Genomic DNA, 133,428 nt, shown 5'->3' with positions numbered 1-133,428 from the left:
AAACCAAACGCTCTGCTGAACTACTGCGCGATTCTAATCTTCGATGCGCGTTTATGAGGTTTTAAAGGCTTCCTTTTACCGGGCTGTTTCCATCCCTTGTGAGCATCACTCTCAACCACCGAATCGGAGACGAAAACCCAGCATCACCTGCTTAATTTGCCTCCCTGTCCGCGAATGAGAGGCGGAAGGAACTTCCGTCTGGAGGGCAGGTGGCTTGGGCAGAAGGGCGTAGCTGATGTGGTGTCTCGGGGCTCCCCTTCACGGCTCGCGCACGGCCGGTCCCGTTCCCCGCCTCCTTTACACCTGTCTGCACGCCCCCTAGTGACAGGACCAATTCTTCCAGCGAACGAGGGACTTTCGCCAGAGAGAGTTTTCGCAATAATTGGACTGTTCCTCTCAAATACAACAGAAGAGAGAGAGAGAGAGAGAGAGAGAGAGAGAGAGAGAGGAGGGAGAGGGAGAGGGAGAGGGAGAGGGAGAGGGAGAGGGAGAGGGAGAGGGAGAGGAGAGGGAGAGGGAGAGGGAGAGAGGGAGAGAGAGGGAGGGAGGGAGGGAGGGAGGGAGGGAGGGAGGGGGAGAGAGAGAGAGAGAGAGAGAGAGAGAGAGAGAGAGAGAGAGAGAGAGAGAGAGAGAGAGAGAGAGAGAGAGAGAGAGAGAGAGAGAAATGGGCTAGGAAAAGGGGGACAAACAGCTCTTTTCCACCAGGATTGCGACGTCTCCATGTTGTTCAAAAATAGTTTGTCACTGTTTTTTTCTAGAACATTTTTGGAGAGGAGGGGTTGGTTGATTTCCCAATCTACAGCACAGATTTCTTGGTGTTTTCTCATTCAAGTATTACATCTGATGTAAATTTAATAATCTTTTGTGTTTCTTTCTTTCTTTGCCCGAGAAGCAGACAGGTGTTGCAATGGATGTGTCCGCTTTGCTAATGTAAGGCTGGGAACTTGTTTTGCCTAACTTACACATTTATTTGTTGCCATGTATTCATTCTATTAGCTCCCCCCACCAAAATAATTTACTATTAAAATGGGATAACGATCTGTATTTTATTACTGTATTTTAATAGCCTTGAGCTCTGTTTGCCAAGAAAAGGAGGGGAGGCCATTCTAAGAAATGAACAAATTCTTATAAGTACAAATGGTTGGGGAAGTTTCTGCCGAAATGTGCATTATTTTTTCTTGCAAGACCACCAACACACCTAGGACCTAAACTGTTGCTTCAAGGACAAAAACAGAAACATTGACTCTCCCACTCCTGTGATGGAGGTTTAGAAAAACAAAGGCTATCCTGAGCATCCTCTAAACCAGAATGTTTTTGCCCCCCCACCCTTACATTTGAGAATGCACATGCATTAAACTTCATGTGAATGCGCGGGGTTTATGAATACGTGGGACTTTTTCTCCTGTGTGCTTTAAACCACTCGAGGATTCTGTATACCAAGCTAATACACCTCCCAAGCCGAAAATATTCTGCTGTGCTCTCGGTGCAGATTGAAAGGGGGAGGGGGGGTTGAATATACAGTTATTCAATTGAACAACTAGGTTTAAATCAAGCTTTTCTTGTCTGTAAATGCGAATAACTACAGAAAGGTATGCGACGTGTTTACGATTTGACTTGGTAGACATTCGAACTTAAGCCGGATCAGACCTTGTTAGTACTTGGATAGGAGACTACGGGGAAATCCCAGGACTGCAGCCTGAGAAATAAGGGGGGAGGGGGGGAAGGGAAGACAAACTACTGTACTTCTCCCAAGAACATTCCATGGAGGTGCCTACAAGCCACTGGAAACAGATCTCACTTTGTGATGGGAAATTCTTCAAACAAGGTCAACCTCTGCAAGTTTAGCAGAAAGCAAGGCTCACTGAATTCAGTGGAATTTAGTCCCAAGCAACTGCCTTTTGGATTTCAGCCAAATGCTATTTCAATTTAAAACGAAACCCGCATTGGATACCATTGGTAGGTTCTACCCCCCCCCCCCACACACAACTTCCCCCTCCCCTTTTTACAATTCACATACCGCAAGTTAACGCGTGCAAGTTTATGGAAAACAGGTTATATCAAACAAATAAAAAGACTGGTAATTTTCTGGCATCCCGCAGAGAGGGCTATTGGTTCAAGCTCCTCGGATCCATCCGGACCAGGTCCGGGAAATGCCCATAAGCGTTCACATCTTATAATTGACTAATACGGATAAAAAGTGTGTGATCAAATATCACATACCTCTGAGTTTTGAAGATCACTCTGACAGAGGAATTGGGCAATTAGATAGAAAAGAGACGATCTAGAGCGACTACGGTGGAAACTACTTTAGAGGAAGAAACTGGAGTCGGGAGCGGAGGTGGGCTCTTCCCAATCAGAAAAAGAAAGACACGTGATGCTGCCTGTCCCTATGGGTGCTCATTCCTAGAGATAAGGCTAATTACAGCTTCAGCTGCAGGCACAAACCATGGGTTATTTAACTGTGCCTTAACTAATAACTATCGGTATATCCAAGGTCCTTGTGAAGCAAACCAACGACAGTTGTTAGTAAAACGTGGTTCAACAAGACATGGTTTGCATATGCAGCTGAAACTTTAACCACACACCATTCCACCCTCCAGTAGCATCCTGGTTAGCTTGTTGGCCGAACTCAGTCAGAGAGATGTCAGGACAGGAAGGGGAATAGGGGCGAAGTCTGCAAAAGATGCGCAGAAAGAGATGCAGCCAAACAAACTTGGAAAACTCGTTTCTAAAACACGTGTGCGTTGTTTGAGAAACTCGAAGGGGCCCCGTTTGAGAGGCGAGATAAGTTTGTCAACTTGCCCCGCTTGAGTACACGAACAAGAAAACGAAGCGTAGCTCAAGCAATAAGCGCGTTCAGATTCACATCTACATGTTTCTGCATGGCGCGGGGAGTGGACAGATGAAAGCAGAGTCCCGGGTGGCGTCGCCTGCCTTGTTCTGATTCATCTCGCCCTCTCCGGTGCTGCGCCCCCACCCCATAACTACAGCCCAACCTTTAATCTGGCAGGTTTTGCTACCTTCGCTCGCCTTCGCTTCGTCAGGACGTACTCAGGCAGCTTTTCCCGGCCGGAGCTCCCTTTGGCCTCTCTGCTGACCAAAGTCACTCAAGAGATCCGCGCCAACAGCACCCCCACGCACTCATCCCGGTGCCATCCAGCTTCTCCATCCCAAACTTTCTCATCCCAAACTAAGCCAAGAATCGCGTCCCCTTCTCCCCGCTCCAAAAACGTTTGGAATAGCCACTGTCAATATTTGCGAGGATGTTGTTCAGACTTCTTTCGGACTAGTCCGCAGGGGGGGAAAAACACGCCGTGGACGCGCGTCAGCCTGGCAGGCCGCTCTGCGGGTCTGCGCGGGTCTGGAGCCTCCAAGGCAAGGCGGCAAGCGCTACTGGACCAAAAGAGGACAGGAACCTGCCTGGCGTACCTGGGCCCAGAAAACAACTCTCGTGCGTCCCACAGTCCCCTCCGGTCCCCAACCCTCGCCCAGGTACCTGCAGCCCAGCCCTCAGGACTTTTCCCAAGATCGAATCTGACACCGCAAAGACATCGCCGCATTTAAGCATCACACAGGACTTCCACTGATGGGGACGCCTCAAGGATGCGACTTTTAACAAAAAGATAAAAGGAAGAAAAGCCTCCGGGCACCATGAAATTACCCCATCAAGACGGCCTCAGCTGAACCGGCGGTACTTTCCCTAAAGTTAAAGGGTAGCATCTTGGGTTGCAACCCTCTCGGGGCTCCCCAAGAACCTTCCTTTCCTCCTCTGAAGCCGCCACCACTCGAAGGCCTCGGTCTGGCTCACGTTCGCCGGACTCTTCCCGACAAAGGCGTTCCCATGCGCTCTCCAGGTTAACCAGAGAGGTCCCCTTCCGGCAGAATCAGAAGAAGTAAGAAACAAGCCCATCCCTTGGGAGGGAGAAAGGGGCCATAATAATCCGATTGCAATTTGTAACCAGGGACCCAAAGCCACTGCCGAAATGTAAATAGTTTCGAATAATTAATTAAGTCGAAACACGCCTATTTCAAAATTTACAGCACATGAATTTCAAATATCCAGAGAACATTTAGCTTGCGAGGGTCGCTTCTAGACCGCGTCTAGACCTCTCAAGTTCCTTGTTTAAGGCACAATACAGAGCGGCACTTAAAAGACACGGACCATTGGCAAAGTAGTGAGAGAATAGCACGCAGGAAAAGGCGGCCGCCGTTTCCCGCAGCGAGACCCCGTTTCCGCAAAAGGTCGCCGCGAATACCATCAACCCGCTGCTCGCAAACCGCTTCTTCGCCCAGGCCCCGTCAACTTTCGCAGAAATGCGGATGCGCAACTCTGGAGAACAGAGGATGCTGCGTTTCGGGTGACTCTCCTGGGGATCTGCGCGTCCCAAACTCGCCTAATTAGAGATGCGGCAGTTCCGCTCCCTAATGGGAGAAGGCGCAGTTCACTCGGGCCACTAAGTGGCAATGGGTTTACGAGATCAAGCCCCGGGCCTGCCCCCGCCCCCGCCCCCAATTCAGTAAACGGAAAAGGCAAAAATAAAGCGCTCGCTTCCCTTAGGATCTTTTGCGTAGTCCTCATAGTCTGCCGTTGCTATTACTATGAATCTTATTAAGTTGATGCGTGCGTGTGTAGAGGGTGGCGGGGCGGGGGATGGGTGGGTAGAATCCTTCTGGCAGCTAAGGCGTCCGGACTGTATTCTCATTAATATTGTTTTTGGGCAGAGGAATCGCTCGTTCCTTGAAGGACGCGGTTCGTTTCAAAGGGGGAGCAGCGAGAGAAGTCGCGCGCGCGCTAAGGCGAGCAGGGCTGCTGAGCGGCGGCTAAGCCGAGCGCTGGCGAAGACCGCGGGCGTGATGATGGACACGGCCGGCGGGGCGCATTAATGTCTCCCTTTGGGACGGCAAAACCTCAGCGACCTTTCACCTGTAGCCCCCAGTGCCCTTCCAGGATTCCCCGCTCTCTTTCCCCCGTCTGAGCCGCTGCGGACAGAGCCACTATCTCTTGCAAAAGGAAGAGTGAAAGAAAACCGGGACGGCGAGAGCTTTGCAGAAGCGCAACTTTGCTGTCCGAAGGTGAGGTTGAGGTATGTCTGCGAGGGAAGGGCCCCTTCCCTCCCGTTGCCTTGGTTCAGGTCAAGCTCGGCCAGCGCGCGCGCGTCCTCTCCCATTCCCGGGGATGCCTCCAGCGGTCAGTACCTGGCGGCTGTTGGGAGCTGCGGTTGCTGCGGGGGCCGGGATTCGGTCTGACTGCGTGCTTGTTCGTTGGTTTGCTTGCCTCCGCTCTCCCCTTCTCCCATCCCAGCTCCCGCCACACGCTTTCGGCACGCACACCGCTCGCGAGAGTTCTCGCCCCGCGGCGGCGGAGGAGACTGCTCGTCTTTATTGTCCAGACCCGAGCGCCCTAGCCCGGGAACGTGAATAGCCGCGTCTTCTCATGTTTCCCCTTTGGCTTGCTCAGTCTGCGAACATCGTACCATTGTCGTATCCAGCTTCCGGGGCCGCGGCGGTCTGCGAAGCCCGCGGCGGTGTCTATCAAAAGGACAGGGAGGGTCCGAGGCGAGGTGGAGACCGCGGCGGGATCGCGGACCGGAGGAGGAATCCGCGGTGGTTGGATGTCCTGAGGCGACTCCTGTCTTGTCCGAAGCGGACAAAGGCCGAAAAGAAAATTAAACATGATCCTACTGGTACATAGAATTATTTGCCAGGAGGTTCAAAACTCTGAAGGAGAGACGTGAGGTACTTCACTGTACCGCTGTAGCCTTTCCGACCTAAGTACCTTCCAGATCGCCTTGGGCACCAGGGTCCATAATCTTCAGTCATTCTAAAAGATGAAGAGCAGCGTAAATATGGGAATCCTAAAAGCTTCAGTCTAGGAGAGACCCAGTCTGGAAAGGCTGGCAGGAGGTAATTGCCCAACTACTGTTTGCTTAACAGTGCATGGCCACTCCGAAGTAACCTTATTCAGTTTAACACTACCTGTGCCCAGAGGGTGCAAGATCCTGGCTTCTTTCACTTCAAAAGAGATAAATCAGAACAAGTTAAATACACAGATTTATGGCGGAAGCTGGCAAATCCTGCGAGGTTGTAACTTGTTTCTACATACTTTACACTGATTTGTGAGCCCATTGGAAAGATAAAGGAAGTCTTGGAGAAAATAGCATATTCTGCTCATTTTAGAGATGGAATAAATGGAGGTTGAAACAACCCAAAGTGATCTAGGGACTCAAGTCATTTAGCAACACCAAAGGGTCACTTGTCACCAATCTTCATCTGTTAAGGAGGTGGGCAGTAGAGATCTGTCTTTCCACACAATTATTTGTTCATTCAAGAGTCTATTTGACAAGGGCACCATCACTGTATGCCTAAATCTAGTATGTCCTCCAAAATATAAAGATATTTTGAGTATGACTCTGTTTGGTAGGCCTGCACGCACTTGCTTATAACTGGATTTATAGATATAACGTGTTGTAACATGAATATAAGTTCTTCCAACTAAAGTTTCAATCAACATTCCCCAACTTGGTGCGCTTCAAATGTGTTGGACATCCATGTCTGCAAAGCCTGGAATACAGGCTTAAAACATTTTGAACTTTCCCCAGAAATGATGACAAAACATCAAGTTCCAAAAGGTGGGATAAGAGGCAGAGGGAATAAAAGTATTAGACTTCAGGGACCTGGGTGGGGGGAATGGTTTAATTGAAAAACCTTTACTTGACTTCCTTCAAGAGTTGTTCTTAAGTTGTTTCTATCGAGTCCACTGGTGGGTAGGAAAGTTGGTTCGAAGTAAAGGATTGTCCTTGACCGATCAGCATATGGCATATGGACTACCATTGACTGAATTCAGCAGCTCCACTAAATTAGATACTGTATTATTTAATGTATATCCTACTTGGCCTCCAGAAGCAAAGAGTGGCTTTTACAGAGATCTCGATTTTTTCCTTCATGGCAATGCTGTGGAGTAGCTTGGATGAAAGGGTGGGACTACTCTTGAATCATTCTAATCAGCTTTAATAAAGAAAAGAGAGAAAGAATTGGGCATCAGTTAAAAAAAAAGGCTGTGATCCTAAATGCACACGTTTACAAGTAGCCCCAGTGAAATGAAAAAATAGGAGTGGAAAGTTCAATGTTAGTTTTCCAAAGTGAGAAAACCCTGATGAAGTCCTTGCATGAGATTTGATGTTCTTCTCAAGGAGCAATCCAAACTGGCCCAAGGTCAGCCAACTGGCTTTGTGCCTAAAATGGGACTAGAACTCAAGGTCTTCTGGTCTCCTAATTCAAAGATTATATGGATTGTTGAAAACATTTCACACCACCCTCCCCTGCAATATAAATCAAAAATAAACAAATCAGCTTGACCGTGAGATGGGGGACAAATAAAGAAACAAATAAATACATAAGTAAACAAATCACTTTATCCTGGGATACAGTATTTTATTCTGCAAAACTGGTGAATGTATGAGTATTTCCTATATTAAATAATAAATATATTTACTTTATGTCGAACAAATGGTACTTAAAACCTTTCAAACTACAATATTTTCAAATGGTACATAATGTACAATAGCCCCCTCTTCCTATGCAGTGCTTTCTCTGCCAGTTTCCCAGTTATTAGACTATTATTACTTTTAATTCCAATTAGGAGTTTGGGGGAAATTGGCAGTAGTTTTGTATTTTCAGCAGCCTCGTCCATAATTATTCAGTTTGCTGAAGAGGCTTAAATTAGCCAATGTGTGTGGAGTAAATAGGAAAGTGCACAACAATGTCCGATAGCAGTTTATGAGAAATGAATTATATATCTTGAGCTCACAATTATAAATAAATGAGAGTGTAAATATTATGTATTAAAGTTTTAATATGCTAGTATCTACACTGTTCTAAAGAGAATTTGGTACCAATTATGTCTTTATGTATTCAATCAATCTTTATAGCCAATCATCTGAGCCAAGTGATTCTGGACAGCTGACAATTCTGAAACTATATAACAGTTAAAACAATTTAAAACAATAAAAACATTCCAAACAATAAATACATACAGGCGCCAAAATAATTAACCAACTAATGTTAAAGTCACGAGATGGAGCCCTGAACACAATTTAGGTACACAGCCAAATTCTTAAAGTTGGGGCAGGAGTTGGGTCATTTTAATTTTTAAGGGGAGAATATTCTACAAAGGAGGAGATATAGCAAAAAAGGCCTGTCTTTTAGTATCTGCCAATTGATGCTCTTTGGATGAGGGGATTTGCAGCATACCCAATCTGCTGGATCAAATTGGATGGGTAGAAACTCTTGGAAAAAATGATCCCTTGGCTAACTTGGTTCAAAGCCAGGTTGGACATCCAGCACCTTGAACTGCGCCCAGAAACATATTGGTGACCAGTGCAGCTCATGTAGCAATGGAGTTGCATGTGCCATGTATCTGGCATCATTTCCTACCACGGATAGAATAACTTAAGAATTATTGGTGAACCCACTCTTTATAAAACTTAAAATGGACACCTAACATCAAAAACGTCATCAAAAAAGCACAGCAAAGAATGTTCTTTCTGCGCCAACTCAGGAAGCTCAGACTTCCCAAGGAGCTGCTGATTCAGTTCTACAGAGGAATTATTAAGTCTGTCATCTGCACCTCTATAATTGTCTGGTTTGGTTCTGCAACTAAACAAGACAGACACAGACTTCAGAGGGTAATTAGAATTGCAGAAAAAAAACAATTGCTACGAACCTATGTTCCATTGAGGACCTGTATACTGCACAAATAAAAAAGAGGGCTGTGAAAATATTTACAGGCCTCCTCGCATCCTGGACATAAATTGTTTCAACTTCTACCTTCAAAACGATGCTGTAGGGCACTGCACATCTGAACAACTAGACACAAGGACAGTGTTTTCCTGAATGCTATCACTCTGCTAAACAACTAATTCCCACAACACTGTCAAACTATTTATTAGGATTGTATTACTATTATTATTATTCTCACCCTTCCTATTACCTATCTCCTCCCACTTATGACTATAACCTTGTTGTTTGTATCTCTACAATTTATAGTTTTTTGTTTCCTAGTATGATTTGATTGCTTATTAGTAACCTGTTGTGACTCAGCAGAAGTCTCCTGTGACTCTTTTCGGGATGCAAGATTAACAATGCAGCTGGAGCGTCTTCTGGTGATAAAAGGACAGATGGTGCCACGCCCTGGTTGCAGGAGTCAACGTTCGTTCAGCATTCATCGGTCATGGTTTGTTTGTGAGAGACACTTGGAGAAGTGATTTGCTTTCTGTAACCCTGATTCAAGGAGACACTTGGAGAAGTGCATTGCTTTGTAAGAGATTTGTTTTGTATTCTGTTATCTGGTCAGAGACTTGATTTATGTTTATTTTTGGGCTTGCAGCCAGTCTGAGCCGAGAACTGATAAAAGTTCTTTCCTTTTAAGTTTGTCTGCCTGTCGTCTGTTAACGAGCGGAGAAGGGGGGACAGAATAGTAACCTATGACTATCACTAAGTGCTAGTGATTTTGATGAATATATATACATACTTACATACTTACATACCTACATACCTACCTACCTACCTACCTACACACACACACACACACACATATATATATAGTGTCACAACCCCTGGTATGCCCCAATTATGGGAGGAAGCTAACTGCTTCCATTATCTGTCAATCGGCTCGTCACAAGAGTCCATCACGACAGAAACCCAATATTTTTACTGTTGCCTTTGTTATATTTGTGTTATATTTGTGCTGATAAATAAATAAAGGGAGACTAGTATAGATCTATTTCAAGCTATTTAGCTCTCATCAGCTAGCCATACCCTTACTATACTAGTCTATACTAGTCTCCCTTTATTTATTTATCAGCATAAATATAACACACACACACACACACACACACACACACACACACGTACATGGAGAGCATATGCACCAAAGATAAATTCCTTGTGTGTCCAATTGCACTTGGCTAATAAAGAATTCTGTCTATAAATGTTTTAAAGTCAATTCATCTAACTTTTAAATGTTACTATTATATTTTCAAATGATTCTGTAGGTTTTTAAAAGCAAAAATATATACAGTTCATAAAAGGTCACTTTCAAAATATAGGATATTAACAGAAAAAATATATGAGAGTATATTGTTTAAACTGCTATTCCATACTCTTCTTTAATACTTCCTTGAAGCACAATATTTATTGTGGAAGTGGAATATTTATTTCATTCACCCTATCTTATTTAAACATTTTCTTGTTTTGGTTTTCACTTTTTTCCATGAGCATGCTCATTTTTTGAGCTCACTACACATGATCCATGTCTCAAGTGCTAATGTTAAATGTTGGGACAAGTTGTGTAGATTTCCCTTCTAATTTGGCTGTATCCATACTGTGTGCTAATCATATATTTCTGTGCAGTAAGCTGGCAGAGCTTACTGATGTTGAGTCCTGTCGTTGGGCAGTAAACGCTGACTCTGATTTACCAAAAGATGCCTAGATGCTACCATTCCAAAATTTGCATGAGATCCTGGAACATTAAATCATTATATGAGATTTAAACTCTGAACTTGTGTTTTGAAAGGTCCTGATGACCTGGTTCTTCACCCAGGCATATGGTAAATAAGAATGAAGGCCATTTTTCTTTGTCTCTGTTCCCATCTTTGGTTAATTCTGCTATCTTTGTTCCTTTTTCTTTTGCAGTTTTGTTTTAAACTGCCCAGAATATTATTACTAAGGTTGGTCGCACAATCAGCCAGATGTTTAGACTGGATTTGGCATTTTTATCCACCAATTGAGTTCTCCCCAAGGACCTGGGATAGGCAGTTAATAATGTTAAAGGGTGCAGAATGTAAGTTGTTCCAAGTAAAGCTGAATTGACCAATGGTAATTCTGTCAGTGCTGATCGTTTTCAAGTGGTGCTGCAGATGTTTTGAGATTGCAACCATGGTGCCTTATTAAGATTGATTAAGATTTCTTTCTTTGTCTTTCTTATCGATAACTATTAAGTCTGGAGTGGCAAATGTTTGTCTATCTGAGCTCTAAAGTCCCACAGTATTCAGCTTCTTCCTTTTTTATTACTTTGTCTACTTAATGGTACCACTAGTTCTTGCTTGCAGGCAAATAGTTTTTTTGCAGATATTCCAATGCATCATTGTTGCTACTTTATCATGCTGTTATTTGCAATTAATCTGTGTGATTTCTTTTTTTAACAACTAAACAGGTGATCCAATGTATCTTCAGGTTCTTTGCAGAGATGGCACTTGCTGCCTGTTGCTTCTCAAGATTTGGTCTTGTTCCCAAGATTGGATCTTGTGCAGCTAGAATTAGCCCCCCCCCCCCTCTCTCTTAACTTTCCTACTTTTAGCCATTGCCTAGTCTTGTTATCTACTTTGCCTTTGTGTACTTACCATGGAATACTTTGCCTTGCCATGTATATTTTCTATTTTTGTTTGGCCTTTCTTACAGGCTACCCTGGCCTCTTTGGTATTCAATAAGCCTCCATGGTGTATTTGCTATCGGTTCGCAGATGTGAGCGTGTGCAGAGTGTCCAAAACGGGATATGATGATTTCCGGGTGAGTGGGCGGCAGTGGTGGGTTTCAAAAATTGTTCGAACCTACTCTGTGGGTGTGGCCTCCTTTGTAGGAGTGGCTTGCTGCCCATGTGATTGGATGGGAGTGGCTTGCCGCCCATGTGACCGGATATGAAGTTGCCGACGACACTTGTCAGAACCACCTTAAATTACCTCACACACAGCACTGGCACAGCACTGGCATGCATAAGAATATGAACTTGTAAACTTGTTTTTTAAAAGGCATCTTTGGTTTGCGTTAAAACAACTTCAACACACGCAATGTTCTGATTGCACAACAAACACAGTAGACATCCTTACCTTTCACAGAGGCACTGAGTTTTATAAATATGAGCATGATAGTGCAGAATAATCATATCCAAGGACCAGTGGTGGGCTTCAAAAAATTTTGGAACCTCTTCTGTAGGTGTGGCCTGCTTTCTGGGTTCACTGGTGGCACCTCTTCTAACCAGTTCGGTAGATTTGACGAACCGGTTCTACCGAATAGGTGCGAACTGGTAGGAACCCACCTCTGGTGGGTGGAGCCTACCGCTGCCACCACTACCCGTTCGCCCAAACTGGATAGAACTGCCTGAATTGCACCACTACTTCAGGGCATTTTCACTGTCCTTCAGCTATTCTAATGTCCATTTTGCTTTTTCAGTTATCTAGCATGCGAGCAACATCCCGTGCCCATCTATGCTCTTTTACTTGCCATATACCATCGAATGTATTAGCATCACTCTATTATACAATTGTATCACAGCGGCCAGTTGTTTCGCCAGATTTGGCATTGGTTACTAGTCGGGCCCCACCCAGGGGCCTAGGACGTCATAATGTATTTTCGTAATGTGCGTGCAGATCCAAGCAGTGCAGCTTTTTGCATTTGACTGATGGTGATTTTGTCAATTTTTAACTGTTTTAAATGTAATTCCAGTGCTTTTGGTATAGCACCCAGTGTGCCAATTACCACTGGAATTATCACTGCTGGTTTGTGCCATAGTCGTTGAATTTCGATTTTTAAGTCCTGGAATCTTGTGATTTTTTCATGTTCCTTCTCGGCGACCCTGCTATCACCTGGTATTGCGATGTCTATGATTGTGACCTTGTTTTTCTCAACCAGTGTGATGTCTGGTGTATTATGCGCCAGTATTTTGTCGGTTTGTATACGGAAATCCCACAAGATCTTGACCATCTGATTTTCGGTGACTTTTTCAGGCTGATGTTCCCACCAGTTTGTTGCTGTTTTAATATTATAATTTTTGCACAAATTCCAATGGATCATTTGTGCTACTGAATTGTGCCGCAATTTATAATCAGTCTGCGCGATTTTTTTACAGCAGCTGAGTATGTGATCAACAGTTTCATCAGCTTCTTTGCAAAGTCTGCATTTGGCATCATCAGAGGATTTTTCGATTTGGGCCTTAATGGCATTTGTGCGGATAGCTTGTTCTTGCGCAGCCAGGATTAGTGACTCTGTTTCTTTCTTTAATGTACCTGTTGTTAACCATAACCAAGTTTGTTCACTGTCCACTTTATCTTTTATTTTTTCCAGAAATTGGCCATGCAGTGCTTTGTTCTGCCAACTCTCCATTCTTGATTTTATCACATCTTTTCTGTATTCTTGTTTCGTCTGTTGGGCCTTCGGTAGATTTTTGTTCTTTACTTCAATTAATAGATGTTCTTGACTTTCTTTTAAATAATCAGCCAGTGCATGTTTTTCTTCAACTGTTTGCTTCACTTGTAATAATCCTCTGCCACCTGATTTTTGGGGCAGATACAGTCTATCAGTATCACCACGTGGATGTAAACTGTAGTGCATTGTCATTAGTTTCCTGGTTTTTCGGTCCAAAAGGTCCAAATCAGCTTGTGTCCAGTTAACTATACCAGCTGTGTATCTTATAACTGGTATTGCCCAGGTATTTATGGCCTTGATTGTATTTCCACCATTCAATTTAGATTTCAAAATTTTTCTAACTCTGTTGGTGTACTCTCGCCTGACAATAGTTTTTACTTCTCCATGCTTGATATTATCCAACTCCAGAATGCCTAAGTATTTGTAGGCTTCAATTTCGTTGCATTTAATTAGTTGGCCATTGGGCATTTCAATTCCCTCACATGCAGTGATTTTGCCTCTTTTTATGGATACAGTGGCACATTTTTCCATGCCAAACTGCATTGAAATATCGGTGCTGAATACTCGGACTGTGTTTGTCAATGATTGGATTTCTATTTCTGACTTGCCATAGAGTTTCAAATCATCCATATATAGTAAATGCGAATTTTTTTCAGCTTTTTTGGCTGTTTGGTAGCCCAATTTTATTTTTTTTAAGATTACTGATAGTGGGATCATTGCGATGATGAAGAGAAGAAGTGAAAGTGAATCATCCTGGAAAATTCCTCGCTTGATATTAACCAGTCCGTAGATCTCATTCCCTACTGTCAACTCAGTTCTCCATTGTTTCATCGCCTTTTCAGTAAAGGATGTAATATTTTTGCTAATGCCAGTTGTTTCTAAGCATTTTATGATCCAAATGCCTTTTTGTAATCAATCCAGACCATATTCAAGTTCGTTTTTCTGTTCTTACAATTTTCTGATATCATTTTATCAATTAGGAGCTGATCTTTTGTGCCCCTGCTCCTTCTTTTGTTGCCTTTTTGCTCTACTGGCAAGATGTTGTTTGTTTCCAAATAATCCATCATGTTATCTGCAATAATGCCTGTGAGTAATTTGAAGGTTGTTGGCAAGCATGTTATTGGTCTGTAGTTTTCAGGTGTTGTTCCTTTAGTTGCATCTTTCTGAATCAAGTATGTTTTTCCAGTTGTCAACCATTCATCAATTTGCCCCTTTTATAAAATTTCATTCAGTTGCCTGGCCAATATTGCATGTAAACTGGTCAGATATTTGAGCCAGAAACCATGTAATTGGTCCTTTCCAGGTGATGTCCAATTCTTTACCTTTTTAACTCGATTTTTGACCATCTCAGTTGTTATTTCTAATACTTGCATTTGTTTGTTGCCAATGTTTTTCTCAAAGTCATGTATCCACTTTGCTTCCTTGTTGTAGTCCTTTGCATTTTCCCACAATTCTTTCCAGAATTCAACTGTGGCCTGTTTTTCTAGTTTTTCACTTTTGGTGTCACCATTCACATTAAGACTTTGATAAAAATGCCGTTGGCCTGATCGAAATTGCTGATTTTGTTTATATTGGATGATTCGTGCCTCATATCTTTCAATTTTTCTAGCTGTTGCTGTTATCTGCTGTTTTACAATCTCTACAGCTTCATTGATGTTTCTTGTATCCAATCTATATCTTCTGATTAGCCGATCTATGATTTTGTTGTTTTTAAGCCGTTGCTCATGCATGTTCTTTAAGTTACTAGCATCTGCCCTTAATTTTTTGATTTTTTGTTCTAAACGGATTTTCCACTTTGGCTTTGATGCTTTTTCTGTTGTGTAACTAGGTACTTTAATTTTAATGCCTAGTTCATTAGTGACTATTACAGCTGCGCTGTACATTAACTGGTTTGTTTCCAAGATGGATCCTGGTTCAATTGTTGAAAACACTGCATTAACCATTTTCATGATAGGGCCGAAATTTTCTTAGGCACAGTTTTTAGTGATGGTAAACGTTGCCTTTCCTCATTAAGCAGAAAATGCTCCATGATCTTATCCTTCAATTCTTTTTGTTTTTGAGTTAGTTCATCAGTTGGTTCAGTGATAACTGGTTCTAGTGATGGTGATGTTATTTCCTCCCCGAGAGCTTCTTCTGGGAGTTCTACTATAATGTCTTTAGTTGTGTCTTGAATATCAGTTATTTCTGCTTGTGATATTGTTTTTTGGGTTTGCAATTTGCCTGAATTTCCTCATGTTCAACTTCACTAAACACTTTATTCTGTATAATAAATCGCCTTTGATCTGCTAGTCGTTGTTCACTAACATTTGAATCTGGATATTGTTGTTTCCATAATTCATACATTCGCTTTAAATAGCCTCTTTTTTCTGGCTTTGAGTTGTAGTAACAGGCCATTATGGCACAGTTTTCATCTACACTATATTTTTGTCATTTTGTTGGCTGGTCCACTTGTAGCCCACTTGTCGACGGATGTCCAGGGACCCCAACATCCGCCGTGGCCCTTGTTAACCCGCGCGACGACCGATGCGGTATGGAATTCTTATTTGTTTATTAATATTATCATCATCATCATCATCATTATTATCATTATTATTTAATCAAGCTTGCAGCCTGCTCACAGATACTGGTAGTGAATTGTACCTCTGTGACTATTTGTCATTGTCACCCAATTCCATTGGAACCTGACAAAGTTGACAATACTTTTCTTTGCTGGTAGAACAATAACACTTGATTGTACTTCCAGGCAGATGGACTTCCCAACGAGTGAGAAGTCTTATTTATTTGATCAGCCTTTTACTTCCAAGATGCTTTTCACATTGATTAACCTTCTCCAACTTCGCCATCTCTCTTACCTGAGAGTAAACTTCTATAAAGCCCAGGCAGATGATTGAAAGCTGGAAATTCTAAGGATTGTAGGCTTAACATAGCTGAAGGAGAACAGGTTGGGATAGATGGGCAGATGGTGGCCACAGATGAACATTCAAATACTGAATCAATCTTATTACTGGATTGAAAATAAATTTGAGAAGAGATAAAGATGGATGAGGGGGTCAATATTTGAAAATCAAATTGAAAAAGAAAATGCAAACAAAAGTTGTGCAGAAAAAGGTATGCCCATAATAACAGTGGAGGAGCAAGGGAAATTGGCATCAGTGCAATTTTAAGATCCCACAAATAATCCCATATAACATTTTGCTGTGGACAATACATTCTCTATTCATTTCCCTATTGCATTCCTTAAATCACCATTTGAAACAAATTTGTTAATGAAAACAAGATTAATTCCTGTTTCTATTTTCAGAACTTGTTTCACATGGGATCCAGAATAGAGATATGTTTTTAATTAATAGTACTTACCAAAATGGCATTGAAAACCAGTTTCTAACTGTGGCCCATTTACTGTATATATCTTCCTCTCCCCCCAATGTGGAGGGGGGCATGAGTAGGATAGTTCACTGGGGGGGAAATTACTCAGAACTATGAAAGGTTTGTGGAAAAGTGATCCATATTCAAGGGCTTAAATTAATGAAGCCACACATAAAGGCAGAATTTTTTTAGACAAGGTTTACTATGAGTTCTATTTTATCACAAAAGGCCAGAAAACCAAGTAACAGCCCTATAACAAGTCTGCCATCAGTTATACTAGAAAGCTAATATAAGAACATATACTCCCCAAGTGTGGCTCTGTGCCTCCAAATTAGTTGTGGTACCCCTTTGGCTCACTAGCCAAAATAAATACATCAATAAATGACAATAAAGGATTTCAGTTCTGCATTCATGCTATTCAGAGGATTTATACTTCCCCTTGACCACAGTATATGCAACACCTTTAAATTCAGAATGTTAGTGTCATTAATATAATGTTTTCCCAAATTCCAACTTAATAGTTTTTGATTGGATCATATTTTTAGTTTTGAAATGTTTTAAGACTTTTGTTTTAGGATTACAATTATTTTGTTAGAATACTACATATTAATATTTAGGTTGTTACCTGAGATGACATTCTCTTAAGTGTTCTGTTCTTTTATTCACCTTTGTTTGTTAATCTGTCTCTGCTTTGTGCTGACCAACCAAAAAGCCCGAGACTTCCTGAAACAACAGTGGTTCTGCAGAACCTACTAAAGTAAAATGTGATTGGCTGCTTTATGGCTCAACACTTTGCAGCCAGTATGGCTATTTTAATGTATTGTGATAATCCAATTGGGTTAGTGCAGTAAATTATACTGAAGCAAACCAGGATTTCGTGCAAGACAACCACCCAGCTGAAAGTAGTCAACTTCATTTTAACTTAGCATGGTGCATGAACAGAGCCTATTCAATCCATTTATAATTGTATGAACTATAAATACACAAAAATAGGTCAATTGAATAGATCATAGTTAAGTAGAAGCATATAGCAGGAAGGTAGTATCCACTGATGGCATCAGTTATCAATAGGTACATAGTGATAAATAACATCTACCTGCCATTAAAAAATGACAATTAAAAAGACCAAAAACAGCTACTTATGGGCAACCAATACCCAAATGATCAGCAATTAATACCAACATTAGATTACAATAAAGAAGCAAGAAGCTATCAACTCAGAGAAACAAACCCAGTCAAGGAACCACCTAATCAATTCCAACAAACACTGACAGGGCAAGGCACTAGTATATAAAAAGAGAACAAACCCTACCCCCTTACTACACTGATGATGTTACTTAATTAGGTAGCAAAATGTCTGCAAGAAAACAATCTTAGCACCAAGGACATTCAACATCAAGCTACAGATATTTTCATCTATAGGGCAATAGCTTCCATCACCAAATAAGTCATTGTGTGAAGGAAGTCAGAGGTCTGAAGTATCTAAAACTCAGTCCTTTGTTTAGGATTGCCCAAACTGAAGCTTCAATAATAGGTGTGGAACTCAAAGCTTGAAAGGCTCTCTACAAACTTTGGAAAAGTTTTAATACATTTTTTAAAAAAAAATGGATATTGCAATGAGAAAAATCAAGACTGTTGCGTCTTAAAATATAATTCAGAATACTGTTGAAGAAGGTTGGTGTGTGTGTGTATGTGTGTTTGCTGTCCCTTTTTTATTCTAAATAAAATAGTAGCATTCTTCTTTTCCACAAATTGAGTAGCAAGTATGGAAGTCCCTCAGGAATTGCAGCACCTTTGACAAAAATACATGATGGGTAATAAATGATTGTGGGTGAGAGGCTGGTTAATAACCAGTGGGAGAGGAACCCCTGTAACTCTCAAAATATACCTCTCAGCCCAACCCAACATAAGCTAAGTTGTTTACTACTTTAACCAGGACACCTAGTGGGGAAGCACTATAAAATGAAAATCAGGACATGGCATATGAGTAACAGTGCTAATTTGCTAATAATTAGAAAAGATAAAGGCAAATGACTATTCTTAATAAAAGAGTAAAGAGGTGAGAACTGAACTTTGTATATCATTTCATCCATTGGAGCAGACATGACTGTGCTATTAAATGTAGCTATTTTATTCCCAGTTGAACTCCATTTACTGGCTAAGGGATTTTAAAACTTATTTTAATAGCAAGCAGCACCACCAATATTTCTTTACTGGAATTGAATTACAAGTTTTTATTCAGTGCATTGTGGCAAGGATTAACTTGTATAAATCTTACTACTTATTGCAAGCTCTTTGCACTGAAGACATGTCACAACAGCTGTTACCGGACAGTCTCTAAATATGTCAAAGACCCACTGTGTGCTTATTTCAAACCATAATGTAGTTGGCAAACTACATTATGGATGGCTTTTTCACATCATAGTAAGCCAAACATACCACATTATGGCTTAGTGTGACTTGTGAACTTACCACCCTGATTTGTGATTTACTGTATTCAGCAAACTAGTCGATTGTGGTTTATTCAAGAAATAAATCATAGTTAAGCAAACTCTGGCTTAGCAGGATGTGTGACTCTGGTCTATTGTTCGGGATGCTAGTATAGTATAATTCTCTTTCTGAACAAGGAACAGGACAATGGAAAAGAACCATAAAAAGTCCAGGAGAGTATTAGTTTTATTCACCAAATGTTCATACATTTTCAAACAGATGATATATAAAAATATATTTATTTGGTTCCATCTTAAGGAAGCCTTATTGCAATATTCCCCGGGATGATGTTTTTCAGATGTATTTTCTGGAAATTCTCCCGAAGTTTAGGATTATGTATAAATCAGTCAGTTACCATAAAGCTGACTGAGAGTTCTTAAGCAATGAAACATTCTGCTTTCTGAGGTTTTGAGTGCTCCATCACTGCAAGTTTTCAAGAAAACTGGTTGGCTGTTTATCCAGAATAGTATAAGGTTCCCTGCACTGGGCAAGCAGTAGGACTAGAAGACCTCCAAGTCTCCTTCTAACTCTTATGATTCTAGGTCCCTGATAAATGTCTCACCAGAAATCTCATTCCAACACCTCCATCTCCTCAACAGGATGGCAACTCCGGTTTATTGTTATGGTTTTAAGTAAGGGTTTCTAAGTGTTTTATGAAAGCAAAATATTATGATGAGTGCCTGTAGGGTGGTGAGGTATTCTGAAAGAAGGAACAGAGTTATGCAAAGTCCCAAATTATAAATCATTCCTTCTTCCATCATCAGGCTGTTCTCTTCTGGCTGCTAGGTGCTGAACCTGGGAAGGGAAAAAGGGTGACAGGTCCCACCAAGTGGGCCTTTATAAAATGTCTAAAACCTAGTAATCTTTTATGCAATTCCAGCATTGTTGCATGAAAGCTTGTGAAGCAACGCTCTCTTGGTGAAAAAGAGTCGTCTATTAAAGACTCAGCCAAGAACTCCTATGCTATAGAACCTGAACTGGCTGATGTCATTGATTTATTACAAGAACTTCCTGGTTCAGCCTGGTATTCCATCTCTTTGACATCTGCATCACTGTGTTCTGCTCACCATCCATCCCTCATTTCCTGTGGTTTGTTTGACTTTCCTCTTTCCTTTGCTTTCCTTCTGACTTCTGTCCATGTATAAAGCAACAAAGATATCAAAATCATTTCATGAATTTAATATTAGGAATTCCACACTTTCACAAGTATGCCTTCAGTAAAGCATGGTATGTGTATTGAAAATCCTTATACTGTTTGAGACGTTGTTAGGGTGCATTAAAACCTGAAGAACCATCATTTAGATCCAAATGGTGCGGAATCTTTTTATACCAACAAGAGAAAACTCAATTTTTTTTTTACTATGCTATTTCATTTATTTACTGGATGGGTTCTAGCACACTAAAGATAGTTCTCTCAGAGGTGATTTTCCAAAAGGACTGGGTTTTTTGCCCTTGAGAAAGAAAATGTTTCACTTCTTATCCAAGAAGCTTCATCAGGGGTTTCTAAAGACTGTTCCTTTCTGTGAATCTATTCAAACCAGTGTTTATGGCTTAGAATACAATAAATGTGGACTTATTCAACTAACCATCCATCAGCAAACCATGGATTAGTACACACATCAGGAGAAACTTTATCATCAATTACAAAACATCCATTTCTGAAACTGATGAGGCTGAGCATTCCTCATTTTAGCCCATTGGGAGGTTCCCTAGTTAGTTTCTAGAAAACAGACATATTTTCAAACTGCTAATTGGGCAATGCTATTTTTGTTTTATGTGGAACTTAGAAACATTTTTCCAAATAAATATGTTGGAATTTGGTATTATATTTTGCAGGTTGCCATTATCTCACTATTACAATTATCACTGTCACCAGCTTTTATTATTATAGCCAGATTTTTAGACTGCACCTGGCATTTTTTATTCAATTGTTGAGTCCTTCCCAAGGACTAGGGATAGGCAGATGTTATTGATGATGGTAAACGTATAGTCACTGAATATAAGCTGTTCCAAGTAAAGCTGCCTTTTGTAATTGACAGGTGAGATTTTGTCAATACTGATAGTATTCAAGTGGTGTTCCCGATGTTTTGTGATTGCACCCAGGTGGTACTATCTTTTGGGGGGGGCGGGTGGCCACAATCATTCTATTTCTATTTGCAGGTTTTTTTTTAATTTTGCAATTTTCTCCAGTTTTTCTCCTCTATTCTGCTGTCTCTAGGAACTGCCATATCCTTTAACCAGATTTTTTTTTGGGGGGGGGGGGGTTACTTACCAAGAATTTTAAGTCTGGACTGTTATGAGGCAGGTGCTTTGTCTATCTGAATTCTAAAATTCTAGATCACTTTAGCATCTTCATTTTCTATTACTTTGTCTATTTTGGTACCGCCAGTTCTTGCTTACGGGACAAATGGTATTTCTTGCAGATGTTCCAAGGCACTATTGTTGCTACTTGTCTTGCCATTGTTTATAGTTAGTCTGGATAATCTTCTTGCAGCACTATGATTATTTAATTAAACAATTCAAACATGAAACCAAGTGTTAAGTGCCAAAATGCTTTTCTATGGGCATCCCATCATCTGCATCCTATTGTCAACTTCTTCACACAGATTGTATGCTTTGTCAACCCAGTTTGGCTTAAATACTTATTTAATGACTGGGGTATGAACATAAATTGCCAAAGTTTAGCCAAACAATTTTTCAAATAAAATTGAACAATCTGCTAAAGTTATGCAGTTGGCATGCATAATACTTATTCTAAGCACTGTTATTTGGTAACTATAATTTGACACCATCCCTTAGGAAGAGACAGCACCACCTCTTGTTACTGTTGGAGAAATACAGACAGTCCAACAGGGTCAAAAGTTTCCTTAAAGAACAGACAGTCATCCACCCTGACTTTTACACTTCCTTAGAAGTTAATAAGGCAGCCATTGTTTTAGCGAGCTTCAAAATTAAATAGAACAATGATTTGTAATATGATAGTCTAAGACCATTAATTAAAACCAGAACTACATACCTGATATTCATAACAGGGCAGGGGTGACGAACATATTCACATGGCCCTATGAAAGGATTGGCTGTGGTGGTAGCTCAAAAACAGGTTGAGGAGGATACATTCCTTCACAACAGAAAATAATCCAGGGAGTAGGGTTACAAATATTGCAGATGGAAAGAAGGATCCAAAATGTTTTGGATGACATTCTAAACATAAAGAGGTCAGTCTCAAGATGGGCTCAGGGTTTGGTCATTGCATCTATGCAGTTTCCTTGGTTCTGAATTGGAAATGTTTGTCACTACCTTCTTTAGCAAACTTTTCTTTTATTTCCCAGACAAATTCTCAGTGAGCATCTTGTACTACATATGCTGCCAAACATTTTAAGAGGAAGCGTGTGCACTTCAAGTATATAGTAGTTGTGTGTGCAATTTTTATACTTCATTCTAGTAAAGAGGGGGTCCTGAGAATATTCCCCTGTGGCCTGAAACAAGGATTATGAAAAGCTATGAATGTGATTCTCCCATCCTTTTTACTCTTCTCTGAACTGCACTCATTTCTCTGTTGACACAGCAGCCACAAGCAAAGTGCTGAATTTAAATTCAAAATTGAGATATCAAATTTCTTGCCTTTATCCCTGATGGTGCACCCCCCAGGATTTGAGTGTGTTTGTCTGAAGGTTGAATTAAAACATAACCATAAATGGTACCAAGTTATCAAAACTGTTCCTAAAATTCTTCACAGCAAGTGGGCTGACCCATTCATCAGATTTTCTTCAAACTACTTAAGTGTTTGAGGCTCCGTTCCTATGCAAATACCAGGAAATAATATACACAAACATCATTTTCCTTCCCTCTCATGTTTGTTTTCCCAAACAGGATGAGAGGAACACAAAAGAGAATTGTTCATTGAGGAATTAAAACAGAAACAGTGCCACATAAGAATTTAGGGAGCTCATAAGGAAGGAACACTTGGGCTGATTGCACCAGACAATGAACACATTCTCTGTTGGATACTATTTTTTCTATTAGAAGCAGAAGGTGCAGTGGCAGCCTGAGGGTCCATTTAATATATGAGCAACATTTTTTTCAGAGGAATTATTTTCACTGCAGCTAAAAAGTGCTTCGGAGTTAGCTGTTAACATCTCATTTCTTGAATTAAAATGAGAATTGTTAATCAGGCATGAACAAGTAGCAGGCTAGGGGCTGTATCTTAGGCCCATCTTTTATCCCAATACTGTGATATTTGCTTTACTCACATGGTATTCTCTACGATATGCCCCCTGGGTGCTATTATTCCCTTTTACTCGCCATTTTCAATGATAGCTGTTTCCTGAGGGGACTGACTTATTTGTGTGCTAATTTAGTGACATAAAACTTGATAGCTCACCATGGAGATTGGGTTTAAAGTGAGAGAACTTTTTTGGCAAACCTTTTTTATATCTTTATCTCAAATAGAGGTGTTGGGGGGATGTAGAGAATTTGTAGGCAGCTATGAAACATAATCCAAACTTGATTTTTATACCCGTAAATGTATTTATCAGACTTCATAAAAAACTGAAGATTGACATAGTGGCATGTGGATGAAGGAGAAACTAAAATTATAAATATATTCAATTCCACTAAGCATATAAATGCATTGGCCTCTATTAGAGGCTTAATTACCTCCACAAAGAAATCTGCATTCTTGTATAGCAGCTCAGCAGCCTGACCTCTTTCAACTTCCTTCCACAATTGCTTTCTGTAGACTGCTTATGTCTGTCACACACTCAAGTTAAAAACAGAAATGATGAAATGGACGTTATATTTTTTTGTTTCAGCTGTTGCTACTTTTCTCATAACAATCATCACAAAACACAAGGCACTAGTTTGCCTTGTAAACACAGTATATAATTTATTGTGTGTGGCCAATGTGCAGTAATGCGTCTTCCTCTGTAATGCTTGCCATGTAAAGATGTCAGGATCCAAATCACAGTATCTAATAGGGTTGTGCAGTGCTTTGGATTTGATGAGAAAAGGATGCTTTGGAAAGCAACTTGTGCCAAAAGGAGCACATATCTACAACTCTTTCTACAACTCTTTAAAGCAGTTGTGTTTTGTCTGGGATTGTATGCCTTTTTTCCACAGCTGCCATTGGAGAAGAGCTGCAGAGAACAGCTGTTCATACCTTTTGTGCTCACAAAATACTTCTATGGAATTAAACCAAATCTCTGTGTGGCCCTAATATTAAAACTGAAGCCTTTAAAAAGTAAGAGGATAAACTGTATTAAAAGAGGAAAGGTTAAAGGCAGGTTAGAAAAGAGGAGAAAATAACCACAACTTTTTTAACTGGTTGTTCTTCAAACATTTTGTCTGTTCTTTGTTTTATATTTGCTACTGTTTTTAATGTTTATTATACTGTAAGCTGTCCAGAGTAGTTTGAAATGAGATGGGCAGCAAATAAATTTAATAAATAAACATGCTGACTTCAATGTCCAACATTTTCAGCTATCATGGCAAGAAAAAAGTTGAATCACACAATTTGGGTATTGCCAAGACAGTGGCTCTTTCCTAATGCATAGATCAAGCCATGCCATTTGATGCAAACTAGCACCCCACCTCAGGTTTTTTACATGCCAAAGAGTTTTATTTTTAACTGTTGCTTACAAGACAACTTTCCCATGTAGCCACTGAATTGCTTTGATTTTGTTTTTAAAAAACCCTCAAAATAGTCTTGTAGATTTGCTCCCTGCTGCCCCAGTTATGCTTCCTCTGAGTGCCTTCACAGGGCCTGGCCAATATCAACCCAGCATCAAGCAATCTGATACTCTAGGGGTGGGTGGGGAGTATAAGCCCTTTGGAGGAGAAGCAAACTTGTGGCTCTAAACACAACTGAGTATAGACTTGGTTTAAAAAAAATGCTCATAACCAGCAGTAACTGGCCAAGAACTAGTCAGACGCACCGAGCAAAAAAACAGAATAAAAAAAAAAACAATACTAATGCAAAGCATGATTGCCCACTGCCTACAATAGGTATGTTTTCTGCAAATTTTCTGAAGTTGGAGACTATATATTAAAAGACGACTCAAACCATCTTGTTAAGGCTTACCTATTAAGAGTAGCCAATTGCTTTGTGGCAGTGTACTCACATCAGAATCTTGATAATAGCACACACACAAAAAAACCAAAAAAAAAACCACCTAACAACAAAAAAAAACTGCTGAGTAGCAGTGAACATTATAACTGAGCCAAAGTAGTAAAATATGATTCTGAATATTTATATATATAACGGAACAGTAACGGCAACAGAAATGGTTCCCAATTGCCTGCTACATTTAGGCCAAAAATTTCTCCTGGCTTAGTTCCAGAAGAGGGAATGTTTTTGTTTTGGTGGAGTGAGACTAACCTAGGATTTGGCCCCTTAAAGGTAAATGGGAGGTCATCAAAACTCTAGAGTTTGCTGGGCTGGCTGAGCTATTCAATCTCTTACTCCATCTACTGTTCTTGCGTCCCAGGGAGCATGCTGGAAAGCTGAGGAGCTGACAGACAAGGAAACCAGGATTTGGAGTGAGGGAACAGTCTGTTTTCAAATCTGTAAAATCAGTATCAAAGTACTAAGGTGGAGTGGTCCCAGTATGCCTCAGTTATGGGCAATGTGTGACTGCCACTTTGTTGTTTAAAAGTTTTTTTTAAAAAGTCCGAAAAGTGCACTGAATTAATGCCAATGGAGCCCTTTTGGAATCCAGAAAAGATTAAACTGAAGGCTGGATGCAACACTTAGGGAAGGGGATAGCAGGGGGCATTCAATGAAGGCAGCATTCTGAAATGGATGCTATATGGGATTAGGCAAAAGCATAGGGAAAACCTAGGGCTCTGTGGACAGATAACGAGCCAGAAGTAGAAAAGGCCTTTTCTATTTTGCATTCTCCATGTAGCTCATCCATATTATCCATGTATCCATCCATCTTATGGCATGCTGGCTGGGGAATTCTGAGAGTTGAAGTTCACACATCTTTAAATTGCCAAGTTTTAAAAAAACACTGGTTTATCCCAAAGGAATAATTAAACAGGGTAGCCAAGTTTGATTTTTTTGTTGTAAAAGAAAAAAAGAAGAATCCTTGTCAAGCCAAAAAATTTTTGGTTGTTGTTGGTGTTTTTTTGCGGTCACTCATTCCAATGAAACTTTGTTCTTTTTATATCTTAGAGATTTCTATCCCACAACTTCTGCAGTCCAAAACAACATCAAGGGTAATAAGGAGTAGAAAAAGGGCTTCACCTTATTGGGATGCCAGAAACGTCTTTCTGGGGAAATAATTCTAAAACCAGGATGGCCATGACTGTCTGCTAGTTGAGGACACCCAGAACTGCTTCCAAATCCCCTCCCATGCATGAGTGCTGGATTTGGCTGTCCCATAGCAAACAGCTCAGCCTTCCCCATCTCACTTGAAATATAGTAGCTATATAAGTATAGGGCACGTTTATCCATAAGTGAAGAAATCATTAAGCAATCACTTATTATACAATGTGTAGCAATATATAAGAGCCAGTCCAGTCTAATGGTTAAGGTACCAGTCCTGCCTTAGTCATGAAAGCAAGGTGGGTGTCTTTGGGTCAATCACTCTCTCTCTCTCAGCCTAATCCACCTCACAGGATTGTTGATCTGAGGAAAATAGAAGGAAGAAGTTGTATAGGGAATGTTCACTGCCTTGAGTTATTGTAAAAATAATAAAGGCAGGAAACAAACAAACAAACAAACAAAGCATTATATCTAGTAGCCCATCATATTATGCAATCAGGAAATAGGACAAAACCAAATGTTTTAAAAATTAAAAATATAGTTCATTAAATACAGTTTAGTGCCTGCACATTGTTAGACATTCGGGCTCTGCTTAACAAGTAAGATTGGGAAGTGAGGGGTGGGGGAAGCTAAAACAATGTGTAAGTGGCCTGTAACATATATTTTCGTTCACTTGAACTTTAGCAGGAAATGAATATAAAGCTCACATTTCAGTGCCTAGTTGAGCATCCTGGGACAATTGATTAGTTGATAATAAGTGTCTGTCATCAGGCAATAAATCATACATTCAGGAAACGATAAAGAAAGCCTTTTTTGTCTGATGACAGACATTTGCAGGGAAAACTTTATATTTTTAGTTCAAAGAAAGGCAAAGAAAGGTTCTCTCTTTCAGCTTTCTTCCTGGAGTAGGATGGAACTTCCCTTGCAGAAAGTTGGGTAAAGTCATTTCTCCCATGAACATTTTAACGAAAGTGCACTTTAGTGTTCTTGACATCTACAGGAGGGTAGTAGCTGATTTATACTCATTGAGAAGCTGGCCATGATCAAATTGGAAAAGGTATTAAATGCATTTTGAAAGCTTGAGCTCCAAGTGTAAAATAAAATATTGCCAACCTGCCATTGACACACATGTTCCAAATTGCCTCTTGATCAGATATTGTTTTGTTTTGTTTTGTTTTTAAACTGAAGGTCATATATTTCAAGATAGGTTGCTTTGGACCTCAAGATTGCTATAGCAGAAGGAAAATTTTACAGGAGCCTATAAAACTTAAATATTTGGATAATTACTTCCTTTGATGTATACTTTATATGGATTATAATCTACACATCAGCTTTGACCATTGCAATGTATTTGGGATATATTTAGATCACAACACTCAAAATTCTCAGGCAGGGTGCCCAGAAACTAGGAGCTACGGGTCTAAGACATCTGGAGGGCATGATCTTAGAGAAGGCTGATATACGGTTTGAGAATAAATCAAACAGCCAGTCAAGGCCATTTTATTACTGTATTCCATTTTGCAAAACTTACTCATCTTTTTCCAAATACTTAAACTATCTCCGGAGACAAAATGTATATGACCTGATACAAATCTTTATACAGCAGATATTAAAAAGTTAGGCTTTCAATGGTTTGACAAGGTTGATAAAGAAAAGATATTTATTGCAATTGAAAAAGAAAATAATGTTTGCAAATAACAGTCCATTTGACATATTTGATAAGGCTGAAGTCTTTAGGGAAGAATCACTAATGTAAAGTGATATTTATAAGTTTCCCTACATACAATATAGAGAAAAGGATAGTCAACAGTAATTATATCAGTAGCAACTACTTCCGTGGGGAAGTTAATTATGGATATGGCTACATCACAGACTGAATCTGGTAGAAAGGCCCTAAGGCATGTTGGAAGTTTGAGGGAATCTAGAAACATGGAACAACGATCTATACACACCTTCTGCAAATTGTAATTTTTAACATTCTTTGGAAAAATCCATGATTCTAAAATTGATAATCAGAATCTAGCATGGATTTGCAGTGTAGCAGTACCACGAGTTAAAAACTGGACATGACCAAAGATAGTGTAATGAAGAAGAAAATGCCTATTTGTTTTAAATTGGTTTAGTATAACTAGTTGTGAGTTTTAAGACTTGAACTTGTATTTGGATCACTATGTATTTCTAATCAAATTAATTGATCTTGTTGGTACAGGACAGGTAGTATTAAAGTACAGGAATTTGGGGGAATGTTGGGAGTGTGTAGAAAAGCAGATGTGTTTGAAGTCCTTGTATAGTTCCAGATATGAAACTGGCCTATATGAATATAGTTTTCTTGATATTTTTGAGCACTTAACTAAGGAAAATCATAATAATGGAATGATTAGACAGACTTAGCTCAACACATTAGTGAGAAATTGTACAGCCGTATACAATGAAAGGAAATACATTTGTTATAGCATTCCAAACAAGAAGGAAGCATTATTAGATTTATAACACTTTTGGACATATAGTGATATATTTGGATTATGCCAAATATATCCAGTGGAAGTGATAAAATAAAAAATATTTTTTAAAATACAGTAATGAAGGCAAATGCTAAAATATCATACACCTTTTGACTTTATATTTCACTTTTGCATCCATTTATTTTTGATTAGGTATGCCACACTAGCACAAATAACTGAAAATATAGATTTCGGAGACATTCTCAATCATCATTTGCTCATCAATTTGAGCTAGCATACAGTACATTAGACAGAAAAAGCTGACAGGGCCCTGATAAAAGCTGCTTGGAGTTTCAGCCATACTTAGCTTTCTCTGTAGCCAAAGCCAGCCTGCGGATGTTTGCTATGCAACCAGCTGCTGCTTCCTGAAGAGTTTCATCCGTAGAGCCTGCCATACCCAGCAGAAGCTTGTTAAAAATAAAAGTGCAGGGGGAAAAATGAGAAAGGGTTCCAAACCAAAAACATTACACTAAAAATAAATTATTTTAAAATAACACGCCTGCAGAAATCCATCCAATAATGAATGAAAATAGCCATGTGTTTCACATTCTGGAATCAGCTGCTCAAAGCTGGATTTTCAATAGCCTCTTTCGAGAAAATACACTAGCCAAAAGCACAACACGTTTAAAAAAGAATGGAATAAATGCATTTAAGACAAGATAAGTATCAGGGGAAAAAACATTCAGACCAATCCTGTTATACACACAGACATAATAAAAAATATTACATTGGTATTGTAGTGGCAAATGCTCAGGATTGGCATTTAAGCAACATCATTTTGGATGTTGGCCTTTCAAAAAAGTTCCAAGTTTTCCCACTTCCAATGGAAACATTCTGAAAGTTTAGATGCTCCTGTATATTAATGGCTGTATTTAAAAAACTCTTGCTCTTAGCAATAGAACTTCAATCCGGTTTTTGTTAGAATGTTGGCCAATAGATTTATGTCGTCTATGGGGAGTAAATAGTTCCAAAAATTGAAATACACTCTGATCATTCAAAACCTAAATCTATTTTAAACAGTGTACAGAGACTACTAACTCTGTTCAAACACTGAACAATTCGTCAGGACTAGGAATTTTTAAAAAGTGGACTTTAAATTTATGATAAAATAAAAAACAAACCAGTTATCTTATTTTTGTCTTTCTTTCTGAAAGAAGATGGCAGGGATTATCAGTCTGTAGGTAGGGGGAAGAAAAAGCCCAAACCAGCAAAAGATTGGAAAATCAGAAGGAAATAAATTTATCTAATGGTCTGATCTGAACAGTTTCTTTTCTTAGATTTATTTTGTTTTATCACTTAGCATGTGTATGTGCATTTCTTCCTGAAAGATTATGAATTAAGGCATGTAGGAGTAAGAATGTTTTCTCCTATTTTCTTCAAGTCTCAGCTGAGTTCTAAATTTAAAAAAAAAACCTTTATATACAACTGGAAATTTAGCTTTCAACTTTTTAGTGTATCTAGGGGCAAACCCAACATTCTACCACCATCTTGACTTTTTTGATTACTTAAGCCTATATATTCAGTTCCTCTGCTAGCTATAAAATGGCAAGAAAACAGAGTAAGTTTCCACTCTTTTGCTCCTGAATAAATGTACACCAAGAGATTTTCTCTGTAAAAGATTAGCAGCCCAGCTATAAAACAAGCTCTCCGCAAGAGTGGGTGAGAGCACAAGAATAAGGATTATAGGGGACTCTGCTTAAGTTAGCTATCCATTATAATCTCAGGCATGCACTGCAACTGTGTGCCATATTCATCACCCAATATACACATTTCATGGAAAGCAGCGTGGTCAATTCAGATTTAAGAAAGTCTCCTAATTTTTATTATGGCAACCGCAGGATTTTAAAGCATGTAGCCTTAATTAAAAAATATTTTTCAATCTGTAGCTTTTAGTGTTCTGAATATAAACAACATTGAATTCAACCACAAAAACATGTTACCATTCAATGCTTATGTATATTTTTATACTGCTGCATTATGAAACTTTTATGAGTAGCTACATATACAAGCAGAAAGTTAACACAAATGTAAATACTAATCACTACCATTCATTAGCCTTACAACTGTTGGGAGACAGGAAATCTAACTGCACACATCTGAGATATGCTTATGAAGATCAATTTTATATTTTAGGAAGTATTTGTGTAGAATGTAAGCATCTTGTCAGTCACCTCTCTTTCTCTGATCTTTAGGTGTCACCATAAAACATTCAAGCTTTTGCTTCACCTCCATTTTTTAGTTTGTACATGTTTACCATAGAATCACAACAGATAATCCTCAATTTACAACCACAATTAAGACCAAAATTTCAATTGGTAAGTAAGTAGTGGTGGGTTCCGGCTTCCGTTGCAATTGGTATGCTGCAATGGGGCTGGGCGTCCACCATGTGCATAGCGCGCGCATGCGTACCCACTGCCTGCGGTGCTCCAGCTGCTTGGCGGAGAGTCGCTTAGGCACCACATGCCCCTTGTGTGTGCGCAAATGCCCCGGTCAGTTCAAATAGTGGTAAGGAGAGTGGGTGGGTGGGTGGGCCCTCCGGAGCACCATACTGGAATGGTACCCGGTGCTCCCAGCAGGCACCAGTACGTCTGTACCAGGGCATACCAGTCGCATCCCACTACTGTAAGTATGGCAGTGAAGTAAGTTTTGCCTGATTTTACGTGTTTTTTTGTCACAGTTGTTAAGCAAATCACTGCAGTTGCTGTGAATCATGCTATTGATTCACTTAATGGGCCACATCTGGCTTCCTCCATTGACTTTGCCTGTTGGAAGTTAGCTGGGAAGGTCACAAATGTATCACGTGACTCTAGGACCATGAATGTAATGAGTACCTGCCAAGTATCCAAATTTTGATCACATAGTCATGAGATCCTGGAACCATCGTAAATATGAAAAACAGCCATAAGCCATTTTTTCCAGTGTCATTGTAACTTTGAGCGATCACTAAATGAATGATTGCAAGGAGTACCTGTGTTACACGTGTTACAAACTTCTGTAATGCAGTTCACAGAATCACAGGATTTTGAGAAGCAAAGTTTTCAGGAAAAGTTATTGTTTGCCCTGAGTCAATTGAATTAATTTGAATGAGAAAAAGCAAGTTTTGCTTTAATCCCAAATAGCATCAGCAGACTTCATTCAAGGGCAAATGCCAACATTACTGCAAGGAAGTAAGATACTACAGTAGCAATATGTGATTCTATTGCTACTGTAGTATCTTACAATCTAGAATCACAATCTCAGGTGAGTCAAAGCATCAAACCAAGTGATTAAAAATGTTGTTTATATGAGTCTAAAATAACATCAAGCACCTAGTAACAATTGATGGGTGTCGGAAATTGATCAGACAGCTCTGGCTCCAGCTGATGGATAAATTATTCCTTTCTATATTGATAAAGCAAGCTCAAAAACTTTTAGATTTTCAGGTAATCCATTTACTTGTGTTTGAAAATTCTCCCAATTGCTGATATTGAAATACTTTGAGATGTAAAGCAAGACACTTGATTATAGATTTATAATCTATAGCTATAATGTCCTTTGTAGATAACCATTCAGTCATTATTCTCCATCTCCCTTTTTGAACTGTTCACAAAATATGTCTATTGAAAAATGATTTGGTAAATGAGGGAGAATAGAGTATTATATACAATATATCCCTATACAGTCAATGCTCATCTCCTCCAAAGAAAGGAGTTAGTTTCTTTCTCTTTTACACATGCATAATCAAGCTGTTAATACATAATTGTAATAAGAACAATAGGGTTGTATAGAAGTGCACACAGCCTGTGGAACCTTGTTCCATTGTTGAAGCTATTTTTGAAAAAGTTTGAGATGGGGATTTTTGAGTACAGCCCTTTGCTGTACTCACAGAAAAATAAACTTTTTGTAGGAAAAATTGAATCTCAGAGTTAGCACCTCTTGGTAGTATTGCCCTCAAGGATAAGAGGTGTGTTTGACTGGGGAAAACTGCATGTTTTCAATTACAGAAAACTTTTATCATCTTTAAAGTCGGGGAGTTTGTCTCATGGAGTTGGAATGCAAATTGAGAGTTAACTAGGCATTCCATGGCTCACCTAACTACTTTATGAAGAAAAACTAAACATGTGAAGAGTTGAATGAACTGCATTTTGAGTACAATGTCGCTATTGCTATAGAAATATTTAACTGGCCTGATTTGTCTTGTGATTATTTAAAATTGATACTCTTTCAACTGGACAGGAATTACATTAAAGTAATCTGTTTGATACATGGTGGTATTTGTACCTGAACAACCTTCAAACTCAATATGTTTGTGAAAAATGCAATACACAAATAAATTGATTTTGACACTAATTATATGAACCCAACTAACAGGCTCCTAATCAAGGCACAGCTGTTAATAATTTGTTGTTATTATGGAATGAACATGACTCCAGAGTTGCAAATCAGTTTTACCAAATACAGAGCCTATTGAATGTTATCAATGACATGAATAAGGTGCTTTAAGAGCCTAGCATTGCTATGCTTCGTTGATAGATAATGTAACACACAACTTGGTGTGGCTTTTTCCCATAAACCACTTGTGTTTTCTGAAGTGCCTTCCTCCATTCAGTTCCTGAAAGTCATCTCCTGTTTTTATTTTCTGCCACAATCTGCAGTTCTGATGAGCTTTCAACTATCACATATTGCTTCATGAAGCAATTTCCCTATGAATCCAACAGATGAATTAAAGGCAGACATATAATCATATGCCTGACTTAAAACCAAAGTTATGTATGTACATAGAGTAACTACAATGATTTCCATAAAGTTTGACATGAAACAAGGAAAATACTATTTATTATTATAGACTGTATATTCACAGATCATCTTTTGTTTTCTTACTATCTTAATAAATCTCAAACATAACTGCTATATATATAGTGATGCCAATAAAAGAAAATATTTGTAGTTCGGGTTTAAAACATTCTTATCATGTTCTTGTGATCAAAAGCATTATTATTTCTCCTCTCCTAAAACATGTTATTTAGTAGCATTAAATGATTTTTTAAAAAAATCAGATAAGTCTCTATGGAGATTTTCAATCATCCAGTCATGGTTGGTCCAAAAATATTTTTCAAAATGCAATTGGAGGAAAATTGAAATATTTTCAAGGAAAAAACAAGAAAATCCACTTGCCTTTTGAAAAGCATTTCTGGGACTATCAGACAAGTCTCTTTTTAAATAATTCCATTTATCTCATTTATTTTCCATATTTCCATTTTTTTTAAAAAAATACACCTAATGCATTTTAGAATTTTGAAAAAGTGATTTAATGAGCATATGATGTGGTACATTCAACAGGGATTTTTCTTTAACAAAGTATCAACCAGAGTTAATTGATAAAGTCATCTAATAAATCCTTATTAAAAATTCCAACCTTTAGTTGGTGTGAAGCTTTATCAAGATAACATGCCTCATTTATATCTTCTCCAGTTTTGTAGATCTATACACATTATATAGATTATACATAAATGACTTCATTTTAAATAAGCTGGAAATTAATTTGGTTAATACTACCACAACTTCATATGCAAAATATTAGAAATCCTATAAATCCTAATGTTAAAGAAAAAATTAGAAATAAAATTTCCAAAGGCTAAATAAACACTGAGAGGAAATGGGAGAATAAATGCAATTTACAAAATGTAGAAGAACAGAGTTAGAAGGGACTTTGAAGACCTTCTAGTCTAACTTCCTTCTCAAGCAGGTGACCCTATAACATTCTGGCTGTCTAATCTCTTCTAATTTGAATTAGTCTCTTTTGTTAAATTTGCCAAAACAATGAACAAAATGCAATGGTGAAGTGAAGAGATCGAAATGAGATTTGCTTTAAAAGATCTCTTATTTCAAAGGAATTATGTCTGCCTATTGTGGAATGAGCTTGGATCCAAGAAATTAGGAGGTTGAGAATTTAACAAACTGGAAATACAGATTAAATCACTTTCTTGTTACTTTTCATAACATATGCATAACTAAAATACATTCATTAAAAAACAATTGTTTTAATACAATTTAAAAATTGTTTGTTCTGATTTTCCAGGCAAAGATTGGACCTAGAGACCACTGATAACCTGGAGACTACAGATTTTACATGCAAAATGTTCCCAGTTTAGTCCTTTGGAATCTCTGGTTTGTATGACAAACTTTCTTTTCTGAAAACTACCAATCAGAGGTAACTTAGTTACCTAAATAAATATCATGTCCTCATCAATGAATTTATAAATGTATAAATATAAAGCTTCATAAATACATAATAAGATTACATATATTGCCTAAAATAGATACTATTATTATTCTTAAGTGATTCTAGAAATTACTGTATTAATTTTTCTTTTTCAATTCAATGATTGCTTGTTTCTCAAAGATGTTGAATTTCTTGACTTTCTAATTAGGAAGGAAATTGACTTTTTAGCTGTATTCCAAAAAGTTACATACATAAAAAATCCTGCCTTGAATAAAAACATATGGTCAAAATCCATCCAAAGAAGTATCAATCTAGATAGAATCTGTGCTTGTTTTCAGCAATCAAAGCCTGGAACTATTTGAGACATCCAAGTGTGTTATTTTGCACATATAAATTGCTCCTTAAAAGCTTCTGTTTCAATTAAATGATAAATAATACATGTGGATAACCCAAAACTAAATAGGATTAGAACTGAGTTACCATTGCATTGCTAGTTAACTCCATTCTTTTTTTTCTTCTCAACTAATAAAAGGATAACATAATATTTGGAATATATATTGTATGTTGTTGGAAAGAACTAGGCCTTGAAATATCATGGTCAAAAGTGAACAGATTCCAGTTGAAAATCCCATGTGGGCTGGAACCTAACTTCTGGCATATAATCTAAGGAATAGTTAAACCAAATTCTTCACTCTATAAGCAGAAGATGGCTGGTTGCCTTCTGTTTTTTTCTTCTTAAAAGTTACGAAATGTTCACTAATATTGCTAATGGTGGTAAAAGTGAATTAAGGTTCATTTCTAAAACTTGAGATTCAGGAATTTTGAAGGATAAGAAAAATATCATTTGTGTTCAAACTAGACAATTACTTATTACTTTTATTATCTGGTGCCCTATTTCAATGTATAAAAAATATGCAACTGGATAAAATATTAAAATAACAATTTTTAAAAGAAAACTACCAATAAAAACCTACATTAAAAGGTGCAGTGTGATTTAATCAATAGCTCAATTAACAATAGGATATTATAGACTTGATTGTAGCAGTGATGGGTGCATTATTGGAAGACTGAATAGGCAGACTGAGGATAGATCATATTGAAGAAGTTCTATCTCCATGGTAAATAAAATTCAACATTGATTTGATGGCACATAATCAACAACCATGTATTTGACCCTGCAATATGTATAAACAAAATTATGACATCAAAAAATCCTGATACTAAAAAAAGGAAAAGGGAAAAAAATCATTAAAATTTATGCAAAATTGACAAGTTGAAAGTAAGTCAAATTCAGGTATTGCAGACTTCCAACTTTAAGGGATCACAAATATTATGAGAAAATTCTGCCATCTGTAGACTAATTCTGAAAGGAAGCATTGCAAAATCCATCTTGTGGCCTTATTCAGCCCTAAATTGCCCTACCAGCTGCTACATTTCAACACTCATCCAAGACTGGAGATTTTTAAAGATGTTGTATGACCGAAAGACTGCAAATAAATGTACATCCATCATTTTCTCGGAGTTGCCAAACAACAAGCCGGCAAAGAAGCAACAAGGAATGAAATGCATTCCTTCCTTTCTTTTGCATCTACAAAGGCATGAAGATTTTTTTTAAAAAATAAAACCTGTTCCATCGCCAGTTTCCTTTGTATAAAACTAAATGTCTAACAGCTGCTTTTGGTACATAAAAACAAACAAACATTTGAAATGTGTAAAAATATCCTATAATATGATGTACTATCAAATAAATGGTAAAATCTAGTGTCTGTAGGAATCTTACCAAGAACCCAGTAAGTCATTTTGAAAGAAGATATTGACAAGTGTGTTCTGATGGTTAATTACTACAGCCAGCCGCCAGAGCTTTAATTCAATACATACAATATTCAGCTAATTGGTAAAATTAAACTTGCTGTTTTCAGGCAGAAATGTATCATATTTTTAATGATTGCCAAAAAAGGCTAGTCAAGAAGTCTGAAATACATTATTATTGTTTTTTCTTATGTTCAGCTTCTGTGAATGCTCTTTTTTCCCCTCAAGGAAACTATTTTTGCTCAGCTCATTGCCAAAAATAATTACCTGGCACCTTGCCTCAGTGTGCTCAGTCTGCTATCTGCCAGTGAAAAGAAATTCATTTTATTAGCTGTACAATTATATTTTAAGGTAGCACTGTTTACCAATAGTATTCCTTGGGGAGTTTTGCTTTTTACCTACCTCAGGTTAATTGAGATGGGCATGCCAATTGCATAGTGGGTTTTCTTATAGCTAACATTCCTCTTTGCTCCTAAAAAGCTACATATGTGGACCAGGGGATTTTCTGTGGCTGTATGGAAAATCAGTGAGTCCTCTATGGATGTGTAGAAATGTTTTCCAGTTGTGCACTGGGATCTCTGGATCCCAGCCTGACTTTTCTACAAAGTCTCCTGAACTGGAATTTGTTTTTAGACAATTGCAAGAAGCTGCTCAATGTATTTTCTGTGGTTTGGATAAAAGTGCCAAGTCAGAAAAAAGGACATTCCCTACATTCTCTAAAGCAAGATAAATACAGAAGAGAAACCTAGATGAAAGATGGAACTGTTATCTATGGCTCATGCCAGATTCTTTGGTTTTTTGGCAAATTCTGTTAAAGTTGGAAGAGTCAAAGAGCTACAACCTTTTCCATTAAAATTCAGCGTATATGTTAGGGTTTAGCATACCTTGTTTATACATTTTGAACCCTCAAAACTATCTATTTAAAAATGCTTTAATGATTCCTTCTGCATACATTGGCTGCAGCTCCACTTATTTGAAATGGCTCATTTATCACTAAAAGAGCTGCAGGGCACAGCTTCTGTTGAACTGCTCCAACAAACCTACAGCTTAGTGGGACAGGCTTCTTTTTAGAAAACTAAAAGATATTCAGAACATGCCAAGTAGAAGATGCCAACGTACAGGGTTCCCCCACCCCCAAATGTTCCTAAATTAAAAAGTTACCAAAGGGGAGACTAACAACAATAATAAAATCATCAAAATTATTGTTCCTTACTAGGAATTAGACTAGAAATAACGTATCTCACATGTTATTATTTTAAAAAAAAATAATGATGTATACTAAATGTATACTAAATGTACTTGTCAGCTTATCAGTGGGAATATTTGTGATAGCCACAGGCAAAACCTGACTGAAACACACAGTTGTTATTGCAACAGAAGTTTCATGGAATATTTGTCATGTCTGTTATAGTTTGTTTATATATATATACATACACATACATACATACATACATACATACATACATAATATACATACATACATACATACGAATTTTTATTATAATAGCAAAATCTAATGCAAACTAAACCTAAAAAAAAGAGAAAAGAAATATGTTTCAAGGAAAAATAAAAATAAAGAGAGTCAGCCTAGACATAATAGAATATTACGAGGCACATCCAGAAAAACAAATGGTACTGGTTTTCCTTGATGCACAAAAAGTATTCAACAATGTAATTTGGAAATTTATTATAACACTATTAGACAAGATGAAATTCGGAGAAAAATTTACAAAAATGATAGAAAAACTTTATAACAGTCAGACAGCCAAAGTTCTAATGAATGGAGAACTAACACAAGATCGAAATAAAAAAGGGAGTTAGACAGGGATGCCCCCTCTCTCCTTCGCTGTTTATAGTAACTCTGGACATTTTATTAAATGAAATTAGGAAGGACCAGGGAATAAAAGGTTTGAGACTCAAAAATGAAGAATATAAGACCCAAGCCTATGCTTAGTATTTGTTGATATATGCATGTGTAAAGGAGAAACAAACTAACTCATTTCTTTAGAGATGAGGTTCCATTAGAATCTAATCTGAAATGAATTCAAAAATTAGAAGAATATGGCGAAGTGGCAGGACTAAAAATCAATAAAGGCAAAACAAAATGATAACCAAGAACATGACAAAAAAGCAAGAAGAGGAACTGGAATTAGCAACTAGAATGCAAATAATTAAGAAAGTGAAATACTTGGGGATCTGGGTGTTGGCAAAATGTTCCACAATTAAAGACAATAATTATAATAAACTAGTGACACAAATAAAGAAAGATTTAGAAAGCTGGAAAAATATTCAGCTATCATTAATGGGACATATAGCCACAGTCAAAATGAATATTTTATCAAGAATCTTATTCTTGTTGCAAACCGCATCAATTAACCTGGGTAAAACTTTCTTTCAAGAATTAAGCAAAATAACCACTAGATTCATTTGGCAAGGACGAAAAGCGAGGATTAAACTAAAGTCAATGCAAGACAGCAAGGAGAGTGGAGGTTTAGCACTTCCAAATTGGGAATTATATACATTAGCAGTAACAATAACATGGGTGAAGGATTGGATAGAGTTAAAGAATAAAAAAAAAATGATTTTAGAAGGCCATGATTTGCAAGCAGGCTGGCATACATTCCTATGGGGTGATAAAAATAAAACGCACAAATACTTTCAAAAACATTTAATTAGAAGAATGTTATTGCAAAAAATCCACTATGTGAAAATCCCGAATTGGCTATCACCGACAGAAAGGACGATCCATCCAAATTTTATAGATATGAATAAAATGCTAAGATACAGAGACTTAATTGACGGACAGGGAAATTTAAAACAGTTGAAGAATTGGCAGAACAAAACATGATAATTGATTGGCTAACCTACTTGCCTAACCTAAATCAAAAGTAAACACAATAATGATACTAAATTATATGACATCGAAACAGAACCACACGAATTGGATCAAATAATTCAAAGCTCAGATAGAAAGATGATAGGGAGAATATACAAATTTCTTAAAGCATAAAATGGAAGAGGAAATTGTGAAAGAACAAATGATAAAATGGGCACAGAACTTTGGCTATAATATTGAATTAGATAAATGGGAAAAATTTTGGGGAACAAACTTAAAAATGACACTATCGGTTGCACACAAGGAAAACCAGTACAAAATGTTTTACAGATGGCACCTGGCACCAACAAGGTTAGCTAAAATCTCAATAAATAGCTCCCCAAAATGTTGGAAATGTTGGAAAAAGATACAAGCCTATAAAATCCATGTTTACAATGGATTTTTACAATGAAATATTTTTACAGTGAAAATGCTGAAAGCGAGTTTGGAACAATGCAGTCATGAATTGGTAGCTACAATATTAACAATGTCAATAATGTTATCTGCTTCTATACATAGGTTATACTGTAGATGTTATTGAAGAAATGACCTGTAGAACAAATTTAATTTAAATTAATAAAAATGGTATCAAAAGTAGATTTACAACTGACAGCTCAAAAAATGATTTGGAAAAGTATCTTTTAACGGATCTACTTGTACTGATCTTTGACCGTAATAAACATTTGACTGATTGACTGACTGGCACTGGATCTACAAAACAAATTGGTGAAGTTTTAAAAGGGGAATACAAATGATAATCCAAAGGAGTATCCTAGACCTAGATAATTTTTCCGATTCTTGTTAAAGTCTTGAAAAACTCTGTGCAATAGGACAAACAAAAAATAAAAATAATTCAAATTCTATCACAATATTTGAATGAACTAAAGATTAAGTCTATTAGAAGTACACCTGGTCATCAACCCTCAACCATTCATATAATGGCCATTCAAAGTTACAAGAGCTGAAAAAAGTGACTTACTACCAGTTCTTGTACTTATGACCTTCACAGCATTCCTGTAGTCACGTGCTCAAAATTCATGTACTTGGCAACTGATATGTATGATGGTTACAATGTGCTGGGATCATGTGATTGATATTTATTCCCTTCCCAGGTGGTTCTGGATGAACAAGGTTAATGGGAGACTGCATTTGTTTAATGCTTGCACAACTTATTTAACATTTGTGGTGATTCACTTAATGACAGCAGCAAAAAGACTGTAAAATCTTCAGAGCAATATTCAATAGTGATGAATATTGAACTGGTTTAATTAAATATGTTGTCAGTGACCAGACTTGGTCAGTGACCATCAATCTGTTTTAATGAATGTGGAACACTGGGTTGTATTAGAAAGTTTTTTCTGTTCATTGGAAGTCATGAACTTGGTCACAGTGGTTTTATTTATGGATAGACAGATTTAAACTGATTAATAGTTACAAGCCATGATCCTCAACAACTACTAAACTAATCACTATCTATAATGAATCTAGCAATAATGCAGACACCAACATTCCAGTTGTGGTATGAGAATTTAAAAAAAGGAAACGGGTAGATAAAGGATGAAAAGCTAGGAGCATTATTCAAGACATCCCACTGTTTAAAGGAAGCATTAATAAAATACCAAGAAGTTGCCAAAAATCTCTTGCTGTAATACTCTGTACTTCTTTCCGCCAAATTATAATTGTGCAATAGCTCCCCACAAAAGCATAAGCAATGATAGAGTTTGTCTTCTAGCCTCATTACTATGAATTCTTGATGGGAGACTATAAGAAAAATCCTAGGATGTGTTATAAACTTGAATAAAAATATATGACAACATAGAAGGCAAAAATTCTAAGAAATTTAGCTTGATTTGTGATTGAGACACACACACACACACACACACACACCACATATATAACGTTCTCCAGAAAATGTAAAGGATTGACATATTTGCCATTTGATTTCTTGATTTTTTAGTCTAAGCTACAATCCTAGGATTTTTCTCCTAGTTTCCCATCTAAGTACTAACCAAATATTACCCTGCTTAGTTTTTTTAAGATAAGACAATCATTTGCTTCTGCCATCTACTGAATCCTGAATTAAAAAGAGGTCTGCATAAGGCATGATTATTCTATGTATGATTCCTATAGTTTTATTGCTCCATCAATTCTTGCAGCTAACCATCCATCTTGTTTCACAGCCTGATGACAAATCACTGCTACTTACAATATTGTTGGTACATAGGACAGCAGCACCACTATCTGTCCATTATTATGCAATGCTCATAGCTACTGGTATGTTTTATTGCAAAAAAAAGGCTCCCATATTATATGCAGCATACAACTAACTTTTTAAAGCAAACAAAAGGAGGCATGAAAGTATTCAAATTAAATAGAGAATGCTACTTATATAAATAGGTCCATATTCTAGCGTGACTAATTTCTATAAAATTAAAATAAATTTCTCTAATTCCTTAGTGAAAAAGACTTAAGATTAGTCCACATATTAAAGATCAATTCTCAAACAGTATGGAAAATTGCCATCCTATCTGGTGCCAGAAACTGAGGTTTTCAGATTGTAAAAAGTTTTTAAAATCAGTTATATGTATACTATAAAAGTCCATTTTTCTTATTGAAGTAGGATAAAAGGACTTATTCATTATTTTGAGTTTTCCAAAGTTGAATGTTATGTAACATGATTTTAAACCTTTGAATCAATTATAAAATTCTTTTAGTAGTAATTAATGACATCTATTCAGACATTCAAGTGTGATAATATTGCTGTGAGGCAAAGTGCAATATAGTTTAGCTAACTTACAATGGAATGAGGAATTCTGAGGGATAGCAGGGCCACATTTTTTTTCTAGTTACATGCAGAGAAACTAAAAAGGTAAAAGCTAACATAAACGGTATACTACATTAAGTATAAAAAGGCCAAGAAGATAGGCGTAGAGGAGAACATTGTTAAGTGCCTACGAGTAAGAATATTGTGCAATTTGAATTCTATCGTAGAGAAGGTAATTTCTGATAGTCATTTACCTAAGCGCATTGGACCACAAAGATGAATGAAAGAGCTAGCTATCTTACCTTCACGACTCCATTTTCATGCATGGTAATGCAATTGTTGGGATCCTCTGACAGCTGATACAATGCTTGTGCAGTAGCTCGGTGAACTTCTGGATCACTTGATTTCAGATAACGTACCAAAGGGGCAACAGCTTTGGTATCTCCAAAACCAATCCTGTTACTTCCCCACATGCAGCAGCGAGAAATGGCATCAGCTAAATGCCGTCTTAATTTGTCATTGTTCTAAACCAAAAGGAAAAATAAATTATAATAAAAATATATCCCTTAATGTCTTAATGGAAGAAATTTCACATAATAACAACTATTAAAAATATGAAAGGAGCTTTAAAAAGGTTGGCTTCTTTGTTCTTAATGCTTTATTGGTTATTAACATCATGTTAATATAGTATTGTATGTATATGTATAATATAATATAATATGTATAATATGTATGTATGTATGTATGTATGTTTTCATAAATTTTCACAGGTACAGGTATGCAGGTCTTGGCGTATTTGGGTCTTTTCCCATGTAAGATTGAGAGTATTTTGGCGAGGTTTCGACGAGGTCCCACTTGCCATCTTCAGGCTGGTGCCTTCGGCTTCGTGCTTGTGCGAACAAAGAGTGATCGGAGCTGCCGTCTTTCTATAAATATTGGTGTGTGTGTGTGGAATGCTGGCTTTGTGGCTGTAAGTGGGTTGGTTGGCTGTGTTGTTACATCTTGATTAGTTGATGTAGTTGGTGCATGCAGATTAGTCGGCTGTTTCGTAATATCCTGTGTGGCTGAGGTACTAGCTGTGTGCCCGTTAGTCTTTTGTGTTGTAACAACCTGGGTAATGGGCTGTGTGATGACATCCTGAGCTCTAGTGCAGTGATATCCTGAGTCCTGTGCTGCAACATCCTGGCAGGTTGGCTGCATTGTAACATCCTGAGCCTTTGCGTTGTAACCTCCTGAGTTCTGTGATGTAATGTCCTGAGCAGATGGCTGTGATGTAACATTCCAGGCTTTAGTTTGGCTCCAAGTTTGCAATCTAGCCATATGTTCATGGTGTGTGTCAGTTTGTTTTGTGTGGGAGTTGGAGGGGGGTGTAGCAGTTGGTGATGCCGCTGTGGTATGGCTTCTGGATGGTGGTTGCATTTTGTCTATGGGATGGGTTTGGGTTTGAGTCTGGTGAGGGTGATTGGTGGTGGTGTCCTGTGTTGTTCTGGATCCAGTGTCGGTTTTTATGGCTGGGACTCATTTGTTGACTAGGGCTAGTTTCCAGATGTCTGGTAGGCAGGAGGTATCGTCACGTTTATTCATGTTGTGGGGGTGTTTCTCTATTTCGATGGCTTCCATAATTATTCTCTTGTTGAGGTGTTCAGTTTTAGAGATTAATTGGTTCCTTCAAAATCAATTTCATGTCCTGTTGCTTTAAGGTGTTGGAAGTTTTTTCTTCTTGTCTGACTGCGTTCTTGTGTTCTGCGATGTGTGCATTTATTCTCCTATTAGTTTGTCCAATGTATATGGCTGGGCAGATTTTGCATGGTATTTCATAGACTCCTTGGTTTTCTAGCTGGATCTTGTCTTTGGGGTTTCTTAAGATGCTGGGTATTTTTTGGTCAGTGTCGAAGGCTGTCTTGACATTGTGTTTGTGGAGAATTTTGCTGATTTTATCTGTGGTGCCTTTGATGTAAGGGAGGAGGGCGATGCCGTTGTCCTGTTCTATGTCTCATTCTTGGGGGGAGGGTCTCCTTTTGGATTAGGTTGGTAATTGTATTTCTTTGGAATCCGTTGGATTTTAATACGTTTGTGAGAGTGTGTAATTCAGTTTTCAGGTGGTCTTTGTCGGCTAGGCGTTTGGTTTTGGAGATGAGGGTCTTGGCTATGGAGTTGATCTGTGCAGGGTGGTGATGGGATTGTGTGTTTAAGTAGTGGTTGGTGTGTGTTTTTTTCCAGTAGACGGTGCATCCTAGGGAGCCATTGGGTTTTTTGTAGATTAGGATGTCCAGAAAGGGAAGTTGGTTGTTAGCTTCTATTTCTATAGTAAATTGTATTTTGGGGTGTAGGCTGCTGAGATGTATGAGGAAATTGTCCAATTTTTCCTTCAGAATATGAAGATTTTGAAATAATGTTTAATCTTTAACTGCAGAAGTTAAAATATGACATTATACAGTGTATTTCAGAATATTAGCAACAAGAACGAAGTTTTACTTACTGTATTCGCTAATTTGGATAATAAAGGAACAACACCATGATCTGTTATAACAGCTAAATTCTCTTCATCTTTTGCTATGTTGGTGATTGCAGCACACACACTTGCCAAAACTTCTTTATTTTCAGATTTTAAAAGATTAACAATTAGTTCCAAACCACCAACAAATGAACGAACCATTTCACCAGCATCCTAAGTGAAAACAAGACAAATTATAACATTTTATTTCTGTGAGAAATTTTATAACTTGATCTCAGCAATTAGTGACGACAGAAATATCTTCTTCATAGATGATCAGGTTTTTCTAGCATCATGGCAGACATCATTACTTTCTACCTTCAAAAGTATAGTAGCTCTATGTACTTCACAATTGCACCTCTGGGTTGCATGTGATTTATGAGACCAGAAGATCATTACAGCTACTGCTTTTCAAATGAACATACCATGAAAAACATACTTATCTGCCAAAATTCTAAAGTGTTGTATCTCTTTCATGCTTCAGAATCATAATTTTACATCTCATATTAGTCTGAACTCTTACAAACTAAATGCTGCTTTGAAAAGGTATGCTGTTTATAAACATATCCTTACAGATAAAAGCATATCAAAAAATCAGTAGTATTTTCCATTTGGAGCATCTTAGAAAGCTTAAGATGTCAAAGGTAATTTATCAACTCTGGTTGCTTTTGCCCAAAAATGTGATGGTGTGGCTGTGCAAATAAACCTGAGTTACCAAGAATCCTCTGTGGATTATGATTTCTTCTGGAGAACCTATCCTTGTCCAATTCCATTGCCTACCATTTTAAAGGAAACCATCTTAAAGTCCATTTACAGGAGGATAGGAAAAAAGAGAAAATTCAGCATGTCTTTTCTGCATTTCATAAAACACTGTTATATAAGAAAATGAGCTTATAACATAAAGTAAGTAATGAATATGTGAGCCAGCTATCTTGGAAAGTACACATCTGAGGAATATAATTCTGAAGCAATATTTTGTTAGTCCAGACCAATGCCATACAAAATGAGTTCTATAATGAAGGTTAATACTTTCTACCTATAAAGACTTCACCATTATGGGATATGAATACATATGATTTAACACTGATACAAATATTAGAGTAAATATTTTATGTACAATACTTTAAGTTTCATTAAGATTTAGTACAATTGCCACAGATCAGAACAATGCATATTCATTCTTTTGTCCTTAAAGATATTATTGTTAGGTAATAAGAGCTAAAAAGGAATGTACTAATTCTGTTAATTTAATGCATTCATCGTCTGTGTCTCAGCTTGCAAAAGCTAAAGCCAATTATATTCAGAAAAGGTTCAAGATAAAGTTAATCTGAAATACATATACTTCTCATCATTTTATCATTAGCTCAATTTTATCTTATATTTAATTTTAGTTTATTTACAAATGTTTTAAGTCTCTAGAACAACCTAGAATTTTGATTTAAGTAAACCAATATTCTTTTCAGCTACAAGCCTGAATTAAAAGACTTCTCAATTAACGAGGCAGGAGGGCCGTCACTATACACTCAGTCAAGATCTTTAGTTTACAGCCTTTAATTTATTAGATTTACTTATTGTTTTAAAGTATCTTTTTAATGTTTTAAAATAAAAATATGTTTTTTATTACCTTTACATACTAAGTATCAGTTGAAACATTTATATCTGGCCATGAATATACAAATTAACCTACTAATACTTTATATCAATATACTAATATAAATTCACCTACTAATACTTTATACCAAATAAGCTTTAGAATGTAGAGTATTTTTGGTATCCTAACTAATGTACAATAGTTTTTTTAATTAACACAAAAATATTGCCAAATGAAAAACAGACCCAGACACAAAACAATTTTACCATAGGTATTATATATAACAACTTTCTAAAATTAGACAAGATTATTTCTAACAATAGTAAGAACACAACAAGAGATTTGATGGTTAGTTAACAAGAACTGAAGAAGACTTGATCATGGCAAGATATTACTGTAATTAAAAACTTAAATGTTTTGGAGCTTTACATTTCAGTCACATGGGGACAGCAAACAAGGAGAACAATAAATAATTTGAAAACTATGAGAAGAAATATATAAATGAAGTCAGATAAAGTATATTTACTATATACAGTAATAAGAAAGTACTCTGATCAGAACAATTATCTGCTCTTTTCAATGGCAGTATAGTTCTCTGAGATTCTAAGAGCCCAATGAAAGATGATTATCCTGATACTGAGTTCCTTCATGAATCACTATAGTAGCTATTTATTCACAAACAAAAATATAGTTCTGTTTGCCCCCAAACTTCACTGTAGATTTAGCACATATGCTTTTAATAATTTTAATAGCTGAAATGTGTATTTCTTTCATAATATTTAGTAATTAGATTACAAATTTATAACATACACTACCTGTCAATTACATGTGCCCAGGCTGTCAAACTAGCTCTTCTTACCACAAACTAGATCTTCATTTGTAGCTTTATGAAGTATTGAAAATCCAAAAAGTTAATTGAAATAACTGCTAAAACTGTTTTGTATATGCAGATTGTGATTAAAAAAAATTATTGCCTTAAATAAAGGTTTTTGTTTGTTAAAATTCACCAGACTGCTATCCACATTCAAAAGTGCCTGAATCATTTTGGAACCTATCAGTCTTTGTTTGGGATCAACATGGCAACCTTCTGCTAACAAGGCAGACTTTGTAATCCCTGAATGTTTTTTTTAATGTTTACATTATTCACCACAGGGAATAAGTAGTATCATGACTACAAATTGACTTTCCAATATCAACAGAGCTCAGAACACTTTTCACTGCAATTCTTCATAATTATTTGCTTAGATTGGCTAATATACTTCCACTCTGTCACAGCAATTACTTCTACCGTTATGGTTTGTAGCTATTGAATTAACCGGCTAATTAATCTAAATCTACTTCTGCTAAGAAGATTCTGTTGCCTCAATACTGCTCTTTAAGCACACACACACACACATGATTAATTCTGATATATGCTTTACCACTGCATAAAAACAATCATTAGCGCTATGCAGGAACAACATTTGCCATGATATACAGATATCCTCTTCTATTGCCCATGCAGCATGCCTTTTAATTCCTCAATGCCCCAATGCTGGCAGCCAAGGTACACCTGGATCTGTTTGACTGTGATGAAAGAGGAAAGCTTCCTCATAAACACAAAGTATCATTTATTATAACCCTGGCTCTTTCCCCTAGTTTGACATTAAGGAAGTGATCCTGTAAATTATTTGCCTTAATCTTAGCATCCAGTAATTTCTACAAGTCAACTCTGCAACTTTCCATGTATTTTTATACAATCCTACATTCAAAGGTTTGAGATCTATCAGTTCAATAATATTGTGTGGGATGGTAATAAACTCTTCCAAAGATGGTTCATTTTCAAATAGGAATCAAAGTATGATAATTACATAAAAATTAAAAAGAGGGACAAATGATAACTAGAGATCCACTGACTCCAGTGATTTCCCATAGAGTTATGAGCACACTCTAAATTCTTTAAAATATCAAAGAAAATTAAAAGGGCAATTCTTTTACAAGTTAAATCATTTGATACAGGGCAAAAGGAAGCTATTTTTTTTCTGATACTGAGTAAGTGTGTCTCTCTGGTTTTGTTAGTATCTTCGTAGAATCTTTATTGCTTGCTAAGTCTAAGATAGAGAAGGACAGTATCAGAAATGGCAAAATTCTTATATTAATGCAGAAGCGGCATAGCTTTTATTTTCTATTTAACTCTTCAGGGATATTGGAAAATATAAACTTAATATTCCTTGCTTACTTATCAATTCATAGCTCTAAAAATAAAGAATATAGATGAGGAATACACAGAATACAGAATATACAGAATATACATTTTTAACGAAAGGGATAAAGAACATAAAATGGGTGAGCTTGGATTGTGTTGCCATGACATCCTTTTTGACTCTATTCAGCCCAACTGTTGATGCTGCTAACCTTAAAGCAAGTTTTTAAAATGATGTCTTTTAAAGAAAAAATAAATTTAGTTTTTGGTCCTCAAAAAAATCCATTCCTCCCTTTCCTTTTTGTACTATCTTGGAGCATTTGGCTAAAACTCAGATTTAGGTTTCAATAGTCCTATAATATTTGATATTCAATGGGCAATGCCTATAGAAAGCATATTGCATATTCCTATGTAAGATTTTTAAAAATCCCAAGTAATAACATGAACAAACCCAGTGATAAATTCCTATGTTTCCTAATAAATATTTTGCAAAAGAAGTCTCTACCTTAAAAGATACAAATTTCATACTCTAGCTTCCATTCCCAAAGTCTGGACCCTTCTATAACATGAGGGCAGTGCTGATACATATTGCTATGAGAATTATATGTTCTCTCTTCAGACATTAGTGCGCTTCAGAGGAAACATAATAAGGCTAAATTTGCTGCATTTCCTCTGCAATGATGGACAGGCAGTTACTTACTGCAAGAACTCCCAATTCATCCCATGTTCAGGGATTTCCATTCCCCTCCTGAGCAAAAGAGAGCCAGTTTGGTCTAGTGGTTGAGGCACCAGGTTAGAAAGCAGGAGATCATGAGTTCAATTCCTACTTAGCGAGCTGGGTGACTGTGGACAGTCATTCTCTCAGCCCAACCCAGTTCTCTGGGTTCCTGGGTTTTTCTTGTGAGGAAAATAGGAGGAAGATGTGTTGGATATATTTGTCATCTTGGGCTCAAGGTGAGGTACAAATTTATTTATATATAATATATATATATATTGCCATGGTACCTTTAACTATTTACTGTACTCTTTGCTTTTCCTCTGCTGGGAGGAGGACATCTGCCCTGCCCTCTTCTTCCTCTTCTTTTCTTTAGTCATGTGAAGCAAATGGAATGAACGAGGAGCAAGGTAAAGACGGTAGAGCATCAGCTAGCCATGTTTTCCTACACTGGACAACTGAAGGAAGTGTTGGCCACCTTATGGAAATGGGAGGAATATGTAGAGTACCATTCAACAGTGTGTAAACAGCACTGATGTTTGGGGAAAAAGCCAATAACCATTGGAACATACCTTGTCTTTCGTCTTCAGCTTAACTTACTAAATATTACCCTTGCTGACTCTGGCATGGTATTACTTATATTTTGGCTCTCTTTTTCTAACCTTGTTCAGTTCCCTTCATGTGTATCTGGCTTATATTAATTTCTCATCTTCTTTTGTGTCAACACACCCTAACATTTCCATCCTTCCATCCATTTGATGTTTCACTGTGTCTTTCCATCTCCTATTTCTTGGAGGTGGTGCATGTTTTATCAGAATTCTGGTAACTATTCTTATACTAAACAGCATATCCAATTTCTTCAAGTGTGCATGTCTTTGACTTGCTGCTCATTTCCATTTTTGCTCTTGCCAAATTTGCTATGGCTTATTTGTAGTCAAAATAATTCTTGCCCCCCTCACCCTCAATATGTCTATTCAGTTTATGGATAAACATATAATAGATGAATAAAAACTAAATAAACTAATTTGGAAGCATACTCTGAATTTGGTATTCACAAACTTTTCAATTTACAAGTTAGCAAGTTGGTTAAATATAATTCCTTTTCAGAAATGATAAACACCATTCTTGTTAAAATTTGTTTTATGAATCAAAGTTGAATATTTCATATCCAGTTTTATTTTCTCATGACGTAGTCATGGTAGAAACCTAGTATAAATAATAATAATGTAATCAATGCAAGAGAATGATTATAGATGTGACATTCTGATCAAGCATGTTTAATAACTCTATAGACTTAACTCCTATTTAGTAACTTTAAATAAATAACTAAAGATTTAATTCATATGCAAATCAACTGCCACCCATATAAAATGTGTGCAAATCCAAAATATATTTCAGATGACTCTTAGAACATATGTGACTAATACTATATATCTAATCCATTAAGCAGAATAAAGTTATAATATTATTACATGTATTATGTAATATGTAAGTTTACAGAAAAAAAGCTGAACATCAAAGCATACCCATATAACTCCAATTATTATGCATAGGAAAAAGTATGTACATATGAAAGTACAATATAAACTAGATGATAATAGTTCATACTTTGGACATATATATTAGCTCTTTCATTCCTTCTTTCTTGCAATTGATTCTACATTTATGTATTTCTCCACATAGTACTAATCCATAGAGTGGCTGAGGGCTAGAGAAGACTAAATGATTGACAACAACATTTCTCCAGAAGATAGGATCATCTTCAATCAGTTCTATTTCATCCTTAATTTTACATCTATTTTCTTTATTCATTTAATTAGCTAATTCATACTCTTTACTTCTCTTATATTCAAGACACAATATTCCATGTACTTTGATCATCACCAGATGGACCTAAAAACTCTAACGTCCACCATTCATCTTGACTTTGATTAACTGAAGCTTTCATGTAACATTTATTAAAATAGTAAAAACATAAACTTAATGTCTAGTCTTAGTCACACCTATCCCATATGTAAATTTCTCCATTAAGAAAAGGACAATACTGGTCAGTTTTAGCACATGTAGTTTAGTACATCATTAGTAAACTCAAAGCCTGATTTTATAACAGGTCATGCCAGAATAATCTTATTGCATTCTTCGACAAAGTGACAAAATTAGTGGATCAGAGGAATGCCGTTGATATAATTTACTTGGACTTCAACAAGGCATTTGATAAAGTAGACCATAACCTATTACTAGATAAAGTAGAAAAATGTGGGTTAGACAGCATCACAACCAGATGGATTTGTAACTGGCTGACCAACCGCACTCAAAGTGTAGTCCTCGACAAAATCGCGCCTTTGACGTCATCACAGCGCGACGAAAAAGATCGAAAAATTCAAATAAAAATTAATAAAAATTAAATTAAAGCAAGCCGATTCACATAAAGGTAAGGGTAAGGGTTAGGGTTAGGGTTAGGGTTAGGTTAAGGGTTAGGGTTAGCTTTAGAGCGTTAGCGTTAGCGTTAGGGTTAGGATAAGGGTTAGCGTTAGGTTTTTCGTTATTTTAACGGTTAGGTTTAGGGTTAGGGTTAGGGTTAGGTTAAGAGTTAGGTTTAGGGTTAGGTTTAGGGTTAGGTTTGGGGGGCTTAGGGTAAGGTTTTCGCTTTATTTTTACATTTTTCGATCTTTTTCGTCGCGCTGTGATGACGTCACAGCGCGCTTTTGTCGAGCGCGATTTTGTCCTACGCGCTTTTGTGGTGGAACCCTGTTTTAGGCCCAGTACTCTTCAACATCTTCATCAATGATTTGGATGAGGGGATAAATGGGGAACTCATCAAATTTGCAGATGACACCAAGATGGCAGGAATAGAAGATAGGCTTAAGATACAGAAGGATCTTGACAAACTTGAACATTGGGCACTATCTAACAAAATGAAATTCAATGGTGAAAAAAATAAGGTTCTATATTTAGGCAAGAAAACCAAAATGCAGAGGTACAGTATAGGTGGTACGATGCTCAATAGTAGTAACTGTGAGAGGGATCTTGAAATCCTCGTGGACAACCATTTAAATATGAGCCAGGAGTGTGCAGCAGCTGCCAAAAAAGCCAACACAGTTCTAGGCTGCATAAACAGAGGGATAGAATCAAGATCACGTGAAGTGTTAATACCACTTTATAATGCCTTGGTAAGGCCATGCTTGGAATACTGCATTCAGTTTTGGTCACCACGATTTAAAAAAGATGTGGAGACTCTAGAAAGAGTGCAGAGAAGAGCAAGAAAGATGATTAGGGGACTGAAGGCTAAAACATTTGAGGAATGGTTGCAGGAACTGGGTATGTCTAGTTTAATTAAAAGAAGGACTAGGAGAGACATGATAGCAGTGTTCCAATATCTCAGGGGTTGCCATAAAGAAGAGGGAGTCAAACTGTTCTCCAAAGCACCTGAGGGCAGAACAAGAAACATTGGGTAGAAACTAATCAATGAGAGAAGCAACTTAGAACTGAGGAGAAATTTCCTGACAGTTAGAACAATTAATCAGTGGAACAGCTTCCCTCCAGAAGTTGTGAATGTCCCAATTCTGGAAGTCTTTAAGAAGATGTTGGATAGCCACTTGTCTGAAACAGTATAGGGTTTCCTGCCTAGGCAGGGGGTTGGACTAGAAGACCTCCAAGGTCCCTTCCAACTCTGCTATTGTATTGTATTGTATTGTATTACATTGTATTGTATTATTATTCCAGATATGTTCATGTTATTCCATGTGAGTTAAAATCCCTAACTATGGAAGTCAATATGATATTATCTGCATCTCACCAACTCAGAGACACAGAGTGCACTGACACAGGATGCAAAGTAATTTAGCAATAAGGTAGGGTAAAAAAATCAATCTAATGTGAATCTTTAAAGTTTAATTAACCAGCAAAAGAGATTATTAGCTGTTTCATCTAGAATAGCTAATATTTTAATATAATTCTAGAGAACCTATGATTAAAAAAAACAGCACTTTGTAGAGGTAGGATAAATCAAATTTATTACAAGTATGAACGAAACACAATAAAACAGAACTATAATACTGTGTGGGATTGTGTTCATGCAGTCTAAAGTTGCATTTGCCTTTTTGCAACAGCCATATTGTATTACTAACTCATATTCTGTTTGCAGTCAGTTCTATGACATTTGTTAGAAATCCTGTTACCAAGCCAGATATCTCCTATCCTGTATCTGTGCATTTGTTTCCTAAATTAGAATGTGTATTTTTCTGGCATACTATTATACTATTTCTGTAACTTAATATTATTCTGAATTTTTGTATGTTTTGTGAGATTATTATTTATCTTTCCCTTTTCTTACAAATTTGATAAGGATCCAATAAGTTATGAAATGAAAATATTGGTAATAGGTGCTAATTGAGCACCAAGACTTAACCCTTGTGATACCCTACTAGTTATTTTAATAACTATTTCCAGTATGATAAGGCACAGTTCTTCTTTGCTATGTACCTATTTAATTGTCATACTATTCAGCCAACCCTAAGTAACTTGCTAATCAGAATATTACCAATACATTGTCAAATGTCTTGCTAGGAAATAAACTAACATTTGGTGATTATTTGGATTATAATTTCAATGTATTTATTTACCTTTGCATTTTCAATACAAGGACAAATTGCCCAGGCTGCGCTGGCCTGAACACCTGGGTGAGGATTTTTCAACAATGACCATAATAAGCGAACACCATCCAAGCGATCAATTATCCTATCAAAGAGAAACATGAAAGATATTTAACTGAAAATTAGAAGATATAAAATATGTGTTTGTTTGATTAATTGAATGATAGCTTATTTATCCAAGTTCAATTTATTCAATTCTATCATTAAGACTATGGATATTCTTTATAGCAGTAGACTTATATACCGCTTCATAGGCCTTTCAGGCCTCTCTAAGCGGTTTACAGAGAGTCAGCATATTGCCCCCAACAATCTGGGTCCTCATTTTACCCACCTCGGAAGGATGGAAGGCTGAGTCAACCCTGAGCCGGTGAGATTTGAACCGCTGACCTGCTGATCTAGCAGTAGCCTGCAGTGCTGCATTTAACCACTGCGCCACCTTGGCTTTATGAATAAGTTTATTGTAGTAATTTTTAAATAGAAATAAACTATTTTTTAAAATAATTGGATGGTTGCATATCCATCATTTAGAAATATAATTGTACATATTCAAAATATATACTTTGTATTTGATGGGTAAAATATACAATTTCATAATATTTTGCCTTAAAAATAATTCCTCAAGAAAATAAAAATAAAATACTATATAGAAGGACTCTAGTAAACTTTGCAAACAAGCCATGTGACTTTTTAACAAGCTTTATGCAAAGTCAAACCAAAATTTAAACATACTGGTTTCTTTCATATAGCAATAAATACTTTCCAAAACAAATATTTATGCCAAAAAGCTATGGACTTTATATTGAGTCTATGTTTAATTTATTTAACTTGCTCTATGACATATTTTAAATATCTATGTGCTCACCTAACATTCAGAATGAAAATGGGTCACACTACCACAGTGCACTCTTTGTTGGGTATGAATAACGTACAACTTGTTTCTCATGCTTTCCCTAAGACAAGACTAACACTGAATACTCTGTTATAATTGCTTAAACATACTGTAATCAAAGTATCTTCATGTCTAGCTGAAAAATGAATTATCATCAGAGCCATCTTTAAACCATCTGTCTTCTGTTTATATATCAATCAGTCTAGGGGATCATAACTTCATATTAAAATCCACAGAGTACTTTAAAATGGAGAGGAAGACCAAACAAAACTTAATATCCTTTACAAACTTAGTTTTGTTCAGGAAGATATGCAAAATTCAAAGCAGATGAGGTGAAGATAAAGAGACTCCAGCATACTTTGATTTATAACCTCATGTTTAATTCTAAAGTTTGTCCATGTCTCTAATTGTGACTTGTAATTTGTAAATAAAATAGATATTTTACCTATGTAGAAATCAAACAAGAACATCTAATTTATGTTCATTATGTAAAATGAGTTTGCAAGGAATGGAAAACGCAAAATCAATCTAATACATAATCAACAATTATAACCCAGCTAGAATGCTTTAGAAAACACAATTTTGTCTAATGTAACTGCAGCTTTTACTTCAATCAATGCAACCTAGTTATATAAGTTTGCTTCCAACATCCAGGTAATTTGGAAAAGACTAATATTAGCTTGTTGGAGAGAGCTACTGTCAATTTCAAACATTACATAATGCAGACAAATTTATATTGCCAGCATAGATAATGCAAAAAAAAAAGAAGAGGTTTTGCCTGGAAAGTAGGAAATAAAATTTTAGACTAACAAAAATTTAAAAAGTTGATAGAAATAGAATGAAAAACTATTTAAGAAACATGTGATCGAGGATAAATGAGAACCGTAAAATCTATATAATTAATTCTAAATTCTAGTCCAATATTTCAGATATTTTGATATTTTACAAACATGTATGTATTGTAACATTTTACAATCAACACACAAATACACACACACACACATTCAATCGTATTTAGTTTCAATGTCTGTTTAATTATCTCTTAAACCATCCTACTTCTAAAACCCAGCTCTTAGTTTTAGCAGTTTAGAATGAGGCAGCCAAGCCTGACAGTAATCTGATCAAGATCTCTCAACAAGGCCCTACATGACAGTGACTTCCAGATTTATATGCCTTCTAATCAACGAATTGCATTATATCAACTGTACCATACTATTTAACAAGATAAACATTTACTGTTTTATTTGATACAACCCATCCAGTTATAGATTTGAAACATTCTGTTGCTATTGCTACAGCATTACATTACTCTGTCTTTCTAATCTCCATTGTTTTCTATTCCCATTTTCCACTTTCATTACCTGTACAAGTTCATTTGCAATCAGCTTTGAACTATAAGTCCAGCAATTCTGAATAGGATTTGCATCTCACACGGCATCCGCTGGGCCTCACTGTATAAATGGAGCATAGTATCCTCTCCTCAGTGTGACTGTGCAGTCCCACACCAAACTGTAGATCACATTGTGACCTAGTGCAGTGTTTTTCAACCACTGTGCCGCGGCACACTAGTGTGCTGTGACATAGTGTAAGGTGTGCCGTGGGAAAAACACCTTATATATAGTCAATATAGGCACAGAGTTAAATTTTTTTAACATTTTCTAATGGTGGTGTGCCTCGTGATTTTTTTCATGAAAAAAGTGTGCCTTTGCACAAAAAAGGTTGAAAAACACTGACCTAGTGTATGGTAAGGGCACATACCAGACCAGTAATTGATTGTTTTTTTTCATATAAACAATGCTGCTCTTCAATGATTAGATGGTCTAGACCAGGGTTCCCAACATGGGGCCCAGACCCCACAGGGGGACAATTTTATTTTTAATGGGGGCAATTTGAACCTTGTTTAAACCAAGTTAATGGCCTTTTAGGCTTCCTCCACATGAGTAGAATTCACTTTTTGAGTAAAGTAAGAATTATATGTGTGTGGGGGGGGGGCATCAGGATTATAGAGATGCTTAGGTGGGGAATGGACAAAAAAAGGTTGGGAACCACTAGCCTAGATATTGTTTTTTGAACATAGACCTTTTTAGCATTTATATTTTGCTGTGTTTTACCATTCTCAGGTGAAATGTTAATATATATTGGTAGTTCTTGGTGATATGCCATATGCTAAATAAAAAAGTAATGCAGTCAGGCCAGGTAAGATAACAAGAATTGCTTCTGATGAATCTAGTGTTCTGCTTCCTACTCATCCCTTATTATTTTAATCATAACACTCTACTTAAGGTAATGTTTGCTCTCTATCTAAGGTGACCAGACATCCTGATTTTGGCAGGACAGTCATGATTTATAACAATTTGTCCCGTGTCCGGGGCATTTTTAAAAAGTCCCGATTTTCTGGCTTCATGTTGAAAGCCCAGTGGATTTGCTTAAGAAATCCTAACCGGGGCAAGACAAAAGACACTCTGTCTAAACCTTCTCTCTGTCTCAGTACTTTCATTGAAGATAAAACGTTAAAGCAAGAAAAAAACCCCACCCATTTTATTTACTTTTATAAGAAAAGATGACCCAGTACCATAGAGCTCCAGGAAATACTTGGCTAGAGAAGTTGCGAGTGTTCCTTCCTGGATTTTCCGGAGGGGAGGGGCACGAAGGTTGGAGGTCGGCTCGTGTGGAAAAAATGGTGGCAAAGTTTCTTTGAAAAATATTTCCCTGACTAATTTCACCATTTTTATTTGCTCAGTTCTTTGTATTAACATCTACATCATTCTGGGTTAACTTGGAGTGCTCACTTGTGCCTGCTGGTAAGTGAGCTGGGTTTTTTTCTTTTATTTTTTTAATGTATTTTAAAATAATATTTTATTTATTGTGCATAGGATTTTTTAAAATAGTTTTATTCTGTGTGGATTCTTTTTTTAAATTGTCTTAGACTATTTTAAAAAAAGATTCCATCCAAAATAAATTGAAGTAAAACCATTTTTAAAAATTCTATGCACAATACTTTGAAATATATTGTGCATAGAATTTTTTTAAATAGTTTTATTTCAATTTATTCTGTGTGGAATAGTTTGAAATGTTTTACTTCAATTTATTTTGTGTGGATTCTTTTTTAAAATTGTCTTAGACTATTTAAAAAAGATTCTATCCAAAATACAAAATACCAGCTGCAGTTATTTACTTAAGAACTGTGGCAAGAAAGGTGGTATAGTGACCAAAGTTACGATGGCATTGAAAAAAGTGACTGATGACCATTTTTCACACTTAGCGACCTTTTTCACACTTAGTGACCGTTGCAGCAGCCTCATGGTCACGTGATCAAAATTTTGATGTTTGGCAACAGTTACAATTTATATTTGTAAATTGTAGTTATGTTGAAATAAAAAAAATTACTATTTTTGCATTGTATGAAAATTTTTGTTGCTCCGTATAAAATTTTTAATCAAGCCCACCCACCCACCCTGGTCAAAGGTGTCCCTCTTTACCAATCTGAAAATCTGGTTACCTTATCTCTATCCATTTATCTAGAGGTGAGTATCTTTGAGGTCTAATTCTTAAGAGTTTTAATTCACAAAGGCAATGGTAAGAGCCAAAGGGCTGAAAGGCACAGAACCCACAAGCTTTCAACAAGAAAGACTCCTTACAAGAAACGGTTTGTGCTGGCCTTGCTATTGAGACCAGCAATACAATCCAGATGGTTTAGAATGGAAGCTCAAGCCCTGAATTGTCCAACTGGCCTGTTAGAGATAAACCAATGCTGCAAATAATGTCTTCACCTTGACGCTCTTATGACCAGTTGCCAGAAACATTGACTCATTTTCTAGTTTGATTTTTTGAATGCAACAGACTCAGTTCACTCTTTGCACTCTGGAGTATGGAACAGTTTAGCTACCTCAGCTGACTCTTGAACTGCTAACTGACCTTGTCTTTGCTAAAATCCTTGGCTCATTGTTACTTGACTAGAAGGAAAAGTTGTTTCCTTGCCAAGCACAGTGGTTCCTCTAAAACAAAACGACAAAACGGCTTGATTGGTTTTAGAATGAACTATCTCCTATATAAGCCTCAAGTGGCAGGCAAGCTTTTGCTCTATGCTAAAAGCCATAGCAAAATCAAAACATATTTTAATACAAGTCCTATGTTTTTGCATAGAATTTTAATCATGAAGAGACAAATACTATAAAAAGAAATGGACAAAAATATTCGTAGTTTGCAAAAAATGAGCTATTTTTAAAGAATTGAAATATTATTCATTTTCATGTATTTATGACCATAACAAAAATTTTAAAGAATGTTTGAAAGTAAAGGAGGGGAGGAGAGGGCAAAGGAGAGGAGAGGAGAGGAAAAGAAAGGAAATGAAAACCCTTTAGAATCTTGAAATCTGGATTGTAATACTGAATAGACTCAAGAATGTCCACTAAAAGTTAGCAAGTGATCATGATTTGTGACCCCACTGGCTTCCCTACTGACTTTCTAGGGAAGATGGCAGGAAAGATTGCAAATGACAATCACATGATTTTGGGGTGCATAGCAACCAGTCCTAAGTACAAAGAGATTGCCAAGCACCCAGACTGCAATCAAGTGGCAGCAAGGACCTGCAATGGTTATAACTTTAGGCAATGTTGAACTGTCAATGAATGAATGAATGATCATTAAAGGAAAACTACCAGTGGTTAGAAGATCTATCTCTCTACTGCTTTCATTTGATCTGATTGTATAACCTGAATACATAAGCTATGACAAACATTATGACAAACATCCTTTCCTAAAGAGCTAGAGCTGTTTCTTAATCGTATGTACCTGTTTGAGCTCCTAGAACATTATTCTCCAGAACTTGTGCTACTCCCATTAAGATTAGTTTTCATTACTTTCCACTTCTTTTCTATTATCCCAGTGAGTGAAGTTGTTTCCAGCTCCAGAAGGGCCATCAATAGTATAATCATTCTTTAAGAGATATTCACTATAATCTCAGAACTGTAACTCCTATGTTTTCCCGCCCTTACTTTTGCACACAAGAAAAACCATTAAACAAGAAGAGAAAACAAACTTTTTGAACAGTAGATCTGGAGGCCAGTCATTCTACAAAACACTAATGGTTTCCTAAAATACTGTGTATGTAAAACAATCTTGGTCACATTGATTACTTTTGCAATTGATACTGGAATATGTCTGCTAGACCCTGATTATTGTTGGTTATGCAATTGCTTTTTTAAACTAATACATGAGCTCATTTTTTTTAAATGGATTGCAGGGTTACATTTGTTTTACTGCCAAAGTAACATTCTAAGTGAATCTACAGCAAGCCAGTTTTGTGCTTTAATAATTTGATATTGAATATTTCCAGGGTAAACAAGCCTCAAACTTTCTCAAAGACACATGCACACACTCAACATCTGTTTCTTATAGCTATCATCCTTTTTGTTACACCAGTATATGCCAGGACTCTCAAGAAGTCTGACTGCATCTCCTGCCAATTGAGACCACATACACAAATGTAAACAGTGTTATACTGAATATATATATATATATATTGCGCTCCCTGGTAAGATTACAGGTTTCAAGTCTTACAAAGCACAATCTCATCTTTTGGAAAGCCACAGTTCAACTCTTGTAAACTTAAACAAAAAGTTACAAACTGCTTTGATAAATAGTATTGTAAATCTGAGTGTCAAGCTACATCTGGTTGGTTTAGTGAATCTTAAATTTTAGTGCATAAGACTTACTGATAGAGTTAAATAAGATACAACATAAAATATTTTTTTAAATTTACAATGTAATTGTGCAGGATAGATAAACAAACAGAAACACCCTCAAACAAATACACTGGGGAAAGTTTTCTAACATGTTTTATATAGTCTAAACCAGCCTCTAGACCAGTGGTAGTCAACCTGGTCCCTACCGCCCACTAGTGGACATTCCAGCTTTCATGGTGGGCAGTAGGGGTTTGTTGCAACTCTGCTTTATAAATTTTATAAAGTAAAGTTACTTCCCTACTTTATAAATCACCATTACTGTGGAACCGGTGGGCGGTTAGAAAATTTTACTACAAATAGAAATACAAAAGTGGAGGGTAGGTATAAAAAGGTTGACTACCCCTACTCTAGACTATGATGATTTGGTACCAGTGGTGTGTTTCAAAATTTTTTAGAACTTCTTCCGTAGATGTGGCCTGCTTTGTGGGAGTGGCTTGCCAGCAATGTGACTGAGTGGGCATGGCCAACTTGTAAAATGTGGTGAAACTCACTTAACAATGCTCTTGCTTAGCAACCAAAATGTTGGCTCAGAAACTCTGGTATTTAAAGCACGCAAGTCTTAAAGCTGCCAAGTTACAAGACCCTTGCACCTCTAACCCTTTAGAAAAAAAAACAAACCCAGGGGTGTTCAAACTTGACAGCTTTAAGACTTGTGGACTTCAACGTCCAGAATGCCTCCTTCAGTCATGTTGGCTCAGGAACTCTGGCATTGAAGTGTGCAAGTCTTAAAGCTGTCAGGTTACAAGACCATTGCACCCCTAACCCTTTAGAAAAAAACCCTGGTTCTAAACGGCACGATAGATTTGTGGAACCTCTTCTATAGAAGAGGTTAGAACTGGCAGGAACCCACCCCTGCTTGGTACTCACCAAATGCTTTGTACAAAATCTCCCAGATTTTTCAGTCAACTTGGCTAAGAATGCTAGGATAGGTCTAAAGGATGCTACTTTAGAGAAGGCTGGTCTCTGTAAAAATAACTACTTAAGGAAAAGCTGGAGGAGTTACATAATACACTTTTATAAAAGATGGTGGCAATCGATGGCGGTAATCCCCGCTGCCTAGAACAGGTGATCAGCAGTATTCTGGGAAGCCAATCCAACCGTCAATCAGCTGCTTGGCAGTGAAGGTTCCAGCATTCCCGGATGATGGTAGTTCAGCTCAATTGACCAGTGGTGGGCGCAACGGAGCGGAGCCCTGACCAGCCACCAGCCCTGACCAGAGATTGACCAGACTGTTTGCTGTTTGCTGCAAGGATGCTACTCAGATGAATACCGGATGTATGCTGGGAGGCAGAAGCAGATTTTTTTCTTGTTTTCCTCCTCTAAAGCTAATGTGCTAATATTGCAAAAAATTGAGATTGAGATTTGTTTTATTTATATGCCGCCCTATTCCCAGGGGGACTCAGGGCGGCGAACAATTCAAGGGGGAAAGGGAACACAAAAGTACAATACAAGTAGCTAAAATAGCCAAGAGTCACACAGCCACACAAGTCGAGAGGGGGAGGGAACTCATCAACCCCAGGCCTGCCGGCACAGCCAGGCTTTAAATGGCTTTTCGGAAGGCCTGGAGAGAGGTGAGGGTCTGGATCTCTGCGGGGAGTTCGTTCCAAAGGGCCGGAGCTGCCACAGAGAAGGCCCTCCCCCGGGTAGTAGCCAGATGGCATTGGCTGGTAGACGGAACCCGGAGGAGGCCCACCCTGTGTGATCTAATGGGTCTTTGGGAGGTAATTGGCAGCAGGCGGTCTCTCAAGTACCCAGGTCCAATACCATGAAGGGCTTTATAAGTGACGACTAGCACCTTGAAGCGTATCCGGAGACCGATCGGTAACCAGTGTAGCTCGCGGAGGATAGGTGTAACGTGGGTGTACCGAGATACACCCACAATCGCTCGCGCGGCTGCATTCTGGACGAGTTGAAGTTTCCAAATGCTCTTCAAGGGCTGCCCCATGTAGAGCGCATTGCAGTAGTCCAGTCTTGAGGTCACGAGGGCATGAGTGACTGTTGCGAGTGCCTCCCGGTTCAGGTAGGGACACAACTGGTGCACCAGGCGAACCTGGGCAAATGCCCCCCTGGTCACAGCTGACAAATGATGTTCTAAGGTCAGCTATGGGTCCAGGAGGACTCTCAAGTTGCGAGCCCTGTCTGAGGGGCGTAAAATTTCACCCCCCAGCCTGAGTGATGGAATACTAACCAAATTTTTGGGAGGGAAACACAACAGCCACTCGGTCTTGTCTGGATTGAGCACAAGCTTGTTAACCCCCATCCAGACCCTGACAACCTCCAGGCACTGGCACATCACGTCAACCGCTTCACTGAGTTGGCATGGGGCAGACAGATACAACTGGGTATCGTCCGCGTATTGATGGTATTTTATCCCATGTCATCGAATGATCTCACCCAGTGGCTTCATGTAGATGTTAAACAGGAGGGGGGATAGGACCGAACCCTGAGGAATCCCATATTTCAGGGGCCTAGGGGTCGACCTCTCCCCCCCCCGACCAACACCGACTGCGACCTGTCCAAGAGGTAAGAGGAGAACCACCGAAAAACGGTGCCTCCCACCCCCACCTCTCGTAATCGTCGCAGAAGGATACCATGGTTGATGGTATCGAAGGCCGCTGAGAGGTCGAGAAGCACTAGGATGGAGGGATGACCTCCATCCCTGGCTCTCCAGAGATCATCGGTCAGTGCGACCAAAGCGGTTTCCGTGCTGTAGCCAGGCCTGAATCCAGACTGAAAAGAGTCCAGATAATCGGCCTCATCCAAGGACCATCGGAGTTGAGAGGCTACCACTTTCTCAACAACCTTCCCAATAAAGGGGAGGTTGGAGACTGGACGGTAGTTGTTCAAACTGGCTGGATCCAGCGATGGCTTCTTCAGGAGGGGTCTCACCACCGCTATCTTCAATGCCGGTGGGAAGAAGCCCTCCCAAAGAGAAGCATTCACCATCGCCTGGATCCAGCTCTGCGTCACCTCCTTGCTGTTCGCGACCAGCCAGTACACACGTGGCAGCACTCACCGCTCCCATGGCCTTGTCCACTTCATCAGGAGCAACAGGTTGAAAGTCAGTCCAGAGATGTCGTTCAAGACCTTCCTCCGGTACCCCGGCTGGCTCTGCGAAATTGGAGTCCAGGTCCATCCGAAGCCGAGCAACTTTGTCTGCGAGGAACTGGACATATTCCTCTGCTCTACCTTGTAGGGGGTTATCCCCAACCCTCGCATTTAGGAGGGAGCGGGTCACCCTAAACAAGGCAGCAGGGCGTGACTCAGCGGACGCTATCAGAGCGGCAATATAGTTGTTCTTGGCTGTCCGTATTGCCAAGAGGTATGCTCCGATGCAAGCTTTTAATAGTGCTCGGTCTGACTCGGATTTACTGGACCTCCAGCAGCGCTCTAGGCGTCTCTTTTGGCGCTTCATCTCCCGGAGGCCCTCGGTAAACCAAGGGGCCCTCCTGGATCCACTGCTGCGGATCGGCCGTAAAGGTGCAATCCGGTGGAGAGCCTCAGACACTACTGAGTTCCAAGTAGCAACTAAGGTCTCCACCGGACTGCGGGCGAGAGTATCAGGCATAACGCCAAGTGCCATCTGGAAACCCTGGGGATCCATAAGACACCTGGGGTGGAACCACCTAATCGGTTCCTCCTCCCTACAGCGGGGGATTGGTCTCCGAAAGTCGAGCCTCAGAAGGAAGTGGTCTGACCATGACAGGGGCAAGATCTCACTACCCCTCAAACCAAGATCACAACTCCACTGCTCCGAGAGAAATACGAGGTCGAGTGTGCGACCCGCTGAGTGAGTCGGACCCTGGATTACTTGGGTCAAGCCCATGGCTGTCATGGAAGCCATGAACTCCTGTGCTCCATCAGAGTGTTCGCCGAGCGAAGGCAAATTGAAGTCCCCCAGTATCATAAGTCTGGGGAACTCAACTGCCAGCTCGGCTGTAGCTTTTTCATTTTGTATGACTTTTTCTATTTTATGATCCCACCAGTTCTTGCTTGCAGGCAAATGGCATTTCTTATACGTCTTCCAATGCACTTTTGTTGCTACTTTGTCATGCCATTGCTTGTCGTCATGAGCCAAGATTTTATCATTTTGTATTTGAAAATCCCACAATATTGTAACTTGCTCATTTCCGAATACTTTTTCAACTCTATGTTTACACCAATTTTTCATTACTGGAATATAATTTTTATAGATGTTCCAGTAAATTTTGGTGGCTGTATTATATTGTGGTTTATAATTACTTTCTGTGATCCTCTTGCATGGCCTAAGCAAATAATGCAATATTTCTTCTAGGTTTTTTGCAACATTTGTACCTTGAATCGTTTGATTATTTTTCAGCTCTGAGCTTGATTGCATTAGTTTGAATAGTTTGAACAGGCAAAATCAAGTCTTCAGTTTCTTTTTTTTTTTAATGTTCCAGTTGTAAGCTGTTATCAATTTTCATCTTTATCTGCTTTCCCTTTATTTTTTTTAGAAATTGATCACATAATACTTTTCCTTGCCAGCATTCTATTTGTGGCTTTATTAGTTTATTTTGAAATTCAAATTTTGTTTCCTGCACATTTAATAAATTTCATTTTTTGAATCAATGCTTGTTCTCGGCTGTTTTTATGTAAAAGCCAACGCATGTGTTTCTTCTGGACAGACTGTTTAATTTGAAGTAAACCTCTGCCTCCATTGCTGCAAGGCAGATATATCAATCAATATAACTCCCTTTTTTACAACCCTAAAATCCCTTAATTTGGTATAGAGTCAGAGAGACTGGATGGATCTGAGCATTTACTGGCCAGATGCCCTTCCTGGTGCCATGCAGTTAGTAGCAGATACTTTTTTTCTTTGCACTCTAGGAAAGAAACATATGCCACTATCTAGGATTGAGCTCTCAACCTTCCAAATGTGAGTCTTTACCACTAGGTCACCACACCATTCATATCAATCAATATAACTAATCATTATATTTCTTGTTTTGTGGCTCAAACTGCCTAGTTCAGCTTGTCCTCAGTTAATGATCCCAGGTATTGATTGCTTTGATGGTGTTTCCACCATTCATTTTTTTCTTTTCTCACTCTTCGGGTGTATTCTTTATTAATAAAAAATTTAATTTATCTATGTGTGGTGTTATCCAACTGTAAAATGCCCAGATAGTTGAGTGCTTCATCTGATGGTGACTGATGATTTGGCCATTCATCATTTCAATTCCATTGCTGTTCGTGATTTTACCCTGATTTATTGCTGTTGTAGTACATTTCTCTAAGCCATATTATTATTATTGTTGTTGTCATCATTGTTGTTAAATTTTTGGTGAGATTCACAGCCTTTGGGGCTGATTGGGAGCTCAACAGCTCGAGTCCTAACCAAGGACCGAACTATTAAGGTAATGTCGGAGGATATAAGCTGCTGCTGCTGCTGTTGTTGTTGTTATTATTATTAAATATATTTTATTATATAATATATTATTATTGTTATTGTTGTTGTTGCATATTAACCATATGTTAACACAACATACCTAGACACAGACTGATTATAAAGAAATCCCTTGTGTCAGTATAGTAATAAAACTTAATATATTAGCAGCATGAGATAAAATATATTTGCCTTCAACCAGAAGGATAATGAAGAGTCAGACGCACCCTTTGGGAAGCCATTTCAAACTGAAGGAATACCACCAAGAAGGCCTACTCCTTGATAACCATTTGCTACATCACAGCATGAGAGAGAATCTGGAGTATGGCCTCTGAGAACATGATAAACATAGCTAACCCATTTCCTCTTGATGACACAAACTATACTTAGAAGGATGTTTGAATATTCTCCTTTGTATGTTCTTTGCTGTTCCTTTTGCTTAAAGTTTCAGCTACCATTAGAGGTGGATGGGAGGAGGAGGTAGCATTAAGCAATGTTCTTGCATTGAAGAATTAAATTGGAAAAACAAAATAAACTAAGGAGTGATGCATACTTTAATTCAAGAATAATTTGATTCCACTCAAATGATCAACAGTTCCTTTCCTTTCGCTTAAATAAAGTGATATCATAGTTTTAGGTATTTATTTGGATTCACCACCATTCAGACCACAATTTTAGGTATTTATCTTGATTTACCACCATTCAGACCACAATTTTAGGTATTTATTTGGATTTACCATCATGCTTTGATATTCTTTTTATTCACTAAATTCTTATGCCTATAACCTTTACCTGGGCAAACAGTACATCAGGGGGCAAAATGTTTTTGACTACCTCAAATGGGCTTACAGAATGCATCCAAAATCCAGGACTCCCAACGAATTGTAATACTGCAAATTTTATAAAACATTGCAGGACATTAAACTTATCATAACCATTTTATGATATAATTCAAAGTATCATTTAAAAATTTTGGAATCAAATCCTGAAGCACTATCCTATACAGTTCAACATGAGCTATTTTTAAGATCAATACATGTCTGAATATCTTTCAGAATCTTTAAGAACTTTTTTAGTGAAAGCAGTACATTAGAAGCACTGCCATTGTTGAAGATATTGAGGAACTGGGTAAGAAAATATTTCTAAAATTATAACCAAGCAGGTCATGGGTTGTCTATTCTAGTACAAAACTGGGGACAAAAGCAGTAGCCTCCAAGCAGCGTGTTATTGCTATTGCTCTAGAATATGTTGTTTGGATTCCATTGTCAGTTTATGACCCTATCACTAGCATTCACTTAATATAAAAATTACATGTGAACTAACCATTATTTATAAGATATAATATAATAATGATTAATTATATGCATATCTTTCTTCCATTGAACTTTCTTCATTCATTCTATGCCATATTTACATTTCTGCCCTATCTTGCCACTGGGTGACAGCCAAAGCATGAAAACAAATGGTGCTTTCAAGGAAATTAAATCACTGCACTAAGAAAAGCAAGTGAGGCAAAATAAAACAGTGGGAGGAAACAAGGGCTATATTCATTTGATCTTGGTTGTATAGAAGCAAAGAGCTATACTATTGCATGCCCTTGTCAAGACTTTCCACATAAAGCAAAATATTACTTGAAGCTTTTAATGAAACATTTATCCAAAAGGGAAATGCTTAAATCTCAGATCTAAGTTTTACATTATAAAAGTCAAAAACGAATAACTTGGTTTATGCAGAAGAGTGCAATGTGGGAAGAAAAAAAAAGAAAATGTGGTTGGATATTTTTTTAGTTTCCATGCATAGCTACTAAATGTTTAAATACCTCAGGAAAACTCTTATAATGCCAACTATGTGAAAGATTTTTAAAAGGCTAGATAGCCAGAAGCAGGAAAAACATATTTTGTCCTAAAGCATCTTGAAAGAAATATAAATTGTTTTGGGGAGTTAGGATTTAGATATTATCAAAGAAGGAATGACAATTTCTTGGTGAAGAATACAGTTTGTACTCAGAAGAACCTGGAATCCCATCCAGAAATCCAACTTTATACCTCAAACTTCAGAAGTGAAATTGTTCTAAATGAGCCTGATGGTCTGCCTCAGGAGAAAAGCGTAGGATCATTAATGTGCTTATCAGCCTTAAACTATTTAAACTTTGGAAGTTGCTATATAGTTATTTCTAAATAGTTATGTGGTATTTTGAAATACGTATTACCAGAATGATCCCATTCTTCTAACTGAATACAAAGAATATAGAGTTTTGAAAAATAGTATGAGCTACTCAGTATTTTTAAAATTGAGACTTGATATCACTATAATTGAAATGATCTCATATTAATATCATAAAATAAAACAGAATATAAAATAGAGCATTATTGACCTGTCCAAATCTTTCCTTTAAAAGCAATGTATTTACGGTAGTTTTTAGGATTTTATTAAGGAAAGGACACACAAGGACCTGTTTTAGGTCACTGTGGCTTCATTCCATCACAACACATATAAATGAATGGTGGAGCTGAAAAGCCACCATGATCCAGAATTGGTAAGATGACCATCTACATTCTCATTCTCTCTTGCATACACAAAACACTGTCAAAGATAACTTATTTTGATTATCTTTTGCCCCCTTAGAGAAGACTCCAAAAGAGGGATAGACTGGTTACAGCAATATTGGAAAACACTCTTATAAAAAGCTTCTGAAATTAACTGCATTATATCCAGGTCTCTTTGTGATCTTAAGACTACAAAGTATCAACCCCTATATTAAGTAATATTTAACATAAAAGTTCAAAATCCAAGAAACTGTGCAAAATCCTACAGCTCTAGTAATGTTTCTGAAACCAGAAGCAGTTATTCCTTAGAATGTCATTTTAGAAAAGACTTTGAAACAACATGATGGCATTATCAACCTGTGGCATTTGATGCTCCCATATAAGTAATAATCATGATTTAAAATTCCATTGACTGCATTGTGCTAATACCATATTCAAAGCAAGGAAGATAATTTCATATTCAGCCCACCATAAAATCATCAATGAATACAGAAAAAGGAAGCTCAAAAATATTATGCAACTTAATTTATAGTTTAATTTTAATATTTTAGTTATTGAAATATTTCAAACATTATTTATCTGAAATCCTTTATTTCAAATATACTAAATATTTGCTAAGTGTAATTTTTATTTATGACATGACTTTCATAGCATTAATTTTAATTGTGAAATCTTTGATAATGTGCATATAATATATACTAAAGAGAAAAACTTACGACATATTTTCTGGTTCAACTGCACAAGATCCCACGGCTTTAGTCACATTCACAAGAAGAGCTTGATTGGTTCCAGTGAGTAAGGCAACAAGAGATGGAATTCCACCACATCTACGGATAATGGTCCGATTGGCTTGTTCCTGACAACATTCACCAAGGGCACCTACCACATTTATAAGAACTTCTTCTGGCTGATCTGTTAGCAAGCCAACCAAAGCTTCTATGGCTTTGTATTCCCGGAATCTAAGAATCAAAGTTTCATGACTAAATATAAGTATAATATTTGTCAACAGAATTACTCTAAGTATAATTAAATTCAAATAATTTGTATTTCATTATCCCTGTCTCACATTTTGGATGGTTTAATGGTAGATGAACTATTATCATTCTACAATACAATAGGAATTAAGTTTATAAATAAATAAATTTAGTAGGTTTTGTACTTTCTGTATTTTCCAGAATTTTATAATTCTGAATCATGACTATGTCTTATAATTAGGAATCATGGAATTCAAGATTGCTAAACAGATTTGAATCTGGCAATACATATATACACAAACTGATTTCAGCCAAATCTTGACATTACTGCCATAATTACTTCTGATATGGCTTATTTTACAAGGGTTTGCTGCTTGCTTTAACATCACAACTTGTAATTCTCTAACTTCCAGGCACATCTGTTTCTATCTATTATGATGCCAAACTGTCCATCATGCCCCATGGCACAAATTCCACTCTTTCATATTTGTATCGCAATACTGCACATAAATGCATAAAAAGCAGACCTGTCATTGCTTGCAGATACCACTAGCTCTTATATCCTTCCTCAATTTAGTGATCTGCAAAATGGATTAGACTGTGTTTCCCATTATCCTTACCCAACATGGCACAAAAACTATTTTTTTGTCCAATATCTCTAGTTTGACATTAAGATAGAGAATAGAGTCGATGATAACTACAGGTATTCTAGAGAAGTAAATGTTGGCTTAAACATGCATTATTAGATTGCCAACTAATCCAATAAATATTTCATCATGTTTTAAGTTTCAGTATGACAATTAGATAGAGCCTCTTCTAAAGCGTTCACAGAACACCTAAATATTCCAGACGTTATTCACACATAACAATTAAATCTTAATAGTTTCTAAATTCTTATGGTTGGTTATAAGCAGGAGGTGCTAACTACAATATACTGTATATATTTAAGGCAACAAATATTGCAAGTACTTTGTCACATTTTCTTTGCTGATTGCACATTTCCAGATTGCTCCTGTCACTGCTGCCAGAAGTTCTTTATTTCCAGAATTAGCAACTAAAGTAGCAAGAGGTTTCAGGCCTCCATGTTGCCTAACGAGGTCACGAGTCTCTTGATCTTCAGCACACTATGTAAAAACAAACAAACAAAAGAAAATATAAATACAAAGATACATTGAAAACACGTTTTAAATCCAGACCAACCCCTACTCTGTTCTGTTTAGAGACAGCACTACGATTTAAATGAACTAAATTTAAAAATCCTAGAAGCAATATTTAGATTCCTAAATTAAATTAGGAGGATGCAAAGAAACAGTATAGGCTTAAATCCTATTAAAATAAATAGATCCCAAGCCCATTTCTTCATCACTCCAGTGAAAAGTCTCAAAATTAACATTGGCAAGTACAGTTTTAATCAAGAAATATGGATGGCCTGACATTACTGGCCTTCAGAAAAACAATGGTTTTTCCTCCAGATACTGGAGCCAGGATGTTGATGAGGCTGGCATGATATGGTTGACCCATGGATATAGTTTCATTGGGGCCTCAGTATTATCTTTTTTCCTTTAATGGTTTAAAACTCTCTGTGTTTCTATGGTGTTTTTATTTTTGTTCAAAATCCCAATTTTCCAATAGGAAATGGTAGCCATATATATTTCATAAATAAATAAATAAGAAGCAAGTATATGAATGGAGATAAGTAGGAAAAACATGGCAAGCTATTTACAAAGCAATAGTAATAACTATAGAATGACGTAGCAAGAATAATAACCACCCTTTTTAAATTGTTAATTTGTGGGGGTGGGTTTGGAGATAATACTATCCAAGTTAAAGGGATATTTTTCCTTTGGATCTAAAGCTTTTATTATCATTTTCCTTTGAAAGTTTCATGGTGTCAGAGTTGGATTCATCAGAACTGTAAAGGTAAAGGTTCCCCTCACACATATGTGCTAGTCGTTCTCGACTCTAGGGGGCGATATTCATCTCTATTTCAAAGCCAAAGAGCCAGCACTGTCCGAAGAAGTCTCCGTGGTTATGTGGACAGCATGACTAAATGCCAGAGGTGCACAGAACGCTGTTACCTTCCCACCAAAGATGATCTCTATTTTTCTACTTGCATTTTTACATGCTTTCGAACTGCTAGGTTGGCAGAAGCTGCGGCAAGTAACGGCAACTCACTCCATTACGTGGTGCTAGGGATTCAAATCGCCGAACTGCTGACCTTTCTGATCGACAAGCTCAGTGTCTTAGCCACTGAGCCCCGTGTCCCCATTCAGAGCTGATAGAGGATGGTAAACAAAGTTATTCAAGACTGCATTTTCCATTGCAGGTGTAGAGCCCTCTATGCAACTTCATGGGGATGATCCTGACAAATTAAGCACTTTTAGAACACTCTTAGAAAACTGTAGTCCAACAGGAACTTTGTAAATATAAGGCTATACTTATGCTAGAGGATTTGTAACTATCAGTTTTTGTGATAAAGAACAGTTGAAGTAGTCACACCATTTTTTTCTTAGATAATTATCCAGTTTGCCCATTATTTTTTTCAAAGAGAAATAGTGTGCAGATAACCTTTTTTGTCTCAGAAGATGAATGCTTACCTTAAAGATTGCACTGGCACAATGCATTTGCAACTCTTCCTTGTCACTGTTCAGATTTTTCACAAGATTTTCAATCATTTTCTCATGTTTGATTGCTAGTCTGTAGCTGGGCTACAAATAAACACCCATTAAAAAGGGGTTTGAAAAGACCTTCAGAAAATAAATTATCAATGTGGATGAAGTTAAATGCTTTTTTTGTCTCTGCCATTTCCCCTCCCCTCCAACAATGAAAATCAATAAGAGAAGATTATAAAACAGCAAATATTCCTCTATATTGCAAAGTTCCAAAGTTTTCTTGTGAGTTAAGGTTGACAATTTCTGTCAAAACCAATAGGGAGTTTATATGTCTATCTGTCTCCCTCAGTGTTGGGTTTGTACCAGTTTTACTACCGGCTCACTCATGCGCGCTCTCTCTTTCCTAACGCTTCTGTGTATGCAAAGAGGCACCCAAGTGAGTGGGCGGATTCTCCCGTTGCTACCACTACCAAGTTGAACCAGGCCGAACCAGGAGCAACCCAACTCTGGTCTTCCTACTATATAACTGTGTATAAGAATGCTTAATACAGGTAGTCATCAACTTATGACCACAATTGAGGCCACAATTTCTGTTGTTAAGTGAGATATTTGTGAAGTGAATTTTGCCCATTTTATGGCTTTTCTTCCAAGAGTTGTTAAGAGAACCACTGCAGTTAGTAAATTAGTAGCCTGGTTGTTAAGTATATCCAGCTTCTCCATTGACTTGCATGTCAGAAGGTCGCAAAAGGTGATCACATAACCCTGGGACACAGCAACAGTCATAAATAAGAACCAATTGCCAAGCATCTGAATTTTGATCACATGATCATGAGGATGCTGGAAAGGTCATAACTGTAAACAATGGTCATAAGTCACTCTTTTCAGTGCCGTTGTAACTTTGAATACTAAATGAACTGTTCTAAGCCGAAGACTATCTGGATACATTGGTCAGAAACTTCTCTTTAAAAAAAAGCAGTACTGGGCAAAAAAATTGATACAATTAATAATTATAAAATAAGACAACCCAATTTCAAAACTACATGATCTTCCACTTGCACCTATATTGGTATATCAATATTTTGTTATTGCTCAGATAGAAAGGGAATAATTACAAAATCTGGAGATAAGATCTTTGCGATAGTGATCTTTTCCCTTCCAGCATTTTCCCACAACTGCAGGGTCCACTTCTTTTTAATCAACTAAGTGTGAATCTGTTGGTTGCCATACGAATTGACTGATTAGCTTGTCACCTAAGAGTGACTGCTACATCCCCCAGCCCTGCATGCACACACACACAAACATACAAATCAATTTTTTCTATTTGTAATTATTTGGAAATGATAACTCATATTCCTTTCAGGTAAATAGCATAATTTGTATTAATTTAAAGAATTAAAATATAATGGAATATAATTATAGGAGTTCACTGAAACTACCTTATGTTGTAGTCAATTATATCACTTTGATTGGTTAGTATATAGATGGGTGAATGGATAGACAGGCAGAATATTGTTTCATATGCACCTGAAATTTAAAGTCATTGTCTATTTTTGATTTCTATTTGGTCTCCGAAAGATAGTCATTTAATTTTGCAGGTGTAGAGATGTTGCTTACCTCAGAGGCACACTCTTGCAAAGTTCCTACTACAGGTATTAACATATTTGAATGAGGAGACTTCAGTAACTGAGCCAGCAGGGGGATGCCTCCAGCTTTACGGATTGCTTCTTTATTCCTAGAACTCTTGCTGCAGCTCCATAGTGCCAAAGCACCACAGCGTGCTACTTCAATTTCCTTTCCCTGAAGCTGATTGAGACTTGCAGAACAGTCTAACAACCCAACCTGGCAAGAAATGATGATGTGCACTAATCAAATATGCCATCCTGGTGCTGAAAGATACCATTACTCCTTGTTCTAGAAATGAAAGGAAATATCTTACTCCTGTTTTAGCTCTTGCTGCCTATAGGTTTTTGGTTGTAGAGACCAAACTTTCTGGTATAGCAGGGGGAGGACACTTCCCGTGTGAGATTTTGAGGAAAGACAAAGCGACACTATGAATGGGTCAAAGATGCAATTTTTTTGGTATATGTCACACATGGATTAAAATCAGAAATTTATACTTTTTGTTGAGTTGTGGGGTTGTTGGGTTTAAAAAAATATATCTTTGGTCTATTTTAGAGTTTTTGTTTGTATTCTGCTTCAAAATAGCAAGTAATGCCCTGGTGATTTTCAGCAGTTGTGGTAAAACAGAGAGAACTCTTCAATGCCACAAAAAAGCGGTTTACCCCTGGATTCTCTTACTACTCGAACTATAAAAAAATGGGTAAGTTTGGGAATGTTTCCATTTATATAATCGTGAAAAACCCTCCTGCATCTCCCAGTTAAGTGAGAAGTATATTTAGTAAGCTTTTAATCAGTTATTCCAAACTGCTGGAAGGAATGCCTGCTAAAACACTTTTCAGTTGGTTTAGAATGTAAGCAAAACTATCTTTATTTCAGGAGATATATGTAATCTGAAATGCTATTATGATCTTGTCAGTTTAAACAGAATATTTAGAATTTCAGAGAGATGCTTCTGTTATTGTTCATTTAAAAAATAATTGTTGTTGTGATTGGGAATTGTTCATTTTCTTTTAAAGGAAGGCTACACAAACATAGCAATAGCAATAACACTTATAGTTATATTCTGCTTTACAGCCCCCTCTAAGCTGTTTACTGAGTCAGCATATAGCCCCCAATAATTTGGGTCCTCATTTTACTGACCTTGGAAGGCTGGAAGTTTTAGTCAATCTTGAACTGAAGAGAACCGAACTGGCAGTTGGCAGAAGTAGCCTGCAATACTGCATTCTAATCACAATGCCACCACAGCTCTGCTAATATCTGCTATAGGGTAGAGTATAGGAGGTTATGGGGTGGAGTGGTGTGGTGCGGAATGGAATAGAATAGAATATTCTTTATTGGCTAAGTGTGATTGGACACACTAAGAATTTGTCTCCAGTGCATAAGGATCTGGGTTTACATACCAACAACAAAATAATATAATCATAAGATACCAATAGTAGAAGGCAATAGATGAGAAGGATAATAGTATTGCAGCCTACCACATGTGTAAGTATCTTTAGACATAATACAGTGCTGTGGCATTAGATGTTCAGCAGAATGATAACATGAGGTGTCCGTTTTAAAAAAAGCAGTGACTTTTCTGTCACATGGAAAAGGAAATTATTTGACCACATTGGTGTACATTTAATTCCACATTACTGTTAGATGAAAAAAGACACAATTAAGATGAAATCTGATTAGCAAAACTTATATGAGTATAAAAGCAATTTACCAGTCTCTTGATTCCACCATATTGACGGACTGTTCTTCGGGCTCGTTTGAACCTAGCTACATTAGCTATTGTTTCAGCAGCCAAACACTTCAAATCTTGATCTAGAGAATCAAGTATATTAACCATGATCTGCAGTCCTCCAAGATCAGCAATTGTACGTCTTATCTGAGCATTTTGACTAATTTCCTTCAGGATTTTTAATGAACCAATCTAATGGGAAAAAATGCATAGTTATGGATTGTATTCTTTTAGAGATCAGGCTAACTTTTTTAAAAAAAGTTTTAATACAGGTAATCCTCTATTTACAACCACAGTTGAATGTCTTTCTGAGACATTTGTTAAGTGAGTTTTGTCCCATTTTACGACCTTTCTTGCCACAGTTTTTAGGTGAATCACTGCAGTTGATAAGATAGTAATTCAGTTGTTAAGTGAATCTGGCTTCCCCATTGACTTTACTCATCAGAAGGTTGCAAAAGGTGATCCCATAACCTTGGGACACTGTCACCATCATAAATATGAACCAGTTGCCAAACATTTGAATTTGGATTACATAATCATGGGGACGCTGCAAAGGTCATAACTGTGAAGGAAAGTCATGTTACTTTTTTCACTGTCATTGTAACTTTGAATAGTCATTAAATGAACTGTTGTAAGTTGAAGACTACCTGTAATATGCAGATTTTCATGCCACAGGAGACCCTACTTGTCTTTCTTTGTTCCATGCAAGTTTATTACAGAGTGGAAAAGAAGGAAGATGAAAGGTCTTCCTCTATTACTTTCCACCCATCCAGGAGTCGAACAATGGCAGCACTGTAGCAAATCATATTCTGCTTCTACAGCCCCTCTCTAAATCATTATCAAGTGGTGTTGTTCCTATTGAGGGTTGTGCTATTCATTGTAAGAAAGATGATTGTTTTTTCCTCTGGTTTTGTTGTTCTCCCCTTTCACTAGCTAGCAGAGAAAACAGAGATTCTGATTGGAACTTTGCTTTTCTTCTGCATCTTATCCTTGTCTACTCCTCCTATCTCATTAGATCATCTCCCAAGTTTAAAATAATAGTGAATAATATAAAATACGGAACAATGCCAGCGCAGAAATAGTAACAGAAAAGAGGACACAAGGCTCGTTGGAACTATAGAATTGACTAGAAGTTATATTGCCAAAGAACTGAAATTGACGAATTGAAATTGACCATGCTCTTAGTTTTGAGAGGAGAGTGGAACAGTGATTGTAAGGGACATATGAAAACAAATTAACTCCCATCCTCTCTTATAAAAATGAAATACTGGCAGTGCTCTTCTTTGTTCCAACTTATAGAAAGCTGAAGAAAAGTTGGTGTGAAAGGTAAGAGTGAGGAACAGTGACAAGCATGAAAAGAACATAATACTAGTGAAAAGGGCAAAACCTATAAGGGAAGTAGCTGTGGCAAGGGCTGGTTAATGAACAGATTATTGGGAGTGGGCTCATGCCCAAGCAGTCCTATAAGTTTCCTTAGCTGACCTTGCCTCTTGAGATTATGGCTAACAAAGCATTACAGATTTCATACGCCTTGAACCTGAGCCGGGATGGTAATGATTTAAAGTGTAATATATTATTTTAAAATTTAAGTACTCCTAAGGATGATTGTTTCACTCATGGGATAAGAAGAAGGTATTATCATGCCACCAAATAGAAAATTGCTACTATCAATCATGGCTGTGATGTGGATGAGTACAAGTGGTGACAAGGCTGAAAAGGAAATTCTTTTGTTTCCTCGATATGATGGCAAAAGCCTCTAAAGAAAGTTTATGTGAGGATGCACAAAGGAAATAGCCAAAGAAATCTTGATTTCCATTTCTACATGGAAGCCAGAAGGATTCTCAAAATTTTCCTGTAATTCATGCATAAATTCTTTAATTCCTTAAATTTCCCCCATGACTTAAATGTTAAGACTCTTTATACTGTGAGAGGGATCTTGGAGTCCTAGTGGACAACCATTTAAATATGAGCCAGTAGTGTGCAGCAGCTGTCAAAAAAGCCAACACAGTTCTAGGCTGCATAAACAGAAGGATAGAATCAAGTTCATGTGAAGTGTTAATGCCACTTTATAATGCCTTGGTAACGCCACACTTGTAATACTGCATCCAGTTTTGGTCGCCACCATGTAAAAAAGATGTTGAGATCCTAAAAAGAATGCAGAGAAGCACAACAAAGATGATTAGGAGGCTAAAACGTATGAAGAATGGCTGCAGGAACTAAGTAGCAGTGTTCTGATATCTCAGGGGTTGCCACAAAGAAGAGGGAGTCAAGCTGTTCTCCAAAGTTTCTGAGGGCAGGACAAGAAGCAATGGGTGGAAACTAGTCAAGGATAGAAGCAACCTAGAACTAAGAAGACATTTCCTAACGGTTAGAACAATTAATCAGGTGAAATAACTTGCCTCTAGAAGTTGTAAACTCCAATACTGGAAGTTTTTAAGAAGATATTAGATAACCATTTGTCTGAAGTGCGGTAGGGTTTTCTGCTTAAGCAGGGGATTGGACTACAAGACCTCAAGGTCCCTTCCAACTTTATTCTGTTTATGAGGCTTCAGTTAAAATACACAGTGTTACAAGATGAGTGATAGTCACAGGGCTTTTTAAAAAAAGAGAAGGATCTGGAAGTCAAAATGAACACCCCGTGTAAAAGCTAGTAGAATCCTTAAAAATAATGGTTACTATGCAACTAACTCACCTTACATTTGATTTCTTCAGTATCAAGTAAATTAATCAGCACTTCGAGACCTCCAACATCTCTAATTGCCAACTGGCACGTTTCGTGAGACAAGTTGAAATCTCTCATTGAACACAATGCAATTACAGTAGCCGTCTGGTTACCTGCCTATAAATGAGACCATCAATAGAATATAGGGTAAAATAAGTTTTACTATAGGTTTTACTGAGCAGAAACACCAAGAAAAAAAATTATACAGAAAAAATTATAAGGGCAATATGCATATTTTAATTTGGTGGGATTTGCTAGTAAATAGAAGAAAAGCCAATTTCTGTTAAATTATCACTGATAAATCAGTGACATATTTTAATAAACTAAAGAAAAGATACAATTCTAACTTTTGAAACTTTCTTTTAATTTTACGTTTGTAAGGCTGAATCTGGGGGGTTTTATACAAAATTTGTATGCAAAAAATTGCTTCCACTATTTCATACACACTTTAAAACAAACCCATGAAATATTTTTCACACATTCTCATACATTTGTGCTATATTATAACCATTACTGCTGATTACCATAACAATTATTTTTCTGCCTAGTAGCTATTAGAGAAAGTTTTCAAGGGTAGATTTTAATCAACATGGAAGCTGTTAGACTCTATTAAATGTACACAAAAATTGCATCATGTTGTTAAAACCTTTGAAACTGAATATAGTATGATGGATGCTAAATGTGTTCTATGGCACTGCAACATTTAACTTTAAAGCTTTAAATTAAAGGCAGATTTTATTTCTAAAAATCTAGCTCCACTTATAGGATGGTTCAGCACAAATATCCACAAATTGAAATAAAAAGAATATAAACTCAAAAAATAATTAAAGGCATGCTTGGAGAAAAAAATTCTAGGCACTTTTTAGATGATGGATGAAGTTCAGAATTATATTAAGTAACCGCCGTAACGTAAAGAAAAACCACCTTTCTGAAAAGAGATCTATAACATTTTTCATTTCATTCATTACTGTGCTTAAGGAACAATAACAATGATTCCACTAAACAAATAAATGTAGATAAGTGTATGACAAGATCACAAACATTAGTTAATAATGAACAATTACAAATCTAAAACTGGCCTACACATTTTTCTTCTGAAAAAGTCAAACTAAAGGGGAAAAGAGAAAAAAAAAGGCCTCTGTTTCTCCTTACAGAAATTTCTCAGACAGTTAATACAATGGGACTAGTTCACAAGCTCCACAGACTCCTTGGAGTCCATATGGCTCCTGCAGAATTCTGTTCAGGGTATTATCTAACATCCAAATCCCATCCAAAAAAGAAATGAAATGTCTTGTTTCCAACCACATTGCCCTCAGCTTTCTACCCCTAGTACAAAACAAGTTCCATAATGAGCCATATTTTACTTTTGCCAGGCAAAGACTATTAAAAGGGGGCATCAAACATACAAAATGTTTGCAGGAATACATTATAAACCATTGGTTTATCCTTACAATATCTGCCATTTTTAAAAGCCCAAGAAAGAAACAGATATTCCTCTGTTCTTTGGTATTTGACTCAATTGGGGACTAAAGCCAAGAAAACCTGGCAGATAATTCTACTGTTTCAGTTCATTCACATTCTAACCTCCCAAGCAGTCCTATTACAGCACTACCAGATTTTTTCAATTTTAATGTCAAATTGTCTTAAGCTAGCCTTACAGATGAATCTGAAAAATCTAGATTATTGCTTGAAATCTAACTTGTGGCTACCTGTTGCCTACAAATCATTTTTTGTAGGTAACTTAATTCAGCTTCCTTTTATTATATTGAAACAAAATACACTATTTAGTCAGATATACTGTATTAAAATTATGAGTGTATTAGTTTCTCATTTAGTTGCCCTACATAACTTTGATCTAAGCAGGTGAATATGCTTGTGATGATCTAGTCTCCTTTATTGAATATGCTTGTGTTACCTGCTAGAATAAAGGCACAATTATTTCAGTTATGGTTTTATAGTGGATTTTTAAAATAGGAATAATATCTTATTAAATATTCATTGTCTGATCCAACTTTTCATTTTGTTTAACAGAACACAGGTCAAGCTGCAACTTGTTAGTGACGAGTTATGGAGAAGTATTCCAGAGTTATGGAATAACTTCTTGTCCCATTTCCTGAATCCTCTGCAGTTCTTGGGTTATAGCCTGGCAGTGAATGAAACGCAGAGATTAAAATAACCAGGGCCAGTGGAAAATCATAACCATGATAAAAATCACAGATTCCATAATGTTCACATTACATGTCTGTAATGCGTGGAAAATAAGTATTGTTTAAGAGCTAATTAAGCACTGACACCGTCAAGCCTGGTATGTCTCAGTAACAAAAGAATACACGGAGCAAACGTAAATTAAAACCATCACTTAAAAAAAATGAAGAATGAAAACAAAATTGCATGATACGGGAAAAAAATTCCAGACTGGGTTCAGAGTGTAGATTTGCACTATTGCTCAAACTTCTCTCAGGCATTTTCTTTACATTCTGACTTTCTGACCTCTTAGTTTTGTAGAGCTGCAGATTTATTTATATAGGCAAAGTCTGAGTCTACACAAGTGTTACATCCCACTGGAAAACTGACCCATGTTGCTGTTGGAGCACCTGACACATCGCCTATCTTGTTCCTAATTGCTATTTCTTTTTTGAATCTTTTCCCCCTATTTTTTGATACAATTTTTACAATCCTGATGTCTTTAGGTAAACACATACAGCCACATATGAATAAAAATGTAATGATAAAATCCAAAAGTTAAATACAAAGGGTGAATAATACCACTGGGACCACCAGGAGCCAACGGCTCAAAATTATCAAAATATAGTTCTATGAAAAGAGAAGACAAGAGTTCTATACAGAGAGAAAGCGTGTCATCTAGCACATAATCCAATGTTACTAGATGCTTGCTGAAAACAAGCAAATCTGTTTCGATGTGATTTAATCTGAAATGGTTTTGTCCAATTCAGATCCTTATAACCTCAAGACACCAGTTCTGAGCTTCCAGAGCATTGCTGGCTTGGCCCAATGTAGCAAGATGTAAGTAAGTGTCATCAGTCTAGTAATATTAATAACATATCACCTTGAACTGATAGATGATTTCTCCCAGTGGTTTTATAAGAGGTTAAAAAACAAGGGAAAGAGTTCTGATTCTTTTCAGGCTCTTTACAGGCCTTTCATGAACTCGAACACTTTCCTCCAGGATATATGATTGAGGAACCACTGACTGAAGCACAGAATCGTTGTAATACAGTTGACAGTTCACTACTGCCAATCCTGGAAGATGATCTAGGGTACTTCCTGTTGAGATATTTCACAGGATCAAACAATGTATTCCCCTATCTAAGTCAGCTACTAGAGCAAGGCTGCCAAACTCCCGGCCCATGGGCTGCATGCATCATGCGCTCACCATGGCCACGCTCAGTTTAATGAAGGGGGGGGGGAATGTCCTAATGCCAATGTGATGACGTGAGTTTGACACCCCTGTAACTAGAATAATAAATTCTGTTTTATGTCCCATGATTTGGGCTGAATCCTGATTGAGAATCATGTAGGTAATTGTTTTCCTCTGTAATCCTCTGTAACTAGTTCCCAATGCCTTCATAGCAAGCTTGCTTCAAAGGGAAGAGTTAGAGACTAGGCAAACAGATGTCTTAAAGAATTACCTTTTAAAGGAGGAGATTACTTCCTCCTTCAAACAAAACAAAATTATTCTCTTCCTCAAAAAAAATAAAGTCCCCACCACATTGATTACCTCTTAGAGTTAGCTGGTTATACCCTGTTAAACACCTTGAAGGGGAGGAGAGGTGGGGTCTAGCCAACAGATAGCAGCTTTCAAATTACAGAGAACTCAAATACTTGTGCAAAAGAAATGTAAATTACATCATAAGATGCTGTCTCACTCACCCCTCTACCAAATTAACATCCAGCCCAGAGTGAACAAAAATGATTTTATTTATCAAAATAGCCATAAACTCATTCAGCCTGGTTTTAAAAAAATGAGAGCTACTATAAATAAGTAAGGCTAGCCTCACTATGCCTATCCATCAATTCCATATTGGTTTTTTTAAGTTAGAAGGGACCAACATTCAAAGGACACAATGGACTTTGAGGAAAAGCAAAACACAGAATTATTCTGCTTTCTCCTTTGATTGTTTTTTTCCACTTTCTTCCTTGTCATCACAGAGAACTGAATATTAGAAAGGAGATAAATATCCACATTGCCACTCTTCATTTTACAGGAACAATTAAAATATACATTACCCATAACTTGTAGGACATGCATATAGAAACTGCATCAGTCAACATGGCTGCTACACTGAATAGATCTTTTAACAGTAACCTCTTTTCTTTCACCTTCCCTCCCTCTCCAGGATCAGAACGTATGGAAGGCACATCATTTCCTGGCCGTGTTTCTGCTTGATGTCAAACACCAGAGGAAAGTGCTGAATTCTTCTCCAAATAGAGCAGATAATAGAGAGGAATCTGGGGAAGTTCTGCTCTTAGTATCTGGCAAGAGTTGCAGCTGCCACAAGTGGGTGTGGGGTCATGGCTGGGCCTGAAATAATGTCTGCGAAAGACATTTAACAAGACTAAACTGGGAAGACCCATCACTGTTTCAGACTGTCAAGAAAACAACAAGCAGCTGAGCTTGAATAAAAAATTGGGCAATTGAATTGCAGTAAAGCCAACAGATTTTCCAAAGAAAAACTAAACCATATGAACAGAGCATTCAAATATGAGGGGAGCAATGCTTTCAGGGAATAAACAAGATCAGCAAGCAAACGTTTTAAAGTCACAGAATGGGTGTTATTCATATATTTCAGCAAGGTGAATAATTTCTAAAAGACAGCATGCAGGTTTTGGAGTAGCTAGCAGGTAAGTGTTAAATGAAAGATTGAGTCCATAATGCAGACCTATGGATAAAGAGATCTAGCTACTACTTTATGGATTGTAGTTTACATGGTTTTTGGTCTGTCCATGAAAATGGTAATACTTTGGTTAGCTGGCATCTGCTGCTTAATAGTTTGTCTTTCAAATGTAGGGGGCAGTGGGCTAAGACCAGTGGTGGGATTCAGCCAGTTTGCACCACTTCAGGAGAACTGGTTGTTAACTTTCTGAGCAGTTTGGTGAACTGGTTGTTAGAAGAAATCATTAGGGTAGAGAACTGGTTATTAAATTATTTGAATCCCTCCACTGGGTAAGACTGTGAAGTCCCCTTCATTACCAGCTGCGTAAATAGAACATAAGCCCATGGTACCTCAAAAACGACACCTTTTTATTACCTAAGACAAGCTCTCTTTTGATATAGTGAGATATCATGCCTCTACTTAGTTCTTCTATTGACTGGGCCCAAATGTCTCCAGCACCTGCAAAGTTGTGACAGCGAAAAGAACAGCAAAGTAACATCTTGACCTAACAATAACCATATCAGGCTTCTGTGTATGAAGGTTTTGCAATTTGCAGCTGATCACATGATGTTGCCTGGCTTTTTGAGGGCCATTTTTGTTTCTCAATCTGCTGGGATGTATTTGAATCGGAAGAAGCTGATATTCCTTTAAAATACTCTAGCTTTGCAAGTGATCCTTCTCTCCCTCCAGCTCTTTCCTGCCATGGTAGAAATTCACCATCCTACTTATATTTATATTTTTTATACTGCCAGCCGTATATGTGATTGCAATTTTTTGGTGTATTATCACTTCACTCTTGAAATTTTTATATGCACCAAAGAGATGCTTTTGGGTGTTTTGTTTTTTAACAAGTGGCCTTCCTTTATTCCGCCTCTCATCACAAAAACATGCTGCTGCTGATGATGATTGGGAACTATGAGCAAGTTAGTTTCTTGTATGCATAAGGTAGGAGATTAGGAGAATTATGATGGTTCAAAGGAAGGGTAAGGTTATATCAGGGCCAAAAGTTTAGGTTTTTGGTCAACGTGGCTACAATTGCTTGGTTAAGTGTACAGTTCAGACGGTGTATTATTAATTATATTTCTTATCATATATCACTTGTCTTTTCTATTCTTGTATGTATTTTTCCCTTCTAGCAGCTCTTGTTTTTCTTTTCCTGTACAGTTTTCATTAGCAATGATTTTCTATCTTTAGTAGATCATAAAAATAACTCTTTCTAATACAACCCTTCCATAAGTCACTTTTCCAGCTGTTATCTGAGTAACTAATTTGATCCAGCAACATCATACATTATTTCAAAAAAAATCATCCAACAAAAGTATGAAACAAATTAAAAAGCCTTTTGTAACTGTTGACATTTATGGGCGTATATAAGAGATGTCTCATGTTTTATTTTACTTTTTTTTGTAAGTCAATCTAAAGCAATTCACTTCTACTTTTGATTGTGAAAGTCTTCATCCAAATAGATAAAAAGTGGCAAACATTTATTTTGGAAAGCTTCAGTGATACATCACCTAATTAGAAACACTGAATAACTCCAAAAACCTTACAACTATTGCCATTTTTCTCTTGGAGCTAATAAATCATTACATATATTGCATTGTATTTATAGAGGAAAAGGAGGTGATCTTTCTTCATAATGTACATTTTTATTTGTGTCCATTTGCAGATTATTAATTTGTCTCTCAGTTTATATGAGATTGTTAATAATAATATTATTATTTTAATTGCTATATCAAAACATTTTAGACAGCATTTGGAAAAATCTGTGCATTTTCATCTGTCAGTTGCAAAAGACCAGACTACTTGGATGATTACATATGCTACGCTAATATATTATAATATCCTAGGCTCTTGGGAAGAACACAATGTGTAGGAAAGCCAACACTAGCTACAGAATTGGCAGTCATGATTTTACATTGTTGTGAAAATAATAATTGTATACCAATTTTCCTTCTGATGATGCCCAGAGTGATTTACAATGGAACAGCCAAAAACAATCTAAATAAAAACAATCTAAAACAATACTGAAGCATTAAGCAAAAGCATTAAGGTTCATTTAAAAAAAATTAAAAGACAAAATGACCACCCATGGGTACACAGTATGTTATTTGCTAGCTTATTAATACAAGATAATGTTTTACTCAAAATCCAATCCTATTTTAATGCATTTCTCATATTCAAGCAGAAGTGTTCTGGAATTAATTATATAAACACACAGAGAGAACAAGTCTACTGTTTTTCCAGTCTTCCAAATATGTCATATTATTTAAATTTAATAGAAATTATTCTATAGCATTTTCACAAGCGACTTGTGGACAATTCAGTAAAATGAAACTAATAAAGGATTTGCTATTTTTTTACATTGTTTTGTTTTCCATCACAGCAATTAAATTGATGTGATGTAAACTTTATTTTTATGGAAATATTCTTTTTGCTTTTATATGTTATAAATAAATGAATGAAGATTTTTGTACCTAGCCTGGCTATATGAATCCCTGCAGTTACTGGAAGAGCCACATCAGAAGAAGAACTATTAGAATCAAGCTGCTTCTTTGGGGCATTTGACTCAAATATGAAAATAGGATTAAATCTTTCACAATTAGTCTTTTGGAATTATATTATTGCATAAATATGATAATTTCAAAATTATAACTATTTTCAAAATTATAATAACATTATTTTTAAAATTATAATCTATTTTTTCAAAGCATCAGAAGGAAAGACCAGAAACAATTAAGGAAAGAAGCAACCTAGAAATTTCCTAGCTGTGAGAGAACAATTAATGCATTGTCTTCAGAAGTTGTAGGGGCCCTAAACGTAAAAGCCTCACTGGAGGCTTTTACGAAGAGACTGCCCAGCCACGTGTCTGGAATAGTATAGGGTCTCTTACACGAACAGGAGGTTGGACTAGAAGACTTCCAAGGACCCTTCCAACTCTGTTCTATGTACTATGTTCTATAACATGATTCATATGCACAAATATAACCCAGCAAGGAGCTGTGTATAAAAACAAAAGCCATAAGTGATCTCTTAAATTTATAGACCTATAAATAAATAAATCCCAACAAAGTGGAAAAAAATAATAAAATTGACCAGGCGATCAAAAAGCCCTAATTCCAAATTGTTGCAAAACCTTCATGCACAGACACATATTACTGTTACTGTTAGGTCAAATTTTTACTTTTTTTCTTTTCTTATGTCACAACTTTGAAGGATGCTGGAGACAATTCACTGAGATAGATGTCTATATAAATTCAATAAATAAGTAACATGGAATGTAGAATATTTAATATTTTGCCACTTTATAATAGGTTGCACTAGATTACCTATCTGCTTTGCAATATATTGGGCTGAAAGGGTATTGTTATGACTAAATTAAATCGTATTCTACAGATCTACTACAACAGAGGTTCAAAAGGTTCAAAAAGAATTGTGGGATGCAAACTGATTAGAGAAATAAAAACAAAATGAAGAGATTCTGGAATAATATTTTGAATTTATAATTTAATCAGAAGATCCTTTGAGACCTTCTGCAGTCTTTCCTCAAAATTATTATTTTTTTACCTTTATATATTTCACTAATTTTTGAATCTGCCAATATTCTGATGGCAAATCAGTGTTAATTTCCTGATGGCGTTCAGGCTCTTCATCCTCTTCTTCACTCTCAGAAGAACTTTCACTTGCCTCTTCACTTTTCAGTGGAAGTTTACTAAACCAAAAAAGAAGGAAAAGCGGAGCAAGAAAGGGACAATCACAGCTAGAAATGATAACTATATTAATCCAAACACAATCCATGTATATAAATTTGAAATTATTAAGAGACAGAAATTTAAAGCAAGCCACACTAAGATGACCTATGAAAGTATTGAAAAAGATTGGAAATGTGTTCCACAACAGTTGACAATATGAGTAACAGAAGAACAGAGGTGGAAGGGATCTTGAAGGTCTTCTAGTCCAATCTCCTTCTCAAGCAGCAAACCCTATATCATTGCAGACAAATGGTTGTCCAATCTCTTCTTAAAAACTTCCAGTGTTGGAACACCCATACGTTTTGGAGACAAGTTGTTCCACTGATGATTGCAGCATTTTTTAAAACAGTTTTTTTCAGTTTTCCAAGTCAGAATAAAACTGTTTTTTTTTTAAAAAAAAATTCATTAAAATAGTCACATATGATTTTTGCAGCTGGGAAAAAACCTCCACTGTTTTAAAGAAATGCTTGCTTTCATATTTCACAAATTATTTTTAATTGCATAAAATTCATAAAGGAAACTAGCATCTATTTAATCAGAAACTATTTATGCAGTTGAATCATTTCCTCCTGAACACCAAGGTATATATCTTGTTTTTATTTCCTGTTAACTGCCCAGTGTAATATGTTAAATTGAACAATAAAGTGAAATACTTTTGCTGAATTACTCAACTGCAACACTGTTAAGAAAGTATAAGATAGATCAATATTATTATCCTGTTCCACATGGTGAGATGAAATTACTGAAACTGGTTTATCATCTGATATGAACAAACTAAATGTTAAAACATTTCCAGTTTTGTTTTTTTTTGTTTTTAGTATAGTTGTAGATTGAAGAATTTGGGAAATTGAGTTCTTTTCCAAAAGTCTTCCCCTCCCCCTTTGAACAATTTTTCAAAGCTAAGCAAGCACCTTATCTCTGAAGCTATAGGTATGCTTTATCCTTCATGTGGAAGAACAATTGAAGAATTAATATACGTGCAACTTTCAGTATAAAAATTGCTTATAAAAGAAGGATGAAGATCCTTTGTGGTTTCAATTATATTTGGAACAATCTTTTGCAATATAGTAATAATTAAAAAATAATCAGAAGACATTATTACGCAGGATACATAGGATATATCCTATGCATCCTGTATAAGTTCTCACTGTATTGTGCTATTATTTTATAAAATTAGCATCAAAACTGTAATATCTTCATTAATAGATATCAATTCTTATCTAATTATAAACAAATTAGCTAAATTCTATAATAAACTGAATTACATCATGTTTACATAATCCACTAAGCTGACAGAGAGTGGAAAAAAATTAAAATCATTTGTTTAAATCTGCACAATTTTTTGCTGATGGAACAGTGTGACTATGAAAATTGTTGGAATGGATGTATTCGTTTGCTTTTCAGATTTTGATACTAACTAGGTCCCAGAACACTAAAGAAGAGAGAAAGCAAGATTACTAAAAATAAAAATGAAACAATACAAAAACTTCTCCAAACAGGTATTTAAATTTCGGGGCACACTGCTGAAAACTGAGTCTGTTTCTGTACACTGCTTAAGAAATGTGAGCTAAGGAAATGTTTATTAAGAGCCAAGTTACTAGAACAATAAGCCAAGCAATCATCATTTCTCTGTCTGTGATTGGAAAAATGGTAGCAGATGCAAATATAACACAATTCTGCCAGAACCAACAGGTTTATATTTTCAGCTTGGGAGTTCCCTGTTTGGTCATGCAAAGAAGTGGGAACACCAGAAAATTTTCCATTTGAAAACTTAATAAGTAAGATTCGTATCTGAGACTAACACTGATTTTACAGACTCCTGCACATAAAAATAGAAAGAAAAAAAAACACCTTAAAATAAATCCATCAAATACAATTTAATCATTTCAGTTTTCTCATATGAGACACTGAAATAATTTGTTGTTATCTTGTTCATGTTGGAAAATTGTGATTTTAATTCAAGCAAAAGAAAATTATGCATTATTAAGACTGTACCTTTTAAGAGAAGCAGTTGGTGTTCCACAGGGTCTTTTCTTGCTTTCTGGAGTGGCATGCTTGATTTCTTTTTCATCAGATTTTCTTGCTGCTTTGCCTCTAAAAAGATTTATCATTTGTTAAATTAAGGATATAATGAATATAATAAAAATGTTTTAATTTCTGAACTAAGTCCATTAAATGCTAAAACTGATTAATGTCATACCACTTAGATTGGATAATTTGTTAAAGAAGCATAAAGAACTGATGTCATCACAAATTATCAGCAAAATTTGCTGAATCTAGAATTATAAATGGGCCATAATTCAGCTCAGTTGCAGCAAAGAATAAACCTAATGATTTCAATGGACCTAAGCACAGTTAATTCTCTCTTGGATTGCGGTCATGGCATTTTGATATTAAAAGCAGACTCTGACTTTTTTCTTCTTTAAACTTTTTTTTACTGCAGCTATTGATTTGACTTTTCAAAAGTACTTTTAACATGCATTTGTGTGAAGCTGGGCAAGAGCTACGATGAAAATATTAATGTTCTAATACTGTAATGCATTTCAGTTCATTTACAACTTGTGTGGATAACTATTGCAATTCTTGCAGTAAATAATATACCTCTGATAAGAGTCATAAGCACCTCCTATAATCCTTTCTCTCATCTTTTTTGAATTTAGCTAATGGATCAGTACAACTAATGATCGATCATTGATGCTGAATATACTGTCACAGTGAAAATCAGATTACACACACAATTAAACGTTGTAATACAGATAGTCCTCAATTTACAACCATTCATTTAGTAATTGTTCAAAATTGCAACGGCATTGAAAAAATGGACTTCTGATTGTTTTTCACACAACCATTGCAGCATCCCCAGGGTCATGTGATCAAAATTTGGATGCTTGGCAACTGGTTCCTATTTGTGACAGCTGCTGTGTCCCAAGGCCATGTGATCATCTTTTGCAAGAAAATCAATGGGGAAGCCAGTTTCACTTTTAGTTAACAACCGTGTTATTAACAACTGTGTTAAGATTCACTTAGTAACTGTGGTGAGAAAAGTCATAAAATGGGCCAAAACTCACTTAACAATTGTCTTGCTTAGCAACAGAAATTTTGGGCTCAGTTGCGGTTGTAAATCAACAACTACCTCTACTTTTTTAAGTGCAGTATATACAGAATCCTTTTTCCACTAAGTAAGCCAGTTGGATATAATTGTCAAAATGTGGTTGTTCTAGCCACTTAATGGTGCTTTTTTACCAGAAGACTTGCTATATTAATCCTCTCAATTCCTTTTTTCAAAGATATACAAGCTTGAGCTGGAAGAACTGAAGTCCTCAGAACCTTCTATTACTTCCAGACCATAGATATGCAGACTTTAGAGTTATTGGAGCCCAAGAGATCTTGAGAGGCACCTGCTTCTCTCCTCTACATGAATTCTTTATGACATATCAATCTTCATATACTGGTAATCCTAGAATATTGAATTTGTTAAAAGTTTTGTTTCAAAAGGACCAATTAACTACTACTTTGCATAAGAGTAACCATAATGAAGATATATTTGCGTAATTAACTTGTAATATACAATCGATAGCAATACATTTGAATTTTAGTGTTGTTGACCACCTAGATTTGGTTTTTATTTTTTCCCTTCTATGCTGTATATATTACTAACCATGAAAATGGAATTAAAACATCTTAGCGATCCAGAGAAAAAAATGGTGCGTGTCTAAGTTATCATCATCTGTGTAACCAACTACAAATAATTTATTAAATGTATATGCTGCTGAACTCCCAGTGGCTCTGATTCAGAAGGTTGTTTTTTTTGAGTTTGTAGCTCAAGCCACTTGTTTCTCCTGTCTTCTACTTTGATTGGTTCTGGGTGGAACCTCAACCTAGGTTGTGAATAGCCAAGTCACCAATTATCAACATTAGTCCTGCTGTTTGAGCAAAATACTGCCTGTATTATCTGCACATTTCCTGTTCTCTGTGTGAAATGGTAGCTGGTAAAGAACCTGTTCTGGTGTAATCATTAGAATTTCAGATTCTCAGAAGCAAAGTTAAAATCAAGATTGTCTTGTCCAGTTATTTTTCTCAATCTTGTTTTCGCTCCTTAGAGGGAAAGAAATAAACACATATTCTGCCTTGTATTGTCACAGGAAATATGATATAAATGAAACAACCAGCCAGATTGGCCAATCACAAAACATTAAAAATTCAAGGTATCATTAAGTTGCTTGTCAAATGTGAAAATTTGGAGCCTTAAGCGTATCTCTTGGATCCTAAATGCTCCATTCTAAATCATACAGATACAGTTGTTTCTACCTACATTTGTATATCCTGTGCCTATTTATGAAGCATGTACTTATATTAAAGAAATATGATTTGAATACAAACTTTTCTAATTGCTGAGTTGTCACAAAATAAGGAAAAGTAACATTTTGGAAATCACAATTTATTTAAATAAAGCTTTTAAATTAGAGCAAATTTAAATTTGTTCAATTTCATATTTTTTTAAAAAAAATGCTAACAATATTACATTGCAAAAATTCAGATTAATTAATTATATTTGTCAGAAAATCTAAAAAATTACATACTCTCGAGTGCCCGTTGTAGCCTTCCACTTAAGAGATGGTTCTAATTTCTTGCTGTCAGGAGTTTTACTTTTTACAAGAGGACTCTTAGGCTTTTCCGCATAGTCGTTAAACTTTGGGGCTTGGCCAAATTCATCTCCCTCAACTGTTTCGATATGTGGATAATATTGCTTTTCATACTTTGGTTCATCAAAAAATGTATATTTCTAATAAGAGATGAAAATGTTTAGGAAAAAGTCATATTTTCAAATGAGTAAAACATGCTAAGAAATTAGTAAATCAGAGGATAGCTAGGTAGTTTGATTTTCTTAGCATATAAAAGTTGTCAATCACAATTCTTGATTTAAAAAAAGATAGCCATAAAGAAACTAAATCAAAATTTTGATTAAAAATGTATACTTGATTCTGTATTTTAAAAAAACACAATTATTAGCTAAAATTCTATTTCATGGACTGAAAATGAATATATTAAATAACTTGCTGTAAGAACTGTATAACAGATATTTATGTAGATAACCACCTTGCTACTAAAATCTTAAGCCTCCCTTCTAAAGAAAAGGATTGTAGGAACTGTAGGAAAAATTTGTAATAAAAACAAATGTGAGCCACTTATTTAAAATAAAAACTGCACTAAATATTGCTAAGGGTTTTACTAGAATATGCAACATTCAATATTTGAAAGATTGCAATTTTGAATGTGTTTTTACCTACCAAGAAAATCTCAATTTTCTTGTCTATGCAACAAGTGGAAGTTGGTATTTTCCATAAGATACTTAAGGCTAGCAAGGAAGCTGCTTTAAATCTTGTAAAAACTGAGATTACAAATGTTGAATTTTTCTGAAATTCTAATAATGAACTAAGTTTATATATATAACTATTTTAAATATATGTTCTTCTTTTACATTTTGATATCAATATTTGATATCAATATTAAATATAATAATGCATGGTGCTTTTAAATTAAACATCTAAAATAATAAGGCACATAGCATTCAACCAAATTAGTAACTTTGTCAAAAAGTGAGGCAAAGTTAATATCTGCCTGTCTGTCTGTCTCCTTCCTTCCCTCCCTCCCCAAGGTGGCGAACATACTTATAAAATCATAAAGCTGGAAAGAATTCCTGAGGTTGTCTAAGCAAACTCCGAATTTGGTGCATAATCTGATTTTAAACAATGATTGTTCAGTCTCCATTTAAATATTTTCCTGTCAATAAATCTCAGAACATTACCTACTTTTCAGTTCATAATCTTTTAGCTCATATTTAATACATCTATTAGAATACCCAGATCCTTTTCACATGTACGACTACCAAGTGAGATCTCTTGCCATTCTATATTTCTATCATTCATTTTTTCACCCCAGATGAAAGGCATTACATTTATCCCTACTGAATTTCATATTCATTTCATTGTCCCAGCTCATTTCTTTGAATCTTTATTTTCTCTTCCAAATGAGTAGTTATACTTTTTAATACTATGTTATCTGCAAATCTGATATCATCCCCCCTTGACACTAATAAAATATTGCAGTTATCGAGCTGAAAAAACCCTGCTTTCCTTTTTCTGAAAACAGGGTTAACATTTATTCTCCTTCAGTCTTCTAGGTTTTTCCAGGACTCCAAAAAATAAAATTATTCCTTTTGAAACCCCTTCTCCTAGTTCTTTCTCTATGATAGGATGCAATTCATTTGACCCTGGAGACATAAATTCATTGAATTATCTAGGGGGAATTTTACCTTTTCCTTGATTAGCCTGAGTTCCTCTAATGGAAATGAGACCAACTAAGATTTGTTTCCCTTCTTAGAGCAGACATAAAAGACAAGTTAGGAATGCTTCCTTCTTGTCATCACCTGTTACCAATCATTTCTTTCTGATGTTCCTGAAAATGTTTTCTGAGTTCTTTGGGGCATTTCTTCACTTTACATTTTTTATTCAGTCCCCACTGAATCTGACAACTGCTTTGTGATTTTTGTTGAATAAACATCCCCTTGAATAAACATAGCCATTGGCTATGCAAGTCTATTTCTTTGCATCAATTTAGAAAGTACTATGTATATTCAAAATGGTCCCAATAGGTATCTTCCATTTTTCTTTCAAATAAGAATTGTTTGCAGATATACCTATGCTGCAATATCATGTTTTAGAGGATTTCCCATCCCTCCCTAATAGATTTCTTTTTCTCGATATAAAGACATCGAAACTGGCCTATCATATTTTTTAATTTATTGTTTATCTGTTTAATTTTATTATTTTGAAGCCCAGCATACATGTCAGACTCTTCTTCCTCCCCTTGCTATCATGAAATCAAAGTAACCCCAGATTCCTCAGTTATTCAAAAAAATTCTATCTATTAATAAAAATTAGATTCAGGACAGTAAATCCTTGTTCCTTCCACCTTCTTCTAACAAATGAAGTTGTCAGCAAGAAAGGACAGAAATATGTTGGACTTCTCACTTTTGGCAGAGTTACATTTCTAACAGATGCCAGGGAAGTTTAAATCTCCCATTGTCACAATTATAAGCTCCTTTAAATGTTTAGTCGTTTGACACAACACACCTCATCCCTACTTTCTGCTTGTTCAGGAGGTCTACAACAAATCCTTACTACTGTATTTTGTTTTTCTTATTGTTATCCAAACACTTTTGACAGGATTTCCATGCTCTATGAGACACCCTTTCCCTTTTAGTTGAGTCAGTTCTCTTTGAATAAATTGTAGCCTTCCAGTCAGTGTGCAGGTTTATTTTAGATTTTTATTTATTGATGTCATTATTTCTCTATGGATTATGAGCATTAGCATTTTATTCCCTTATCTCAAAACCCAACCATTTTAGCTTACTTGCAATGAATGTTCCTATGAAAATGCAACATATAAAAATATGGAGAAAATGGTTTGCCATAAATACCATTATAACTGCTATTTTTTAATTAAAAATATTATTGCTTGTCTTTGTTTTTTAAAAAATTTTTTTAGTATTTTTAAAACTGTTTTTATGTAAGCCGCCCGGAGTCCTTCGGGATTGGGCAGCATACATATTCATTAAATCTTGAAATCTTGATTTGCCAGCAATATTTAAATCCTGGACTTGCAACACTGTAACAGTCATTTATGCTGTGTTAGTTTGAAGTACCTCTAATGTTGAAATCAAAGAACACTGGAAAATAATGAATATTTTTTTTATTCAAATAATAAGAGATGAAGTTAGAAAGAGGAATGGTTCTGATTATTTAAAGCATTGTCAAAGACAGTTGACCTTTTTTGTTAAAATATGATATTTTCCTGCTTTAAAATTATACTACTGCTTAAAGGAAAAACATGTGTAGAAAGATGAGCAGAGACTTTTTGCCAACTGCTGCAGTCCTAAGCTTGGAAAGAAGTTCCATTAAAATCAAAACAGCTTCCAAATAAGTGTGTTAAGGATCTAGGAAATAAATTTACTGGCAAAATTCCAGACAGAGATAAATTCCTGAGCCAGCCATAGATATATTCTATGGTTCATAGACAAATGAAAAAAATATTATAGATAAAATATTGAAAAACTGATTCCTAATAACTTCATTCAAAATATTTTGTTACATTTGGCTTTTGACAATGAAATGAGGATTGTATTTACCAATCCTTTTCATCATCAATTCCAATTTTCTATAAAGCTTTTCTTATCTCTTATATTATCTGCTCTATTCTCACTTCTAAGTGACTTAGTTCAGCATTAGATCATCTAAATAAATGTTGAAATATAATTTTTGACCACTTTGCTCATGTTTAGGAAAGCACAAATAAGGCAGTCTATAATATAACAACGACTCGGAGCATTAAAAAAGTATACTTCTTTGGCAGAATTTAAATATCAGCCAGATCTAACAATTATACAATACAATACAATAGCAGAGTTGGAAGGGACCTTGGAGGTCTTCTAGTCCAACCCCCTGCTCAGCAGGAAACCCTATACCATTTCAGACAAATGGGTCTTAATCTCTTCTTAAAAACTTTCAGTATTGAAGAATCACAAGTTCTGGAGGCAAGTCGTTCCACTGGTTAATTGTTCTAACTGTCAAATTTCTCCTCAGTTCTAAGTTGCTTCTCTCCTTGATTAGTTTCCACACATTGCTTCTTATTCTACCCTCAGGTGCCTTGGAGAATAGTTTGACTCCCTCTTTTTCGTGGCAACCCCTGAGATATTGGAAGACTGCTATCATGCCTCCCCTAGTCCTTCTTTCTATTAAACTAGACATACCCAGTTCCTGCAACCGTTCTTCATATGTTTTAGTCTCCAGTCCCCTAATCATCTTTGTTGCTCTTCTCTGTACTCTTTCCAGTCTCCACATCTTTTCTACATTGTGATGACCAGAACTGAATGCCGTATTCCAAGTGTGACCTTACCAAGGACTTATAAAGTGGTATTAACACTTCACGTGATCTTGATTCTATCCCTCTATTTATGCAGCGTAGAACTGTGTTGGCTTTTTCTGGCAGCTGCTGCACACTGCTGGCTGGGCTATGTACCTGATATAATTACAATTTATTTTCATATATACTGTAAATCACCAAAAGTACTTAGTCAAAGAACCTATTGGTGGACTTATATGTTGCATTGAGCTATAGTTGTTTAACAATACTTTATTCAATTTACATGCCATTTGGGGGGTACTGAATTCAATACACATAATGATCCTGGAGCACCAGGGAACTACAAGAGGACTGGAAAAGAGCTGATGTAATTCCCATCTTCAAAAAAGGAAAAAAATAGATCCAGGAAACTACAGTCCTATCAACCTGATCTCAATACCTGGGAAGATTCTGAAAAAGATTATCAAGCAATGAATCAATGAGCACCAAGGGGCAAACGAATTCATAAGCAAAAGCCAACATGGGTGTGTCAAACACAGATCATGTCAGACAAAACGTATTGCATCCTTTGACAAGGTGATAAAATTAGTGGACCAGAGAAATGCTGTGGATATAATTTACTTGGATTCCAGCAAGACATTTGACAAAGTAGACCACAATCTACGACTTGATAACATTAAAATGTGGGTTAAATAGCTTCATCACCAGATGGATTCGTAACTGGCTGACCAACTGCACCCAACAAGTAGTCTTCACAACAGAGCTGATCTACATGCAGGGAAGTATGCAGTGGAGTACCCCAAGGCTTTGTTTTAGGCCCAGTACTCTTCAACATCTTCATCAATGATTTGGATGAGGGGATAGATAAGAAACTCATTAAATTTGCAGATGACACCAAGCTGTCAGGAATAGCCAACACTCCAGAAGATAGGCTTAAGATTCAGAAGGATCTTGACAAACCTGAACATTGAGCACTCTCTAAAAAAATAAAATTCAATGGTGAAAAAAGTAAGGTTCTAATTTAGGCAAGAAAAACCAAATGCACAGGTACAGTTCTATAGGTGGTATCACACTCAATAAGAGAGATCTTGGAATCATAGTGAACATATGAGCCAGCAGTGTGCAGCAGCTACCAAAAAAGTCAATACAGTTGTAAGTTGCATTAATAGAGGGATAGAATCAAGATCACATGAAGTGTGTTAATATTACTTTATCATCCCTTGGTAAGGCCACATTTGGAATACTAAATCCAGTTTTGATCACTATGATATAGAAAAGATGATGATACTGTAGAAAGAGTGCAGAAAAGAGCAACAAAGATGATAAGGGTACTGGAGGCTAAAACATATAAAAAACGGTTGCTGGAATTGGGTATGTCTAGCTTAATGAAAAGAAGGACTAGGGGAGACATGATAGCAGTGTTCCAATATCTCAGGGGCTGCCACAAGAAGAGGGAGTCAAGTTATTCTCCAAAGCAGCTGAGGGTAGGACAAGAAACAATGAGTGGAAACTAATCCAGGAGAGAAGCTACCTAGAACTAAGAAGAAATATCCTGACAGAACAATTAACCAGTGGAACAACTTGCCTCTAGAACTTGTAATTCTCCAATACTGAAAGTTTTAAAGAAGAGATTGGACACCCATTTGTCTGAAATGATACAGGGTTTCCTGCTGAGCAGGGGGTTAGTCTAGAAGACCTCCAAGGTTCCTTCCAACTCTGTTATTCTATTCTATTCTATTCTCTCTACATATATTTTTCCCACAACCTTATATGAGGTGTGAGAGAGTCATTGATCTAAAGTCACTCTGGGAATTCCATTGAACCTGAATTACCCTGCATTTAATCCAACATGAACACAACATAATAAACCAAAAGGCCAGACTGTGACTTAATATGTGTGAAGTTATCCAATGTGTTATTGTACAGTATGTGTGCCCGTATATTGCATAAACAGACTGAACTAAAATAAGATACAAAATCACATAGAAAATAACTCAAGATATGCAAGCTTTCAAGCTGTTCATAGTATAGATGAGAACTAGAAGTATAATAACAAAAAATGCATACCTGTTTAACCATATTGCTTACAAATGCTGCTGATCGTTCTCTTAAAAATGTGACAAGATCTTTATATATGTCACTCTTCCTCTCATAATCAATTTCATCTCTCTCATTGCTTCTTCCCTATAAGAAAACCAAGTTTTATATAATTTTGAACTGTTTCACACATTTCTCAGAAACACAGAGTATAATAGCTTATACCCATTTCTAGGTAAGTCACACTGAATTTAATGGAACTTATTTCCAGGGGGTTTACATATTGCAATCTTCACCTCTGGCATGATTTAAGTTGGTTCAATCCATTCTATTTTGAAACATCTCTTAAAATTAAAATGAATGAATCACATTGATTTCAATATTATTTATTTTCTTCCATTTCAATACTATAATTATAATCCTTATTTCTCTCAGCAGCATTATAGCACATTATTTTAAAAATGTCTTGTGTTATTTCTCTATATGCATAATGGTGATCCAATTCACAATCACAAGTCCTACAATAAAAGAAAACAATTTATATTCTAATTCATAATTAAAATAAGCATAGCATAAATCAGTATATAAAGGAACAGCAGGAATAGAATGTAGGTGCACAGGACCACCACAAAATTATTTGGGTGCAAAAATTCAAAACTAAGATAATTATACATTTGAATATCTTCTTAAAAGAAAACTATTTACATATATTACTGACTTACAAGTAGCACAACAGTTTTAATCAGTAAGCAAACAAACATTTATTTAGATCATAGACACAATCTCTAAAATAAAGACCATAAAGCTTTGCTTTAATTACTTACTCCATTTAAGAATATTCCTGCTGTGCTACAAGTAACAAACATAGCATCTGTGTCACGTGGTTTAATTGACAAATAACAAATTTCCCCATGCACTTGTCTCCAAGGGGGGGCACGACATCCATTGAAGAATTCATAGTCTGAAAAAACAAGTGCAATGTTTTAGTCCACTTTAATTTACCTGACAGAGGAAAAAAAGTATATAAACTTTTACTGTGATGTTAGTGGAAATGAAACATTGCCTATTCAGTCAGTGCAGATTAATTTTAAAAAAGCCAATTTGATATAGTGGTTAAGGCAGCAGAAACTATAAGACCATGAATTCCAGTTCCAACTTAGGCACAAAGCCAACTTGATGACTTTGGCCAATCACTCTTTCTCATATGAAGGAAGAAATGGCAAACCACTTCTGAAATCTTGCAAAAAGAACTGCAGTGAATTGTCCAGGCAGTTGCCAAAGTTAACACTGGCACACATTAAAAAAGTGGTGAAAAGGTCATCTACTATTTGAGACCATGCATAATAAAAATTAACACTATCAAGTAAAATAGGTAATATACCAGGCCTGAACATGAAGCATCTACAGATAACCCTCACTTAGAGACCATAATTGGGACCAGCAACTCCATCGTTAAGCAAAATTGTCACTAAGGGGGAAATGCAATTGCACTTTCCTTTTTGCCTACTTCCCCAGCCTTTGGAATGTTCACTCTGGCGCTGGGATAATTAATAGGAAGGGAAATAATGATTGTACCATTTGGATTCATTGGAGAGGAAGAGATTACAAGAGATTAAGCAGGCACACAATGGGGAATGCACAATGAAATCAAGTGCTGGTACCAGCAGCCGTGAGCACACTCTACTCAACAAGGCTGGTGTATTTCCCATTGTGTTAATCTCTCTATTCCGCAAAGAGGGGATCACAAGAAAAAACAATATATCAGGCACAAAACAGTGCATACTGACTGTATGGTGGTCATGTGCCTGAGAGATGTTGCAAAAGTCATAAATGAGGGTAGTGGTCATAAAGTTATTTTTATTATAACCTGAAATGGCTGCTGAATAATGCAGTTGGTATTCCAGGGCTTTCTTTATGTCTGGCACCATATTAGGGAGCTGTGTTAGAAAGATATGAGGGTGGTTTTAATACTGAGGGAAGAAACATTTAATAAACTGTGCTAAGCTGATGAGACCGTATTGATAACTGAAAATATAATGAATCTGCAAGTTCTTTTCAAGGATTTTAAGCAAGACAATGAAAAAAATGAGTCCAAGTTTACAAATAAAAAAGGGAGAACTAATTATTTATTAGATTTACATTTATCGTGAGCTCATTAGATTTATATACTTCCTGAATAGATAAGACTGCTAAGCTAATGAATTGTGGTTGGAGATTGTAGATTCTTCTTTAAGACAGGGAGTTGTTTCTCCAACCTTCAAAGAGGAGTTAGCTCACACTCTCCTCAAGAAGCCACAAATAGATTTCACCATACTGAACAACCTTCGTCCAGTATCCAATGTTCTAATTTTAGGGAAAGTTGCTGAGAAGATAGTGGCACAAAAGTTTCATAGAATTCTGTATGAAGTAAATTATTTCAGCCCTTTCAATTCAGATCTTAGCATAGGCCAGAGACAATATCAATTGTATTTTTGATGACCTCTAGTGAGAACAAGATAGAGGTCATGCATCTATCTCAAGGATGACCTCTCAGCAGCTTTTGATATATCAATCATGGTATCTATCTTGAGCAGCCTTGGGAGCTGGAAGTGGGCAGCACCGTATTATGCTGGTTCTCTTCCTTTGAGGTCAATATTTATTGGCAATGAGAGATTATTCCCTCTTCCCTACTATGTGCCACGCCACCAGGCTTGGTATTCTGTGCGCTCCTATTTAACATTAACCATATAAAAGATACTGGGTGAAGTCTTTAGGTCAAGGGATCCATGGAACTATAGAGCTCATTAAATGGCTACATTATCTGTAAAATTTTCTAGTTTATATTATGGATTATAGTAACAGCAAATAAAACATAGACTTACAGACTGCTTCATAATGCTTTACAGCTTTTCTAAGCAGTTTACAGAGTCAGGATATTGTCCCCAACAATCTGGGTCCTCATTTTACTCACCTCAGAAGGATGGAAGGTTGAGCCTAGTGAGATTCGAACTGCCAAATTGCAGGCATCATAACCATATTTTAATAGTTTTATTTTAATTATGCCACATCAAATGTGAGATGCGGGGCTATAAACAGATATAAATGATAACAGATATAACAACCAGTCTTAGAATTGGTTGTGAAAATATTGGAATTGTTGACAATTTCTGCCTTTTAGGTTCAACTATCAAGAATAAAGGAACCTGAGGAGAGCTGATGTAATGATGGCACGACGTGCGATCTTGGTGCTCTGAGATCGCAGTCGAATTTCTGCCGCTGGATGGTCCATTTGGACCTAAACCATTCTGCAGAGAGGTGATTGAGAAGGGCATCTCTTGCTGATCTCAGGGACACTGCAAAGTCCCTGAAATATCCAGGAATAGCCCTTTTTTTCCAGCGACAGAAACACAGCTAATGAAGCTGCTGAAATTGGGACAGCTCCGGAATGGGAAGAAAGTGGAAAGAGAAAGTGTGTTGAATTGGTGAGGAAATTTTATTATTAGAGGAAGAGACTACCACCCCCCAAAAAAAAATTAAGTTAAGATTGAAGACAGAAGACTGTAGGCAGTGAGATTGATCTGCATTGAACTTAGTGTGTTATCCAGTTTCTAATTTTTTTTTCATGGATGGAACTTTTGCAGGGGCTCCCTATTTTTTAAACTGAACGGATTAATTTTTTTCTTTTTTCATTTTTGCTTACACCTATGGATTAAAATTCTCCTTTTTTATAATGCTTGATTTGATTGATTGGATTGTTTCTGATCTCCATTTAAGGTTTTTCTTTCTTTCTTAAACTTGGAATATAAAGAAGATAACAAGAAGGATTATAAAGAGGGTTGTAACAACAGGAGGAAAAACAGTTACACTGCCATTTAGACGCTGGATACATTGTTTTTCTTCTTTCTCTTTGATCACTTGAGATTCAAGGTTCTTTCAGTTTGTTTACTGACAGTGATAGTAGGGAGAGCACAAGTTGTTTATACAGGTGCCTTTTAGAAGTTCTATCACTGGCTATTGGAGGGAAGATAACATTTTGACTTGAAAGATAATAAATGAACCTGTTTGAAGTTTATTAAAATAGCCTTGAACTCTATAGTGGCAGTGTCTGCAAAATTGAAAGAATGGCTCAGCAGGAAAAAGAAACTGTAACATTGCAAATTATTATGTTTGAAATTCAAAATCTATTAGTTGTGACAGGGAGAATTGAAAAGAGATTAGAGAATATGGAATACAAAACAGAAAAATCTGGTAGAAAACTAAGGATGTTTATCAAATGAAGAAAGTAGAGGACAGAGTTCAAAAGATGGAAGAAAAAATGAGCAAAGAAATAAGAAAACTGTGGATATTGATAATAAAGTGAGCGTGGTTGGTAATGGCAAGAGCAGAATATGGAAAGGGGAGATAGATGGATTGGAACTCTACCCCAGACTTCAAAGCACAGAAGAAGAAAAGAGAGAAAAATTGACAGAGATAAGGAGAGAAATCTTGACAGAAGCACTAGCGATAACCAAAGATAGGTTGATGGAAAGATGTTGGGTTTCAAGCTTTTATGAGATACCAAAGGAATAACATGTTGCCAAGAGAAATTTATACAAGATTTATTAAGAAAGTAACTAGAACATTAATACTACAAATGGCAAGAGATATAAGACCATATTATTACTGGAAAGATACAGGTCAATGCAATGAAAATGTATAATAAAAAATTAAGCTAAATTTAGTTTACTAGTAGTATGTATAAAATGAAGCAACAATAGCTATAATTAAATAATGATTAATAATGATAACAATACATATAGATATATTAGTTTGATAATATGAAATTTTATATAAACAACACATGGAGATTATGAGATGAAGTTTAAAAGTTTTATCTAGAATATGTTATAAAGATGTATTGTGATTGGATGATCTTAGGATGATTTAATGGAATGTTATTATATAATCCTATTTTAGATTTTGAATATTATATATAAAAGGATGTAAGAACAATTATAGTCAAATTAAGGTTGAAATATAATAATTGTGATATACATGAACATAGGTGAATTTAAAATATGTTATTTAATATGAAAAGCAGGTGATGACTATGGAAGAGATGCATGGAAATACTGTAACCAATTGACACACTTTCTACAATTTGTAATGGAAGATGGTTTTTTATTTTTATGTTTGTTTGTCCTTGTTCAAAAACAAATAAAAATTGTTAAAAAAAAGAATAAAGGAACCATGCAATCAAAAAATATGCCATAGACTAGCAATTGTAGGATAGCAAAGAAAGCCTTGGAAAAAAATATATACAGATGTCATAATATCTCTATAGCCTACAAAGATCAGAACTGTGTAGGTAGCTATTTTCCCTGTTACAGTCTGTGGAAGTGGGTTGAAAAATATAAATAAATAAATATTGGTAACTTCCCTCTTCCCCAGCATGGTCAGTTTAATGTTGAAACTCCTGTCAATTTATCAAATTCTCCATTATCATCATGAACCCAAAATGTCTGTGAGCCTATCTTCTATTCTGTATTTAATATACATTTTTTAAAATGATAAGAATAAAAAAAACACAATTTGAACCTGATATATAGTCTAGTGATTCAAGGACTGCATCTTCCATTGGCCCAGAGAAATGCTTAAGCAATTCTACTTCATTTTTCACAGCAGTTGGTGTTAATCTCACTTCTCTGTAATTAGAATAAATTAATTACATTCTAACAATATTTAAAGATTCAATCAAAGAATATGTTGGGTTTCCTTTTTAAAGCAATTCTATAATCCACAGAAACACAATTAACTGCTTGGCTAATGAGCTTTAAGGCAGAAATTCTCATACATAACACTGGATGTCTTGGTTTGGGAAAGAGTGTGGCAGGGCTGTTGGGCGAACAGGAAACTACCAAAAATTAGGTCTAGACTTCAGATTAACATAGAACATTTGTGGGAAAATGCTTTCTGTTTTCTGACAACCTTCCATTTTTCCTCTGACTACTTGTCTATGATAGCACCCAATGTCTCCAAATTACTTGTGAGGAAGGCAAAGGGGCAAGGCAGAAATCTTTATATGTTTGTTCTTAATTTATTCTCAGATGAAAGCCTGTATGTGACAATATTTGAAGAGTAAACTACAGAAGCTCCAGATTCAAAATTACTTTCTATTATTTTTCCTTTTCAAATTATTGGGAATTATTTGAATTTTCAGTTAATAAATGCAAAAATAAATCTTATTTTTAAAAATGTAAAAGTATAAGATTTGCCCACTTTAAATAAACAAATACTATCTGAAATAGACTCACTGTGATATCTGTTTCAGCGAGCTGTTAAGCAACTGCATATCCAATTGCTGAAGAAGTAGGGAAATTTTCATTTTAATTTCATTATCTGATGCATCCTCCTTTTTAATTTTGTCTAGTAAACGAAGCATGGACAAATCCTCTCCTTCAATTGTTCCATATCCAGGGCCAAGAATTTTCACAATAGGATCTCTATTGGCTATAAGTAATTCACATTACATAAAGAACTCAGATTGAGTTATTGAAGATCTTGGTTAATTACAAATAAATATGAATTTGAATGAAACATTATCCCATTAATTGTAAAACATCTAATTTTAGCATTATTTAGCTTATTTCTGATATTGAATCATGATAAATTATCTCTCCTAGGTTTGAGTAGCAACGAATTCTCCTTCTGAACTAATTATTGAAATAGAACAAGGCCAAACAATGTAATTATCAAGTAATTCAGAAATATCCAGGTTTTCAGAGAAAGAGTGTACAGAATACCTTCAAGACATGCCTGTGCTTCTTTCAGTCTTTTTTTCCCAGCAACAGAGAGTAAATAAGACAGCTGTCCAAAACTCCGAACGCTAATTGTTGATCCTTTAAGGAGGAGAAGTGGCTGTCCATTTTTGTCTTTTTCGTGAGACTGAACAGTTTTTTCACTGAAAGAATAAAGTAATAATTTAAAATCCAGTGATTCTTAATAAATAAACATAGCTTCTTTTTCACTGCAGTTATTCCAATTTTTTAGTCAGTTTTATCAGTCATATACCCTATACTTTTTTGATGTAATTTTTTTCTAATTTGGGCAGAGGATGTGAAACCCAAGTCTTGGAAACTGAAATATAAACCCAATCCTCTTTCTCAATGACCATTTGCAAATCATTTTCTCAAACTGATTTTAATCCATCTAGCAGTAGGATCTTGCCTTATAATAAAATAGTGTTAGGTTTGAATGTTAATTCTTTTATTAATTTACCAAAATTAATTTATTAAATATTGTGAGCTGTCTTTTAATAGCTTGAATTACATTAATAGAATAAGGGATATTTTTGTAGCAAATTAAACCAGCATTCAACATCTGAACATTTTTATTTTACATACTCCATTTCCTTAGAGTACATTCTAAATTGGTTGACACTTGCCCTTACATTCTCAATCCAAATATTCCTTCACAAAAAAAATCCTGAGTACTTATTTACTTATTGGAATATACATGTTTGAAGTCAAAATATTTTCTCCAAAATACAACCTGGAAACTACAGCTGGAACAAAATACAGAAGCTATATTCCTGAGGGATCAATTTCATCAGGCTAGAATAAAATCTAATTTGAGGTCACTACTTAAATGGACTCCAGGGGATGGTAGAGGACAGGGAGGCCGAGAGGAAGCTTGTCCATGGAGTCATGATGGATCAGACATGACTTTGCAACTAATAACAACAATAACAAAACATAACTTGCCTCAATTTGCTATCTTTTTTGTACTTTGCATTTCTGTATTTTTTATTATTGTCAGTGTCAATAGCCTTGAATGATGATTATTTCTAAACAGGAAATATTGTGAACTTCATTAAACAAAACATTGGATATCCCATTAATTCTTATACTGAACTAGAAATTGCATAGCCTTTATTGGTTTTTCAAAAAGAATATAGTGGATCAGCTTTTCTAATGCTGCGTTTTTCAGAATTTTGGATAATTCTCATGATCCTTGATCTACATTTCTTAGCAATTTTTATGACAGTTCATTGTAGGCAATAAGTCTCTTTTAATTTAGGAACTCTTCAATATATACTGTATACTTGGAACACACAAATGCATCATAAGCACATCTAGCCAAAGTTAAATTTTATTTCTTTTAAAATTTTTTATCTCATTTTATTTTTAGAGGTAGTCCTTGACTTATGGCCATTTGTTCAGCAAGAATTCAAAATCACTATGATGTTAAATGAGGGGTCTTGTGATTGGTCCACAAATTACATCATAGTATGTCTTCAATCATGTTTGCAATGAGGAATGCCTGGGCTCACCTTGTGATTATAACATTGCAATGCATTGTGGTCATGTGATTGCTATTTGCGACCTTCCCTACCTGCTTTGCAGAGGACACTAAACTGGCAGGAATAGCTAACACCCCAGAAGACAAGCTCAAGATCCAAAAAGATCTTGACAAATTTGAACAAAATGAATCTCAACGTGGAGAAAAGCAAAGTTTTACATTTAGGCAGGAAAAATCAAAAACTTAAGTACACATTAGGCGAAACCTGGCTCAAAAACAATAACTGTGAGGGGGACCTTGGAGTCTTAGTGAATGATCACTTGAATATAAGCCCCAATTGTGCAGCAGCAGCCAAGAAAGATAATACAATCCTAGGTTGTATAAACAGAGTCATAGAAACAAGATCACATTAAGTATTAGTACTGTTTTATAAAACCCTAGTAAGACTGCAACCAATTTTGGTCACCATACTACAAAAAAGATGTTGAGACTTTGGAAAAAGTTCAGAGAAGAGCAACTAAGATGATTGAAGGTCTGAAGAAGGCCTGCATTTGGGTTTGGCTAGTCTAAAGAAAAGAACAATTAGGGGGGGACGTGATAGCAGTGTTCCAGTACTTGAGGGGCTGCCACAAAGAAGAGAGGGTCAAATTATTCTCCAATGCACCAGAGGACAATGATTGGAAACTACCCTTAATCAAAGAGAGAAGCAACCTGGAATTAAGGAGAAACTTCCTATTAGTGAGAGCAATTAACAGTGAACAGCTTGCCTCCAGAAATCATGGGCGCTCCATCTCTGGATGCTTTTAAGAAGAGTCTAGACAATCACTTATTTGAAATAATATAGGTTGATTGAGCAAGGGGGTGGACTGGAAGACTTCCAAGGTTCCTTCTAGCTCATTCATTCTAAAGTAAATCTTCTCACAAGCAAAGTCAGTAGAAAACTGAAGGGAAGATCACAAGTTGTCCCTGCTGCTTTTTCTTCCACTTTGGAGTAGGAGATCCCAGGGATCTTATCCTCTGTTGCAAAATTCTCCCCTCCCACAAACACACACAATTCCCTGTACTTGTCTGTTGCTGTTACCTTCCCAAGGTCCATCCATGGCAGCCACACACTCCTTACCTCTTCCCATTTGACTTGGATGCTCCTGGGGTTATAATGCAATGGAGATTGTCAGTATTACCATTACTAAGCAACACAGTCATGTGATGTGACACTATATGAATTGCTTATCGATGGCAATCCTAACTTTAATTTCCATTGTAACATTAGGACTAGCTGTAGCATTCATAATTAATGTTTCTATCTTCTGTCTCTTTCCATCTCCTGTTAGATGGGTTAGACTAAAAGGGCATGATTGGCCCAAAGCCATCCAATCAGCTTTCATGCCTATAGGACAACTAGAACTCACAGTTTCCTGATTTCTAGCTCAACATTTTAGTCACTATATCAAACTGCCTCTTTCTTGAACTCTATTATTATGATTATGTTCCTTACATTCCTTCAAATTATCTTGACCAATAAAAAGGGTTGCTAATCTGAAGATTTGCAGATGCAAAAGTGATAAGACATCACAGGACAAAAAGATCCAAATCACATCCTAATATTTCCATTAGGAAATGGGGAAAACAAAATCTGCACCCATAAAAAAATAATTCATAGGCATCTTGAAGACTTATTTTGTTCTTATACTGTACATTCTGGGAAGAGTGAGCTGGCCACAGACTTACCTGACATCATAGCCTGCCTCAAATGCAGATGGTTCTAGTTTTGTTTGCCATTCAAGTGGTTCTTTAAAGACAAAAGCTGCTTCCTGGAGATGCTTGCTACTAAACGTTTCTGTGAACTTGATAATTTCATTCAAAAGAGATTCGTTCAGGGGAGTAATTTCTAAGGTCCCCGTTCCAGTTCCAGCCGCCGTCCACTGAGCTGCTCTAGTCAAGGCTACTCCCATGGCTTATGACCATTCCAGAGTCTTCGCAGAAAGATGCTATAAACAAGAAAAGAAAAATGCAGACCAAAAAGTGTGTTATGTTGAATATATATTGAACATAAGTTGAATATACAAATACACCCACTTGTTCGCAGCTGCTTACCAGACTGAGCGGATGGTCGGTTCGCTCCGTAATTGTTAGAATCTAGGAAGATACGGCCTAGTCCGCCGCTCTTTTCTGTTGCAGAGCTAGCGCCGCTGGTTGCCATGAGGACGTTAGTTCTTCGGTTGCTAGGAGCTTTCTCCTGTAGTAAACAACGCGCGTGGTAGGCTAGACCTTCCCATTTCTCTCGCGCCGGAGTTCTTCCCCGCCGTTGATTGGTTGTTTTTGGATTCTACCCAGGCGAGGGTCCGCCGCCTTCGGGACTGTCTGGCTCCATCATGTTTCCTTTCTTCCCTAACCGACTGTTTGAGCTGTCAATCATCTCCCTCTCGCCTTTACTTGCACGCTCACGCAGGGGTTTGGGGTTTGTTTGTTTTTTTGCGGATTTCCTAGCTGACATTTATTGTTATCTTCTGTTTCAGTGACTTCGCCAAACGAATGGCAAGCCAGAGGCTGCGTGAGACAGAATGCACTTCCCATGATCCCCGGTCAACATATCAAATGGACAAGTGCCAGGGGCGTTGCAATGCAAAATATTTTAATAAGCAGCATGTCGAAAAAGAACTAGGATTAATTCGGGCAGTCGTGCGGTATTAAAAGTAGGCTTGGCTCTTCGATTTCAAAAAACAGAGTGGGCTGGGCTTCTGATTTGCAATGATTTTATATTATTTGTATTACTTCATCACGTGTGTATCACTGCCCGTCTCACGGGGTAACAAAATAAAGCAGACTAAACACATACAAACCAATTAGAAAACGACTGCTTTAAATTTAACAAGATAGAAAAAATAAGATAAAAAGATATATTTCTATGGCCTTTTATGTCCCAAGTTAAGTCAATTATATATAATTGTTTCTGGATATTTTCGAACTGTAATTACATATACTAGTTGAATTATAATTTTAAATTAACATTAATGAGGGGTAGGATGAAATTTATAACTTTTTAAGTCCTATCTACTTTTCTGAATATGCTAAAGGAGTATGATTTCCAATATAACTATTTTACAAATGTATTTAATACTGCCTTATAAATTAACTTTGCTAAAATAAGTACTTATATGAGAGCATTTTCTGTCATATATTTTGTTAGTTCTCTGTATTTATTTAATTAACAATCATCAAGTTAAACATTTTTTTGTTTTATAAAAAAGAACCCAACAAAATATAGCGTAATTCCAAAATGAACACTTTTGTGAGCCCCCAACAAGGGGCCTAATTTAACCAAGACTGTTTTCTTCTTAAAAAAAATATGAGCAAACTTATTAGGGGGGGAAAGTAAACTGAATTTATTTTGCTACATTTCATATTTGTATCCTATACATTCAAACTGATCACTTTTTATTTATTTAGCTCATGGCATCTACAGTGGTTACGCAATAACTAATATTAAAATTTAGTTTAAATTAAAACTAATCAATAACGTGACAGCTTTTATTAAATATATGTATGCTCTAAATCTTGTAGTAGCTTTTTTTAGAATGTTTTAGGTGTGATTATAAATTATGTATATAATTATGTATATAATTTATATCTGCATTATCCAGAAATAAGCATAGTGATTTTTTCCCTTGAAAATTATTTCCATGATTATTAGAATTAGTTCCTCAGAGTAATAGCTATAATATCAGGTTTGTCACAGCCAAAATAACATTAACCTTACAGAACTTTGACATGAATACAATTAAGCTAAATATAAATATATAAATAAATAAAAATAATAAAGCATTCTGCTGATATAGAACTATATATACATTGCTAAGTTTTATACAAAAGAGTGATGTGGAGTCAAGGAGATTTATTTTAGAAAGATAATTATAAGTATTTTATTGATCCTTACTATTTATAAATAGGTCTACAAACATATTGAATAAGTGAGCTGATCAGCAGCTGTTTCATAATACGAACTAACATTTGCCTAACCACTGTTTTTTAACAATGAACAGCATCACTGTAATTTGACCATGGTCATATGTCCCAAAAATTCATCTACATTCTTTCCCCAGATTTTTAAATACAATAATGTATATTTAGCTGTACTGGTATATGATCTAAAATGAAACAAAAAATTAGAGCAATATAATGTTATTTAATAATATTGTATATGACCTACCCGCGTTTCTTCCCTAATAGAGCTTCATAAAAGGAAGTTTTGCCTATAGATAACTGTTGCATTACATCTGATGATAAATGAATCCTCCCAGTTTTTTTAAAAGCATGGAAATCCACTTAAATCTGTTTTAGGACTTCTGATAAGATAGTGATTGGCATTTACTTGCACAAAGGACAGAGCTGAATTCAGAAGAATTGATGCCTAATGTTATAAGAAAATGCAGATAAGACATTTCTCAAATTCCTCATTAGGTGTAAGCATTTATATCTGTTTGTAAGTAAACTAATTCTTGAAAGCTGTAAACTCAGAACAGAGGTGACCGCTATAGTTTTCTTTGATCCATCTAGGAAAGCAAATGCTACAAATGCCTGTATGTAAATCAGCTTGTTAGAAAAAGCTTGTTTAAGATTGTAAGTTATCCAGAGTTACCCTGTGGTAATATGGGCAGCCAATAAAGTTTACAGATAGATATTTAGATGATTTGGATGGATGGATGGATGGATGGATGGATGGATGGATGGATGGATGGATGGATGGATGGATGGGATAGGTAGGTAGGTAGGTAGGTAGGTAGGTAGGTAGATAGATAGATAGATAGATAGATAGATAGATAGATAGATAGATAGATAGATAGATAGATGACAGAGATAGATCGATAGATGAAATATAGATGATAGTAGATGATAGATCAATAGATAAATAATAGAGATAGATCAATAGATGATAGGTAGGTAGGTAGGTAGGTAGGTAGGTAGGTAGGTAGGTAGATGATAGATAGATAGATAGATAGATAGATAGATAGATAGATAGATAGATAGATAGATAGATAGATGACAGAGATAGATCGATAGATGAAATATAGATGATAGTAGATGATAGATCAATAGATAAATAATAGAGATAGATCAATAGATGATAGGTAGGTAGGTAGGTAGGTAGGTAGGTAGGTAGGTAGGTAGGTAGATAGATAGATAGATAGATAGATAGATGATAGATAGATAGATAGATAGATAGATAGATAGATAGATAGATAGATAGATGATAGAGATAGATCGATAGATGAAATATAGATGATAGTAGATGATAGATCAATAGATAAATAATAGAGATAGATCAATAGATGATAGGTAGGTAGGTAGGTAGGTAGGTAGATAGATAGATAGATAGATAGATAGATAGATAGATAGATAGATAGATAGATAGATAGATAGATGACAGAGATAGATCGATAGATGAAATATAGATGATAGTAGATGATACATCAATAGATAAATAATAGAGATAGATCAATAGATGATAGATGATAGATAGATAGATAGATAGATAGATAGATAGATAGAATGAAGATGAAAAAAATGTAATTCACACTGCAGCCTGCCTATATTTATATGCTTATTTCCTTTAGAAAAAGTTAAAAATATTGTACTCAATATTTTTAATTTTTGAAATCCAATTTTAAAAGTCTGAAATAACATGTTTCTCCTTTATAAAAAGATGCCAGCCATAGTTGTCACTGAAACATCACTACACACAAAAACTAGACCAGGGCACTCAGCCTGAAAGCTCATCACTGCTTGACTCATGATGACCTTGAAAGCCTATACAAGTATATTGCAGGTTTAGGCAGGTTTCTTTTTCCTAGCCTGCACATTGTACATAGTGAAAGCTGTAGCTAGAAAATAATGTTATGCATTCGTCAACCTTAAAAATAGATAAATAAATATGCAGCACTCTAGAACAATGACTATTGAAAGCCAAAACATATTTGCATTATCATAGCTTAAGATAAAAGGACAAAGGAAATAAAACACTCAGTGATGAAGGCAGTTTTTGATTTCTCAGATGATTGTGATTTGCTAATTGGTTCCCAATTTGATGACACTGATAAAAGAAGGAGCACCAAATCTAAAGATAAATTTAAGATTTGGTTCATTGCTTGAGATTTCTATGGTTTGAGGAGTATTTATTTGAGTGCTACTGAGTTTATGAGTCATGGGATGCTTCTGAAATTCCAGTTGCTCAGATGTTTCTATTACAATTATGTTATAACATTTCTATGGCACCATTCAGAACATCTCTAGGCAGCATGTAGTATTAAACTTTAAATATAAACATCCATCCCTTAATAACTAACTTTTCCAAAATAGAGCAACTTTGGCAACTTCCCCACCCCAAAATAAAAATAAATATCAGAACATAACTAATAACATTTATCCAGGTTATACCAGTAATACAGGATTAGATCAGGTTATTAGCAATAGGATTTAATAACAAAAGAATCCTGTTCATAGTAGTAGTAATGTTATTTAGTATGTGCTTAGAACTAAATGCAATACTGGTAGATCAAAAAATACAATACTATATGAATCAATGTCAACAACAAAACAATAAATGTAATAAACAATAAACATTTCCTACTAGTATATGGTCAGTCGGAAACATTTTCTAATATCTGCACAACCATAAGTTAAACCTTGGAAATATGACCAAGAATGTTATTTTGGCTTCATAAGATTTCTTGTTTTTTTTTTAAAAAATAAAAAAGTGTTGTAAGAGTCTATTTTAGATCAAACATGTAGCTAGGTCAAGCAATTTATCAACATGAAATAAAAGCATTTACTACACCAATTATTTCAATGCTTACTACAATAAATCTGATAGTATCTATACAGTACTTCCTAGAATATTAATTATATATTTTCCAATCAAAGTTTAGTATTTTATTATTTTAGTGCTTATTCTTTATAGCTTCTACCACTTGTAAGTCTGCTTTGGGGGAAATGTGATCCCAAGACAACTAATCAAACTATAAGATTCTCAGATCCTAGTTGTATTTGATAGAAAAATTTCAATCCCTCTTACAAAAATAACAGTCATAAAGGAATAAGTTAATTAAATTGTTGTATGATGTAGTATTATATACATTTCATTTTTAGAAAACTGTAGATATATAGATAATTATGCACCTAAAACCTATTTTGTTACACCCATAAATAAATTCGTTTTAGTGTTACTGTTTTAAAAGTACTGTTTCAAGAAAGAATTATATCAGAACATATTTATGAAATGAAGCTCTTAGATTGGACAAAAAGGTTCATGTATCTAAATAACCTTGGTTGCTTACAAATGTGATTGAACACAAGGAATTTGGCTCGGGGCATAAGCTCTCAGTGTACATATGTTAACAACGAAGTGATATAATCATAAGATGCAAATATGAGAAGGTAATAGGAAAGATGAGAAGGATAATAGTAATATAGCCCTAGTACATAGATAAATATCCTTAAGCATATAGTAGGACTGTATTACCATTATCCTTTTCATCTTTTTAACTTTTTAATTCAGTAGCTGTAACCAAATTTGGCAACAGCCAATTTCCTAAATGCAATTAGGTAGGCCTCAACTTACAACCAGAATTGGAACTGGAAATGTAGTCTTAAGTCATTGTGATCATATATCAAGGAACCCACATGATTGGAAATAATATTCTCACACTTTCAATGGTGGTTGTCAAACAAATGTTGCAATTGTCAAGAGAGCACCAATTCATTTGAATGATGATGACACAAAATTCCAGAAACCAGCAAAAAGTATCACAAATCACAGTCATGTGGCAGGGGAATTCTGCAACCAGTCATAATGTTCACCTACCCAATATGCAATCCCATGATCATCAGGGGCAGCACAACCATTTACCATGGCAAGAGTGCTGTAAAGCATCTCTTCTGCGGTTGTTGTAACTTTGGTAAAATGACCAATAACAACTTGAAGACTACCTATATTATCAGTCAAAGACTAATTCTGTCACACCTGGTTTAATGTTATTAATTACTTTCACCGAAGGAACTTTATTATATTATATTCATAGGATGACCACCTCATGAAATAAGCTCAACTATTTCATTTTGGTGGAACATCAGACTTGGGATGCTTCAAAAGTACCTGGGCTTTCCCATCTCAGTCCCTCACAAAGCACTTAAAATTGACCTGTTATTCATTTTAGCTTTATTGGCTTCAAAATGCAGAGACCGCCAGGAACCAATCTGTGTTCCATATCTTTTATAAATAGAAGATGGAAGATATCTTAGCTAGTGCAAGCCCTGGTTTAACAAAAATGCCATCACTCTGAATTCCTCAGTCAGGGTGTTCACGAGGAGGAGGGGGGGAGTCAAGATGGTGACTGGGACTATTTGTTTGTTTGTTGTAAAATTTATTGGTTGCCCTCTTTACCATAGGGTAACTCTGGGCGGCTTACAGTTACATATAAGCTAAAACATAAACAGTTAAAATCAGACATTAAGAGGCACACTGAAGCAATGACTCCTCCAAGAAAAAAAAAGCTGCCCTCAAACTATGTAGAGTCACAGCAGTTCTTTAGAAATCACTCACTTTGCTAGTTTCAACTACACCAAAGAAGACTCAGTAATGGATCAATTGGGTTTGCCCATTTTCAGGAATTGGCTGACTGGGAAGCTGAATTAATTTAGTCCTAAATATTTTCCAAATACAGTATAAAAGAAATGCATTTGTCAGCTTTAGTTAATTTTTATCTTTATAAAGCTACAGTCAGGCTTATAGCAGCATCTCTCAGAAATACCCAGGCAGATGTTACTATTGTGGTCCTTAATAAAACAAAGAACCAAACACCCAAATATTTTAAGGCTCTTTTTCTCAGTCTCTGGGATTCCTGATCTATTGGATCTGCTGAAAGTTCTTTGGCTTCTGTTGGATGGAAATTCTAGGAGTTGAACTCCCAACTCATCCAAGAACAGTCTGTTTGGGATGGCAGTTTGAAAGACACAACACCAAAACACAAATGGTCTCAATTGTGAATTAAGTTGGTTGCAGTGGGGAAATAAAGTTTTTTTGGATAGGATTTAGTGTGACATGGGGAAAGTATGTGATTTTCTGAGCAAGTTGTCTAGCCAAGGGATGATGCCTTCAACAATCTGCAAGGCGGGGGGGGGGGGGAGAGGGCCTGCTTGAAGTGAGACATACTTTGGGGCGGGGGGGGGGAGATAATAAATCAAGGTTTATTAATACTCAGGCAGTTGCTTCTCTTCTGCATGACAGAGTAGGAGATTTTACAGGACACTTCGAGAAATGGGTTCCAGATGGGAATGCATGGCAATGCAATGTCCAAGATTTAATGTAATTTAGAAGAACTTAACCAGTAAAAAAGAAGGAGACTAAATCAGAAGAGCATCTTGTGCTTGTTTCCCAGCTTCTCAGCTCTGTGGTTCTATTGACTTAGTAGACAATCACTTCAGCATCTGTTTTATAAAGGAGAGTAACAAACAAGATCGAATGAGGAAATCATGGCTGAAGAAGACTCATTTCTGTCCTTGACTTATAGAAATATGCCCTTTAGTGGTTGTATTAAAATCAGCATGTCATCTTAGTAAAAACAATCTATGAATCTCTTTTCAGCATTATGGTTTTTGCCTCTTCTTAATGCATTGTTTCTTTTGGAGAAATTAAAATGTGCAATGTATAAACTGATAGTTCAGAGAGATTTTTTGCTAAATAGATCAGTTAACCAAACTGGGCATTCACAATTTGGTTTATACGTAATCCTCATTTAACAACCACGGTTGAGATGGATTTTGCATCATAAGTCATTGCGGTTGTTAAACAGATAATCTGGCCTGACTTGATGTTACTACTATTTTATGTTGGTTGTAAAGTGAATCAACTCAGTCATTAAGTAAAGCCTGTGGTCGTTAATCAAATCAAATCCACTGCTTGGAACAGCCCTGGAGAAAAGAAGACCACCACTGTAAACCTGTCTCCCCAATTCCATGGAGCCAGTTTAGAAGGATACCATGGTAGACAGTATTTAAAATATCACAAAAATAGACAGACCATTTCCATCCTGATTTCACTACAGGTCAGCTAAAAACATGACCAAAGCTGTTTTAGTTTTCAGGATGAAACCTGACTGAAATGGGCTTAGATAATCCATCTCATCAACTGCAGAATTATATTCCTCACAATTTTCCCTAGAAAATGAAAGCTAGAAATTGGACAGTAGCTATCAAAAGCCATATATTACATATTAATATTAAATTAATGAAGTATTTTCCTCTTTAAACTTCATCACAACAAGGAATATGAAGACTGTAATATTTTATTGCCTATCTGTTCTGAATATAATTTGAAGTGGCCATGCGCTTCTGCTTTAACACTGTTCTTAAGTACGTCTCTGTGAAGGAGATGGGTGGTTTTAAAATTTGATAGATAAATAAATAAATTTGTTTCTCTTTGCTTCCTAAGAGATAAACATCTGCCATGATTTAAGATTAAACTCTCAGCCTTCCAAATGGGAGGCAAGCAATTTTCACCACTTGGCCACTGTATATGAGCTGATTCTCCTTTATTGTAAGGCTACATCAACAAAAGTTGATGTTGAAAATTTCAAAAGTTGAAATTACAAATTTATCACCATCCCTTTTAACCACCCAATCAACTAGGGTGGTCCTTCCTAGGTTTTTTCCTCTGACAATTAAGTCCTCTCTCTTTTTTCTGATGGCTTCCTAGGGAACATCTCCTCCCCTTGTCCCTCAAGGTCATTTTCACATGCCATTGCAAGGATGCATGGCTTGTTCTCCTTGCTTGTGATTTTTAGCACCTTCTACTCATCAATTGGAAAAATCAGATCTGAAAGAAAGGACATCCACAAAGAAATGTCATTTGTGGGGATCCAGGATGAAAGTTATAGTTATAGTTATAGTTTATTAATCTTGTATGCTGCCCACTCCGGAAGGACTCCGGGCGGCTTACAATAAAAAGGGTAAAGGGAATAAATAAGACAGACAACAATTTAAAAATACAACAACATTCATAGAAAGTAGAAAGCCTGTCTACTGCGGCATTCGCTCCGTAGAATATAATTGTACGGCCATGCAGAGTTGCTTCAACAGTGAGACTGGCGGCATATAAATTTAATATAACAATAACATTCTCTGTTGGTGTCAAATTGATCCCAATCTTGCTGAACAGTGGCTTAGCCATCTGCCTGAGGATTTGGGAACAGGGATGTGACACCTATAAAAGAGCTGTATTACTAGGAAAAATGAGTGCACTATCTCCCAGATTAATATTTTTAATTATTTGTGTTCTTTTTGGTTATTTTGTTTTATTGCTTTTGAGGTTTTTAAAAAATGCCCGTTATGCTGCTACATAAATTTATCAAACAAATACATAAATGATTGTTGCGCCAACATAACAATAATAATAATGAAGTGATACATTTTATCACTTCACTGTGATGTGATAAAGATGGTTCAAAATATTCCTTGAGAAAATGGCAAGTGGGGGAAGATCTCGTGTAAGGAAAATAGGCAAATTTTACTTAATAAAAAAGGGGGAAAGAGGAAAAAGTCCCAGCTCCAATGACTTTTAAATCTAAATATCTCAGCCACTTGTAATAAATAGAAATATGATTAGGTTTAAGAGCATGTTTTGAATACCGCTTGACCTGGAACAGAAAATGTAGTTGTGCAACCACAGCCAGTGATGACAAAATCAACCTTTAGTTTCTCTAAGAAAACAGGTTCTGAAATAAATTGGACTGAATGCAGCTTGGTTAAATGTAAGTTCAGCTACTGAAAGGGGAAAAATCTATTGCAGTTGTATCTGGTTTCCATCACCATCCTGATCATATTATGTCAGCAGTCAAGCAAAACAGAAAGAAATATTATTTTAAAGTAAAGGGATACATATTCTCCCTGCCCCCATACTAACACGCTCCTGTTAGAGAAGGAAATTAAAAATGAGGCTACACATTGCTTTACATCTATTTCAAGTAGTTAGCCAAATTACGGAACAAAAGTTACCCTTTTATCAACAGGGTTTCTTTTATTGTTTAACCAAAGCAGAACTTAGTGTTACAATACGTGTCTCCCTGCATAGTGTACATTCTGATACTCCTCATTCAGCCAACTTTCTGTTATTTTTTTTTTCAAAGTTTCAGCCATGGATATTCCAATTGTCCATATGGGTGTATTTACTCCCCCCCATTTCCTTTTCTGGTAAAACTCATATAAATCAAGTTTTTTAACTGGAGCCATGCTACCATGCTGAAGGAGCCAACGCCTTCCAGGGTTGGCAGCTACTTGTTTTATTGTTGAAATAACCAGATCTAATGGTTTTTTTTTTAAATTAAGAGTGTACAGAGCCCCAGTAATTTGCTCTTAGACTTGTTTCACTGGGTGCAATGCAGTGAAGACGTGGATATGAATTCATTCAGTGTTTATTTCTGATGTTCCCAGAAGTCATATAACCAGGTCCAGAAAATTATTTACTCTAAATTGCTTGAAGTGATGGTATTGGAGGTTTAATATTAAAACTGGTTTAATGTGTTTTTGCCAGATAGTAAAATTATCCTTTTTATATGAAGAACATCAAATTAAGCTTTCATCGGTATGAAAAGGAGAACGTACTTTACAGAAAATGGAAAACATACAAATACTTTATTCGAAGTGGAGCAAATAAACATTTGTTCCTAATTGTATTAAAAATATATGGTATGTTAGGACACAGAATGAATGAGACTGCTTTTATGACATGCTTAAATGATCAAGCTAACCATGGTTTGTTCACTTTTTATCCTAATTGTCTTACATAAAATAATAAAACTATGAATTTGGAAAGAATTCACTGAATTTGAACTCTAATTGCTAGGAATTCCATAAAACTCACTCAACAGAAGGAGGAAAATCAAATAATGTGAATACATCTATGAACTGGTCGTTAGTCGTTATAAAGTAGAGATGGGTAAACTGTTACTACCCTGACATCTGTGGGAATAAATGAGGATCACGTTTGATTGGCAATGATACAAAATTAAGAAGGCTGTTACATCCATAGAGCCAGAATTTTCTATTTTCCTGAGTTTTTTTTCCTGATAACATAGGGTTTTTCCTTCCATAATGATAAACTCCTTGGTTAACAGACACATAAGAGACAATTCTTCAAAGATGCAATGGTGCTGAATGAAAGATGGTTATGAATGATCCTCAGAATTCAAGCTGTCCCAGCAACCCCATAGTCATATGATGCTTAGGAACTGGCTCACACTTACAATATAACTTCTTGTGGTCATTATTTGGAAACTTCCCTGCTAGTCTCCCACAGAAAAGTCAATAGGAAAATTAGTGGGAATGTTATCAATTGCCCAGGTTGTTGTGGCCTGCCAGTGGCCAATGGAGCTGGCAGTAGAGTTGGACAATGAGGTTGGGGAGGAACATGTGCCAGTCCTGGGGGCTGAAGAAAGCTCAAACGAGGGCTCTGCATCAGAGGCAGAGAGGGAGCTAGACAGCAGTGAGGCAGAGAAACAGCTGGAGCCTGTTCCCAGTGTGCACAGGCGCAGAGCTGCAAGAAGACAAGAACAATTAAGAAAGCAAGGTTGACTTGGGAGTAAAGCCACACCTTGGAAGTGATTGGCCCCTCCCATAGGAAACAAAAGAGGAGGGAACAGGGAATGGGTTTTTGCAGGAAACAATTTCTTTGGTCATTTCAAGAGTGGAAAGTTCTGTTTGTGACTATAAGAGAATCTGTGCCAAGTGTTGCCTTGTCCTGCATTTGGAAATTTGTAATTTGGCAGGTCTCCGAGCGAGATAAGGTTCGTGTTGATAAATATTCCTCTGAAAGACTCTTTGCAAAGCCTTGCTGACTGTGAATGAAAGGAATTCACAGTCGTGTAAATAAAAGAGGTTTTGCTGGGACTAAGACTCTGCTACATGCTTTTTAAGGAAGCTAGGTCAGAACACAGGTAGACTTCCCCCCCCATAAACAACCCCTCCAAAATCCCTCTGTTTGCAACACACCTGCACACTCTCCCAACTAAGCCCTGCCACACTTGCCCTGTGCCTTTTCAGCCACAAGTGCCTCTTCCCTGGCTCTTGTGCACCCTTGGGCACTTGTCAGCAGCTGCCTCAAGCCCAACCACACCTCACTTCCCCTGCCATTCCCCTGCCCACCATCACCCAGTAGCAGCCAACCCAAATTTCATTCTACTTACCTGCCCCTCCCAACACACACCAAGCCTCCCAACTGAGTTTGATTTTTGGAAGCCAGCAGGAAGTTGTGACATCACATTTTATTTAGCAATGGGATTTCCTGTTCTCATTGTAGTCATAACTTGAGTATTACTCAAGGTGGCACAGTGGTTAAATGCAGCACTGCAGGCTACTGCTAGATCAGCAGGTCAGCGGTTCAAATCTCACCGGCTCAGGGTTGACTCAGCCTTCCATCCTTCCGAGGTGGGTAAAATGAGGACCCAGATTGTTGGGGGCAATATGCTGACTCTCTGTAAACCGCTTAGAGAGGCCTGAAAGGCCTATGAAGCGGTATATAAGTCTACTGCTATTGCTATTGCTATTACTGTATTTTAGAGGTTACACTTAATTTTCATGTATTTCTTACATCAAGCTAGTTTTTTTTTAAAAAAATCGGTAATTTATAGCATTTGTGATTGACCAGCTGACCATAGATGGCCAGGAACATCACCATTCTGCGGTCACATCCAATAGCATAGCCTAGCTGTAATGCAACTCACTGGCAACTCAGCTGATTTTGACTGATCTTCAAAAGCTAAACTTTTCATGGTCATGGCTTTACAACAGTTTAGATAGGAAGAAAAAGACAATGGCAACTACGTTTTTAGTATTGTCAAGAAAGCTAAATAGATGTTCTCATTAAGTTATCAAAAGCCAAGCTCAACTTGAAGATGATACATTAATCGAAAAATAAATACATCACATGGATGAAGTTTGAGTCTTCTGTGCTACCATAATCACGTATTACAAGTTTTGTTGGAAACCAGTATTTACTTCCACTCTTTTGGCAAAACTGTGGCTGTAGCTTAACTTGGTTCATCTAATGACATCAGATTATTTAATGGCTATGATTTTTGCTTAATGGCTGTAGATTCACCCAACCTCCAGGGTGATTCAGACAACATCTGCTGTAAAAAGTTTGTAAAATGATTAAATCAGTTATGATTATGATGGGTAGGCTCATTATAGTGGTAACAATAGGACTATTCGTAACAGTGGTGGGTTTCAAAAATTGTTCGAACCTACTCTGTGGGTGTAGCCTCCTTTGTGGGAGTGGCTTGCCACCCATGTGACCGGATATGAAGATGCCAACGACACTTGTCAGAACCACCTTAAATTACCTCACACACAGCACTGGCATGCATAAGAATATGATGTAAACTTGCTTTTTAAAAGGCATCTTTGGTTTGCGTTAAAACAACTCCAACACACGCAATGTTTTGATTGCACCACAAACGCAGTAGACATCCTTACCTTTCACAGAGGCACTGAGTTTTATAAATATGAGCATGATAGTGCAGAATAATCATATCCAAGGACCAGTGGTGGGCTTCAAAAAATTTTGGAACGTCTTCTGTAGGTGTGGCCTGCTTTCTGGGTTCACTGGTGGCACCTCTTCTAACCGGTTCGGTAGATTTGATGAACCGGTTCTACCGAATAGGTGCAAACTGGTAGGAACCCACCTCTAACTCGTAATCAATATTAGGAGTGCTTCAAAATGCTTTGATAGACACACAGCATCTTTCTATTTTTAGTTAAAGCAGCCCAATCTATCCTATCCCCATAAGTCTTGAGGGGAAATGCTACTACTTTAAGGAATTAACTTGGGAGAATTAATACAACTCTAAATAAAACTGTGCCTCTTCTTTCAGGCTCATGCAGAAGTCCGAAATAAGATATAGGTGCTTTAATTAATAGCAGAAATGTGCTCTAGTCATGCAAATCCTTTCTCTAAATCATTTCTGAAGCATGCACAACTGGATTTAACATCCTTTCTTACAGAACTCTCTCAACATGCTGTATATTTTATTTTACTTTGCATACATTTGTACAAGAAACTCATTCTGTTTTTACTTGCATTCAAAATGTGTGAGGTTATAATATAGTGCAGGTTCATATCAACATTGGTTTTAAGGGATTTTCATAAGTGTCTTAGGGAATTAAGCTGAAGACTGCTGAAAACAAACACGTGCCTCTCCTTCCTCACATAGTGAAGAAAGTAAAAGGAATATGTTTTGTTTAAAACAACTTGTTCCTCTTATGTCAGGCTACTATTTTAATCCAGAAATTTTAGACTTCTTTTACAATGCAGTAATTTGGGTGCCAAAAGTAACAACATTTTGTGCCAAAGTTAATAAGCAAAAAGATTAAAAACCTTGATTACTGATCTGGAACCCAACAGTTGGTCTTAATTTTCTGATTTGAGCAACCTTGGAATATACACATATACGTATAGCATCTTTGCTTGAATGGACAGTATTAAGATTTAAACATATTACAACTCTAGTATCTCTGGAAACAATCACATCACTTAGAAAACAATGGGATGTCTAATAAAGATTCAACCTCTTTGCCAGGGGTGAAATGCTACTGGTTCGGACCGATTCACTCGAACTGATAATAAAAAAATACTACTGGTTCAGGGGAACCAGTAATTCCAACGATCAGCTGTGATGCATGATTTATATAGAATTTCCTGCTTTCTAGCTGATCTAAATCACGTGGCACAACGGATTCCCCACCCTCACTGTTCTACTTACCATTGTAGGTGCGCTTGGTAGCAAGCTCCGCCCACATGCACAGACAACATCACATCCTTTTGATGCTATGCACATGCACATGCGCTCACATATGCAAACCGGTAGCGAAGGTACGTTGATTTCACCCCTGCTGTTTCCCCATACTAATTGACTGCACAAGTAAACCCAGCTTTAAAAATTGGGAAATCGATTGTGACATGGAAAAATTGGAGGGAAGTAGGGATAATAACTTGCACAATCAATAGATGAAGATGAATTCTTAACATGATATGTATTAGGAGACAAATAGCAATATTTAACATTACAACATTAGTTAGTAATGTCTTTTGGAACAGTAGCATTTTCTAGCACCTGAGGTACTAGAACAATTTGTTAAATATTAAAACTAAAAAACCTACTATTAGTTTTTATAGATATTTGTTATCAATAAATCAATTTTATATGGAGGTGTTAAGAAGTGAATGCAATAATGAATCAAATTTTTTTTCTTACATAGACAGTGGTAGAGTATTTTAATTTCTATAACAAGAATGTCAATGAACCTAAAACCATGACTTATAGAACCATAAATATTTATAATGTATTGGACTCTTAACGTTTATGTAGAAAAAAAGACCATCAAAGCATTATATTGGAGGTGTAATAAAATTAACACTGATTTAAAACATATACTTTTACAATGTCCTTCATCAGGTGTGTCAAACTCCATTTCATGCCTTCCATTCATGCGCTTTGCTTGCGCACACGGCTTGCACACATGCGCACGGCTTAGAAAACATGACTAAGTAGGATGGCATAGAGCCAAAGTAGGCCCACCCATTCGCAGGGCACCAATACAAGTTCACCAAACCAATCCGAACTGGCTGAATATCTTCTCTGAAGGAGATGTTAGAGCTACATTTAATCTTGGGCCTAGCATAGGATTCTACCAGACTCATCTTCCACCTCAACTGTTTCTCAGTCCAGATATATGCTTTCCGGACTTTAAAGTGTCAGCACCAATTTATTATATTTATGTCTTGTATTTTGAACAACTCGATGATGTACAGTGCTTTCTCCTATTTTTCTCACAATCAGTGCTTTGTGATTGGGCTGAGTGGGAGAAACAAGATTCAAAGTCACTAGCGACTTGTTCAGGCTCCCCATTTCTAGTGTAGCACCTTGGGCACAACAATAAACTGGGGTTCTGAATTAATGATCAATGGATCAACAGGCTGGTGGCAATGTTCCCTCTAAGCTGCGCGGCTGCGCGGCTGCGCGGCCGTGCACATGGCAATAAAACACCGTGCAGCAGTTTCCAACTGCTGCACAGTGGTTTTTGTGAGACGCCTTCCACAATAATAGGAGAGGAGAGCCAGCCTGGAGACAGCAATCAGTTCTAGGTCCACAAGGCAGAAAGTAGCTGAGGGAAGGGGTGTGTTGGTTGGGAGAAGGTAAGGGACAGGCTCCCAGCAGCGGCTGCTCGGATTTGCCATTTGAGAGAGAGGGGGGGAGGGAGGGAGGGAAGGAGAGCATGAGTGTGTGTATCCCTCCTTCTTTCAGCCCAACACTCTCGCTGGCATCTTGACCAGACAAGAGGGACTGCAGAGGGTCTTCTCAAGTCTAGGGCAGCGATTTATTTGATGGGAAAGTTGCCTTTTGGAAGGAATGACCCGGCTTGACTCCCGCTTCATCTCTCCTACCTCTTCGCTTCTCTGTTCGGTCATTGGGCAGCAAATCGAAAGTGGGAGCCAAGCCAGGTCATTCCTTCCAAGAGGCAACTTTCCCATTGAATGACTCGCTGCCCTAAACTTGGAGAGACCCTCTGCAGTCCCTCTCATCTGGCCGGGATGCCAGCAAGAGTGTTGGGCTGTCTCTCTCTCCCTCTCCCTCTCTCTTTCCCTCTCTCTCATTAAAAGAGAGAGAGAGAGTATGAGTGTTAGTTGGTAGGCAGACTTAGCACTTTTTTGTTTCTCTGTGTGTTGTGTATATATACATGTCTCCATGGATGCAATTGTGCAAGCATTTTTTTCCTCTTTAAAACAATTTTTGGATTTCTCCTCACCAAACTTTTAAGACTGAAAGAGTTAGAGTTGAAATATAAAGAGATTGTCAATCACCATACTGTTAGTTTGATAGGCAATTATGGACTATCTTGATTATAAATACCAGTGCCTGTCCATTGCTAGCCCAGATTCTCGAACATGAACGGTACAACTGAAAAACAAGAAACAACAACACAACAACCCCGGGAAACACCCCCCCGGGCCCTCCCCTTGGCCCCAACAGCCAGAACTCAGGGCGGGTTGTGACCATTCTCTCCTCCCATCAGAAAATAGACGTTCAGGTAAGACCAACGTCCTTTTTCCAGAGTGGGAGGAGGGAATGGTCACACGTGGGACATACCCAAGCTAAAGTCCCAGGGAGGGAGAACAGAAACTCTAGGGCCCAAGGGGAGCCTCAGCTGCCACCCCCTGTAGTACCCTACGACCGAAAGACGCGTCCGCAGACGCAAAAGCATCCAGACGATAATGTCGGATGAACGAGGTTGGAGTGGCCCAGGTAGCCGCCCAGCAGATGTCTTCAAACGGGGCCCTCGTGGCCCACGCTGCTGAGGTTGCCACGCTCCTGGTAGAGTGCGCCATGATGCCCGATGGAACTGGCCACCCTGAGGCCACGTAGGCCTCTGAGATGGCCTGACGCAGCCAACGGCCGATGGTAGCCGAGGACACCCTCGAACCCAGAGCTCCAGGTAGGAAGGAGACGAACAAGGCCTCCGACTTGCGGAAATCCTTGGTCCGCCGGAGGTAGATCCGCAAGGCACGGCGGACATCCAGACGATGCCAAAGACGCTCTCTGTCAGTGGACGGACTCGGGCAGAAGTCGGGCAGGACGATCTCCTGAGCCCTGTGAAAGGGGGTATTTACTTTGGGGACGAATGCCGGGTCAAGGCGAAGGACCACTCTGTCCTGGTGAAAATGACAGAGGTCGTCCTTACAAGACAGGGCGCCCAGCTCGGATATACGCCGGGCGGAAGTGATGGCCACCAGGAAGACCACCTTCAGTGATAAGAAGCGCAAGTGCACCGAGCGGAGACGTTCAAACGGAGCTCCCGTTAAGGCCTTGAGGACAAGCGGAAGATCCCACGTGGGGAATCTATGAACGGGGGGAGGCCTGAGATTTGCTGCCCCCTTGAGGAACAGCTTGACCAGAGGAGACTGGGAAAGAGAAGAAGACCCCGCCCCCCCAAGACCGAGGACAGAGCCGCCACTTGGCGTTGCAAGGTGTTTTGCGAGAGCCCGTCCTCCAGGCCCTTCTGAAGGAAATCCAAGACGTTGGGGATGGTGGCTCTGTCGGGAGAGATGCCCTTGGGGGAGCACCAGCGGACGAACACTGCCCAGGTGGAGTTATAAATGCGGGTCGTCGAGGGACGACGGGCCGCCTCGATGGTGCGAATGACCCCGGAAGACAGATGAGCCCCCCTTAGAAGCCGCCGTTCAAGAGCCAAATGGTCAACTGAAGCCACTGAGGCTCTGGGTGAATCAGGGCCCCCTGCCGTAAGACCACCTCCCCTTGCGGGATCCTCCACGGGGAAGTCACCGACAGCTGAACCAGGTCTGCAAACCAGGGTCTCCTGGGCCAAAACGGGGCCACCAGAATGACCAGGGCCCTTTCCATCACCACCTTCCTGACAGTCCCCGGGATGAGTGGAATGGGGGGAAAGGCATAGAGAAGGCCCGGGGGCCACCGGCTCCTGAGGGCATCCGTGCCCTCTGCCGAGCTGGATTGGAAATGGGAGAAGAAACGTGGGAGTTGTGTGTTCTCGGGAGACGCAAACAGGTCAACCAGGGGGGACCCGAACCGACGACAGATCTCCCGGAACAGCAACGGGTGGAGTTGCCACTCACCGTTGTCCAGAGTTGCTCGACTGAGCCAGTCCGCCTGGACGTTGGAGAGTCCCGAGACGTGCTCCGCCACCAGAGACTGCAGGTGTTTCTCCGCCCATGACCCCAATCACAGAGCCTCCAGCCAGAGGGCTCTCGAGTGGGTCCCACCCTGACGATTGATGTGCGCCTTGGTGGCCACATTGTCCGTCAGGAGAACATGACTCCCTTCCACCGAGGAGCGAAAGTGACTCAGTGCCAGACGCGCGGCCTTCAGTTCCAGCCAATTGATGTTGTGACATAGGTCCAAGGCCGTCCATCTGCCCTGAGCCATCCGAGAGCCCACCAGGGCCCCCCACCCGAACAGACTTGCGTCCGTGGTGACGGTCACCCTGCTCGGCTCCCAGAACAAACACCCCCGCCGGATGGCCGGGGAGAGCCACCACGCCAGGGATGCACGGACTCCCGCCGAGATGCGGAGAGTCTGAAGGGAATTGCTCATTCGTCCCCTCTGATAGGGGATAAGCTCCCATTGAAGGGGCCGAAGATGGAGCCTGGCCCACGGGACGATCCCTATGCAAGAAACCATCTTGCCCAATAACTGCGACAGAGAGAGGATGGAAACGGAGCTCTTTGTGCGAACGCTCTCCGCCAGCCGACGAAGGCTTACCTGCCTCTCCTGAGACAGACGCACCTCCCCCAACTTGGAATCTATGACTGTCCCCAGATGCAGAATGCGAGTGGAAGGAGTGAGATGGCTCTTTTCGAAGTTTACCGAGAACCCCAGGGCCTGGAGGCTCCGAATGGTAAGCCGAAGATCTGAAACGGCCTGAGACAGGGAGCCCGCCTGAAGCAAGACATCATCTAAATAACATTGGAGGCGGACCGGGACTGATCTCAGATGGGCCGCCAGAGCAGCCAGGACCTTTGTGAAGGTCCGCGGGGCCGAGGCCAGGCCAAAGGGACGAGCCCTGTACTGGTAATGGTGGGACCCGTGGGAGAACCTCAAGAACCGGTGATGAGCAGGCAGGATGGGAATGTGAAGATAGGCCTCTGTGAGATCCACGGAGGCCAGGAAATCGCCTTTTCTGATGCCCTGAAGGATGGACTTGAGCGATGACATTTTGAACCGCCTGTAGACCAGAAACCTGTTCAGGCGCTAGAGGTCTAGAATTGCTCTCCAACCCCCCGTGCTCTTTGGGACCACGAAGAGATTTGAGTAGTGGCCCAGGCCCTGTTCCCCTGCGGGAACCGCCTCCACCGCTTGGATTTCGAGGAGGTGGGCGATCGCCTGACTCATCAGGCGGCGGCGCTCTCGACTCCGGGATGGAGGGAACGACTGAAAGAGATCTGGAGGAGTGGAGAGAAATTCTAACCTGAGCCCATAACGAACGGTGGCTCGGACCCAGGCATCCGACGTGATGTCGTCCCACCGGTCCGCATAAAGAGCGAGGCGGCCGCCGATGGGATGACTCGGGTTCGAGTCACTTCCCCCTGCGGAAGGGACGGCCGCCTCCCCCACGAAAGGGCCGCCGAGCCTGGCCCTGGAATCGGCTCCTGTCCTGGAAGGGCTGCCCCAAGAACTGCCTGTCAGAAGAGAAAGAAGAGAAGCGCTGGTTATAGCCGAAGCTAGGGGCCCTATACCGTTGCCTACGGAAAGGATGTGACTTGTTCTCAGCCTTCTTAGCCGTGGAGGGGAGGACCTTCTTTTTGTCCTTATCCTCCACTAGGATGCGAGTAAGGGCCTCCCTGAAGAGATCGGGCCCCTTGAAGGGGGCAGCCGCCAAATCTCATTTCGCTTTGTTGTCCATTTGCCAATGGTGTAACCACAGGAGCCTACGGGAGGTGACCGAGGTGGCCAGGGCGCTAGAAGCAAACTTGACCGTATCCAAGGTCGCGTCAGCTGAGAACTGACACGCTGCCAGAATCTTGACCAGATCCTGATGGATCCGGTCCTCCTGTATGGGAATGCGTTCCTGCAGCTTCTTGAGCCACATGACCGTGGCACGATTAAAGTATGAAGCTGAGGCCGCTGCCTTAATGGCCCACGCTGTGGCGTTGAAGTTCTTCCGCAAAGTAAGCTCTGCGCGCTTATCCTCTGGCTTCATCTTATCTGCCGCATCGCCCGACACCACCGGGGAGGAGGACACCAATGCGGCCACAGGGGTGTCAACCGTCGGGAGCTGAATGGCCTGAGCAAAGGTTTGCTCCACTTTATAATGCTGACGGTCGGTACTACCTGGAGAAGAGAAATTGGAAGGTTTAGCCCACTGGTCGGTCAGAACCTCAAGGAACAAGGGAGGGGCAGGGATCTCTTCCTTGTTGGTGGCCGTGGCAGAGAACATGACCATGTTGGGATCCCTTGGGGGGGCACAGAGGGATCCCCAGTTCCGACCTTGGTGGTGTGTCTCGCCTTATCCAAGAGAACTTTAAACAGGGTGGGCATAAATAGGACCTTGGAAGAAGGCTCCTCCGAAACAGTGGTATTCTCATCATCTGAGAATCCCATCTCCTGGGGTAACTCCCCCCCACCCAGGAAGGAAGTCTCACTGATCATGGAAGGGGAGGAAGCCCAACACTGAGCCCTGTTCAGCCCCCCCCCCCATGCCTAGAGTAAAGGGAGCCTTTGTTCCGCTGGGCAATGCCCCGACTGATGGCTGCAGAAATAAGCCTTTTAATCCCCTCAGGGAGATTATCTAGATCCTCCACATCCCCATAAGTGGAAGCTGGGCCCTGGGGGGGCCAACCTTTAGGGGGGAACAGGGGCCTCTGGACGTGCCCTCCAGAGGATCATCTATGGGGGATGGAGAATGCCCCCTCCTGGAGAAGGCCCACGACCTACCAGGGGAGCTGCCTGAAGAAGCAGCGCTAAAACCCCTAAGGGGTGACCTCTCTGAAATGGGCCTAAGAGGGGACCTGGATCTGTCCCTAGATAAAGGCTTGGAGGACTGGGCCTGCCTTTCTGCCCTGGCAAAGGTCTTTTCCAGCGCCCTATGGCGAGCTGCCTCATCCCTAGAGACAGAACTGGAGGGGCGCCTTGAAGAAAGGGATCTCTGAGGGGGAGCCCCCCTCCCCACCTCCTGATCCAAGGCCTCCTCACTCCCAGTTGGGCCCGCCTGGTGGCCCTGGGGAATCTCCGCTCCCTCGTCCATGCCCCACTCACGTGCCCGACGAAAAGGAGCAGGAATCGGCCTCCAAAGTCCCACCTGAGACCAGGGCCTGAAGCCTGTGGGGAGACCTAGGCTCAAGGCCTCTCACTAGGCCACACTAGGCCCGTCGATAAAGGCAAGGCCTCACGCACGTGGCAGCCTCCAAAATGGCCGCTGGAACTCCGTGCGCGGGAGAAAAGGGCTGGAAATAACCACCAGCAGCCCAGCCAGGCTTTTCTAGCCGGCGTTACTTTAAAATTAGCAGGGAGAGTCACATGGCACACACACATGCTCTCCTCACTCCTGCTCTTTTGTCCCCACGGCAACACAAACAAAGGAGCCTGCAGCGAGGCCCCCTACGGAGCAATCAGCTGTAAGGCAGGCTGCTCGCTCCTCGAGGCTCCGAAGCCACTTGTAACTTTGCTGCTGCAAAAACGGCCACTTCTAAGCAGCTTAAAGGAGCCGCACCCCCGTACCCGGGGACAGGCTAAGGCTCCTGGCCTGCGGGGGGGGGAGTAGTGCCCCACTGGGCCCTCCCCCAGCCGCCCGAGGCAGAGATCTGTCCCTTGGGGCCACAGCAGATCAATTTAGAATTTAAAAGGATTTAAAGTGCCCAATTAGCCAAATAGGAATCAGATTGCATAGAACTCACCCAAAAGGAGAAAACAAGTAGAATCCTAACAAACTACAGAACTTGGACCAGACTGAGAGAATCTGGGCTAGCAATGGACAGGCACCGGTATTTATAGATTTCCTCAGTCTTGGACCAATCAGGCTGTGATAAAACCCACGTGTGACCATTCCCTCCTCCCACTCTGGAAAATGGCCAAGCTAAAAATGAGACATTTTTGTAAAGTAGGCAGACTCACATAAGAACTCCATGCTTACCTCTTGAGAAATAATGCAGTATAAACTTCTAAGTGAGGGAAGGAGAGAAAGCAAACCAAGTACAGTTGAAGCAGCTACTTTAATACTTTCCTCTTTTCTTTTCCAAATAAACTAGGACATTTGTGTTCTCACTCTGGATAAGGTGTACTTTCCCTTTCTGACTACATCATGCTTGCATTCCACAAAACAGCTTTTGAGATTTATAGCAATGTTGATCTAGCCATAGAGAATTTTTTCCAACTGCAGAGGATTTCAGTGTCAGTTTTGCAAGCTCAAAATGTTCTTTCAGGTGACATCAGGGCCATGTCTGACAAAGACACTTATTTTTAAACAGTTACAGGAATAAAGCTTGGAGCATTCCTTGGGCCAAACTTCTGTCAGCTTTGCTCAGTATATTTAGATAGCATGTGTCTGCTAGGCTGTTTTGGACATACTGTCAACTGGCAATGTGTTTTATTAGATTTGTAAAGGGTGTGTGGATGTATGCATGCATATGGGTGAATAAATACAGAATGACTGCTAAATTAGAAACAATATTTGGGACAATAAATTAAATATGGTTACTGTTTAGAGATTCTAACCAGAGTAGGATGTATTGCTGTTTTAATTACTTTGGACATTAGCAGATGTGTTGAGTTTTCTTCAAAGAAGAAATTGCATGAAGTCACATGAGACTACAGGTAATGTTCCTCCTCCCCTTTTAAAACTGAAATGCTACTTCAGGAGCTGTGGATGCTTTGGCACCAAGTGAGTTGCATCTCTTTGCTAAGGAAGGAGCTTACTGTCTACTAGGTCTTGCAGATTTTAAGACCATCATGATGATTCCCATGAAGGTGGGAAGAAAGGCAGAAAATGGCAGTTTGCAAAAAGAAAGATCAACCATCAGTCAGCTTGGAATGATTTATGAGAAGCCAGAAATGGTTGGGGGGGGGGGGAATCCATGGCTGTGAAATGTAGAAAAAAATTGGACTGGTAAGGTATAAGCAACCCAGAAAGAGCAATGTTGGTTCATTGAATTAAAAGATGATTCTACTTTGGACATTTGGTGAGGAGTCATGGTAAATTAGATGCCTCTGAGGGAGTGGATATGGTGTTGGGGTGAGATTGATGGCCAATTGACATTTCCTGGCCAACCAAATCTCTCTGGATAAATGAGATTATGAGATCCACACTTGCATTGCAGACAGCTGCTCCTTGTGAGTAAACTGTAGGAGCTGAAGTTTCTGTTGCCAATTTGTGAGTTGAATGGCTGGGATTCAAGCTCGGTATAAAACATAGCCTTGAGGACACAGCATGCTGCTAAGCCTAATTTTTAATCACTTTTGGAAGTAGCTTATTAATTGATTTTCAACTATAAAGAACATCTTAATTAACAGGGTTTATAAGATGAACTTCCTTTTAATCCTTAACAAAAAAAAAAAGATAAGTTGAACTACACAATTTTTTTAAAATAAGCAACAAAAGGGTGATCAGGCAGTTCACTCAACACCCGAAATGGTAAAAAAGAAAATAAGAGAAGTAAAAGGATGACCAGCATTCATTTTGGAAAATTATAAATGGACTAGAGGTCCAAATGGATTTGAAATAAGAGTTTGATTTGATCATGGGAATTCTTCCCATGGAAAAAATATGTTTTGAATTCTTGGAAGAAAGCACAATAGCAAGGGAATTTGAACACAGGACACTAGAGGGAACCTAAAGGACTAAATATTATAATTAAAGCACAAGAACACTTAAATTTGACTAAGACAGAATGGAACCAAATATTTTAACATTGGACATATTTAAGGATATTTGTGAGCAATGGATCAGGAATTAATTTAAATGTGTCTCCCATTTGATGGCTTTTAAGATGTTAGGGAAGAGAAGGTTTTTGCTAGATAGGAGTGGAACTGATTTGAAAGTGGATTTAAAATAACAAAATGCAAGAATGATATGGGAAAAAATGGCCATTTTGGCTTTCTTTTTGTAAAACACACAATAATATAGTGTAATATGTCATGTGTTGTTGTTCATCTGAGATTGTATTTACCTGCTTTTAATAACTGCTACAGACCGGATGATTTTTTTATGTCCCGATATGTAAAACCAAAAAATTCAAAGAGGGTGCACTTTCTTTTTCACGTGACAGCATGATCTCCTATCAAAGTTGCAAGATAGTTCAGGACATTTGTTTTGGTATTCCGCTTATATTATTTTTACAAATAACCCAAAGCTGTGAACACAACCCAACACACCCTTTTCCTCTTAATTTCCCTACAACCACCAATCTGCAAGGGAAGAGAATAGTTCAGTTACCCAACTGGCTCCTATGGCTAAGGCAAGACTACAATCATGGTCTTCCACTTTCCAGTCTGATACCTTAACCACTAGAACAAACTACTTCTATCCCACATATCACTGGGAAAATATAATTAAGGAGCCGAGGTGGGGCAGTGGTTAAATGCAGCACTGCAGGCTACTTCAGCTGACTGCAGTTCAGCAGTTTGGCTTTTCAAATCTCACCGGCT

The 133,428-nt window shown here is 37.4% G+C and overlaps 1 protein-coding gene across 3 annotated transcripts; it reads right to left on the bottom strand.

Annotated features, from left to right (window-relative positions):
- Positions 1-27,966: 27,966 nt before the first annotated feature.
- ODAD2 (outer dynein arm docking complex subunit 2) lies at positions 27,967-108,526 on the bottom strand. Of its 3 annotated transcripts, XM_087712587.1 has the most exons (20): positions 108,305-108,526; positions 107,939-108,198; positions 104,713-104,870; positions 104,224-104,419; positions 103,508-103,614; positions 98,776-98,912; positions 97,982-98,098; positions 91,573-91,775; positions 88,988-89,086; positions 86,808-86,952; positions 78,316-78,462; positions 75,606-75,815; positions 73,889-74,113; positions 72,260-72,370; positions 70,632-70,786; positions 69,405-69,647; positions 54,076-54,190; positions 44,951-45,139; positions 42,774-42,995; positions 27,967-29,228 (listed from the first exon to the last, which is right to left on the bottom strand). In XM_087712587.1, the coding sequence occupies exons 2-20, from the start codon at positions 108,160-108,162 to the stop codon at positions 29,115-29,117; spliced, it is 3,117 nt and encodes a 1,038-aa protein (XP_087568713.1). In that variant the 5' UTR covers positions 108,163-108,198; positions 108,305-108,526; the 3' UTR covers positions 27,967-29,114. The 3 variants fall into 3 exon arrangements, with proteins under 3 accessions (XP_087568713.1, XP_087568714.1, XP_087568716.1); XM_087712588.1 differs by lacking the exons at positions 103,508-103,614; positions 104,224-104,419; XM_087712590.1 differs by lacking the exons at positions 27,967-29,228; positions 42,774-42,995; positions 54,076-54,190 and having other exon boundaries at positions 44,957-45,139.
- Positions 108,527-133,428: the final 24,902 nt, after the last annotated feature.

This window comes from Thamnophis sirtalis, unplaced genomic scaffold, assembly GCF_051295495.1.
Source record: "Thamnophis sirtalis isolate CommonGarterSnake01/CBP01778 unplaced genomic scaffold, rThaSir2_p1.2 scaffold_4, whole genome shotgun sequence".
Classification (NCBI taxonomy): Eukaryota; Metazoa; Chordata; class Lepidosauria; order Squamata; family Natricidae; genus Thamnophis; species Thamnophis sirtalis.
This window is presented reverse-complemented; position numbering and strand designations above follow the sequence as displayed.

Bases quoted from the DNA above. Each gene is read 5' to 3' on its own strand.
- ODAD2 (XM_087712587.1), bottom strand. From the start codon at position 108,162: ATGGGAGTAGCCTTGACTAGAGCAGCTCAGTGGACGGCGGCTGGAACT. The intron at 104,871-107,938 runs GTAAGTCTGTGG...TTATTCTTTCAG, and splicing joins GAGGCAGGCTATGATGTCAG to TGAAAAAACTGTTCAGTCTC. The intron at 69,648-70,631 runs GTACTTGCAATA...TTTGATTCTTAG, and splicing joins AGCAAAGAAAATGTGACAAA to ATTCCGGGAATACAAAGCCA.